The 144,179-nt window shown below is 42.6% G+C and overlaps 2 long non-coding RNA genes across 3 annotated transcripts; both read right to left on the bottom strand.

Moving 5' to 3' along the window:
• Nucleotides 1-94,039: 94,039 nt before the first annotated feature.
• Nucleotides 94,040-132,110, bottom strand: LOC148138774 (uncharacterized). Of its 2 annotated transcripts, none has more exons than XR_015753779.1 (4): nucleotides 131,998-132,110; nucleotides 120,880-121,019; nucleotides 98,367-98,485; nucleotides 94,040-94,360 (listed from the first exon to the last, which is right to left on the bottom strand). It is a non-coding gene; the product is annotated as an uncharacterized LOC148138774 (long non-coding RNA). The 2 variants fall into 2 exon arrangements; XR_015753778.1 differs by lacking the exon at nucleotides 131,998-132,110 and adding an exon at nucleotides 128,360-128,408.
• Nucleotides 132,111-136,810: 4,700 nt separating this feature from the next.
• LOC148138773 (uncharacterized) lies at nucleotides 136,811-143,426 on the bottom strand. The gene is made up of 3 exons (XR_015753780.1): nucleotides 143,382-143,426; nucleotides 142,336-142,442; nucleotides 136,811-136,913 (listed from the first exon to the last, which is right to left on the bottom strand). It is a non-coding gene; the product is annotated as an uncharacterized LOC148138773 (long non-coding RNA).
• Nucleotides 143,427-144,179: the final 753 nt, after the last annotated feature.

Genomic DNA, 144,179 nt, shown 5'->3' with positions numbered 1-144,179 from the left:
AGCGAGAGGAGAGTGGGGGTGTGGAGAAAATAGAATAGAGTACAATAGGGTGAGTGGGGGAGGGGATGAAGGTAATAGGTCGGGGGCGGTCGGAGGATGGAGTGGATAGTTGGAAAAGAAGATAGGCAGATAGGACAAGTCAGGACAAATCACGGGGACAGTGCTGAGCTGGAAGTTTGGAACTGGGATGAGGTCGGGGAAGGGGAAATGAGGAAACTGTTGAAGTCCTGGGGTTGAGGTGTTGCGAGGCAGAAGATGAGGCGTTCTAACTCCAGGCATCTGGTGGTGAGGGGAGCGGTGGTGAAGGAGGTCCAGGACCTCCATGTCCTCAGCAGAGTGGGAGGGAGATTTGAAATGTTGGTCCACAGGGCGGTGGGGTTGATTGGTGTGGGTGTCCAGGAGATGTTCCCTAAAGCCCTCTTCTAGGAGGTGTTCAGTCTCCCCAACGTAGATGGGACCGCATCGGGAGCAACGGATACAATAAATTATATTAGTGGATGTGCAGGTAAAACTTTGATGGATGTGGAACGCTCTTTTAGGGCCTTGGATAGAGGTGAGGGAGGAGGTGTGGGTGCAGGTTTTGCAATTCCTGCGGTGGCAGGGGAAGGTGCCAGGTTGGGAGGGTGGGTTGTGGGGGGCGTAGTCAAGGAGGAAACGGTCTTTGCGGAAGGCAGAAAGGGGTGGGAAGGGAAATATATCCCCGGTGGTGGGGTCTGTTTGGAGGTGACGGAAATGTCGGCAGATGATTTGGTTTATGCAAAGGTTGGTAGGGTGGAAGGTGAGCACCGGGGCGTTCTGTCCTTGTTGCGGTTGGAGGGTTTGGGTCTGAGGGCGGAGGTGCAGGATATGGATGAGATGCATTGCTGGGCATCTTTAACCACGTTGGAAGGGAAATTGCGGTCTCTAAAGAAGGAGGCCACCTGGTGTATTCTGTGGTAGAATTGATCCCCCTGGGAGCAGATACAGCGGAGGCAGAGGAATTAGGAATACGGGATGGCATTTTTGCAAGAGGTAAGGTGGGAAGAGTGTAATCCAGGTAGCTGTGGGAGTCTGTGGGTTTGTAAAAAATGTCAGTGTCAAGTCAGTCGTCATTAATGGAGATGGAGAGGTCAAGAAAGGGGAGGGCGGTGTCAGAGATGGTGAAGGTAAATTTAAGGTCGGGGTGGAATGTGTTGGTGAAGGTGATGAATTGCTCAGCCTCCTCGCGGGAGCACGAGGTGGCACCAATGCAGTCATCAATGTAGCGGAGGAAGAGGTGAGGAGTGGTGCCAGTGTAATTATGGAAGATCGACTGTTCTACGTAGCCAACAAAGAGACAGGCATAGCTGGGGCCCATACGTGTTCCCATGTCTACCCCTTTGGTCTGGAGGAAGTGGGAGGATTCGAAGGAGAAATTGTTAAGGGTGAGGACCAGTTTGGCCAAATGAATGAGAGTGTCGGTGGAAGGGTACTGTTGGGGACGTCGGGAGAGGAAAAAAACAGAGGGCGTCGAGGCCCTGGTCATGGCGGATGGAGGTGTAGAAGGATTGGATATCCATGGTGAAGATGAGGCATTGGGGGCTGGGGAAACGGAAGTCTTGGATGAGGTGGAGGGCTTGGGTGGTGTCTCGAATGTATATGGGGAGTTCCTGGACTGGGGGGGGGTAGGACAGTGTCGTGGTAGGTAGAGATGAGTTCAGTGGGGCAGGGGCATGCTGAGAAAATGGGTCAGCCAGGGTGGTTAGGCGTGTGGATCTTGGGAAGTGGGTAGAACCGGGCAGTGTGGGGTTCCCGGACTGTGAGGTTGGAAGCTGTGGGTGGGAGATCTCCTGAGGTGATGAGGTTCTGTATGGTCTGTGAGATGATGGTTTGGTGATAGGGGGTGGGGTCATGGTCGAGGGGGCAGTAGGAAGAGGTGTCTTTCAGTTGGCGTTTGGCTTCAGCGGTGTGGAGGTCAGTGCACCAGATTACCACTGCGCCCCCTTTATCTGCTGGCGAAATGATGAGGTTGGGATTGGAGCAAGTGATTGGAGGGCTGCGCGTTGTGAGGGTGAAAGGTTGGAGGGGGGGGGGAGACAGGTTGAGGAAGTTAATGTCCCAGCGGCAGTAGGAAATGAAGAGGTCAAGGGCTGGTAATAGGCCAGCGTGGGGTGTTCAGGTGGATGCAGTGTGTTGGAGGTGGGCTAAGGGGTCCTCGGAAGGTGGGCAGGGGTCCTGCTTGTGAAAGTAAGCTTGGACACGGAGGCGACGGAAGAATTGTTCGACGTCATGGCGTGTATTAAATTCATTGATATGTGGACGGAAGGGGATGAAGGTGAGGCCTTTGTTGAGAACTGACCCTTTGTCCTCAGTGAGGGGAAGGTCTGGAGGGTTGGTGAAAACCTGGCAGGGCTGGGAGCTGAGATCTGGTGTGGGTGTGGAGTTGGGAGTGGGAGTGGAGCCTGTAACTGGAGTGGGGGGAATAAAGGTGGGGTTATGAACAGGGTTCCACCCCCAATCCCCCCACGCTGACGTCATCATCCTAGGAAAAATACTTCCATTGTCTACCTTTCTAATCCTCTGATCATCTTGTATGTCTCTATCAAATCCCCTCTAGCCTTATTCTTGCCAATGAGAAGAGTTTCAAGTCTCTCAGCCTTTTCTCACAAGGCAACATTCTGGTAAGTCTCCTCTGCACCTTTTCCAATGTTTCCAGATCCTTCCGGAAATATGGGCACCGGAACTGAACACAATATTCCAAGTGTGACTGCACCAGTGTTTTGTATAGTTGCAGTATGGTATTTCAACTTCGGAACTCAATCCCTCCACGAATAAACCCTAACACACCGTTTGCCTTCTTAACAGCACTATCAACCTGGGTGGCAACTTTCAGGGATCTATGTACATGGACTCAAAGATCCCTCTGCACACCACACTACCAAGAATTTTTCCGTTGAGCCAGTATTCAGCCTTCCTGATATTCTTCTCAAAGTGCATCACCTCACGTTTAGTTGCATTGAACTCTATTTGCCACCTCTCAGCCCAATTCTGCAGTTTATCCAAGTCCCCTTGCAACCTGTAACATTCTTCCACATTGTCCACTACTACACTGACTTTAGTGTCACCTGAAAATTTCCTAATCCATTCACCTATACCTGCAGTGGTTCCAAAACAGATCCTGGTGGCACGTGACTAGTAACTGGACTCCAGGCAGAATATTTTCCATTAACCACCACTCGCTGCCTTCTTTCAGAAAGCAAGTTTCTAATCCAAACTGTTAAATCGCCCTCAATTCTATGCCTCTGTATTTTCTCCAACAGCCTACCATGTGGAACCTTGTCAAAGACTTTACTTTTGTCCATGTGTACCACGTCAAATGCCCTACCCTCATCTACAAGCTTGGTGACCTTCTTAAAAAACTCAATGAGGTTTGTGAGACATGACCTGCCCTTGACAAACCAAGTTGACTATCTGAAATCAAATTGATGTTTGCCAGATGATTATAAGTCTTATCTCTTAATCCTTTCCTAAACCTTACCTCCAACAGAAGTAATGTTCACTGGTATATAATTACCTGGGTCTTTGCCCTTCTTGAACAAGGGCACAACATTTGCAATCTTCCAGTACTCTGGTATCAAATTTGCAGACAATGACAACTCAAATATCCAAGCTAAAGGCTATGCTACCTTCTCCCTAGCTTCCCAGAAAATCCTCGGATAACTCCCATCCAGCCCAGGGGACTTGTCTATTTTCACTCCTTCCAGCATTGATAGCACCTGTTCGTAACTAACCTTGATAATTTCTAGTCTAATATCTCATACCTCATTCTCCTCCTCTACAATATTCTCCTTTTCTTGAGTGAAAACCGATGAGAAATGTTCATTTAGCATCTCTCCGATCTCCACAGGGTCAACACTCATCTTCCCATTCTGTCTGTGATTGGCCCTATTCCTACCCTAATCATCTTTTTATTCCTCACATACCTGTAGAAAGCTTTCGGGTTCTCTTTTATTCTATTTGTTAAAGACTACTCGTGTCCTCTCTTTGCTCTTTTTATCTCACTAATTAAATCTTTCTTAGCTGATCTGTAATTCTCCATCGCCTCATCTGAACCATCTTGCCTCATCAATACCTAAACCTCCTTCTTCTTCGTAACAAGAGATGCAGTTTCCGTCGTAAACCACGGTTCCCTTGCCTTATCATTTCCTCCTGCCTGACAGGGACATACCTATCAAGGACATGCAATACCTTTTCCTTAAACCAGCTCCACACTTCAATTGTCTGCATCCCCTGCATTTTGCTACCCCATTCTGTGCATCTAATTCTTGCCTAATAGCATTATAATTGCCCTTACCCCATCAATAACTCTTGACCTGTGGCATGTACTTATTCCTTTCCATCGCTAAACTAAACTTAACTGAATTATGGTCACTCTCTCCAAATTGCTCACCTACAACTAAATCAAACACCTAGTCTGGTTCATTACCAAGGAGCAGATCCAATGTGGACTCCCCTCTTGTCGGCCTTTCAATATACTGTGTCAGGAAACCCTCCTGTACACATTGGATAAAAACCGATTCATCCAACATATTAGAGTTATAGCATTTCCAGCTAATTTTGGGGAAGTTAAAGTCCTCTATAATGACCACCCTGTTACTTTCACTCGATCCAGAATAATTTTGCTAATCCTCTCTTCCCCCCTCCCTGGAACTCTGCGGAGGCCTAAAAAAGAAACTCCAAGCAGTGTGACCTCTCCTCTCCTGTCTCAGCCCGCACTACCTCAGGAGACTAGTCCTCATCAAAAGTTCTCTCAGCGACCGTTATACTCTCCTCGACTAACGTGACATGATTGACCCATTGCAGAGCTTCAAACTCCATGAGGCAGCCATACTCTCTGACAGACAGACTCAGTCTGGAACTTCCTCTGTCCTTCCGACCTTATGCACTGCCTGTGCTCCTTCAATTCCCCTTTGCACGTTCCGTTTCCAACCCACCCGACTTACATCGCTCCAAGAATGGTGCTGTCAAGGGCAGATGTCTGTGGAACACCCTCCCTAACCTTCTCTATCCTCTTTTAAGATGTATTTTAAAATCATTCTCTTTAATCAATTCTCTTTGATCATCCATGAAGCACCTTAGGAGATTTGCCATTATGAAAGATTCCATACAATGCAAATAGTTGTTGCTATTGCTGTACATTAGGAGAAACAGGAATGATGCATTCAAAATTCTAACAAGACAGTCTCTGACAGGTGTAGTGTTCAGGCCACCAAATAATAACTTCACATTGGGATGGGCAATAAACAAAGAAATAACTATTGCCTGTAAAAATGGTATGGCTATTACCATGGGTGATTTTAATCTACATGCAGATTGGTCGAACCAGCTCAGTCAAGGTAGCCTTGATTTCATTAAGTGTATCCATGATAGTTTTCTTGAACAGTATGAAATGTAACCGACAAGGAGCAATCTATCCAGCATCTCGCCCTGTGCAATGAGACAGGAATAATTAATGACCTCAGAGTTAGGGATCCTCTTGAAAGAAGTGATCACTGTATGGTTGTATTTAGAATACATATAGAGAGTGTGAAGATAAAATCTAATACCTGGGTCCTGTACTTCAAAACACAGAACTACAATAGAATGAGAGAGCTAAAGTACACTGGAAACAAAGATTTTATGGTGGGACAGTTGATGAGCAGTGGAAGATTTTCAAAGACACTTTACAAAGTGCTCAGCAATGCTATATTCCAGTGAAAAGGAAGGACTGTAAGACAACGCAAACTCTGTGATGGGTATCTAAGGAAAGCGATCAAATTGAAAGAGAAGGTGTGCAAAGTGGCCAAAAACAGCCTGAAACTAGAACTGGGAAAACTTTAAAGGAGAACAGAAAGCCACAGAAAAGCTATAAAGAAACGTAAGATAGAACATGAGAAAAATAAACTAGCACAGACTATAAAGACAGATAGCAAAAATTTACATTGAATGAGAAAAGAGTGGCTAAAGTAAATGTTGGTCCTTTGGACAATGAGAAGGAGCATTTAGTTATGGGATATCACAGTGGAGGAAACTAAATACTTGCCAATAATTAGCAAAGAGATAAAGACAGTTTCCAAATCCTCACCTATCATTATTAGGGAACAGCGAGTGTTGGACTGTTGGAGGTAATTGAACTAATAACAGAAAAGTCTTCTGACCCTGATGGAATGCATCCCAGGATACTAGAGGAGATGCCAGGAGAAATAGCAAATGCACTGGCAGTAATTTCCCAAAGTTCACTGGACTCTGTGGCAGTCCCAGCAGATTGGAAAGCAGCAAAAGTGATGCCACTTTTTAAAAAAGAAGGTGGACAAAAGGTGGGAAATTATACACAAGTTAGCATATTCTCTGTAGTGGGAAAGATGCTTGGGCCTATTATCAAGGAAGAAATAGCAGGGAATCGCGATTGAAATTGTCCCATTGGACAGACAGAGCATGGGTTCATGTAGGGCAGGTCATGCTTCACAAATCTTTTGGAATTCTATGAATACATTTCGAGCAAGGTGGACAATGGGAATCTAGTGGATGCGGTGTATCTTGATTTCCAAAAGGCCTTCAACAAGGTGCTGTGCAAGAGGTTGTTGCATAATATAAGGGTGCATGGCGTTCGGAGTAGAATATTAGCATGGATAGAAGATTGGTTGACTAACAGCAGGCAAAGTGTGGGGATAAATGAGTACTATTCTGGCTGGCAATTAATGACTAATAGTGTGCCTCAGGGATCAGTGTTGGGACTGCGATTATTTAGAATTGATACAGATGATTTGGAGTTGGCGACCACATGTAGGGTGTCAAAGTTTGCATATGACACTAAGATGAGTAGCAGAATAAATTGTGCGGAGGACTGTGAAACTTTGCAGAGGAACATAAATACATTGAGTGAGTGGGCAATGGTCTGGCATTTGGAATAGAATGTTCATAAATGTAAAGTCATACTGTTTGGTTGGAGTAACATTTAAAAAGAGAATATTACATGAATTTTAAAAAAGTTGCATCTTTTGCTATGCAGGGGCACCTGAGTAACCTTCTGCATGAAGGTTGGTCACCAGGTACAACAATCAATTCAGAAAGCAAATGGAATTTTGGCCTTCATTGCTGAAGGGATTGTGTTTAAAAGCAGAGGTTATGTTCCAGCTGTATTGGGTGCTGGTGAGGCCACACCTGGAGTACTGCATGCAGTTTATGTCTCCGTACTTGCTCAAGGATGTACTGGCACTAGAGGAGGTTAACTAGATTGATTCTGGAGTTGAGGGGGTTGGCTTAACAGAGACTTAGTAGATTGGGATTATATTGATTGGAATTCAGAAGAATGGACAACATATAAAATAATGAATGGAATGGATAAAATAGAAGTAGAGAGAATGTTTCCACTGGCAGATGAAGGCAGGACAAGAGGGCATCACCTCAAGATTAGAGGCAGCAAATTTAGGACTGAATTGAGAAGGAACCTCTATGGAATTCATTGCCCAGGGAAGTAGTTGATGCTAGTTCAGGAAACGTTTTTAAAGCTATGGTCACGTTTTAAATAAATAAATAAGAGATTATGGTGAGAACGTTGGTAAATGGTTCTCCGTCCACAAAATGATCCGCCATGATCTTAATGAATGGCAGAGCAAGCTCAAGGGGCAGAACGGCCTTCTCCTGTTCCTAGTTCTTTTGTTGTTATATTTTGCATTCCTCCCACACTCTTGACTTTCAGGTGCTGGTGTTGGATTAGGATACACAAAATTAAAATTCACAGAACACCAGGTTATAGTCCAACAGGTTTATTTGGAAACACTCGCTTTGCAGCTTCTTCATCAGGTGGTTGTGTGATTTTTAACTTTTTGTCTCACTCTTGTAACTGATAAACAACAACAAAAGCCACGAAGCAGTGCGCATGCTCCAGGCAAAAATGGGCCCCTGGTGGTTGATGTCAGCGGAAGGCCAATGGAAAGGCAGGGGCAGGGCTGGAGGACCTGGCGGGGCATTTGGTCCTCCGACCAATCAGAGTAAATGAGGGACGGGACTAGACTATACCACGTGATCATCCTCATGGTGGGTGCGGTACATGTGGATGGAGAGCTGTTGGTAAGGAAAGAAATAAACAGCAGGAAGTTGGACGGAAATGGTGTTGGTATGGGCTGAGAGATTTTACAAACATTTGGTGCACATCGGAAAATACAAATTTGAAACTTACAGTCCCGTTTTTGCAGTAAACTGGAAAATAACCTCATTGTGTTATCGCCGCCATCTTTATTTGGGGCAAAGATTCACTCCTGATTCATTCCTGAAGAAGGGCTTATGCCCAAAACGTCGATTCTCCTGTTCCTTGGATGCTGACTGACCTGCTGTGCTTTGCCAGCAACACATTTTAAGCTCTGATCTGCAGCATCTGCAGACCTCACTTTCTCCTCAAACATTCACTGGTCACGTGCGCGGCCGCCAGCTTTGTCGGGGACAAAGTTCAGAGGTGTGTATGTGCAGCCTTCCCTGGTAGCGAGTCATAGGGCAGGATTTACCCAGAGCACATTCAAACCCAGAGAAATTGATGTTTTTTTCTGGATTTGTTTCTTCATCCATTTAAATGATTTGGATGCGAATAGAGCCGGTACGGTTCGTAAGTTTGCAGATGACACCAAAATTGGAGGTATTGTGGACAGTGATAAAGGTTGTCTCAGAATACAATGGGATATTGATCAGATGGGCCAATGGGCTGGGGAGTGGCAGATAGGGTTTAATTTAGATAAATGTGAGGTGCTGCATTTTAGAAAAGCTAATCAGAACAGGACTCACACACTGAATTGTAAGGTCTTGAAGAGCCTTGCTGAACAAAGAGACCTTGGAGTGCATGTTCATAGTTCCTTGAAAGTAGAGTCACCGGTAGATAGGATAGTGAAGAAGTTGTTTAATATGCTTCCCTTTATTGGACAGAGCATTGAGTCGAGGAGCTGGACAAGACAATGGTTGGGCCACTTTTGGAATAGTGTTTCCAATTCTGGTCTCCCTCCTATCAGAAGGAGGCACTGAAACATGGAAGCTTGAGAATAGATTTTCAAGGATGTTGCCAGAGTTGAAGGATTTGAGTTGCAGGGAGAGGCATAACAAGGTGGGGCCATTTTCCCTGGAGTGGCATTGGCTCAAGTGTGATGTTATAGAGGCTTATAAAACCTTGACTGGCATGGATAGCGTAAATAGACATAGACAAGGTGTTTACCCTGGGTTGGAGGAGCCCAGAACTAGAGGATATAGGTTTAAGGTGAGAAGGGAAAATTCAAAAGGGGCCGAAAGGGCAACTAAAATAGTAATATTTAAAATGCATTTAAATAGGAAGGGTTCAGCGTGATGTCAGACAAGTGCTGGCAAATGGGACTAGATCAGATTCGAATATCTGGTTGGCATAGACGGTTGGACTGAAGACTCAGATTCGGTGCTTGTCATCTGACTGTGGGATCATAAAAGTGAACACTGTACTGATTCAACTCTGGTCTCCCTGATGTCCATTTGTTCATTATCTATCTTCCGCAGTCTCTCGTGTGTATTTTTGCACTGTTTAGTATTTTTCTATTACATACACAGACCCTTTTGTAAATGAATTGTCCACTGATGTCTGGCTCGTGACCATTTGCTGCTCATTATCAGTTTTTTTCCCACAATATCTTTGACAGTCAAGAATTCATTTTTCCAATAAGCGAGTACATTTCCCTTCTATTTCTGACAGTCAAATTCTGCCCCATTTTCATTCCCTATAATTCATATTGCAATCCCTGAAACATCATGTGTATTTCTCCTTCACAGATACCAGTGGATCATTGCCAACGCCCTTTTGCCTGTGGAGAGGGTGATGTTTGACTTCCTAGTACAGTTGCAGTTTGAATGGTGAGCGCGCTTCCACAACGTGGTTGGGTAAGAGACATTACAGATTATTCACTCAGCTATAGTGAAATGTAGAAGATATTGGTACAAATCAACATGTTTTTAATTTCACAAAAATATTGAGAACTTTTGATATAAGGCCGCAGCTGGAGAATATTATGCCCGGTGACCAAAACCATTGCCAAATAAGCAATTTTTCAGGAATGCCTTAAAGGAAGAAAGCAGATCTTAGAGGGTGGGAATTCCAGACCATGCTGCCTTGGAATCTATAGAAACAGTCACACAGCTGAACTCAAAAATAAAAAAATCATTGGGAGTCTAAACTAAAATGAGTTATTGAGATGTGAAAGGGTGTGTGGTGCAGGAAGGCAGGAATGATTACAGCCAGGAATTAAGTCAAGGGTGTGAAAGTAAATTATTGTTGCTTAAAAATGGGAGCCTTTTGATGGATCAGCAAGTTCCATCAAATCCACTCTCTGGATTCATTTAAGAAAGAGTTGGATAGAGCTCTCAAAGATAGTGGAATCAAGGGTTATGGAGATAAGGCAGGAACAGGACACTGATTAGGAATGATCAGCCATGATTATATTGAATGGTGGTGCAGGCCAGATGGGCTGAATGGCCTACTCCTGCACCTATTGTCTATTGTTCTCGTACAAGTGAGCACTTGGGTGGTAGAGTTTTCAATATTCTGGAGATTATAGGGAGGGTGATTGTGGGATGCTGGCCAGGAGTGGGTTCAGATAAAGAAATCTAGAGTTAATAAAATGAATGAATGAGAGTTTCAGTAAATGAACTGAGACTGTGGTGAAGTCAGGTGAGATCACTGAAGTCGAAATAGTGGTCTTGGAGTGGGACTGGGCTGTTTCCCTCGGCTGTGGGATTCACCTGTTTGTCAGTTTGTGAATCAAGTCTGTAACAAGCTCAGGAGCTGATTGGCCCTGGAAGAACCCAAACTGGGCGTCACTGAGTAGGTTATTGTGAGCATGTGCTTGACAGCACTGTTGATGACAACTTCCATCACTTCACTGCTGAGCGAATGTGGACTGATGGAGGGAAATTGGCTGGGTTGGATTTGTCCTGCGTTTTTGTGTTGAACAACACTGGGAAACATGTCCCAATGTCGGTAGGTGCCAGTGCTGGAGCAGTACTTGTCTTGGTGGGCAGTAAGTTCTGGAGCACAGCCATCAGTATTATTGCCACGATGCTGGCAGGGCCCATAGCCTTTACACTACTTCTCCATTTCTTGATCTGATTTGAAATGAGTTTTCAACCAATTCGATTCCCATCCGTGATGTCATGGACAAATAGAGAAGGCTAATCCACTTGGCACTGCTGGCTGAAAATTGCTGAAAATGCTGTTGTCTTATCTGTTGAATGAATGTGTGAGGCCCCTCCATCAGTAAGGGTGGGGATTTCTGTGATGCTTCCTGCAGTGAGATGTTTAATTGCCCATCACCATTCCTGACTAGGTGTGACAGAACTCAGATCTGATCCATTGGTTGTTGGATCACATAGTTGTATTTGGTGTTGCTTGCACCGTAGCTTCACCAGGTTGGCACCACATTTTTAGGTATGCCTGGTATTGCTCCTGGCAAGCCCTGCGGAACTCTCCATTGAACCAGGGTTGATCCCCTGGCTTGATGTTAATGGTTGAGTGGGGGATATACCAGGCCATGAGCTTTCAGATTGGGCTGGAGTACAGTTCTGCTGCTGCTGTTGGCCCACAGTGAGGCGGAGGTTGCAGGGCCAAGAGGGCTGATTATGTTGTTGAATATTCTGGTGCATTGGTAGATGTAATGTGGTCCATCCAGTTTCATTCCTTTGTTGAGACTGTGCAGTGATTAATACAGTGAGTGATTTGATGTGCCACTGTCAGGAATGCAACTTTTAAAAAAAGGCTTTGTGACTACACATGAAAGAAGTGAAACTATCATGGCATTCGAACAGATGAAAGACTCAACAGACAATCAAGGTATTTTTCAATGGATAATTTCAGTAACATCACACTGTAAATTTTTGCTATAAATTCTGTGCCTTAGAATTGTGCCCTCCACAATCATCTGATGAAGGAGCAGCGCTCCGATAGCTAGTGTGCTTCCGCTTAAACGTGTTGGACTATAACCTGGTGCTGAGTGATTCTTAACTGAGAAAATTACAGCACTACCAAAGGACTGCATGTAAACAGGCTAAGCCCAGTAAATCAATACATTCGGAAGGATTTCCTCCAAGTTTGATGACACAATATTAGTCAAAACCGTCAACTTACACCTGCAATGATGCTCTTAACAAAAACTTCAGGCTGACACAAAGCTCCCACCCCACTGCAATGTGGTAACCCGGCCTGGCCCAGGAACTGGAACTGGGACATTTGTGGACTGTGATCTCAAAGGAAGCGACCAAACACAATTCTGACAGATTAGTCCTCAAAGATGAGTAGCCAGTTTGAGACAAGGCAGGTGGTAGCCTTCTTGCACTTAGCTTAATTGCATTTCTTATTTACAGTAGTGTTTTGCAAAGTATAAAGAACCGGTTTGTTTTCCGTGGTTGAGGAGTTTTATCCTCGTTGATGACAGTTGTTGCCTCTCGCTCCCCAAGTCAAATCATAGGATCTATAACAAAACAATAAACTGCAGGTGCTGGAGATCTGAACCCCAGAAACAAAGTGCTGGAGAAACTCAGCAGTTCTGAGGGCATTGGTGAAGAGAAAAAAATGTTCCATTTACAGTTCACTGACTCTTCGTCTGAACGGACAAAAGGTCACTGGACTTGGAACTTACAATGTTTTATTCCCCTCAGAGATGCTGCTGGACCTGCGGTTCTCCAGCACTGCGCTTTCTATAGTGAACTTTAGTATTTTTCCGATCTGTTTTGTAAATAATCTCCAAAAGTGAAAGGTTCATTGCAAACATGAGCATAGTTTCCACACTTGAGTTCCACAAGCACGCCTCAGTTTAAAAACAAGATTTAACTCAAAGTAACATTCCATCTCAAAATTAGCCAAGTTACACCAGTAATAAAGCTCATCCACCCAATGAGGCACTTCAGCACAACATCCTGCAGTGTTGCACACAGCCACCTTTAACAAAGAATGATCACATGTCACAAAATTGAAGGCCAAGAGCATGTCTCTTTAAAGGAGCTGAAGTCAAACTCTCAATTTTTGGAAGGATTTTTATTAAACCTGATTGAACATTTAAATCTCAGAGCATAATCTTTGCTTTTTTAAACAAAGTGTGTGGGAACCATCCCACATCTTGCTAAAGGTTCAGTTCGGTCTGATACATAGAGCCAAAGGTCAAGCAAACATCACACTTTCTATTCACTTCTACAAAGGGCTGACATCACATTTCTTTAGGATTTAAAGTATTTTACAAGTTGTTTGTAAAATCATTTGTCACATTAAAGAACTGGACAATAAATGTCATTGTATACAATAAGAGTGAAGCCTGTGACAGCAGAGTTAGCTTTGGAGGGCCGTGTGTGCGCTTTCTAAATTCAGGGAGCACTTCAGGAGACTGCTCCCAGATGGCGATTGTGAGCATATCTGGAATGCACTGTTTAGATTTGAGAATCTATGGGAGACAATATGTGGCTTGTGTTGTTGGTGTACATTAAGCAATTCTTTTAGTTACTTATGTATTGTTGTTGACTACCTGAATGGTATTCAAATCTGCCAGGTTGCCTTCAATAGTGTGAATGCAACTATTGTAAATATTTGGAATATGCCAGAAATGCCCAGTGCTTGGCAAATTCAGGGGGGACAAAAATCACATTGAGTAATTTGAAATTAAGAATCCAAGAGGACGTAACCACTGAAGTATTCAATTCAAATAGTTAAATGGAGTGTTCACATTTAAAATACCTGTTATCCATAGGAATGGAGGGACTGACAGAATTGGGACCGAATTCCTGGCTGGGGAGTGTGAAATGTGCTTTGGTAATGTCACCTGCATTTACCAACAATAATTTGGCAAGCTCGGAAATTTAAAAAAGCAATGGAGCCGCAATGAAGCTCGTAGTCGGGTCCCAAGCTCTGTGAAACAAATAACAATGTTCCGGTTTATTGCATACACTCTGAAACACGTGTTTCTTCTACAGATCCTGCAAGTTTCCCCAATGAGCATTGTCCATCCAAATGATTTTGCTAACTTTGGCCAACTCATTTCTTTCCGAGCCTCTATAACCTGAAGAGTGACCAGAAGCAATTACTCCACATATGTGGGAACATTACCGACGAGGATTTTTTCCTTCAGAATTGACTTCCATATATTCAGTGCCCAGAACAGATAAAAAGCTTGTTATCTTTTATAGAGCAATCATTCAGTGGGAGTAAAACGCCAACCTTTTCTTGCTTAACAATCAAGCTGCCTAAATTTTAATCATGAACACTTCATAATAGTTCACTAGATCCTAACGAAATATTTTGTGAGAAACAAATCACGTGATACATAGTTATTCAGATAATAAAACAAATCTGTTCATTGAAGAACCCAGACGAAAAGTTCTTTAAATAATGTGAGTTTGATATACCTCAATCATCATTTCAAGTGCATTTTCTGCATACATTCTCGTTTTCCTCCTCGAAGTATTTAACTTCTTAAACAATTGAGAGAATGAAGTCACAGTTGTACAACACAAAATCAGACCCTTCAGTCTAACTTGCCAAGATGACCAGATATCAAAAATTAATCTAATCCCATTTGCCAGCATTTGTTCCATATCCATCTTAAACCCTTTCTACTGATTATCAGTTTATTTTACTTTATCAGGACTTGAAATACTGACATTTTTTTTCTCCCAACATTGGTTAAAGAAATCATAAGTTCATTCATCTAAGTTAATTTTGTAATCTTTCATAAAGACACAAGTGAGAACAACATATAGCTGAGTGCAAAACAAAATACTGCAGCTGCATGATATCTGGGAAAACTCTAAAGGTGAGGCACTTATACTGCACAAGTTTGTCAGCACGGTTTCAATTACTGACAATAATTTAGTAATGTCTTAGCCTTCACATTGTTAAGGTAAATGTGAGATATCTGAATGTTATGAATTGGTTCCTATTGCACTTTGATCAACAAAAATTATTATTGGTTTAATCTACTCAAAGGAGAAAGTGACGACCATAGAAGCTGGACATCAGAGTCGAAAAGTGTCATGCTGGAAAAGCACAGCAAGTCAGGCAGCATCCGAGAAGCAGGAGAGTTGATGGTTCGGGCATAAGCCCTTCATCAGGAATCACACTCTTCAGAAAAATAACTGGCATAGACTTATGCCAATACATATGTAGAAGGGTCAGAGCATATTACTATCAGATTAGAGACTAATTTCAGATTTGGTACCATTCAGTGCAACATTTCAGTATGATATTTACATATGTACCTAAAAGAGAAGTTGTCTAAAATTACAAGCTCTAGAATGATTATAGAATTAAACCTGAAAATAAAGCTGGTGAACAAGAATGGCAAAGTGAAGTCCCATCAGTATCCCCTTGGGCAGTGTCAAGTAAGAATTTGAGAGCAGAGTTGCCACTTTGGTGTAACCTGCAGTCTGGCCAAATTGCAGCAAAAAGCTGTTCAATTTTATCTGCAAACTATTGGATGCAAAATCCTCCTTGCACAATAATGAGGCAGCATTTTGGGATGTCATTTTTAAAATATATTATTTTCAAAGTTACTCACAATTAAGAGTGATCACTTGGTACTGTCTGCATAACACAGTACGAAAAGTAATTAACTGGAAAAACATTATAACCCAAATTCAGAGTCACTAATGTATTGATATTGCACGGGTCCAGCATTGATAAGTAATCGATTTTAAAAAAATAAATACAGATACATTTACTAACTACATTAGAGTACAGTCAAGTTTCTTACTGAACAGTGACAGGATTGGACAGAGTCCGCATGGATTTAAGAGAGGGGAATCATACTGAGCAAATCTACTGAAAGAACCTACAGAGTCGAATATTAAAGTAAGAAATTGCAGGACATTTAAAAAAGCTTATCATTAAACATGGTAGAATGGGTTTTATGCAAGAAAAACTATATTTGACAAATTTGCGACAGTTCATTGAGGAGATAACAAGCAGGACTGATAAAGGGCAATCCAATGATGTTTTGTGTTTGGATTTTAAAATTGCAAATGATAAGGAGCTACATAAAGGTTAATTGCACAATTTAGGAGCTCATGGTATCGGGGTAATGTATTAGCATGGATTGAGGATTGGTTAACCACACTGGCTGTTGCTGAGTCCTCATTTGGAGTACTGTATACATTGTTAGCTCCCATATTTAACAAAGGATAAACCAACATCGGAGACCATTCAAAAATGATTCACTTAGCTGCTTCGAGGACGAAAGGGTTGACCTATCAAGAATAGATAAGCAGGGGTGACCTTATGGAAACAAGATTCTGATGAGTTTGACAGGGTGGATATTGGCTAGATCTTCTAGCACCAGTAAAGTCTCAAACCAGGGGACATTACATAAGGCAACATTAATTTTAGAAAAAGTACAGAATTTTTTCTCTCAGTGAATGGCTAGAATTTTCTCGCCCAAACTTTTGTGAATGTTAAATGTGGGAGGGGAATGTTTGGGTTACTCTTCGGAGGGTTGTTCTGGCTTGTTCGGCTGAAGGGCCTGTTTGTTTCCACACAGTAGGGAATCTATGATTCAATCTCAAATTATTTTAAAAGAGGGCAGATAGATTTTTGAAATCTTGAGCAGTTGAGGGCTATGCGGATCAAGCATAAAAGAGGTGCTGAGGTCTGGGTTGGCCCAGCCATGATATGATAGAATGGGGGAACAAGCTGAAGGCGAGGAATGCCCTACTCCTGCTCCGATTCCTTGCGGCTCCGTTTCATGTTTTTTTTTTGTCTCCAAAGAAGAGAGTGATACAATGTGCTAAAGATCTCAGATGTTGTGAAAAGGAGTGAAAATGGGGTGTTTATGTACTGATTCAGATGGCATTGATTCATCAATCACAGCTATACAGTCATGAGGAGGAAGGCAATTCTCTCCATGAATAAAGGAAATCTTCTGCAGATCTCACACAAAGTGAATTCTTACCCTCAGCAAACTCTCCCATCACATTACCCAACATATCAGCTAAAGCAGGACACACTGCGCATGTTCGAGCCAACAAAGGGACCCCGGGTGATTGATGTCAGCATCGGCCCAATGAAATGATGGTGGGCGGGCCCGGAGGACCTAGCGGACAGTTGGTCCTCCAACCAATCAAGGTGAAGGAAGGGCGGGGCTAAACTAAACCATGTGATTACCTGGCGCGCGTCGCAGAGTCACTGTAATGAATGTTCGGGAAGTTATGGAGAGAAAGGATATTGTAAGGAAATAAATAAACAGGGAAGCGGGAGAAAGACTGTGTTGCTATGAGCGGAGAGGTTTTACAAACAAATTGTGCACGTCGGCAAACACAAATTTGAACGTCCCAGTCCGGTGTTTGCAGGAAATGGGGAATTGCATCAGTGCGGCTGCAGGCCTGGTGAGCGCCGCCATCTTTATTCGGGACAACGATTCACTGGAAACCTGCGCGGCCGCCATCTTTGTAGGGGGCAAGCTGCAGCCAGGCGCATGTGCAGCCTTTCTCTCGTTTCGAGTCATTGGGATCATAGCAGCCAATACAGCTCTGATTCACCTCTGGGCTCCCTCATGACCACTTTATCAATATCTAGCTTCCTTAGTCTCGAACCATGGGTGTATTTTTGGTCTGTTTATTACTGTATTATTACTTTTGTAGACCCTTTGTAAATGAGTTTTTCACTGCGGCCCAGCCCCTGACCATGTGCTGCTCTATTATCAGATTACTTTTTTTTTCATTCCCTCTAATCCAGTTTGCACTCCCTGAAACATCAACTGTGTTTCTCCTTCCACAGATACCAGTGATTAATGCCAAAGCCCTTTTGCCTGTGGAGAGTGTGATGTTTGACTTTCTTGTACAGCTGCAGTTTGTGTGGTGAAAGTGCTCCCACAATGTGGTGGGTAAGAGACATTACAGATTATTCATGACAGCAACAGTGATTATTTGAAAATATTGTCCAAATCAAGAATAGTTTGTAGTTTTATTATCATGCTTATAATTTCACAAAAATACTATTGAGAACTTTATATAAAGGCCAAAGATGGAGATATTAGGTCAGTTGACCAAAAGCATTGCCAAAAAGCAGGTTTTGAGGGATGTCTTAAAGGTGGAAAGCAGACCTGTGAGGTTTTGTCTGCAAATTCCAGACCATGGTGCTTTAGCAACTGTAGAATCAGCCTCGCAGTTGAAGTAATGAATTAACAAATCGTTGTGAGTCTCAAAGAAAATGGGTTGTCGAGGTCTCAAAGGATGTGTGGTGCAGGGAGCTAGGGATGATCACAGCCAGGAATCAAATCAAGAATGAAAATTTTAAATTGTTGTTGCTTATGAATAGGAGCCTTTTGACGGATGAACATGTTTGGCGAGAAGTGAGCACGTGGGCGATAGAGGTTTCAATTTTTCTTGAGATTACAAGGAGGTTGAATTTGGGAGGCTAGCCAGGAATGTGTTTGGATAATTAAGTCTGGAGATAACACACAATGGATGAGAGTTTCAGTCTATGAGCAGAGATGAGGGTGGAATCAGCTAGGAATAGTGGTGTTGGAGTGAGACTGGGCTGTCACTCACACCTCACCTCTGGGATTCAGCTGGTTGTTAGGTTGTGAATCAGGGCGGTACCACAATCGGGTGCTGAGTGGCCCTGGTGGTGCCTAAAATGAGTGTCGCTCAGCTGGTTGTTGCTGAGCAGCTGCTGCTCGATAGTCCTGTTGATGACTATTTCCATCACTTTACGGCTGATCGAGTATGGGCTGACAGAGGGAAATTGCCTGGGTTGGATTTGCCCTGTGTTTTTGTGTTGAACATCCCTGGGCAATATTCCACATTGTCGGTAGATGCCAGTGCTGGAGCGGTACGTGGCTTGGTGGGTGGCAAGTTCTGGAGCACAAGCTATCAGTATTATTGCCAGAATGTTAGCAGGACCCATAGCCTTTACACTACTTAACCATTTCTCGATATTGTTCGAACTTAATCGAACTGGCTTAAAACTCACATCTGTGATTTAGGAAACCACTGGAGAAGGCTGAGATGGATAATCCCACTTTGTATCTGGCTGAAAATTGTTGCAAATGCTGCATGGATGTGTGAAACCCCTCCATCAGTAAGGGTGGGGATATCTGTAGTGCTTCCTGCAACAAGTTGTTTAATTTTCCATTACCATTCACAACTGGGTGTGGCAGAACTGCAGAGCTCTGATCTGATCCATTGGTTGTGGGATCACTTCGCTCTGTTGCTTGCTGCTGATGCTGCTTGATTATGCAGATGGTCCTGTTTGATAGCTTCACCAGGTTAGCTCTTCATTTTTAGATATGCCTGGTGCTGCTCATGGTATGCCGTCCTTTCCTGAACATTCTGATGGCTGAGTGCGGGATGTACAAACCCATGAAATTACAGATTGTGCTGGAGTACAGTTCTGCTGCTGTTGTTATCCCACGGTGCCTCAGAGATATCCAGTTTGAGTTCCTATATCTGTCTCATTTCGCACGATGATAGTACTACTCAGCACAATGGAGGCTTTTCTCAACTTTAAGGTAAGGCTTTGTCTCCAAAAAGACTGTGGGATTGTCGCTCTTACCGATACTGTCATGGACAGATTCATTTGTAGCTGGTAGATTCATACTGATAAGATCTAGTATGTTTTTCCCTCTTACTGGTTCCGTTACCGCCTGCTGCAAACCCAGTTGAGCAGCTATGTCCTTGAGAACCCGACCAGCTCAGTCAGTAATCCTGCTGCTGAGCTACTCTTGGTATAGGATATTGAAATCCTGTACCCAGAGTAGGCTTGTCAGCATTTTATTGCCTCAGTGCTTCCTCGAAGTGTTGTTCAACATGGAGGAGCACTGATTCATCAGCTGTGGAAGCATGGAACGTGGTAATCAGCAGGAGCCATGAGACTTCCTGGTGTCCAAATTTAATGCTGAGTACTCCCAGGGCAAATCCTCCATGTCTGCACTACTGTGCCATCACCTCTGCCTGGTCTGTCCTGCTGGTGGGACAGGACATATCCAGAGATTTCAGGAGAAAGTGAAGACTGCAGATACTGGGGATCAGAGTGGAGAGTGTGGTGCTCGAAAAGCACAGCAGGTCAGGGTGATGAAGGGCTTAGGCTGGAAACGGCGATTCTTCTGCTCCTCGGATGCTGCCTGACCTGTTGTGCTTTTCCATATCTCGATATCTAGGGATGGTGATGGTGGTGTCTGGCCATTATCTGTAAGGGATGACTCCGTGAGTATGACTATGTCAAGCTGTTCCTTGACTAGTCTGTGAGACAGCTCGTCATGTTTTGGCACAAAAAAAAAACAGGTGTTAGTGAGCAGAATGTTGCAGAGTCGAGAGGGCTGATTCTGTGGTTGTATTTCCTAATGCCTTGTTAGATGCCAAGTGGTCCATCCAGTTTCATTCCTTTGTTGAGACTTTGTAGTGATTAATACAGTGAGTAACTTGTTGGGCGACTGTCAGGTTGGCAGGATTTTTTTCGCCATTGACAATGGTTCCATGGAGATCAGGAGATTCCTAATTCGTTATTTCTTTCTTGAATTCAGATTCTACCATCTGCCGAGTTGGGATTCGGACAAGGATTTCAGTTGTACATTTTAATATTCTGGATAAAAGTTAAATAGATTAGGTTTGTTCACTCATTTTAAATATCACTAACCCTGGTTTTGTTTCTTTGTAAAACACTGTCCATCATCCTGTCTCCTTCACCCATCCCTCCAACAACAAGAGCAAGGAGCACATTGAGTTTCTCTGTCAATAAGACGGAGACAATCCGATCAGCTGCCTCTGCTGCTTCTCTCCCTCCCACTAGCCCAGCAAGGCAAACTACCTCACATGGTGTTCCTGATTTTTGTCCCAGATGTACATCTTTCTCGAGTCTCTTGTCAAGCCTTATCAGATCTCATCTTGATCTTTTACTCGTCTCGCTAAACTACAGACATTCCAACTCTGTTTCCTCCTCACCACTCCCCCTCGTCAATTCACAGGTATTGTTCCTTGTTCTGTCTGTCTGTCTTTTCTGGTTATGTCCTTCTCATCCATTCTGCAAAAAAAACTAACATTTGACCTCCCCATTATTTGTAAATCCTGCTCCATCTCCACTCTCCCTCTCCTTTCTGAATTCCTTGTATTTGGTGTCCCTCAAGGATCTATCCTTGGTCCCTCCTGTTTCTCACCTCCGCACCGCCAGGAGGTTACATTGTCCAAAAGCACAGTGCGAGGTTTCACATGTACACTGACAATGCCCAGCCCTCCCTCCCCATCATCCCTCTCTATTGCTCCACTGTTACTCAGTTACCAAACTGCTTACCACATTCTCACTATTTGATTATCTGCAATTTCATCCAAAGAAACATTGTTACGATTAAACCCATTACCTTCCGTTGCTATTAAAAATTCCTTTCCCTTACTGCTCAGCCCCTCGCTCTCACTGGGTGCATTCTGAGATAGAACTAGACTCTTCACAACATTCCTGACTTATCTGTAACCCCAAGGTGACCTTCTGATCAGACATCTACGCAATCATTAACACCAGGAATTCCTATCTGTAAAATGTTGCTTGTCTCCACCTCACCCTAGCTCCATTGCTACTGAAACCCCATACCCGTGTCGGTGTTACCTTAAACTTGATGAATCTGAAATGAACCCTTGATTTTGTGACTGACCCAGAATCTGCTAGCTTTCTGTGTTTCCTGCACAATTACCCCCCCCCCCCCACCCCCCCCATCCCTTTGTGGTGCAGCTTTCTACAGTTTCCACCATTTAAGTAGCACTCTGTTCTTTTATTATCTCCTCCAAAATAACCGACTTCACCTTTTCCCAAATTATACTCCATCTGACAACTTGTTGCCATCTTCTCCTGTGCATCTCTCTCTCTTCACAATCCTCTTAGAACTTTACAGTTGTGCCTTTTCTAGGAGTTCCCCCACCACCCCGCTCCATTCTTCTAAACATTTACTGGGAGCACTGGACTGTGTGAAGCATGCAGAGTTGCTCTGTTTTTAGAGATACTCTATGGGAGGAGCTTGCTGCCCATTGTTCAGAATGGAGGCAACTTGCCCATCGAGCTGCATGAGCCTTTCACCCCCCATGTCTTATTGATAAGGCACAGCGGCAGCACGGAAGGACAAAAAAGAAGCAAATCCTGCTCTCCACATCTCACTCACTCTTGGAATATTCTGTCCAATGTGTCAAAGATCTGCCCTGTTCAGTCACATAAAATTCCAAGGTGGAAACTCCTAGAAACCCACATAGATTTCCACCTGAACTGACTGCTGACCTCCACAAGGGGTAATGTGTCCAGTCATCCTGGGCCAGGAGGAGGGGATGGTGCGAGTTTCTAACCTGAACTGACAGTGATGGATTTTATAAACTTGTATTACAGGATACTACAGGTGGACATTCAGATGGTAATCTCAGTTATTCTAACATCTAACTCTGATTGAATTAGTCAATTCATCAGGACTTGGATATTCACATTGTGTGTGAGTATTGGATTCCATCTGAATCCCGTTTGCTGCATAAAAGTTCTCCTTTGAATCTTCCCAAACCTTTAATGTTTGACCTGTAATCCTTGTGTAATGAGCTGATGGGTGTAAGGTTTATTATTATAACGTGTAACTTTTCTAAACCCTTCTGTCACAGATCCTCTCAATTGCCTTTGCTACAAGGAGAACAATCTCAGTTTCCCCAAACTCCTGATTGCCCAACGTTTGTTTGCTCTCTATAAGGCACACATCAGGATTGTGTTGGAACATTCTCCACTTGCCTGCATCAGTAGAGACCCCAACAATATTTTAAAAAGTGAACATCCTCCAGGACAAAGCACTGTGCCTGAGTGGTGTCCCATCCACCACCTTCAGCATTCCCTCTCCCCACCCCAGAGACACAGTGGCATCACTGTGTAAAAGGTAAAGGCAGCATTGTCCTACCAGACCATAGGGCTGCTCTCTCATTAGGGAGGAAACTGGAGCCCCTGGAAGAAACCCATACAGACACTGGGAGAATGTGCAAGTTCCACAGAGACAGTTGTCCAAAGCTGGAATCGAACCTGGGGCCCTGGCAGGAGTACTAATCACTGAGCCACCCTAAAATCGTAATTTGATTCACAACTACCACTTCCTCTGATAGTTCATTCCACACATAAACCATTGTCTGAACAAAAAAAATTTAAAAATCCCAAACGCCTTTTTAAAGCTGTTCTGCTGTCACCTGAAAAGGTATGTACCCAATCTTGAATTGCGTCCCTTCCTGGAAAGGACACGTTACTGATACCACCCCTCCATGATTTGAGAAACATCTAATAAGGTCACTCCTCAGCCCCCTGCGCGCCAGTGAAAGAAGTCACAGCCTATCCAACCTCTGCTTATAATTCAAACTAACCATTCCCATCAACATCCTGGTAAATCACTTCTGAATCCGCTCCAACTACATAATGTCTTCCCAATATCAGCATGTCCAGAACTGGACACGGAATTCCAGAAAAGGCCTACCCAACATCCAAAATAACGTCCCAACTCTTGTACTCCTAAGGTCTGAGCAATGAAGCCAAGTGTGCTAAACATCTTCTTAACCACCCTGTCTACATGTGACACAGACTTGAAAGACCCGAACCCCTCGGCCTCTTTGTTCCATATCACTACTCGAGGCCCTGTTTTAATTAGTGTAAGTCTGCCCTCGTTTGTTTTATCAAGATGTAATATTTTGCATCTAAACCAATCCAAAAATCCCAAAAAACCCTGAGCATTAAAGACAGTAGGAGTATACTTAAGAGGGAAATCAGGAGGGCAAAAAGGGGACATGAGATAGCTTTGTTTATAAATACATTAAGAAAAAAAGGGTAACTCGAGAGAGAATAGGGCTCCACAAAGATCAGCAAGGTAGCGTACGCATGGAGCCGCAGGAGATGGGAGAGATACTAACTGAATATTTTGCATCAGTGTGTACTGTGGAGAAGGACATGGGCAATATAGAATGTGGGGAAATAGATGTCGACATGTTGAATATGTCCATCTTACAGAGGAGGACGTGCTGGATGTCGTGTAACCCGTAAAGCTTAGTTAATCCCCAGCACCTGATCAGGTGTACTCTAGAACTCTGGGAAGCTGGGAATGTGGTTGCTGGGCGTCTTGCTGAGATATTTGTATCATCGATTATCACAGGTGAATGCTGAAAGATTAGAGGTTGGTTAACGTGGTGCCACTGTTTAAGAAAGGTGGTAAGGACAAGCCAGGGAACTATCGACCGGTGAACCTGACATTGGTGCTGGGCAAGTTGTTGGAGGGAAACCTGAGGAACTAGATGCGCGTGTATTCTGAAAAGCAAGGACTGATTAATGATAGTCAGCATGACTATGTGCATGGGAAATCATGTCTCACAAACATGATTGAGTTATTTGAAGATGTATCAAAGAGGATTGATGAGGGCAGAGAGGTGGACATGATCTATGGAATTCAGAAAGGCACTCGACAAGATTCCCCATGGAAGACTGGTTAGCAAGGTGAGATCTCATGCAATACAGGGAGAACTAGCCGTTTGGATATAGAACTGGCTCAAATGTAGAAGGCAGAGTGGTGGTGGAGGGTTATTTTTCATATTGGAGGCATGTGACCAGTGGAGTCCCACAAGGATCAGTGCTGGGTACTTTTCGTCGTTTATATATATATGATTTAGATATGAGCATAGGAGGTATAGTTAGTAAGTTTGCAGATGACACCAAAATTGGAGGTATAGTGGATAGCGAAGAGGGTTACCTCAGATACCAACAGGATGTTGTTCAGATGGGTGAGAAGTGGCGGATGGAGTTTAGTTCAGATAAATGTGACGTGCTGCATTTTGGAAAAGCAAATCTTAACAGGACGAATACACTTAGTGGCAAATTCCTAGATAGTTTTGATGAACAAAGATATCTTGCAGTGAAGGTTCATATTTCCTTGAAAGTAGAGTTGCAGGTAGATAGGATATTGAAGAAAGTGTTTGGAATACATTCCTTTATTGATCAGAGCATTGAGTATAGACGTTGGACGGTCATGTACAGGACATTGGTTAAGCCTCTTTTGGAATATTGTGTGCAACTCTGTTCTCCATCAATCGGAAGGATGTTGTGAAACTTGAAAGGGTTCAACAAAGATTTACAAGGATATTGCCAGGGTTTGAGCTGCAGAAAGAGAGCAAAAAGGCTGGGGCTTTCTTTTCCTGGAGCATCAGAGACTGTGGAGTGACCTCCGTAGAGGTGTATAAAATCATTAGTAACGTGGATAGGGTAAACAAACAAGGTATTTTCCCTGAGCAGGAGAGTCCAGAAATAGAGAGCATAGATTGAGGGTGAGTGGGGAAAGATATAAAAGGGAACTAAGGAGCAACTTTTTCACGCAGAGAATGGTGCGTGTATGGAATAAGCTGCCAGAAGAAGTGGTGGAGGTTGACAGTTACAGCATTTTAAAGGCATTTGGATACTTGACATGAATAGGAAAGATTTAGAGGGAAATGGCCCAGGTGCTGGCAAGAGCGATAAGATTAGGTTCGGATATCTGGTCGCCATGGACAAATTTTGGCGAAGGTTCTGTTTAGTGCTGTTCATCTGTGACTCACAGCTCAGTGGGATTCAGTCTCTTCAAAGATAAATATTAGTCTGTTTTATTTTAGTAAAGCTCCAACATTCAGTAGGGCGACGGTTTATTTCTTTAAATACACATCTTAAGATACTTTGATTAAGTTTTTAAATATAAAATACCGGTACTAATTTATTCTGCAGTAGTGTTTTGTAAAGCTGTAAGACTGTGCCTTTTTCTGGGTCTGTGGTCTGTTAAGGTGCAGAGATGGCTAATCGTACAGTGATGTGCTCTTCCTGTTGGACATAGGAGATTAAGGAAAGTTTCAATGATCCTGATTGTCTGCAGGAAGTGAGGATGCAAATCCTGTAGGATTTCATGGATCAGATGGAGCGATGGTTTAAGATAATGAAGAATTTACAGGAGCCGGGGTGTGTGATAGGTGGCAGTTTCAGAAAGGTAGGAAAACTGCCGATCCAGTCAGGTAGATGGGTTTCCTCTCGGAAAGGGAGGAGCGGAGGGCAAGTAGTGCAGGAGTCTCCTGTAGTTATTTAAATCTCAAACTAGTATACTGATTTGGAAAGCATCGGGAGTCACAGACTCTCAGGGGAATATCGCACTGACAGCCAATTTCCTCGTGTAATGTGAGGTATATCAGGTTCCACGTGATCGATGGTGATAGGGGGCTCTCTAGTCTGCAGCACAGACTGCAGTTTCTGTAGCGAACAGTGAGACATCAGAATGGGGTGGTGCCTCCCTACTGCCTGGATGAAGGATGGCACCCAGGGTGCAGAATATTCTGAAAGGTTAGGATGATCAGTGGGAGGTCGCTGTACATTGGTACCAATGACATAAGTGAGAAGGATGAAGTCCTGATGAGAGAATATAGCAAATTAGCCTGTAGGATAATCAGGTCCTTGTGGGTAGTAATATCTGGATTACTCTCGGTGCCACATGCTAGTGAGAGTAGGAATAGCAGGGTAGAGGAGATGAATGCGTGGCCACGGATCTGATACAGGGGAGAAGGATTCACATTTTTGGATCATTGGAATCTCTGCTGGGGTAGAATTGACGTGCAGAAGAAGGATGGATTACCCCCTGAATTGGAAGGTGTCTCATATCCAAGCAGGGAGATTTGGTAGTGCTACTCTTGAGGCATTAAACCAGTGAGGGCGTGGGGGTAAACCTAAAGGGATAGTGAGAAAGGACCCAAGTCTGAGACTGGTACAGTTTAGAAGTTAGACAGGCAAGGGCAAGGCACAGAATGAGGTAGGACTGACAAGGTACAATAGACAATCGGTGCAGGAATAGGTCATCTGCCCTTTGAGTCAGCACTACCATTCATTATGATCATGGCCGATCGTCCACAATCCGTATCCTGTTCCTGTCTTATCTCCGTAACTTGATTCCATTATCTTTAACAGCTCTATCCATTTCTTTCTTGAAAGTATCCAGAGACCTGGCCTCCACTGCCTTCTGGGGCAGTGCACTCCCTGTGTCCACTACTCTCTGGGTGAAGACGTTTCTCCTCAACTCTGTTCTAAATGGCATCTCCCTTATGTTTAAACTGTGTCCTCTGGTTCTGGACTCACCCATCCGTGGAAACATGCTTCCCGCCTCCAGAGTGTCCAACCATTTAATAACCTTGTAGCTCTCTACCAGATCCCCTCTAATTCTTCTAAACTCAAGTGTATACAAGCTCAGTCGCTCTAATCTTTCAACGCATGTTCATTCCGGGAATTGACTTCGTGAACCTACCCTACACTCCCTCAATAGCCACAATGTTCTTCGTCAAATGTGGAGACCAAAACTGCACACAATACTCCAGTTGCGGTCTTACCAGGGCGCTGTACAGCTGCAGAAGGACGTCGTTGCTCCTATACTCAATTCCTCTTGTTATGAGGTCCAGCATGCAGTGAGCTTTCTTCACTACCTGCTGTACCTGCATGCTTGCTTTCATTGACTGATGTACAAGAATACCTAGATCTCGTTGTACTTCCCCTTTACCAAACTTGACTCCTTGAGATAGTAATCTGCCTTCCTGTTCATGCCTCCAAAGCAGATAACCACACATTTATCCACATTAAACTGCATCTGCTATGCATCCGTCCACTCACCTAGCCTGTCCAAGTTAACCTGTATTCTCATAACATCCTCCTCACAGTTCACCCTGCCACCCAGCTTTGTGTCATCAGCAAATTTGCTAATATTACCTTTAATATATTCATTTATATTACTAATGTATATTGTAAACAGCTGCGGTCCCAGCACTGAACCTTGTGGTACCCCACTAGTCACTGCCTGCCATTCCGAAAGGAAGCGTTTATCACTACTCTTTGCTTCCTTTCAGCCAGCCAATTTTCAATCAAAGTCAGTATATTCCCCTTTGTAAATCCATGCTGACTCTGACGAATCCTATTACCGCTATCCAAATGAGCCATAATTTCATCTTTTATAATTGACTCCAGCATCTTTCTTAGCACCGACATCAGGCTAACCGGTCCATAATTCCTTGTTTTCTCTCTCCCACCTTTCTTGAAAAGTGGGACAACATTAGCCACCCTCCAATCTGACTCTACATCTCCTGATTCTGTGTCTCCCCCTTCGCAAGGGGCTGAACGTCATCCCTCACCAACAGGGCCATCCCACCCCCTTTGCCCATTAGTCTGTCCTTTTGATAGCACTGCACTGCATTTATTTCAATGCAAGAGGTTTGACAGGGAAAGCAGATGAGCTTAAGATATGGTTTTGAACATGGGACTGGGATATAGTGGGTATTACAGAAACGTGGCTTAGGTTGGATAGGACAGGTAGCTTAATGTTCCAGGGAATAGATGTAAGAGGAAGGATAGAAAGGGGGATAAGGGAGAAGGTGTAATGGTGTTTTTGATTAGGGATAACATTATTGTTGTGCTTAGGGAGGATATTCATGGGAGTTCGCCCGGTGAACTTACTTGGGTTGAACTGGGAAATAAGAACAGGATGATCACCTTATTGAGATTTGCTGTGTGGGTTTCGTCCGGGTGCTCTGGTTTCCTCCCACAGTCCAAAGATGTGCAGGTTGGGTGGATAATCCAGGCTGAATTGCCCATAATGTTCAGGGATGTGCAGGTTGGGTGGATTGGCCATGTGAAGTTGCCTACAGTGTTCGGGGATATGGAGGCTAGGTGGATTGGCCATGGGAAATGCAGCGTTACAGGAGGATCGAAGGGTCAGTTTGGATGTGATGGGCAGAATGGCCTGCTTCCACACTTGGGATTCTCTGACTATAATTCTACTAGTTTTAAAATAGTTGCAGAAAATAATAAACCAGATCTAAAAGTTGGTGTTCAAAATTGGACAAAGGTGAATTTTGACGATACAAGGCGAGAACTTTCAATATTTCTTTGCAACCACCAGGTAAAGGGACGGCTGGAAAGTGGGAACATAAGAACAGAAGGAATAGGAGCATGAGTAGGCCATCTGGCCCCTCAAGCCTGCACTGCCGTTCAATAAGGTCAGGGCTGATCTTTTCATGCCTCTGCTCCACTCTCCTGATCTCTGACCATAACCCTTAATTCCTTTCCTGTTTGCAAATCTACCTTTTGTCTTAAAGACATTCAAGTTGATAACGTCAACTGCTGCACTCAGCAGGGAATTCCACAGATTCATAACCCTTTAGCTGAAGAAGTTCCTCTTCAACTCTGTCATAAATCAGATACCCCCTTATTTTGACGCTATGCTCTCTAGGTTGACCTGCCCCGCCCCCAATGGAAATAACCTCCCTGCTTCTATCTTATCTATTCACTTCTTAATTTTATTTTTTCCAATACAACCTCCCATTCTTCTAAATTCCAACAATTATAGTCCCAGTCTACTCAATCTCTCCACATACAACAACCCTATCAACTCCTGACTCAAACTAGTGACCCTCCTCTGCACCCCCTCCAGTGTCAGTACATCCTTGCTGAAGTAAGGAGATCAAACCTGTACACAGTACTCTAGGTGTGGCCTCACCAGCACCCTGTACAGCTGTAGCATAACCACCCCTCTAGCAAGGAAGGACAATAGACCCTTCACCATCTCTTTTAGTTCCCTGGGATGCATTCCATCGTGGCCAGGGCCTCGTGTACTTTTGGGCTGTTATCTTTCCCAACACTACCTCTTTATTGAGAATGACTGTTTCCATATCCTCATCTGCCATTGCATCCATAGGCCTGTGAAAATGAGACAACAAGAGTAAATAGACAGTATGTTCTGTTAAGGCCAAGTCTGGTACATGTAGAGAATGCTGTGCGTCTAGAAAAATTGAGGGTATGGTCAAAAAGATGAAGGAGGGATATGGCAGATACAGACAGCTGGGTTTGAGTGAATCCCTCGGAGTATATGGGCAGTAGGAGTACACTTGAGGGAAAACAGGAGGGCAAAAAGCATAAATGAGATAGCTTTGGTGGGGAAAGAGGTTTAAGGACAATTCAAAGAGATTCTACAAAACACTAAGGACAAAAGAGTAGCCAGGCAGAGAATAGGGGCCCTCAAAGATCAACAAGGCTGTCTGTGGAACCACAGAAGGTGTGGAACCACAGAATCCGAGGATATCATGTCAGCTTTTACTGAAAGAGGATATGGAAACTGGAGACGTTGGAGAAATAAATAGTGAGAACTTGACAACTGCCCATATTACAGAGGAGATTGTACTGGATATCTTATACATAAAGCTGAGTAAATCTGTGAGACCTGATCAGGTGTATCCCAAAACTTTGGGAAGTTAGGGAAGTGATTGCCATGCCCCTCGCTGAGATATTTATATCACTGATAGCCACAGGTGAGGTGCTGCAAGACAGGCACCATTATTCGAGAAAGGTGATGAGGAAAGGCCAGGGAACAATACACTGATGAGCCTGAAGTTAGTGGCAGACAGGGTGTTGGAAGGAATACTGAAGGACAGGTTTATATGTCATTGGAAAGACAAGAAGTGAGTAGGGATAGTCAGCACGGCTTTGTACATAAATCACTAACTTGGACTTTAGAAAGACACTCAAAAAGGTTCCACATAACAAACTGGTGAGCAAGTTATACACCATGGGATACGGAGAGAACCAGCTGTTTGGATACAAATTGGCTGGAAGGTTGGAGACGGAGTGTAGTGCTTTTTGGACTGGAGGCCTGTGATGAGCAATATGGTGTAAGGATCGGTGCTGGGTCCACTGCTTGTCATCATTTATATCAATGATTTCTATGTGAATATGAGGTATAGTTAGTAGGTTTACAGTAGACATCAAAATTGGAGGCGCACTGGACAGCGAAGAAGGTTACCTCAGAGTGCAATGGGACTTCAGTCAAATGAGCTGAGGATTGTCAGATCGAGTTTATTTCAGATAAATGTGAGATACTCCATTTTGGAAAAGCAAATGAGGGCAGGAATTATACACTTAATGGGAAGGTCCTGGGGAGTGTTGCTGAACAAAGAGACCTTGGAGTGCAGGTTCATAGTTCCTTGAAAGTGGAATCATAGGCAGGGTAGTGAAGAAGGTGTTTGGTGTACTTGCCTTTACTGGTCAGTGCATTGAGTGGTGGAGTTGGGACGTCATTTTACGGCTGCACAGCACATTGATTCAGCCACTTCTGGAATTCTGTTTTCAGTCCTGGTCTCCCCGCTATCGGAATGATATGGTGAAACTTGAAGTGGTTTGGAAATGATCCGCAAAGATGTTGCCAGGGTTCAGGGTTTGAGCTACATAGGTTAAGGCTGAATAGGCTGGGGCTGTTTTCCCTGAAGCATTGGATTCAATTGTGAGGGGCATGGATAGGGTGAAATCCCAGGGTCTTATTCCGAGGATATGAGAGTCTAAACCTTGGGGGCACAGGCTTCAGGTGTGAGGGAAAAGATTTAAAAGGAAATAAAGGGCAATGTTTCCAGCTGATCATGGTACGTGTATGAAATGAGCTGCCAGAGGAAGTGTGGAGGCTGGTACAATTCCCCAATTATGCCTTTCAAATGTTGTATGTGATTAGCAAAAGTTTAGAAGGATAAAGGCCAAGAGCTGGCATATGGGATGAGATTAATTTAGGATATCTGGTCGGCATGGACAAGTTGGATCGAAGGGTCAGTTTCTCTGCTGTACCTCTTTATGGCACTAAAATTAAGATGGGTTTCTCTTTTATGGAGAGTTAGCAGAAGGTCAGATAATTCTCCTTGGAGCTGAGAAGGTTAGGCAGTGTTTTCGACCAGGAGCAGATTTGATTCCAGGATATTAAAGTTACAGAGAGACAGAGGGAGAAATTATTAACGTCACAATTTTTAGTAACTACCTTCAGGTAACTGGCAAATAATGCCGGTTAAAAATGTGAAGATTATTTTGGTCACTAAGTTCTGAGCATCTGGAACAGTTTGACCGACAGCTGGATGCAGATTCAGTAGTTATTGTCAAAACAAATTTGGAATTTAACTTTTTTAAGGAAGGATTTATGGACTACAGACAAATGGGAGGTGAGTTGGGATAGACTGGCACCATCTCCAGAGGGGAAGAGTACAGCCCCAATGGGCTGAATAGCCCCAAACCCCTGTGCTCTGTGTTACTGCACCATTCACTGTGAATGATGAAGCTCATCCCAGGGCAGAGTCATAGAGACATACAGCATGGAATTAGATCCTTTGGTCGAACTGGTCCATGCCGACCAGATATCCCAACCTAATCTAGTCCCATTTGCCAACACTTGGCACATATCCCTCGACACCCTTCCTATTCACATACCCATCCAGATGCCAAATGGTGTAATTGTACCAGCCTCCACCACTTCCCCGAACAGAAGATTCCATGCACGCATCAATCACAGTGTGAAAAAAGTTGCCTCTTGGGTCCCTTTTAAATCTTTCCCCTCTCACCTTAAACCTACACCCTCTCGTTCTAGACTGCCCCACCCCAGGGAAAAGACTTCGTCTATTTTTCCCATTCCATACTCGTCAGAATTTTTAAAGCTCAATGAGATCACCCCTCAACATCCGATGCCCTTGGGAGGAGCCCACTCATGTCACAATGGGGCCCGGGTGATTGAGAGCAGCTTCAGAACAATAGGAGAATTGGCGTGATCCTTCAGCCAATGGGAGTGAATTGGGGTGGGTCCAGCAGGCCAACACGTGGCCACGAGCTGTTCAGGCGCAGTGTCACGGTGAGGGGGGACCTAGTGAGTGTGACAGACTGCAAAGTCTGGGGAAGAAATTGAGCTATTGTGGACCGGGAGAGTTTATAAACGCACGGTTTTAGGCTGCTAGACCTGAATTAGAAATTCCTGGTAAATTCGAACCAAAAGAACTGCGGATGCTGTAAATCTCACACAACAACCAAAAGGTACTGGAAAAACTCAGCAGTTCTGGCAGCACCTGTGACGAGAAATCAGAGTTAACGTTTTGGATCCGCTGACCCTTCCTCAGAACTGATGTTACTGAAAAGAAATGTCAGTTTATATGCAGAAGGTAGGGGTTAAGGATTAAATGATAGGTGGTGATCGAGTCCAAAGTGATGGGAGCAGTTGGAAAAAGGAGTGCATAACGATCTGGCTGGGGGAGGGTGAATGGCTGTTTATGGGGACTGTTAGTGGCTAACCATAGGTAATGTGTAATGGTAGGCTGTAATAACAAGGCCTGGTGTGTGGATTAAGAGGCTAGGGCGCTAGGACATTGGAGAGTTCAAGACCTAAAATTATTGAATTTCATACTGGGGCTAGAGGGGTGCAGGGTCCCCAAGTAGAAGATGAGGTATTGTTTTTCCAACTTGCGTTAACATGTGGCGCTGGAAAAGCACAACAGGTCTGGCAGCATCTCAGGAGCAAGAGAATTGATGTTTTGGGCATATTCCTTTCATCAGGAATGCAGGGATTTGTCGGGGGGGGCGGGGAGAAAGAGGGCTGAGAGATAAATAAGAGAGATGTGTGGGGTTGGTGGGAAGGGAGCTAGGAAGGCAATTGGTAGATATAGGTGAAGGGTAATGGAGAGAGGGTGGAGTGGATAATTGGAAAGGAAGATGGACAGGTGGGACAGTTCAAGAAGGTGGTGTCAAGTTGGAGGGTTGGATCTGGGATAAGGTAGGGGAGGGGAGATCAGGAAATTTTGATTATGTGGTTGAAGGGTCCCAATGTGGAAGATGAGGTTTTCTTCCTCCAGGCGTCGGGGGGCTGGGATTTGGTGGTGGAGGTGGCCCAGGACTTGCATGTCCTTGGTGGAGTGGGTAGGGACGTTGAAGTGGTCGGCCACAGGATGGTGGGGTTGGTTGGTGCATGTGTCCCCGAAATGTTCCTTGAAACATTCTGCAATTTGGTGTCCTGACTCCCCAGTGGAAAGGAGACCACATCGAAAGCAATGGCCATAATAGGTGAGGTGTTTGGATGTGCAGGAAAATCTCTGCTGGATGTGGAATGGTCCTTTGGAGGTGAGGGGGAGGTGTGCGCACAGGTTTTACACCTCTTGCAGTGGCAAGTGAAGGTGCTGGGAATGGAGGGCGGGTTGGTGGAGAGCATGGATCTGACTAGGAATGCACAAGAAATGGTCTTTGGAATGCTGAAAGGAATGGAGAGGGAAATATATCTCTGGTGGGATCTGATTGTAGGTGGTGGAAATGGCGGATGATGATGCATTGCATCTGGGTGGAAGGTGAGGACTGGGGTTTTCTATCCTTGTTGCAGTTGGAGAGGTGTGGTTCAATGGCAGAGGTGTGGGAACTGGTGGAGATACACTGGAGAGTGTTATTGACCACACGGGAATGGAAATTGCAGTCCTTGAAATACGGGGCGTTTTGGTGTGTTCTGGAATGTTCTGCCAGCTTGCATCAAGCTTCACTGGAACACAGCAGTAAGCATGAGACAGAGATGTTGGCCAGGGAACAGACTCGTGTGCTAAAGTGACAGGCAACTGGAAGCTCGGGGTCTGTTTTGCAGCAGAATGTAGATCATCAGCTGCCATTTCCAGCACCTCCACTGAGATGCTGCCAGACACAGATTCCTGTCCCCTCCATTAACAGCTATGCACCCGCCCAGCCAGCTTGTTATCCACTCCTTTGTCTTTCCAAATGTTACCGTTTCTTTTGGGCTCTGTCCTCACCTATTATCTACTCTTTATACTCCTATCTCCTGCAGTCCAAAGATATGCAGGTTGGGTTAAATGGCCCAGCTAAATTTCCCGTAGTGTTCAGGGATGTAGAGGTTAGGTGCATTATTCAGGGGAAATGTAGAGTAATAGGCTCGGGGAATGGGTGTGATTGAGAAACTCTTCGGAGGGTGGGTGTGGACTTGTTGGGCCGAATGGCCTGTTACCACACTGTAGGGATTCTAATTTTCCCAGCTGCCGTCGGTTCTGAGGAAGGGTCACTGGACCCGGAATGACCCTTGGTGTGTGCAAGAGGAGGAAACGGGAAAGGGGAGTTGGATCCGGTTTAGACTGGGAGGGTTTAATTACACTTTGTACATGTAGTTAGGCCTGAATTACAAACTTCTGGTCCCATGTTTACAGCAAATGGGAAAATGGCTGTGGCCCTCAGGCAGTGATAGGTCCTGGGTTATGGCCGCCATCTTTATTGGGGGCAAGGTACAGCGAGGCGCATAGATATGTCCTCTTCCTGGGTGGGGGCGGGGTGATTGAAAGTGGAGCATTTACACATCAAACACATACCAAGAGAAATATTTGTCTTAACTCACAGTCAGTGCAGGCTGAACAGTATTGTTTTGTCAATTCATTTTATAGGATATTAATTGAGAATAATTGAGACAGGGATCTCAAAAGTAATTTTCTACCGTCAGCAGGGTCATCAGGGTCTGAATAACATTGACATTTAACTGTGGAAGGAGAAAGGTGTGTCTGTACTGTCTGTGGGCAAGTATCTGGTTTTTATTTCAAGCAAAAAGCAGAAAGATGTTCAAATTAGTGGTTGGATCACCCTTGGGGTTTGTGTTCAATTCTGGGCCCTGCAGCTGTGGAAGGAGGTATTGGCCTGAGAGGGAGCACAGATTTATCCAAATTACACCTCGTCTCTTTATAGGAACTGTCAGATTTAGACCCAATCACCCACTTCATGATGTTAATCTGTAAACTCCTTATTTTCAATTCCTGCAAACTTCTCATTAAAATTCCTTATGGACTCAAATTCCAGCACCATTTCAGGTGGAATGTTCCAAGTTCTGACAACTGTCTGTTCATTCAGAAACTGCTGAAGTCCTTGTTGACTCTGGGATTACAAAGGGCTGAATTGAGAGATGAGATGCTGTTCCTGAGCTCCCATTGAGATGCATTGGAGGCTGGGGCAGTGTAGGTGGGAGTTGACAATGAAAATGATAGGGCTGCACTGTGGGTGCTGATTGGCTCAATGAGAGTGTTTTGGAGTTGGCTGTAAACAGAGCGAGGGGAGACAGGGAGAATGTAAACTACAGCTTCAGTTTTAGTGCAGGCCATTCAGAAATTCACATGGTCCCACTGGGAACAGCCAAGTTGTAAGCGATACCTGCTGAGTTTTTTTTTAAAAACAGTTTTTAAAGTATAAAATGTCAGCTTAAGTAAAGATCGGGACTTTTGATTATAATGGAAATGTTTGAAGAGAAGGAAGGTTACTAGCTCATTTAAATTCTCCTAATGGGAGTAACTAACTGAAACGAGAGAGACATTGTGATCGGAGACCTCAGACCAATGGTGTGCTCCTGTTGCACAATGTGGGAAATAAGGGACACTTCCTGTGTCCGTGACGGCAATGTGTGCAGGAAGAGTGCCCATCTGCAACTACTGGGAAACTGCTTTTCAGACCTGGAGCTGAGAGTGGACTCACTGTGGAGCAATACTGAGAATGTTATGGACAGCACGTTTAGTGAGGTCGTCATACTGCAGGTGAGGGTTACACAGGCAGAAAGGAATGGGTGACCATCAGATCAAGTAAGAGGCTCAGGAAGGAAGTGCAGGACTCTCCACTGATCGCTCCGCTTCTCAAACAGATATTGTGCACCGATTTGGATTTTATAAGGGGGGTGGACTCTCAGGGGAAATCAGCAACATGACACCACAGATAGCTCCGCTGCACAGAACGGGAGGAAGGAAAATGGCAGAGCTGTCGTGACAGGGGACGCAGTTGTCAGGGTCAGTGACAAGCGCGTCTGTGGCCACAGACATGAATCCAGGACAGTGGAATTGAACCCAGGTCCATTTATTGATAAGTGCACAGACCAATAAAGGTCAGCGTCCCAAATGCAACCTTCAGCACTTGATCACCCTGAAACTCTACTTTCCAGGGACTGTACACTTGTTCTGAGCCCTTCAGAGGGATTGAAGTGGATGCGGAGAATACAGGAACAGGTTTGTGTTGTAGATCTACAAAATAACGGTCATCCTCCCCTCTCGGTCTCCCCCCTCTGTCTCCCACCTCCCATCGTGCCTCCTCCCCATCGCAGGGAAAATACCTTGTATATTTACCCTATCCATGCCCCGACTGATTTTATAAACCTCTATAAGGTCACCCATCAGCATCTGACACTCCAGGGAAAACAGTGTATTTATCCTCTCCCTGTAGCTCAAATCCTCCAACCCTGACAACGTGCTTGTAATACTATTCTGGCCACTTTCAACTTTCACAATATTGTTTTTATAGGAAGGAGACCAGAATTGCACGCAATATTCCAAGCGTGACCTAAGCAATGTCCCTGTACAGCCGCATTATGACCTCCCAACTCCTATACTAAGTGCTCTGACCAATAAAGGAAAGCATACTAAACACCTTCTTCACTATCCTATCTACCTTCGATTCTGCTTTCAAGGAGCTATGAACCTGCATTCCAAGGTCTCTTTGTTCAGCAGCACTCCCGAGGACCTGACCATTAAGTGTATACATCCTGCTAATATTTGCATTCCCAAAATGCAGCACCTGACTTTTATCTAAATTAAACTCCATCTGCCAGTCCTCAGCACATTCGACCCTCTGATCAAGATCCCGTTATAATCTGAGGGAATCGTCTTCACTGTCCACTACACCTCCAATTTTGGTGTCATCTTACTAACAATACTTCCGATATTCACATCCAAATCATTGATATAAATTATGAAAATTAGTGGATCTAGCACCGATCCTTTGTGACACCCCACTGGTCACAGGTCTCCAATCTGAAAAGCAACCTTCCACCACCACCATCTGTCTTCTACCTTTGAGCCAGTTTTATATCCAAATGGCTAGTTCTCTCTGTATTCCATGAGATCAACCTTGATAACCAGTCTCCCATGTTGAACGTCTTAGTGAAGTCCATGTAGAGCATTTCCACTGCTTTGCCCTCATGAATCCTCTTTGTTACTTCAAAAACATTGACTCAAGTTCATGAGACGTGATTTCTCATACACAAAGCCGTTATTAATATCCAGGACTTAACTCTGTACATTGGGATCTGTGTCACCCACTTATGAGTGTTAATATTCTGTATAAAGTTCACGTACACCAGGTTTGTGTTGGTGACTGTGTATTGAGTCATGTTAATATAACCGACACAGGTAAGTTCCATTTGAAAGGCAGTCCCTATATCCCGAACCCCGCTCCCATCTGCTCTGTCTCCATCCCCACCGTAGACAGTAAGTGGGAGGAGCTCATGGAGTTTCCATGTGAGAGAGATTGAGAAAATCTTCCCTTCTTTCCACTAGCCCACCAGGAAATGGTGGCAGTGTCCTTACCTCTGAACCAGGAGGATCGGACTCAGAGTTGAGTAACAGCATCTTTGAAAAGGCTGATTGGAAAACGTGCCCAAGCCACCAGGCCATAATGTCTCCCAGCTGTCCCTGCCTGAGCCTCCAAACAGAACCTTCCTGTAGTTTCTCTCCTGTCAGACTCTCCCATTGCTCAGTTTGTCCAGGGTCCCCTCCTACTGCTGTACTGATCCTGTCCCTCACTGACCTGTCCATCCCCCAGTGTCATCCACATTCATTCATTGTTTACAATCTCCAGCCCCGCCCCCTCCACCCTATTGGGCAGCAGCTGCTGTCAATCACCCAGCTTCGTGTGTGATCTGGAGCATGTGCTGTCGGAGGGGAGACCAGTGCACAGGCGGAGTGCTGGCCAATTGTTAGTGTATGTGCAGGGCGGGTCAGTTCCAGGAGGGAGGCTGTGCGTGTGTGGGATTAATCTGTCATTCGCAGTTTCCTCCCTCTGGGAACAGGACCCAGGGAAATGGCCCCTGTCCCTGATATTGTGACAAGTGGTCGGCGTATCAGTGGGTGGAGCATTTTGCAGAAAGTTATCAGAACTCGTGTGAAGATTCAGGAATGTTATGGAAAGGAACACAGATGGGCCTGCAATTAAAGTTCTAATTTGGTTCATCTTAGTTCAATCAGATATGACTTGGCCAGTGTGTGCAGGATGGTTCTCATCAGAGGGTCCATGTGGAGGAAATAAATAAAATGTTCCAGATTGGGGCAAAAAAATCAGTTTGGTTCTGACCAGGAAGGAAACCTGGGAGGTGGGGGAAGGATTCACCAACATCCAGGAGGCTCCGAGTCAGACTCATTGATTTGATTAGATTAGATTTCCTACAGTGTGGAAACAGGCCCTTCGGCCCAACCAGTCCACACCAACCTTCAGAAGAGTAACCCACCCAGACCCATTTCCCTCTGACAAATGCACCTAACACTATGGGCAATTTAGCATGGCCAATTCACCTGACCTGCGCATATTTGGATTGTGGGAGGAGACCTTTTTTTGGTTCTTAGTCTGCAGGCAGGAGCGAGGAAGCTGATTTCAAAGAGAAGAGAGTGTGTGTGAGAACTGGGTGTGGAGGAAAAGGGATGAGGAGATTGGTTTGGATTTCAGTTCACAGAAGAGAGCAATTGTGAGACTGAGATTTAAAGCTTTGGGGGAACAAAGAACCTACAATTTAATACTATCACTGTCTTATGAATTTCCATCCTGTGTTAACGGTGGTGACCTGTTTTCTCTATTGTAGGGTTCTGAAAGGGTGGATTTGTGGATGAGAAATTCAAATTGAACTTCACGTTCCATTTTGATAGTTACTTGATCCGTGCCGATCTGAATATCATTGGCCTTTTCATGTGGAAGGAAAGGTGTGTATTCTGTCCATGGGCGAATATTTCAAATGTCAGTGTGACTGGAAACATTACTGAGACACAGCCAAATCCATGTTAGCGTGGTGACTGTGGAGAGAGAGTTCATTTGTTGTTAAAAGTCTGAAGAAACATGGCACATTTTCCAGGAACAATTAAGCTACAGATTTGTTTTGTATGAGGACAAATTTTTAATTAACCATGCAACCAGAAAGACACAAGGATGCCTGCACCATGGAAAATGCTATGAAAACAGGATTGTTGTAAAGGAGTTAATTATCGATCATGGCTTGTAATCCATTGACGTTGTCACGTCGATTCCAGTGCCATGGGGAAACACTGGAAATGTGATGAGTGCAGTGTAGGTTTCAGTTATTAAACTGGAAAAAGTGCATAAGAAAATTACAAGAATTTTTGCCAGGACTCAGGGGTCTGAATTATAGGGAGAGGTTGGACAAGCGAGGATTTTTTTTTTTGTTTAGAGCAGTGGAAACAGAGAGTGATCTTTTCTGGAAGTATATAAGACCATGAGAGGCTTGGGTAAGGTGAATGCATTCCGTCTCTTTCCCAGGGAGTCAAGGAGTGGAGGGCATCAGTTTAAGGTCGGAGGAGAAATTATGAAAGGGAACCTGAGGGTCAACAGTTCTACAAAGAGGGTGGTATGTATATATGGAATGAGGTGCCAGTGGAAGTGGTTGAGGAGGGTACATTAACAACATGTAAAAGACATTTGGACAAATACATGGATAGGAAAGGGTCAGAAGCAGATGGGCCAAGTGCAGGGAAACGGGGTTAGCATGGATAGATATTCTGATCGGCATGGGCCAGTTTGGGCCAAAGGGCCTGTCTCTGCTGTAGGACTCTGACTCCAAGTATATTTACTATTTCTCCTGCTATCTCTGGTAGCACCCTGGGATGTATTCCATCAGGGTAAGGAGACTTGTCTACCTTTAGCTCCATTAGCTTGCCCAGCTCTAACGCTTTCGTGATAATGATTGTTTCTTGGTCCTCACCTTCCTCAGTCTCCTTATCAATTACTGGCATGTTCTTCGTATCCTCCACTGTGAAGACTGACTGCTGTGTCCTCCTATTCCTGAACCCTGCTGGATAGGAATAACTGGGCACAGAACTCTGAGAGGTCTTCTTTGAGTCTTTATTGATGAGACATAGCAGTTACCTGGATAGTGTACATGCAGAACACCTCCAGGCAGCATCAGGTAACTCCCCGCCTGTCCGATGTGCCGCTCCCATTCTCATACCTTTGTGGTTTGGGACTTTGAATAGAGACTGTCTCTCAGTATTATTTCCATGGCAACGGCAGTTAGAAAGTAGAGTTAAGCTCAACACTTTGTGGTTAAAGCACATATCCCTCCCCCACGGCCCTGTGGCTCAGTCAGGTATCTGACAGGCACTTCAGTTTCAGTGGGGCTGTCTGTCAGGATTCTGATGTGGAGGAGCCGGTGTTGGAGCGGGGTGGGTAAAGTTAAAAACCACACATCACCAGGTTATAGTCCAACAGGTTTATTTGGAAGTCCAAGCTTTTGGAGTCTGTTGTGATTTTTAACTTGATCAGGATTGTCTCTATGGTAACAGTTAAGTGCTTCAACAATTACAGAGGCCGTATGTTCCCCACATAATACGTTCCCCTCTCGCAGTGTAAACTGTTATTCCGGCCATGAGGATAGCTACTCATCACTTTTCTCCCCCAATCCCATCCAACTTTCTGTTGATCTTTAAAGATTTTCTAATCTCCTAGATTCTCCATGGTCTTTGCCAATTTGTATGCTTTCTATTTCAATTTGATAGACTCCCTTATTTCCTTAGCCACCCATGGCAGATTACTCTTTTTTTCCTACAGTCCTTCCTTTTCACTGATATATACTTTTGCTGAACAGTTTGAAAAATTATTTTATATTCCTCCACTGTCTTTCAACTGTCCCACCATAAAGTCTTTGCTTCCAGTCTACATTAGCCAACTCCTGCCTCATCCTATTATAGTCTCCTTTGTTGAAGTTCAGGATCTTGGGATTGGATTTAATCTTCCCGCTTTCCAACTGTATTCTAAATTTAACCAGACTTATCACAAGTCTTTTTATCAGATTACGAGGTGAGACAATGTTTCCTGGGTGTTTTGGTTTTCATTGTCAGAGACCTTGGCTTTGTAATAAAGTACAGGATAGATATTCACAACAGAGTATTCCGGACGGTGTGAATGTATTACACAGTCTAAAACCATAAATCACTGTCTCCCCTCAGTTTACATGATTTGGAGATGCCGATGTTGGACAGGGGTATATAAATTTAAAAATCACACAACACCAGGTTATAGTCCGTCAGGTTTAATTGGAAAAACATTAGATTTCGGAGAGTTGCTCCGTCATCCTGATCCAATTAAACCTGTTGGACTATAACCTGTTGTGTGATTTTTAACTCACCTCAGTTTAAAAATGTAAAATCATTATCTCCTAAACGCTTCCTCACTATCTAAGTTTGGAACGCTAATCCACCTGACTATCCTGCTTTTTTCGAAAATCTCCTTTGGTGAAGGTGGTGAGTGTTGGATTCAGCTTTCCAGTTATTACCGTAAGAAGATAAGCCCTGGGCACAGGAGAGGCATTGCAGCCCTTCGAACCAGCTCCACCATTTTATACGGTGATGATTGAGCTCACCTCTGTCTCAGCTGGATTTTCCTGCCTGCTCTCTCTCACCTTCAACTCATTGCAAAATCAACATCTGTATCTCTTCGGTAAATTTGCTCATTGTCCAGGCATCCAGCGCATTTTGAATAGGGAATTCCACAGATTCACAGCACATTGAGATATGTACATTCTTCTTCATGAGAATAGAATAGAATCCCTACAGTGCAGAAACAGGGTAATCACCCATGGAGTCCACACCAATCCCATAATGAGCATCCCATTCAGACTCTCCCATTCCCTGTATTTCCCATGGTTATTGGCTTCACCTGCACACGCATGGATACTGTGGGCAATTTAGCATGGCCAATCCACTTAACCTATTCATCTTTGGACTGTGGGATGAAATTGGAGCACCCAGAGGAAACCCGCACAGACACGGGGAGAACATGTAAACTCCACACAGTCGCCTACGGCTGGCACCAAATCCAGGTCCCTGACGCTGTGAGTCAGCAATGCTAACCATTGAGCCACCTCTGCTTGAAATCTCCTCCTCCTATTAACCTCCCCACGCCCCAGTTGGTTGAATCTATATTCCTTACATCAGAAAATCAGGTTGTGGAAGCAGATATCTCAGTAAAACCCAGTGACAGTCCATATGTTTTGTGTATCTGAATAGGGATTCAAAGTTTGTGCGAAGATTTGTAGCTCGGGTGCTCGTTGTTGTGGTTCTGTTCGCCGAGCTGGAGGTTTTTGTTGCAAACGTTTCGTCCCCTGGCTAGGCGACATCATCAGTGCTTGGGAGCCTCCTGCGAAGCGCTTCTTTGATGTTTCCTCCGGTGTTTATAGTGGTCTGTCCCTGCCGCTTCCGGTTGTCAGTTTCAGCTGTCCGATGTAGTGGTTGGTATATTGGGTCCAGGTCGGTGTGTTTGTTGATGGAGTTTGTGGATGAATGCCATACCTCTAGGAATTCCCTGGCTGTTCTCTGTCTGGCTTGCCCTATGATAGTAGTGTTGTCCCAGTCGAATTCATGTTCTTGTTGTCTGCGTGTGGCTACTAAGGATAGCTGGTCGTGTCGTTTCGTGGCTAGTTGATGTTCATGTATGCGGATTGTTAGCTGTCTTCCTGTTTGTCCTATATAGTGTTTTGTGCAGTCCTTGCATGGTATTTTGTACATTACATTAGTTTTGCTCATGTTGGGTATCGGGTCCTTCGTTCTGGTGAGTTGTTGTCTGAGCGTGGCTGTTGGTTTGTGTGCTGTTATGAGTCGCAGGAGTCGCAGTAGTCTGGCTGTCAGTTCTGAGATGCTCCTGATGTATGGTAGTGTGGCTAATCCTTTTGGTTGTGGTATGTCCTCGTTCCGTGGTCTTTCTCCTCGGCATCTGTTGATGAAGTTGCGTGGGTATCCGTTTTTGGCGAATACCTTGTATAGGTGTTCCTCTTCTTCTTTTTGCAGTTCTGGTGTACTGCAGTGTGTTGTGGCCCTTTTGAATAGTGTCCTGATGCAGCTTCGTTTGTGTGTGTAGGGGTGGTTATTTTCATAGTTTAGGACTTGGTCTGTGTGTGTGGCTTTCCTGTATACCCTTGTAGTGAATTCTCCGTTCGGTGTTCTCTGTTCTATAGAATGGGGATCCTATGCACAACACCCTCCAGTCCACACTTTTCTTTCACTTTCCTGAGACAGGGCTCCAGTGGCTTCAGGGGGACTACAACTCCCACAATACCTGAGGCAGGGGCCACACGTGTGTGGGGAAACCCGGCACTGTACATGTACAGAATGTGGGAGGGTTTTGGCGACGTGCATTGGGCATTTATACTTTGCGTAAAGAATTTCACACTGTGATTGGCTGGAGGAGGAATGTATCTGCTTCTCGTATTGATCAGTTGGGGGTCAAAGTGTCACTACACCCATGTAGGACCACTCTCCATCCCCAATTCATTTTAATGGTGGGAATCAACTAATGGGGAACTAAGAAGGTTGTGACCCATTCTCCCAGACTGAGGGTTCCTCTTCTGTCCAGGATCTGCCACCTCCCTGTCTGTTTCCTTTTGTTTCATTCTGCTGTTACATTATTGACTTGCAGCAACTGAAGGGAAAGGAAGTGAACCCAGAAAGGGTGCAGAGTCTAACCAGGGACGGGAAGTGGTGGCATGGATCTGTTTATCAGCAACTCCATGAGAAGGGAGTTGCTGATAAACAGAAGGAGGGTGCATTTTAGGGGGTAGTGGAGTCAGAATGGTGGGAGATAGTAAATGGGCTGGAGGGTTACAGTATTGGGCGAAGAAAGTGGAAAAAGATATTCCAGAGAAACTAGAATTGTCTGTTCTGAATTTCTAACCTGATCATATTCCTTTATACAGGGTGATTGATGGTGAAGATTTGCAGACTGAAATCTCAAAATCATGTGCAGATTGTGATTAAGTTAAACAGCATTTGAAGAACCAAAGATGGAGACTTGCTGGGCCAAAATCCTGCAACACTCTCCCTCCCAGCATTGTCTGTCTTTCTGCGCCAAATGGATTGTGAATGGTTCAAGACATCAGCTCACTACCGTCTTCTCAAGGGTAACTAGAGATGAGGAATAAATGCTGGCTGAGCCAGTGATGCCCATATCCTAGAAATGGTTTCTATCCCTAGTTGCTGAAACCCAGTTGCTGTTCCTGCAGGATAATGAGGGACGCTGAGTGCATCCTCCAGGAGGCAGAACTATCACATTACCCCTGCCTACACCTACACAGTAACACAACAACACCACTGAAACAAAAGGTGGTGAAGCCAAAGGAGGACTTAGATATAGTTCTTCGAGGTAAAGCCATGAAAGGGGATTGGAACACAGCAGGAACAGGAGACTGAGCTGGATGGTCAGCTGTTTCCCACTGAATGGTGGAGCAGGATTGAAAGGCTGAATCGTCTCCTCCTGCTGCTATCTCCCAGGTATGTATATAGCCATGGAGCCCGGGTAGGAAGAAGTAGGCAGGGATTCTCCAGGAGATTGCACTTCCACAACAGTTTTCAGTGAGAGATGGTTTGATGGATGTTATTTAACAATTATCCTTAACACAAGGTTTGTAAATTTTGGTTTTAAAATGTTGTAAAAGTTTTTTTGCAAAGCAAATAAAATTAAGGAAAATAACGTAAACTGTCTGAATATAACAATTTTAAAACTTTCAACCTGTGTAAAACAAAATCCTGTCTATTCCCTGACACCATCACTTTCCAGCTACTCGAACTCCAGGGAAATATTCCCTCCCGGTCTGAACCTTTGGTTTGATTTAACAGCTTTTCCGTTCTCGTTCTGTGAGCTGTAAAGCGTTCTTTTTCCCCATTTCTCCGACCCAGAAGTGTTGTCACAGCAACTTTTCCGCCATCAAAATCATCATTCCGCCATTTTGCTTTTGGTTAACATATAATTACCAGCAGTGCAAAAGTGAGGACTGCAGATGCTGGAAACCAGAGCCTAGGTTAGAGTGGTGCTGGAAAAGGGCTTTTGCCAAAACGTGGATTTTCTGGCTCCTCGGATCCTGCCTGACCTGTTGTGCTTTTCCAGCACTACTCTGATCTCGACATATAATCAGCAGCAGTCAACCATTTGTATAAACAATTGAATATTTCCAAACAAAGCCCATTACGGGCCAAGCAAACCATTACAAGTGACCGAGTGAGAAGGGACTAAATCAAAATAGAGTTGTGGGGAGGGGCCAGCGGTGGAGATAAAGCACTATATCCCCTGCGGTGCCCACCTCTATCTAAAGGCATTGAGAGAATTGATGCACACCACATGCTCCTTCTCCAAGGAAAACCTGCTGTGTAGCCTTTATCCTCAATCATGGAATAGAATCCCTACAGTGTGGAAGGAGAGCATCCTAAGAACATCACGCACAGAGCACACTATCACTGTAACACAGCATTTCCCATAGCTGATCCACCTAGTCTGCACAATCCTGGATCCTGTGGACAAGTTAGCATGATTGATCCACCTGCACATCTTTGGGCTGTGGGATTAAACCAGAGCACCTGGAGGGGACCCACACTATCATGGGGAGAATGTGGGAACTCCACACAGGCTGTTGACCAAGGCTGGACTCCAATCTTGTACCTGATGCTGTGAAGCAGCAGTGCTACAATCACAAATTAAATCAAAACAGATGATCCCTGTTTATTGTCGCATTGCTGTTTGTGGAGACTTACTGCCCAGAGAGACATCCTGAGGTTCAGAAAGTGGCAATGTTAGTTCAGTCACTTTCAGCCCAGATAATGTGGTTAACAACAACATCAATACTCTAACAGTGTCATCACGTATAAGGTCCACTCCTGACTCTGAACATAACATCAGAATCAGAGTCCTGCAGTCCACACGGAGCAGGGGGATGACCACTTCTCTGTGTGCACTCACTGGTCTCTCAATCGTGTTGAAGGCACAGCAATTCCCTTGTCACACAGAGGGGTGAACAGGTCCTACCCAATGTGAACCCGCTGGGGTCTCGGAGACAGGATGAATCACTGAATCCCTTCTCCCACACTGAATTCCTAATTCTAACTGAGTACATCCTCCTGTTTCCTCAGTTGTTTTTGACAATCTCATTCCCCTCACACCTGAACCCGTTCCAGTGTTACTGAAACAGCAGAATGGTCAGCTGCAGCTGGTCACCTGACTGATCACTGGACACGAACGGTTCATTCTCCACAGATGCTGCCAGACCTACTGAATGTTTCCAGCAATTTCTGTTTTTATTTCTGATTTCCCAGCATTTCTAGATGTTTAGTTTTCCAATACTCATCTTGTCTGTTGCAGAGGAGTTTATTAATGAGATTAGAGGGGTTTGAAAGTTATATGTTAGGTCACACATCAGCTATGATCATCCTGAATGGCAGAGTAGAGTTGAGGGGCTGATGGCCTTCTCCTGTTCCAATGAAAGTTATCCATCGGCAACTTGTGGTAACATTTCCCCTCACGGTTCACTTCACCTCCACGTCGAACACACTGTTACTGACTGAACAAACCTCCTGTGTTTGAACTAAACCTAATCATGTTCTGTGGCTCCCTCTCCTGCCACCCGGGTTTAACTCTCATCATGGAATGCTGTCTTGTATTACTGCAGGAATGCCCACAAAGGACTCAGCCTGCAGTCTGTATCCACTGGGGTCCACTATCACCGTTTATTTCATTCTTCCTCTCTCATTCTGGCTATTGAACTCCCGGTTTAATCCATTCTCCTGTCATGCTCTTCAACATGTCCATGTGGGTGGACTAGAGGCAGCTGGGATTTAATGAAGGGAAGTGGGTATTAGGCGGAAGCACGAGGAGCGGCGACAGCAAAGACAGTTCTCATAGTAACGGCAGAGTTTCTCCATGACCCAATGAGTGGTGAGGCACCTGAGTTTGTGGGGGAGGCAGATTCAATCAGGGATTTGGTAAGACACTCAGGCATTGACCTGTCCATCTGATTGTTAACTCAGACAGAAAGAAATATGCACATTTAGATAGCACCTTTGATGATTTGGGGGAATGAAACATGCTTCCTACCCAATAATTTCAACCATAAATCTCTGAAAACACAGACACAAAGCTTTCTACTTGTACCAGGCTGTCTCCGATCCTCCTCTTTCCTTGAGAAAAACGTTTTGAGCTGTTCAGCCTTTTCTGGTGATTATTACCGCTATGTTCCTGTGAGATTTGTGACTGAATCTTTATTTTCCTGTTCCTTGTGAGTGATGAAAGTAGCAGAAACAGTTCCTGACCTGTGAGGGGTTTCGGTTGGAGTATATATATTTACAAATCCATTCCCACCCTCACATACAGTGTGAAATTGATGTAAAACTGAAGGGAAGGAGGAGTGAGCACCCACAGAATCATATGTATCTGAGTTGAATGAACCTGGCATTAGGAAAATGTGACAACAATCACAACTACTTAGAATCACAGAATCCAGTGGGTGCAGAAGGAGTCTATTTGGCCCATCGAGTCTGCAATGACCTGCTCACCCACCGAACCCCCATAACCACACATTAACCATGGCTAGCCCAACTCACCTAAATTGCACACTGTGGCCATGTTAGCATGGCCAATCCAGTAACGTTACACATTAGAGGGAGGGTCACAAATTACACCCAAATGCTCGGAATTGTGGATGAAGGCTCACAAAAACTTGACTCTGACTCAAATGCTCTGCTTTTCAAAATAAAATCTGGGGGAAACTGCAACCGGAAAAAATTCTGATTATCTCAGGAGGAAGAGAATTCAAAACTTGCGCCGTTGACCCGGGGGGGCAGTGAAAGTTCCAGAGGTCTGGGAACCATCAGAAATGTAACAGGTTGTGAGCAAGGTGAGGGTGAGACAAGGACAAAAAGACTGTCTGTCACAGGAGAGATTAAACAGTAGAAATGGTCGTCCCTCAAGGCCACGGGAAATGGAATTAGGGCTGAGAAGGAAACAAGGTGTGCAGCTGTCAAAGAAATATATTTTAAAAACCGATTATAAAAGCATAGAGGGCAGAGTTCACAGTCTGAAATTGTTGCTTTCAATGGTGAATACAAAAAGCTGTAAAGCCTGGGGAGTTCTATTACAGCCAACACATACAGGATGGGCCAAATGGCCTCGATCTGTGCTGTAACTTGCTGATTTTTTTTCCTGACATTTGTAGTTCAAGTCTTATGATGCTATTAACTTTTCAAATTGGACTGGAGTTTAATATTCTGGAGAAATGTCAAATAAATCACACTGATCACATTGTGCAGACCTTAGTCCACAACCCTGCATGTTCCAGCATTTCAGTGACATCCATGTCCTGCCGGTGGGACAGGACATACAGGGATGGTGACGGTGGTGTCTAGGACATTGTAAGCTATGATTCTGTGCGTATGATTGTGTCAGGTTGTTGCGTGACTAGTCTGCATTCCAGTTCACCCAATAAGATGATAGCAGGGTGAGACACTACAGTTGGAGCTCATTGCTCGCTAGTTCCTTTCCTTTCTGCTTTTTTTAAAATTTATTTCTCTCTCACTCTCCCCTTTGCAGACTCTGACACAAGTGTCTCAACATTGAATCATAACAAAAGTTTTGAAAAAATCATGTCTCTACAAGAAATTCAATGGCGGAAAATAAATTATTCTTGCATCAACTACATTTTAAACAAAAACAATCGTGTTCAATAAACTCTGTCTCATTTCTTCCTTCAATTCTATCAAGCGAGCTATTATATTTTGTCCCTCAGTTAACCAATCTTAATAAATATCCAATCAATTTCAGAGCAACATGCTTACAAAGTATTGAACCAATTTATCTGTTTAGGTTTTAGCATTAGTTATCAAGTCATTACCATTACAATAATTGCATAATAATTGGTCTGGGTAAGAAGTATACTGAGGTTCACAATTTAATTTATTGACTATTTGAAAAATGGTACAATATATCTTTTTTCAGGATTCTAAAAGTAATTATTAAGGCATTTGCATTACAATAATTATAGTATGCTTTAGTTTAGTCTTGCTAACAACTACAGTGAAGTTTATATCTGAATTTAATCCAATCTTCCCTTGTACCTATACAGTAATATAAAAATCCATTTTATTTCCAATCAACACACCTACAAAAGAATCCATTATTTCTGATGCAACACGCACTGTTAAAAATATGACTTTTGCTCATTTGAATGATCTGTGTAATCCCAGCCTTATAAATTTAGAAAAACCTAATTACTTTTCCCTGCAACAATTCCTGTTCGTTTTTGCAGATAGCACAGTCAAATAGCAAGATGAAATTTATCATTATTCTTAAGTATGCTAATAGAATTTTGAAAATCTATATGTTGCTAATATATAATCATTGTTCATTTCAGTCCATAGAATATAGAACAGTACAGCACAGTACAGGCCCTTTGGCCACGATGTTGTTCCGACCTTTTATCCTACTCTAAGAATCAAACGAACCAACATGCCCTTCATTTACTACCATCCATGTGCCTATCCAAGAGTCGCTCAGATGTCCCTGATGGATCTGAATCTATTACCACCACTGGCAGTGCATTCCACACACCCACCACTATCTATAAAGAAACTATCTCTGACATCTCCCCACAACATCCCCCATTTACCTTAAAATTATGCCACTTTGTGGGGAAAAGTCTTTTATCATCCACTCTATCTATGCCTCTCATCATCTTACACAAAGCTATCAAGTAAGCTCTCATCCTCTTTCACTGCAATGAGCAAAGCCCCAGCTCCCTCAACATTTCTTCACAAGACATGCCTTCCAGTCCAGGCAACATCTTGATAAATCTCATCTGCAGCTTTTCTAAAGCTTCCACATCCTATGTATAATGAGATGATCAGAACCGAACACAATGTTCTAAGTGTAGTCTCACCACGGATCCATAGAGCTGCAGCATAAACACGTGGCTCTTAAACTCAATCTCCCTGCTAATGAAAGCCAACACACCATACACCGTCTTAATAACCCTATCACCTTGGATATCAGCTATGAGGCATGTATGGACATGCACCCCACGATCCCTTTGTTCCTCCACATTGTCAAGAATCCTGCATTTAATCTGAAAATATGCACTCAAATTTGAAATTCCAAAATGAATAACTTCACATTTTCCCAGGAAGAATTCCATCTGCCACTTCTCAGCCCAGCTCTGCATCCTCTCAATGTCCTTTAGCAACCTACAAAAGCTCTCCACACTATCCACAACTCCACCAACCCTCGTGTCATTGGAAACTTCCTAACCCACTCTTCCACTTCCTCATCCAAGTCATTTATAAAAAAATCACAAAGAGCAGAGGCTCCAGAACTAATCCCTTCAGAACACCATTGGTCACCGTGCTCCAAGCTGAAAACTATCCATGTAATCTCACCCTGTCTTCTATGGGCCAGCCAATTTATTATTTAACCAGGCAGGTTTCCCTGTATCCCATACCTCATTACTTTCTAATTGAGCTACCATGGGGAACCTAATCAAACATCTTGCTAAAGTCCAGATACACCACATCCACTACTCTGTCCTCACCAATGTGTTTGTCACATCCTCAAATAATTCAATAAGGTTTGTGAGGCATAACCTGCCTCTCACAAAGCCATGCTGACCATCCCTAATCAATCTATACTTTTTCCAAATAATCATCAATCCTGGCTCTCAGAATCCTCTCCAATAATTTGCCCACAACTGATGTAAGACTGACTTATCGATGATTCCCAGGATTATCTCAATTGCCTTTCTTGAATAAGGGAATAACGTTTGTCACCCATCCAATCATCTGGTATGACTCCAGTGGACAGTGAGGTTGCAAAGATCGTCACCAAAACACAGTAATCCCTTGCCTCCCTTCCCATAACAACCTAAATTATATCCTTTCTGGCCCAGGGCACTTCTCTACCCCCATGATTTTTCAGTATTTTCAGCACATTCTCCGTCTTAACATTGACCTGTTCGACCATATCAGCCTGTTTCACGTTGGCCTCATAAATAACAAGGTCCCACTCACTCGTGAATACTGAAGCAAAATACTCATTAAGGATCTCCCCTACCTCCTCTGACTGCCGGCACAAGTTTGCTTCACTATAAGGGGTATAAATGTAGAATTATGTCTCAGCATTGAATTAATGTCAAGATATGTTGCAGTGTGCAATCACTCGATTACTTTGAATATTGAACTATATTTTAACTGAGAAAAAATTTGAATTGATTAGATACTATTTCACTTCATGCTAACATTTATTGTATTTCGAACCACAATAAGAGTTTCCTTTTTACATATATAAAACTTACTTAAAATTAATCGCATGTTTATGTAAAGAAAATAGAATTAACATCTGCTTGTTCCTTCCTTTATCAATGCCTGTTTATTTTGAATTTGTGGAAGTTGTACACTGTTGAAAGGAAGGGAAATTGTCTTCAGCTGAATATTCACATTGAATGACTGATGCATTTTAAATCAAAGTACAATGATCACGCAGTTTTGTCAATTTGTCTTTCAAAGAATTGTCATGAGATTCCTGTTTATTTAAGACTATCATTCATTCAGTCTACTGTTATTGTAAAATATTGTTTAATTTCCAGTCCATTACACACAGAAACTACCGAATTAATTCCCATTCAAATTGCTGCAATAAACAGCTGATTAGTTTTCATTTGAGTAACCACATTAAACATAATATTGCAGTCCTGGCGTCCTGAATGGGAACATTTTGAAAGGAGCTTGTGAAGCTGTGGCAGTGTCTCTATTACTAGACCCGAGGGAAGCTTTCAAATCACACCTTCAACAGAAATATATCAGGAGCTGCTCTGAATGTTGATTAGAGAGTACCCAAGCACAGATGGAATTGCTTTTCAATCCAACAGTAGATCTGCTTTTATCTATTATATCAATAATCACAAAATCTGATACTTATTTGTGTCAGGTTACCAAGAAATATGTGTACACGTATCCCCCACTTTTGGAAAGTTTGCTTTAGCCACTTTGCTTTTACAAAAGATTTACATCTATCCCTGCTTTCTCTAACTGAAAGAAATCTGAAGAGGATTTTCACTTGTACCAAAAAAAAAGGAAAATGATTAATGCTTCTTTGATTTACCCCTTTTCAGCTTATGTAAGGTTTCATCATAACGCTCTACTTTCGGATCGTGGGGATACCTGTATCTAATTCTGTTGCTTATAAGTTCCTGGAGAATATTTGAAAATGCTGCAGAATTAAAGATTACGATGTCTAAGTAATGAGATTGATCGTTTCTTTTTGTTCCAAAGGGGCAAGTCCAAACAATTGAAACACATTAAACATTATTCTGTCGTGCTATAAATTGGAAATGAAGTTGATATCTTCTTCAATAAGCTAACAAATGCTACCACCTGTTACTTGCCAGTCAGCTGGTTACCTACTTTGTAACTAAATGTTGTGATTTATATAAATATTACTCTGTCCTTTGATCAAAGTGAATTTGTAATTGTTGTTCAGTTTATGAATTGTCAGAAAATTGTTTTTATTTTTCCATTCACCTGTTCATTTTGACCGTAAGATTGAAATGCTTTGAAAATATTGGAGTTTGTTCATTTAAAAATAAGGTTTGCACATCCCTCACATAAGTCATTTCTTGTATTATGATTCAAGAATGTTTTCTGGTGGAATTCGAATAAATTCCAAACATTTGTTCACTTCAAATAAGATCTTTAACCCCCAATTATCAATCTGTTGTTAATGTTTCAGCTGTTTACATTGACATTGATTAGGTGCTCATTCAGAGAGATCAACTGACAATTATAAACTATTTGCAGGATTATTGAATTGAAAGAAAGATACAGACGTGCAAACATTTTTTGGAAGGAATTGCTTTTTCATTCAAATGTGTAGGCTGTTCAAGAATTCTACATCGCCTTCCATTGTTTTTTTTTTGTCGAGAATACAAATTTATAATTCATGTGAATTTTAATGTGTTCTGTATTTTGAGATTAGTATCAGATTTAAGAAGAAAAGGAGAAGCAATTAATTTAGTGAATAGGAGAAACTTTCTATTCACTAAAGTTTCTGAAAACTTTCGTGAATAGTAAGCAAAGTAAATTAAATTGACAGAAGCCACTTTTAGTATAATCTCTGAATATTCAGTCAAATATTTCTAATGTCAAAAGTGTGGCATGGTAAAGCACAGCAGGTCAGGCAGCGTTCGAGGAGAAGCAGAATCAACATTTTGGGCATAAGCCCTTCATCAGGATTTTTTTCTGATGACGGCCTAATGTTCGAAAGGTCGGTCCTCCTGCTCTTTGGATGTGCCTGCCCTTTTCCAATGCCACACTCTTGGTTCTGATCTTCAGCTTCAGCTTTCCTCATTTTCTCCAAATATAATTAATGAACATGAACTGAAAAGGTTAGAATCAGCAGTTGAACAAGACCCAATTAACACTTCTTTTGCAATGTTTATAGAGAAAACCTGTTTGAGAACATGCAACAAATCAGATCGAACAACATCTCTTGCCGTTAGAACCCTTGGCCCTTCATAATAAAGAATAACCATGCTTTGAACAGCCAGTGTGGTGTGTAACGACTGAACTGAAATACCAGAGGATAACGATTGCATTTATTGGAGGGAATGATAACCAGATCCTTAATGTGATGGTGGTGATTGATCTCAGGAAGAATAAGATATTTACTGTGATTATTCCACTGAACAGTAATTAGATGGTCATGAAGATCTTTGTGTGGCTGTATGTGCAGTGTTTTGTTTAAACATTGATTTCAGTAACATTGGGATATTTTACAAGATTGACAATTGACTGTTAAAGATAAGTTTTAAAGGCAACATTTTTTTAAAATGTCAGTTTTATTTAGCGAAAGACATTTCTAATTATATGGAAATCCTACTGTGTGGAAACAGGCCATTTGGCCCAACAAGTCTACACTGACGTTCCAAAGAATAATCCACTCAGCACCATTCTACTCTCAGATTACTGGACATTTACCCCTGGCTAATGCACCTAACCTACACATCCCTGAACAGAACGTGCAGCTTAGCATGGCCTATGTACCTAATCTGCACATCTTTGGATTGTGGGAGAAAACCAGAACATGCAAACTCCACACAAACATGTGGCCGAGGATGGAATCAAACCCAAGTGCATAACACTGTAGGACACGAGTGCTAACCACTGATCCTCTATTCACAATGCCCAGCCCCCATGCAAGAAGTGAAATAAATGAGAGACGTGCAAAACGAAAAGTAAAAATGCCTAACAAATCATGAATGAACAATAATTAGAAAATTAATATGATCAAAGGACAAAACAATATTCAGGTGAATTACATTGTTTAATTACAAATTTGGGAATTAGCTAACTAATGAATAACGGGAAGTGACATTTGTTTGTTTTACTGATGAAGAAATTGACTTGCTTTTCATCTTTGCAAGACTATAGAATAGCGATTTATGTGCCTGAAATGTTTGAATTAAGCTCTTTCCAATAAAAAAAATCAGTACAATCACATTGACTTCTTCATCCTTAAGACTCAAACATTCTCAGTTACCTTCCAGGAATTCAGAACCAGCAGAATTAGTTAATTTGGTTTCTTGGGAACTCGAAGAGAATAAACAGCAGATTCTGTGAATTCCATTAAATGTGATTACACAGCTGAAGACAACATCCCTTCTTTGCAAAAATGCTCAACTTCAAAAGATTCAAAATGCATTGTCATTGTTTAATGAGACAATATAGAGCTGTTAATTCTTTTTCATTTGACTTAACAAAACGCAGGAATTTTACATGATTTTGTTGCATGAAAAATACTTAAATCTTATTGTGATTAGAAATAAAATAAATGTTTGCATCGAAGTGAAATATATTTAAATGAATTCAACTATGTTTCCGTGGGTAAAATAAGAATTAATATTGACAATGATTGAGAGACTGTACATTACAATATATGTAGTTATTCATGTAAAGAGCCATAATTCCACATTTACGGCAAATACTGGATTGAATAATTATTAGGTATGAGCAACGACTGGATTATAAAATTTGATCCATGAATTGAGAAATAATGAGAAATCTCATTTTGCTATGTTACTGAGGAATATGTGCAAACAAACAGGAATTATGGCAATGAAAAGTGATTGCAGGTCTTTGAATTTAAAGTGTGTGATTATGGAGATCATCAAATAAGCAAACATTAGACATTCACAATTAATGTTGGATGGGAAGTCCTTGGATCCATTGTGGGAAACTTGACCTGAAAATAAAGTTTCTATTGCAGTGTTGGTACTCAGAAACAATTGGTCAAATTAAAATGTGAACCTCACTTTACTTGTTCAAAAAACTTTCTTACATAATTGTGCAATTATTATTATGACAATCACTTGATAATTAATGTTGTAATATGAGCAATTAAAATTATTCAATATTTCAAAAACACTTTGCTGTGATGTTGATAGGATATTTATCAAAATTGGTAAATTGTGGAATAAAATATAGTAACAAGCTTTATGAATTGAAGAAAAAATGAGCCATTCAGTGATTATAGAACTTTTTTTTCTTTCTTTACGATGAACGATGATACCTCCAAGTAATCTACTGATATTGTGAATGGATATACAGTAAGTCTCAGCATGGAAGTGAATTCTAATCAAATCAATTCAAAAATGTTACCAAGTTAAAAATAATTACAATATTCACTATGACTGAGAGATTGGACTTTGCAATGTCCTTGCAGTATTTATTGTATGGAAGCATAATTCCCCATTTATACCACTTACTGGATTGTACAATTATTGTATATTAGATATATTAGCAACAAAGGGATTTTAAAAATCATATTCGTGAATTTGAGAATAATGAGATATCTCATCTTGATATTAGACTGAGTAATATGTAGAAATGAACCGTAGTATTGCTGGGAAAAGTAATTGGAGCTCTCTGAATTTCAAAAGCTGAGATAATTATTCTCATTCAAATGAGCAAAAATCAGATACTTACAAAGGATTTTGCAAGGGATATTATTGGTCGTTTTGTATTTGCAATGGCCTGAACAAATATTAATATAGCAGCATTGACAATAAGAAATAATGAATGAAATTTTAAAAACACTGCATTTTTACAAAGTCTAAGTTAAATTGCTGTGCAATTATTGTAATTGATAATTGCTTTTAGAATCCTGACAGATAAGTTGACTTAATATTTTGAAAGCACTTTGCTCTGATGTTGATTGGATATTCATTAAGATGAAGAAACTGTAAATTAAAGCATAAAACTTAGCTGTATGATGTAAAAATATCATTCAGCAACAATTGAATAAAAATTGACTTTGTTCAAAAATGCAGGCAACACAAGAGTTATATGCTTTCTTCCAGTAGTTTTCTTGAAGAGTCATGTCAATTTTATTAATGTAACTTTTATCACAATAAATGCTTCAACATTTATTTCAGAATTAGGAGGAAAAGAATTAGGCCATGAAACTGACTATTACTATGAACAAAAGATAGAGTCAATGACATTTGGTACGGAAAGGAATTCTCATAATTGTGTAAGTATTTGTCACTGATGACCAACATGAAAGGAAAAGGAAAATTTTCAACATCTCCAAGCAATTTTTTTCTTAAAATTTCCTTTTTTTTTCAATCATTTAATGTGACATTTGAGCTGAAGACTAGTTCCCATTTCCCCTATTGTAGTCTTTACTATAATTTAAAATTTCGTGTTAGTTGAACTAAAGAACAAATGGATATACCCCCATTGTTTTATTGTATACCAAAAAAAGCAAATCTAAAGCAATTTTATCATGAAAATGACATTGCTCAAAATGTAATCATTTCACACACAATAAATGTTTGTATTGAATTGAAATGTCATCATAGCTGCAAAAGTGTTTTTCCCTGACAGGGAATGAAGATTCAGGAGGCAGGCTGAGCTCAGAGTGGAAGATGTTTACTCATGAAGCAATCGTTTAATGAAGGGATCGTCCCCCGAGGCCAATCTCGGAAGGGAGATCCATGACACACTGTAACATGCACAGTAAAAAGCTGCATTTTTATGTACATATAATGTGACAGCCCTCTCCTCCTCACCCAGACACCCAAACCAAACATATAATCGCAGATGGGCATCCTAATGGACACTCCCAGATTCTTATCATCTCATGTTGTTTAACAGGTACTATAATCTCCAGGCCTTGGCATCTTTCCACGCATCTCATTCATTCAGATTCCAAAGTTATTGCTACACTCCCTCGGGCCTCTCAGGATGCCTTCTCTGGTGGGACATTTGGAATTCTATTGTTTATTATATTTTACTTTACCAAAGTCAATTACTCCTCATATTGTTCACTCTCCTAATTATTTATGCACAAAGAAATACAAACGACAGTTAGTTTTAACTTACTTGCTATAAGATTAGTAATATGACTTGTGTTATAAGGTTCGTTATATTGTGTAAAATTATATAGCGACTCTTACTGTCAGGACTTTATAATTAATGGGCAGTGAACATCATATCTTGAAGCTAATTCCTAAAACTAGCTAACTTCACATCTAAGTCTAAATGCTTTTCTCTAATGCTTTTGAATAGACATCGGTTACATGTATCTAACTTGTGTTGCAAATTACCCCTATGATTCTCAAGAATCTGCAATTAGAACCTTTGTTTAATGTTCTGAGTAACTTTAAAATAATAGCTATTTCTGACAAACAAATCTTCTGTTGTCATGATAGCTGCTTTGTGAGTTAACTGGGCTGCATCCTGCAGCTGCTGTTTATTCATTTACTGGGACAATTATCCTTTAATTTATGAAGATCGGGATTAGTCATTTGTCTGTATGCTGTCTGGAATTCTATAGTCCTGGCGTTGGAGTAGGTCCACTGGTACTGTGTTATTTTAGTGAAATGCTGGAACAGACTGTTAGTCTTGTTTATCACCCCTCTGACACCTTGTGTTTTAGTTCTAAGGTACTCTGCCTCTTTCTGATTGTCAGGCGTTTTGTATGAGCAAATATGAACTATTTTCTATTCCAGATGGAGGCAGGCCACACCCACAACAGAAAATCAACTAAGATTCAAGTATTACAAAAAAAAATCACCATTCGCTACCATTGGTACCTGTACAGTGCAATACGTTTCCGTCACTGAGCCTTAATTTCACACTGAAAGTTGGATATACTGGATTTGATCAATTATTAAATATTAGATATAAGTAACAATTAATCTTAAAACCATTTCATAGCAAACTTAAAAAATTATTAGAAATCTCATATAGCTGCCTGTGATGTGTCAAAATGAACAGTATTTATTGGAGTGCAAAACAATCAGACGTCTGTTAATATGTAAGACCGAATATTAATCCAATGATTTCTGTGAATATCCAAAGGAGAAAGGAACAGATATTACCTGTGAGTGTTGGATGGGGAATCATGAGTTAGTTTGTGGTTGTGTTGACCTGGAATAAGAGAACTATTATTCTTTGTAATATTGGCACTAAGACATAATGGATTAAACTAAAATGTGAATTTGATGATGTTTGTTACGAAACCTAAGCTGAATTGCTGTCTGATTTTTGGAGAGACAATTCATTATTAATTAATTTTAGAACTTTGACAAGGTGAATTAATCAATATTTGCAAATGGGTTTGCTCTGATGTTGATGAGTAATTTATTAAGATCAGTCAAGTGAGAATTAAAATGCTGGCATGATGGTTTGAAAAGACATTAGACATTCAGTGAACATTGATCAGAATTGGTTTGTCATTCATAATTCTCAGATCTTCAAGAATTCTACACTTGGTGTCTCTGCTTTCCTTCTGGAGAAATATAATATATAATAAGAACAAATTATGTATTATATTTCATTCATGCAATTTTTCATATAATCAATATTTAGACATCTGAGTCAGAATTACAAAGAAAATAAGTGGGCGGCACGGTGGCACAGTGGCACAGTGGTTAGCACTGCTGCCTCGCAGCGCCAGAGACCCGGGTTCAATTCCCGCCTCAGGTGACTGACTGTGTGGAGTTTGCACGTTCTCCCCGTGTCTGCGTGGGTTTCCTCCGGGTGCTCCGGTTTCCTCCCACAGTCCAAAGATGTGCAGGTCAGGTGAATTGGCCATGCTAAATTGCCCGTAGTGTTAGGTAAGGGGTAAATGTAGGGGTATGGGTGGGTTATGCTTCGGCGGGTCGGTGTGGACTTGTTGGGCCGAAGGGCCTGTTTCCACACTGTAAAGTAATCTAATCTAAGTCAATAGGGAATTTTTTTCACAGAAAAATACAGTCAACAGCATTTGTCAAGGTATTTGTTTCACTATTGTCTCTAAATAAACAGATGAATTCCTTTTATGGGGATCTGGTCACAATGTAATGAATTTCAATTATATTTTATCATAAGTATTGGATTGGAAACCAGCAGGAAACTTGCCTGTTGTCAGGACTTGCTTCATCTCAATTCATGTTACAATTAGGATCCACAGCCATAAGTAGTAAAGTATCATCATTCGTCTGGGAAAGTTATAGTGTTTAAATTATAATAAAGAGTCTCGTACATATGTTTGGATCTGATGAGAGCATGATGATTGCTGTGATAATTGATCCTGAGAACAATAAGGTACTTACATAGCGGTTTTCACCAAATACTAATTAAGTGGCCTTGAAGACCATTAGAGTACTTTGATTTCAATAATGTTGAGCTGATTTCCATGATTTGGGAAATGTTTCACAACATTTTACCAGAATTCTGAATTCTAAGCATCCAATGGGTTTTGAGTAAACACCCTTCTGTTGTTGTCATTCTCAAGTGAGGTGTATAATGCTCAGGCACTGGCTGGAAGTCAAGGTGCCAGGAAGTCTGCTTCAACCTCTCCAAAAAACAACTCTCAGGCTGGTTGTAACTGGACTCCCGAACCTTTGTGACCTCTTTGACCCGGCCTTCCACTGTTTGCTGGAGCTGATTATTTTGTCTGCTGATTCCTTTAGTTTGAGCTTTTCAGCTCTGATTTCTCCAGCGTTAGGAATATTTATAATGCTCACTTATGAGCCACAGGTCACTTGACCTTAGTGCATAAATAAATATGGTTCACTTATTGTTGTAATAATGTATTGAGAATGAATCTTTGCATCTTAACAAACAAACTGATTCAATATTTTTCAGCAGTTTACGGTGAGATTGATTAGATAGTCATGAAGAGAGATCAACTGACAATTATAAGCTATTTGCGGGATTATTGAATTGAAAAAGCATACAGATGTGCAGAGATTTTTTAGAAGGCATTGCTTTTTCATTCAAATATATAGGCTGTTCAAGAAGTCGATGTAGCTGTTCATTGATTCCCTTGTCCAGATGCTAATTTATAATTCATATCGCTTTTATTGTGCCCAGAATTTTGAGATTTATATCAGAGTTAAGAAGAAAATGAGGAGCAGTTAATACAAGAACTTGAGTGAATAGAAAGCACAGTAAATTTAAATTACAGAGGAAACAGTCAGTAATTGCTCCACATAAGCAGACAAATATTTTTAATGTCGAGGGTCTGATGCTCGAAAAGCACAGCAGACCAGGCAGCATCCATGGACCCAGAGATTCCCAATGAAGGCCTATGCCCGAAATGTGTTTTCACCTGCTCCTCACATGCTGCCTATCCTATTGTGCTATTCTAGCACCATACTTTTGACTCTGATCTCCAACATCTGATTTCCTCACTTTCTCCAAATATTTTTAATGGACATGAACTGAAAATGTAAAACATCTGCAGTTGAACTAAACCAACGTTTTTTGCAATATTTGGACTGAAAATCTGTTTGTGACCATGCAACACATCAGGTCATATGAACATCTCTTCCGTTAGAATCCTTGGCCATTCATAATAAAGAATAACCACAGCTTTGACCAACCAGTATCGTGTGTAATTACTGAACTGAAATACCAGAGGACAATTACTGCATTTATTGGAGGGAATGATAACGGATCCTTACGGTGGCAGTGGGGATTGATCTCAGGAACAATCAGATAGTTACTCTGATTATTCCACTGAACAGTAATTAGCTGGTCACGGGGACCTTTTTGTGATCTCATGTTTAGTGTTTTGTGTGAGCAATGATTTCAAAAATATAGAGATATTTTACAAGATTTAGGAACACATTGATAATCAAGTGTGAAAGATATTAACTAAAGTCAACTTTAAAAAAATGTTAGAATTGCTGAGATAAACGCAATTAAAATATTGTAGAATCCTTATTAGCACAGTGTGGTAACAGGCCATTTGGTTGAAAAAAATGACCCTCCAAAGAGTAACCCACCCAAACACATTTCCTGACCATATTCCTCGACATTTCCTGCTGACTAACATACATATCCCTGAACACATTGTGCAATTTAGCATGTCCAGCTCACCTAACCTGCACATCTTTGGATTGTTGGAGGAAACCAAGCAAAGTCACATAGACTTGGGGAGAATGGGCAAAGTACACAATGTACACCCGAGGATGGGATCAAACCGAGATCCCTGGCACTGTGAGGCAGCAGTGTTAATGACTGAGCCACTGTGTAACTATATGCAATAAGTAAAATCAGTGAGAGTTATGCAAAGACAAATTTCAAATAAACACCCTCCGCTATGGTCAAAGCATGTAAAATTTACATTTAATACATTAGATGAATGGAAAACAAAAAAAAAACAGATCTCCAACAATTCACGAATGAAAAATAATTAGAAATTTATTTTGATCAAAGGTCATTCCAATATTTAGATGAATTGCATTTTTTAATAACAAATGTAGGTAATTAGCTGACTAATGAATAATTGGAAGTAACATATGTTTACTTTACAGATGCAGAAAGCGAATTGTTTTCTCTCCTTGTAACACGGCAGAATAACAATGTGAATGTCCGAAATGTTTGAATCAAGCTCTTTCGAACAAAAAACTGATCACTTACGATCACTTAGCCTTTTCACCTTTAAGGCCACAACATTCTCAAATATTTTCCAGGAATTTAGAACCAGCAGAACTAGTTAATTTTTTTCTTGGGAACCCGAAGAGAATAAACAGCAGATACTGTGAATAAGTCATTCAATGCAAACATTCAACTGAAGACAACATTCCTTCTTTTTAAAAATGTTCAACTTGCAAAAATTCAAAATTTATTGTCATTGGTGAATGAAACAATAACGAGATGCTGATGCTTTTTCATTGGATTTTGTTGCATGAAATATCCTTAAGTCTTATTGTGATTACCAGCACAAGAAGTGTTAGCATTGAAGTGAAATATACTTACATTAATACAACTATGTTTCAACAGGTAAAATAAAAATTGGTTGTTACAATGATTGAGAGATTGTACACTGCAATGCATATGAAGAATTAACATGATTCAATATTTCAAAAGCACTTTGCTGTGATGTCGATTGGATATTTATTAACATCAGTAAACTAAGGAATAAAACATAGTAGCTAGCTTTACATATTAAAGAAAAAATGAGACATTCAGTGATTATTGAACAAAATTATTTTCCGAACTCAAAAATATATGCAACATAAAACTTGCGAATTTCTTCCCACTGGATTCCTTGTAGAGATGGTACATTGATTAATATTATAATCAAAGTGTCAGAATTAGGAAGAGAATTAATAGATCATGAAAATGAGCATGAAACTAAACAAACAATGAAGTCACTGCTGGGTGGTATATAACGTGATTGTAATAATTGAGTCATTATTGTACAATGATGAATAATGTTGGAATTGAAACAACAAAAAATTCAACACTTCTTTTCTTACAATGCAATGAAAGCAATAATCATTTTGCAGCACGCATGATTGGAAAAAGCAGTCTTTTAGTATGACATACAGTGAAGACTAACCTTTTTGCAAATATGTAAGAAGTTCATAAATTCAAAAAGTAGCATTTGTTGAATTGGCAACAAAAATGGTTATAATTTGAATTGTCTCTTGCACACTCACAACAGAAGAGGAGCTTAAAGATTGTTAGAACAGTTAAAAAAAAGTGTTTCCAGTGTTATTGTATTACAGTCAATATCCATGATAAATTAGAATTATTGTTTTAAACAACATAAATCGTCGTTAACAACTGAACTGAAATATCAGATATCAAATGCACTTACTGCATGGGCTAGTAAACAAATGCTTACTGTTGTCATTAGTCTCAGGAACAATAAGATACTCAGGTTATTCCACTGAACAGTAATCAGCTGATGATGAATATCTTTGTGTCGCTTTATGTGCACTGTTTTGTGTGAACATTGACTTCAAGAAAATTGAGATATTTACATGAATTAGGAATAGATTGATAACTGGGTGTTAAGAATCTTATTTAAGATTAGACTTTTTAAATAGTTGATAGAATTGCTGAGCAAAACACACTTCAGACATCATGCAATAAATGAGATAAGTGATTGTGAGATACGAAGTTCAGTCACTTCAAAAACTTCAGTCCGGAACAAGATCTGAATCAGTAGTATCGGTTATTACGCTATTGCAAGAGGGGTGTGGTGTCCACTGTCCACACGACACACACACACACTGAATTTAACGAGTACACAATATTTATGAAATTCGTTTCTCCTCCCTCCTCCCATTGCTCCTTCACTGTTTACAACTATTTCTAATCTAAACCTGGCTGTTTATCTCTGAACTCATCCGGCCTCGTCCACGACAAAATGTTTTACTCTGCCCTCACAAGGCCGTTTGACCACCTCCCACGTTGGTCTTATTGTTATTTATCCTTCTTCACTGCCATCAGTTTATGTGCTAACCAAAGCAATATTTCCTTTTATTCTTTATTTACACCTAGCCTGATGATCTTTTGTTTTTTTTGTTTCTGCTGAAGCGGGAAACAGATGCTTGTAACTGTTTGTACAGGCATATCTCGCTTAACCTACACCCCCTCCCATCACAGCATCTTATCTATTTGACTATAATATCTACCATTATTTGCAGACACATTTCATTCTTGTATGCACGTTTTAGCTAATGCAAAAGCATTTATATATTTCCTTCACATAGTTTTCATTCTTGTTAACTCAGCTCTTGGCTGAAACAATTATACACTGGTGCGAGTTCATTTACCTTGAATAAACAATTATGTTTGCAGAAGTAACACTGCTTGACATATATCCCACAGTGATAAATATGCAAAGTCAATTTTCATATGAATGCACTTGGATATTTTCACAGAAGTTCGATCTGACATTCTATATAAATAGGTGAGTGGAAAACTAAAACAAATTTCACATAATTCATAAACAGATCAATAACTAAAAATTGATTAATAAAAGGAATTGGCATTTGTTTATTTTTCTGAATAAGAAATTTATTTTTTCTCTTCATTGTTATAGCACAGGAGCATCAAGTTCTATGTGTTGTTTGAACTCAGCTCTTCAGAACAAAAGAAAATCAATGAATATCATTACTATGTATATTTCGTCTGTATGACTGCAACATTCGCAAATATTTTCCAATGAATAATGATTGAGTGGAATTAGATACATTCTGTTATTAGTGACCTGAACAAAATAAATATCAAATACTGTGATTATTGGAATGAACAACAGATGGAAGCTAATCTAATTTTGAACTGAAAGGCAATTCAATTGATTCTTAGATATTTTCTAATCAACATTCAGAGCTGCTCTGGCACAACTCTGTGCAAGATGGGAATTGAAACTGTACCTCCTGGTCTGGTAACAGAGACACTATCAGAGCTGCACAACATTCCTTCATAATGTTCCCAACCAGGCTGGGTAGGTGTATAATCACATGCGCACTGTGGTTACTCAAGTGAAAATTAATCAGATGTTTATTGTGATAATTGGATTGGAATTAAATGGATGGATCCTGTGTGTAATGTACTGAAAATTAAATAGTAATTTACAATAATGATGGGAGTTAACAGATGTCTTAATTAAATATGATTTTTACGATAATTTGCAGAATGACAACTTGACAGAATTGTGTGATTACTGCAAATTGATAAACAAAAATGAATACAATCATTCTATTTGTTCATAACAGTTTCTCATTTTATGAAATGCAAAGTAAAATCGTTTTGTTCTACACGTAAATTGGAACAAAATGATCAATTGGTCAGTCAGTGTGACTATTCAGCTGAAGACAACTTTCATTTTTTCTGAAAATGTATGATTTCTAAGAAGCCACCATTTCCTGTGATTGTTTAATGAAACAAGAAAGATGTCAATCCTTTTTTTGTGTACTTCAAAAAAATTCATCGGAATTTAAATAATTTTGCACATGAAAAATATAGAAGAGAATTACACTCAAATCATTTCAAAAGTGTTTCCAAGTTTAAAACGAAAAGCAATATTCACAACGATTGAGAGATTTTACATTGACATGTCCTTGCAACAGTTATTATATGGAACCATAATTCCACAGTTACACCCTTTGCCAAATTGAACAATTATTAGATATTAGCAACAAATTGATTTTGAAACTACTATTAATGAATTTAAGAATGATGAGGTATATCATCTTACTATTCCACTGAGTAATGTGCAGAAATGAAGAGAAATATTGCAGTGTAAAGTAACTGGTGTTCTCTGAATATCAATGCCTGAGATGACTGTGATCTTTCAAATGAGCAAAAGTCAGATATTTACAAAGGATGTCGCAAGGGCAGTTATTGGTCTTTTCTGGGTGTATTGGCCCGACCAAACAGGTTTGTATATTGTAGCATTCACAATAAGAAATATGGAAGATATTAAAAACACATTAACTTAGACTTCGTAACAAGCACAAAGTGCTGTGTAATTATTATAATTGTTCATTGTTTCTAGAATATTGATAGATAAATTAACTTAATATTTTGAAAGCACTTTGCTCTGACACCGATTGCGTAATAATTACGATTTATAAACAGAAAATTAATAGATAAAAAGTTGCTTTAATAATTCTAAAAAAAATTCAGCAACAATTGACACAGTTCAACATTGGGGATGTTTGGTGAGTCATATTTATTTACTTAATTTTTATCATGATAAATGTTTAGATATCTATGTCAGAATAAGGAAGATAATAATTAGACCGGGAAAGTGAGTACTATTGTGAACAAAAGGTCGAGTTAATGACATTTGGGTCAGAAAATTATTTTGCTCAAAATGACTGATAATTACGTGATTATTGTTCATTGACAACTAATGCTGAAAGTAAAAGAAACAGATTCTAACATTTCCAAAGCAGATTTTTTTTCTTATAATGAAATTAAAATACAAATCCTTTTAGAGGTCACATGATTTGAAATACTTCATTTAATGTGATATTTGAGATGAAGAATCGTTCTTTTTGCCCCAGTGTAGCCTTTTCAATAATTTAAAATTTAGTGTTATTTGAGCTTAAGAACAGATGGGTGTGCCTCCATTGTTTTCCTCACACAAAATAAGTAAAGTCAACAACATTTTTAAGTTTCGTAGAGTTGATTAGCAAAATGCATTGAAGCTATCATGCACGAAGTGAGATAAGAGAGAGAGAGACAAATTAAATGTTCAAATGAGCACGTCGATATTTTGAAAGCATATCAATCTTATGAATTATGAATAGGTGGATGGAAAATAAAAACAAATTCCTGATAATTCATGAATGAATAGTAATAAGAAATTTAATTTGTTCAAAGCACATAACAATATTTAGATGAATTGCAATATTTAGTTACAATTGTAGGTGATCAACTGACCAATGAATAATATGAAGTTGCATTTGGTTATTTTGCTGAAGAGGAATTTCGACTGTTTATTTTTTCATCTTTATAATACCGGGGAATAAGGAGTTATGTGCTTGAAATGTCTGAACTAGGTTCTTTCAAATAGAAAAAAAAACAGTGAGTATCATTTCTTAGACTCTTCCGACCTTAAGATTTCAACATTCTCAACTACTTTTCCAAGGAATTTCGAACCAGCAGAATTAGATGCATCGTTTTATTAGTGACCTGAAGAAAATAAGTAGTAGATATGGTGATGATTGAAATGCACAGCAGATTGAAGTATATTTCATGTTGTTTGAAAAGCAGTTCAGTCTATGCTCAGGTATTTTCTCAGGAATATTTGGAGCCGCTCTGACACATCTCTGCTGAAGATGGGAATTTAAATCATTCCTCCTGATCTTGTCGCAGAGACACTGTCAGAGCTCCACAAGGACCCTTCATAATTTTCCCACCCCGGAAGGGTAGGACCATAGTCACATGCTTACTGTGGCAACACAAATGAAAACGAATCAGATGTTTATTGTAATAATTTGTATGGGAATTAATTACATATTTCTTGTGTGTAATGAACTGACAAAATGAAGTAGTAATTTACAGTAATGATGTAACAAAGCAATAATGACTAATTAAATATGAATCTCATGAAGATCCATGATAGGAAAAAATGCCTAATCATTTGATCATTGTACACTGATGAACAAAGATCAATAAAATAGTTCCATATGTTCAAAGCAAGTTTGTACAGAATAAAAAGAAAATTAAAATGCTTTTGCAACATAAATGAATAGGAAAATAAATGAATTAGTCACACAATAGGACTATTCATCTGAGGACAACTTCCCTTCTTTCCAGAAATGTTCACTTCCCAAAGTTCAAAATGTACTGTGACTATTTCATGAAACAATAGAGATGTTAGTTCCTTTTGTTGTACTTCAAAACGTCGCAAGAATTTCAAATGATTTTGTTCCATGAAAAATGATTAACTTGTACTGCATTTATAAATACAGTAAATGTTAACATGTAAGCAAAACATAATTAAATCAATTCAACTTTTGCTAGGGTTAAAATAAAAATTGATATTTACAACACACACTGCAAATCTTTACATTATTTCATACATGAGCCATATTCTACAGATATGCCCTGAACTATATTGAACAATGATTAGATAATAGCAGCAATTGGATTGTCAAAATTCTATCAGTTAATTTAAGAATACTGAGAAATCTTAGTTGATTATTTCACTGAACAATGTGGAGAAACGACCAGGAATTATTCTAATGAAAAGTAATAACAGTTCTCTGAACGCTTCATGCTGAGATTGCCGTGATCATTCAAATGAGCAATCATCAAATATTTACAATGAGGCATTGAATGGGAAGTCATTGGTTCCAATATAGGATTGTTCACCTGAACAGTAAATTGAATTTTATATTGTAGTGTTCGTAGTCAGAAACAATTGATGCAATTAAAATGGGATTCTCACTATATTTGTTAGAAAGATTAACTCCAATAATTGTGCAATTAATGTAATGGCAGTGACTGGAAAAATAACATTATAATCTGAAAAGATAAATTGATTTAATATTCTGAAAGCACTTTGCTGTGATGATTATTGGATATTCATTAAGATCGGTAAACTGAGGATTACAATATAATGGCTAGCTTTATGGATTCACAAAAATGATCCATTCAGTTATTATTCAGCAGAATTGTTTTTGGGTCAAACATGCAGGATTACATGAATGACATGCTTCCATCCATTGGTTTGCTTCTTGAGACGTGCTTTTAATTTATATACTTTTGTTAATGACCAATGTTTAGACATTCGTGTCAGAAGTCGGAAGTTAATCAGTAGATAGTGAAAGTGCGTATGACAGTGAACCTAAGATACAGAGAACTTCCATAATTTTGTGATGATTGTACATTGATAAATAACTTTGGAGTAAAAAAAAATCAGCATGTTCAAAGCAGTTTTTTTGCTCATAACAAATTGAAAATTTAAAAAATCCTTCTGCAGTGCACATGATTTGAAAACACATCAGTCACTAGTCAAAAAAAATAGCAGTCACAGAAACCATCGGCTCGAGACAGTAAGACCCTTATGAAGAGTATTCTACTCAACAGTAATTCGAGGACCTGGAACATCTTCATGTCGTCCTTGCAAAGAACACTTATTATTCCTAAAGTTTTATTATCGTAAATATTTCGACATTTATATCAGAACTAGGAAGAAAATGAGAAGCGATTCACATGAGTATTTTCGTGAGTGAAAGTCAAAATAAATTTACAGTGCCAAGTTTCACTATTTTGTCTGAATAAGCAGATAAAGATTTTGAAGGTGCGAGTTCAAAATGTTTTCACCTACAGGTTGTACTAAGCCAAAATACATTATTTTATTTTGCGATAATTCAACTGGATTGGAAATCTATGTATGCTGATGTTAGCGTCCTCGCTCATTGTTATTGGTTTTAGCGAAATATTTCGTGTGCAATTACTGAAGTGAAATGTAAGAAATCAAGTGCATTTTTTGGATGAAACTGCTCACCAAATGTTTACTGTGATTCTTGTTCTCAGAAACAATAAGATATTTACTCAGGTTTTTCTCTTGAGCAGTAATTAGATGGCCAGGAAGACATTTGTGTGGTTGTGTGTGCCGTGATCAGTGAGCATTTCTTTTCAATTACAATTACATTATATTAATATAGGAAGGGATTAATAATCGTGTGTTAAAGATCTTAATTAAAGTCATATTTTCTTTTAAAAATTACGAGAATTCCTTTGTGCAACAATAATTTGGAGATGTCGGTGTTGGACTAGTGTGGACAAAGTTAAAAATCACATAACACCAGGTTATAGTCCAACAGGTTTAATAGGAAGCACTAGCATTCAAGGCTATGGCTCTGCATCTGGTTATCTGGTCTCTTAGGAGACACACGACTAGAGGTACACAAGTGCCTTTCAAGATCTTCCCAACAAGGAAGGGTGGGATTATTATCAATTGGGATTACTCAAATGAAAACTAACCAGTGTTCATTACGATAATTGGGCTGGGAATTAATTAGAATGTTTCTGTGTAATGGACTGAGAATGAACTAGTAATTCACAATAATGACGGTACTAAGCACATATGCTCTTACTTACATATTAATATCAGAATAATTGGAAGAAAGATAAATCGACATATCATGAGATTATTGTAAATTCATAAAAAATACAACTGCTGAATACGTTTAAAGCAGTTTTTCTTATAAAGAAAAAGATAATGAGAATGTTTAGCAGTCGGACGGAATCGGAAGAAAAGGTCATTCACTGTGACTATTCAGCTGCAGACATCTTCTCTCCTTTCACAAATGTATAACTTGCAACAATTCCAAATGTATTCTGATTGATGAAGGAAAGAGCAAACATCTGTAAATTCTTTTTTTTTTGTTTACAAAAATGTCACAAATTTAATTTTTTTTAGCTTTAAAATATTTAAATCTTACTGTGATCAGAATTACAATAAATCTTTGTGTTGAAGAAAAATATAATCAAACCAATCAAAATATACATCGATATTCACAATAATTGGGAGAGTGAACACTGCAATATCTTTCCATCAGTTGATGTACTGAGCCATAATTCCACTTTTCTATCCCTTACTGGATTGATCAGTGGTTAGATATTAGCAATAACTAAATTATTAGTATGCTGTCAGTGAACTGCATGTTAATAAGAAACTTCCCAATGCTGTTTGTTTGAAATAAACAGTAATTATTGGTGAAATGTCATTAGATATCTCTTAATCGATGAGGCTGTGATTACTTTGATTTTGAAATGAGTAGTATTCCAATATTTCCAATGAGCATTGGATGGAAAATCGATGCTTTTTGGTGTAGACCTGATTTTTTTTTATTGTAGTATTGGCAGTAATAATCAATGGATTAAATTATGATGTGCATCACACCTTACTTAATATTTTCAAGTTTTCTAACAGGTTTCTAGTCCAATCTTCAGTTTAAAAAGGGTAATTTTGGCTCAGTACATCAGTAAACTGCAAAAGGTTTCAACTCATCTCCAAAGTTATTAATCTTATAATTTTAAAAAAAATCAAAAACTTACCTCTGTAAATGTCATTGACTCTAACTTTAGATTATAGTCAAGTTCGTTCTCTACTTATTTTCTTTCTATTTCTGACACCAGTGGCTAAATATTGATTAGATTAAATGTCAAATGAGTGAGACATTAGTTTTCTCTCAAAGATCTGTGCAGCACAGGAATGGGTCCTTTGGCCCATAACGTAATGCTGAACATTATGCAAAAGAAACTCATCCCTTCTGCCAACCCTTGATCCATATCCATCCAAATTATCTAAATGAACATCAAATAGCCTTAATGTATCTGCCTCCACCACCAACCCTTGAAGTTCATCCCAGACATCTACCACTCCCTGTATAAAATATAATTGCCCCTCACATGCCCCTTGAACTTTTCCCCCTAGCCTTAAATGCATGCCTCATAGTTCTGATGTTTCAACTCTGGTGAGAACTGACAACTCTACCTATGTATCTCATGATTGTATAGACTTCAATCAATTCTTCCCCCAGCAACCGCCACTCCACAAAAAAACAGCCTGAGTTTTTTCTCGCCTCTCAAATCCAGGCAGCATCCTGGTAAATGCCTTCTGTACCCTCTCCAAATCCTCCATATCCTTCCTGTAATGTGGCGAACAGAAGTGAATACAATACTTTAAGTATGCCTTAACCAAAGTCTTATGATGTTGCAACATGATATCCTGATTCTTGTAACCAGTTCCCTGACCAATAAAGGCAAGCATGCCATTTGCCTTCCTTACCACACTATCTACTTGCATGGACACTTTCAGGGAGCCATGGTCTTGAATGCCAAGATCCCTTTGAACAACAAAGTTGTTCAAGGTCCAGCCATTAACTATCTACTTTTCCTTAACATTTGAGCTCCCAAACTGCGACACCTCACACTTGTATGGATTAAGCTTTATCTTTAATTTCTCTGCCCATAGCTGCAGTTTATCTTTTTCCTGCTGCATTCTTTGACAACCTTCTACATTATTCACAACTGCACTGAACTTTGTATCATCTGCAAGCTTATTAACTCACCTAATTAGATTTTAATCCATGTCACTTCTATATATTTGTATTGTAACCAGAAGGGTTCCAGTGCAGATCCCTGTGGGAAAAAGACAGAAAATGAGGGAAATGCACAATTCTTGAATAAATGAGGTTTTTTTCAATGACATAACAATTCTGATGAATAATCTCTGAAGTTGTGATTTTTGTTTTCAAATTAACCCAATACTTTAATTCTCAGTCTACTGATCTTAATGAATATCCAGTACAAACTGCTTTTTGGTGTAGACCTGATTTTTTTTTATTGTAGTATTGGCAGTAATAATCAATGGATTAAATTATGATGTGCATCACACCATTCTCCCCGTGTCTGCGTGGGTTTCCTCCAGGTGCTCCGGTTTCCTCCCACAGTCCAAAGATGTGCAGGTCAGGTGAATTGGCCATGCTAAATCGCCCGTAGTGTTCGATAAGGGGCAGATGTAGGAGTATGGGTGGGTTGCGCTTCGGCGGGGCGGTGTGGACTTGTAGGGCCGAAGGGCCTGTTTCCACACTGTAAGTAATGTAATCTAATCTAATTTAATTGTCATTTCAATTCTTACGCCATCATGAGATTCTCATTTTAGTTGAATCCATTATTTTTTAATGCAAGTGTCGTAATGAAATATTAATATTATTTTCAGGTCAACACACCTGCAATTAACCAACGTTTTCTCACGCAACACTCATAGCAACTATCTTATTCTCTTTCATTTGAATTCTCATATTAATGGATGGATTATTAATCAGCCTTATCAATTAAGAGATGGCTAATTACTTTTCACTTCAATATTTCAGTTTTTTTCTGATAAACTGCACAATTACATTGCAATAAGGATTTTCTTATCAACCTTAAATTTGGTTTCAGCCAATTTAAAACTAATTATTGCTAATGTCTAACTGGTAATCATTGTTTAAATGCAATATATCCAGCTGTCGATGTGGAACAATGGCTCAATACATCAACTGACAAACAATATTGCACTCTACACTCTCTTAATCTTAGCAAAATAATTTTCAGTGCGGAAGCTTAGTTGGATTGAATTGGCTGTGAGCAAAAATACATTCTGAGGAAGGGTCACTGGACCCAAAGTATTAATACTGAATGCTTCCCACAGATGCTGCCAGACCTGCTGAGTTGGTTTCCAGCAATTACTGATTTTGTTTCTGAGTTCCAGCATCCACAGTTTTTTGCATTCTTGTACTGCTTGTATTTCACTTCAATGCTAACATTCTATATTTCTGATTATTACAAAAGAGCTAACCATTTTTTTACATTAAACATTAGTTAAATTTCATGTGTTTCTTGTGTACACAAACCAGAATTAACAAATGTTTGATCTATTCTTTTACAATAAATCTTGAATTCTTAGAAATCACAATTTTGAGAAACTGAGGGAAGTTGTCTTTCGCTGAGTAGTCACATTGAATGACCAATGCTTTATTTCCAAATCATGTGCTTTACAAAGCAGTTTAATTTTAATTTATGTATGTGAATAACTGCTCAAACATATGGAATTATTTGATTATCATGAAACTTATATTTATTTAAGATCATTGTCGCTTCGTTCCATCATTATTAGAAATTACTAATTCTTTTTATCCATTACACGCTGGAACTGTCTAATACAATCCTAGTCCAATTATCACAATAAATATCTGAGCAGATTTCCCTGAGAGTAACCACAGTAAGTATGTGATTATAGTCCTGCCCTTCCTGCATGGGAACATTATGGAGGGCTCGGGTAATATCTGTACTAATAGACCAGGAGGCAGGCGTTCAATTCCTACCTTAAACAGAGATGTGTCAAAGCACCTCAGAGTTGATTAGAAAATATCTAAGTGTCAATTGAATTACTTTTCAATCCAACATTTTCTCAACTTGTATCTGTTGTTCATTATAATGATCTCAATATCTTGAATTTATTTGCTTCAGGTCACTGATTAAAGTGTGAATGTTATTAAGGTGAGGGGGAAAGTTTTAAAAGGGATCTGAGGGGCAACTATTTTCACAACGCGTGTTTGGCATTTTGAGATGAGCTGTGAGAGGAAAGGCAGCGGCTGGTACAATTACAACATCTAAAAGACATTTGGACAGTTACATGGATAGAAAACATCCAGAGCGATATGGAATTAAATTAATTCAACTGTGTTTCCATGGTTAAAATAAAAATTGATATTCACAATGATTGAGAGTTTGTACACTGCAATATATTCACATCAGTTCACGTACTGAGCTATTATTGCACATTTACACTCCTTACTGAACTGAACAATAATTACATATTAGCAACACATAGATTTTTGAAAATGTATCAGTGCACTTCAAAGAAGGAGATATTTAATGTTACTATGTGACTGTGCAATGTGTAGACATGAACAGCAATCATTGCAGTGAAAAGTAATTACAGTTCTCTGAATGTATAAGGCTGAGATTGCTGTGATTATTCAAATGAACAAAAGTCAGTTTTCAAAGCGGGTTGGATGCAAAATCATTGGTTCCACTGTGGGATAGTGGACCTGAAAACAATAGCATTGCTGCAATGGAGTAAATGAAACAATGGATTAAATTAAAATATGGATCTGACTATACACGTTAGAAAGACAAACAAATTATTTTGTAATTATTATAAGGATAATGAATTCATAATAAATGTTGCAATCTGAACAAATAAGTTGACTCAATATTTTAAAAGCACTTTGCTCTGATGTTGATAAGACATCATTAAGATCGGTAAACTGAAGACTAAAATATAACACCTAGATTGATGGATTGAGGACAATAAATGAGCCATTCAGTAATTATTGAAAAGAAATGACTTTTGCTCAAAAATGCAGACAATACAGAAGTAATGTATTTCATTCAATTAGCTTACATGTAGAAACGTATGTTTTTAATTTATTTAATTTTATCCTGATCGATATTCAAACATTTGTGTCTGAATTAGGAAGAAAATAAGGAGATAATGAAAGTGAATATCAGAGTGACCACAAGATACAGTCCATGACATTTGATAGAAAAAGGAATTTGCATAATTTTGTAATTATTGAACGTTGATAAATAATTAACTTCTCAGGTACTGAAACAGTCCAACAGCAAGAACTACAAAATCTGGACAATATCCAGGTTTGGGCTGACAAGGGGCAAGTAACATACATGCCACACAGATGCAGGCTGCGACCATCACATATAAGAAATGACCTAACCACCATCACTTGACATTCAATGCTGTTACCATCACTGAACACCCACTATCAACACTATCCTGGTGATAATCATTGATCAGAAACTGAATTGGTCTCACCACATAAACACAGTGGCTACAAGAGTAATTCAACTCCTGGCTCCTGAAAGCCTGCCCAACAGCTACCAGGCACAATTCAGGAGTGTGATGGAATACTCCCCACTTGCCTGGATGAGTGCAGCCCTAACAACACTCAAGGAACCCCTGGCCTCTTCCATCTCGAAGGACAAGGCCAACAGCTATATGGAAAGACAACTACCTTCAAGTTCCCCTCCAAGGTACTAACCCACCCTGACTTGGGAATATATCGCCATTCCTTCACTGTCGGTGGGTGAATATCCTGGAAATCCCCACCCCAATGGCATCGTGGGTCATCCCATAGCAGCTAGACTGCAGCGGTTCAAGAACACAGCTCACTGCCAATTTCTCAAGGGTAACTAGGGATGGGCAATAAATGCTGGGCCCAGCCAGTGACAACCAAATCACATCAAATAAATATTAAAATAATGTCTGCAAGATCAAAACAGCTCCAACTCTGTCCTAGCTGCAATCTCTGCCTCTTCTTATTGACAAAGATAAAAGGTTACCCTGCTCAACTTTCTCATCATTACAGTATTCACCCCAGCCTTCTCCTATACCAACCAGCAGCATTTCCATCACCAGCAGCAACTCCACTTAAAATATTTTGTCAGTAACTTTTCATTAACTGGTTACTTCAACTACAATGCAATCTCTACAAACAGACCAAGTACCTTTTAGGCGACAACAAATTTTGTAACAACTCTTCTTCATCTCTCTCTGCCATTCTTTTTGGTTATATGAGGTAGGGAGGGATGGGATCACCACAGTGATGTAAGATATATGTAATACAGTGAGACAGGAAAGGTAGTATTGCTCACGTTGACTCTTAGACCCCACAGAGTGGAACAACACAATCACTGCATAATAAACACAACACAACATTTCAACTCGGCATGACAGTAATAAAATGTGGATCGGTTGAACCAGCTGGAACTGTTTCAGCTGGAGTTTGTGAGAGTGAGGGATGACATGACTGAAGTGTCTAAGATCTTGAATGGTTTGGTAAGGAGGACGTGGAAAAGATGTTTCCTCTTGTGGGTCATACGTGAACTCGAGAGAACTGCTTTAAAATTAGATTCACCCTTTCAGGACAGAGATGAGGAGATTTATTTCCTCACAAAGGGCTGTGCAACTTTGGAACTCTCTGCCCCAGAAGGTGGGCTCAATGAATATTTTTAAGACACAGGTTGATAGATTCTTGCTAAGGGACGTTGGGGGAAGATGGAACACAAATCACTAACAGACCAAGCCTGGCCTTACTGAATGATGGAGTGGACTTGAGGGGCTGAATGGTCACCTCCTGCTTCTTTCTCACATGACCCAGGACTAAGAGCTTTGTTGAAACTTCATTCACTGGATGTAGGTGCCACTGGCTATGGGCAGCATTTATTACCCAGAGGGCAGGTAAGAGTCAACCATATTGCTGTGGGTCAGGGGTCACATGTAGACTAGATCAGGTAAGGATGGCAGCTTCCTTCGCTAAAGGACATCAGTGACCGAAATGGATTTTTCCTGACAATCGAGAATAATTTCATCAATAGAATCATAATTCTAGATGATTATTAAATTCAAACTCCTGAAACTGACTGACCATGTGGCTGTCAGTGAATCCAATACAAGTGAATAGAAACATTGCTCAGAGTCTGGTTCTGGAACATTCAACACAACCAGGAAATGGAAAGTGAATAATTAGCTGAAAACAAGGCCACTGCTCTGATAGGAACAAAATCATTCAATGTTCAGTTATTGACCATTATTGACTCACAGAATATTCTAACCTGCAGAATCACAGTAAAAGGGAAAAGTAAACAACATTCTTGGCAAAGACATAATGAACCAACTGCTTGTATAAAACAGCTCTGAACAAATGGGCTGAATCCTCCACAAACTGACAAACCAGATTTGTAGATAGAGATTGGAATTCTTTAGAAAAAACCCCTTCCCTGTTGATGGTGTGTGCTAGAAACCATTCTCAGAGTGATCTGCCACTTATTTCCTTTGAAGAGAATCTGTTTCCCCTCACAAAAGGAGGTGTGTTGCTCACTTACAGACTGACTTACAGACAAAGGAAACCTGATCTGACACTCGCAGGTTAATTAAGCTATGAGTGACAGTCCACTGCACACAACAAGAGCTCAGACCACAACAGATTCTAGTGAAACCAACAATGCAATGAAAAAGGCGAATTGCTCTTTATAATCATGCAGCCTTTCTCAATCAAATAATCCCAGTCAACTTCTCAACATTTTAAAACTATTAATATCAATGAATATATATTTATTTCCATTCCTAATTTCCTCCAAAAAATGCATCTGATTATTCTCTTCAAAATATATTTTAAATGGTGAATTCCAAATCACAATTCATTTCCAATTATTCTTAGAGCAAAACAACTTGCAAACTAAAATAGTTTTCATGTCAATAATGACACTGGAAACTTTGTTATGTAGTTTAACCGTATGTCCAAATTATGTTTTGGTTCATTATTGTAGTGAAGCTAAAATTAAAGTCTATTTATTTTCTCTGATATCCTTCCATTACTTTATTCCCTAATAATAATGCATGACGTAATGGGTGACAAGCATTAAAATAAAATCGAATTTTCAATGCAAGAACTGATACAAATAATCACATATTATTCAGTTCATTCATTGTCGTTGATTATCAGAGTTATTTTCATTGTATGATCACGTTAAATTCACTTAAATAATCACAGTACAATTTTCACCTCTATAGATAAGTGAAGTGAATGTCAAATTATTAAAATTTCAAGTCAAACCAAATTCACATTTTGTTCTGTTTTATTCCAGGAATGATGGAATATATTACATTATTATGAGAAACAGGAACAAGTGGTGGCTCTCAGATGTGAAGCCTTAAATCCAAAGGGCCAGGTGGTAGTTACAGTGGGGGAGGTACCTCGTCTCTCTCTCTCCTCAGAAAGCAGTGAGGATGGTGACACTGGCAGGAACGGGTTAGATTACAAAGCGCCTACGTATGGACAGAGGGACGGCAATGGGTGGGATGACCCACCGCCCTGTAAGACCCAGAAGGCCGTGTCTATAGCATCGCTGGGCATCAAAGCTCAAACTTGGACAGACAGGAGGGGGGGGGGGGGCAACCAAGGGAACTGACAGAAACTAAACCTGAACCGTCCACCCGCTGAACGGCAGATGTTGGTGAATGAACACCCAGCCTGATAGAGAAATGGTAATAATGGGCCTTATTGGGACAATATGGATGAATTAGTAGAGGTACACAGTCTCACCGAAGATGATGTATGGGCCCTCCCTCGGGCCAAGATGCCCTGAAGTGTACAACAGAAACTGTCCCTGCAATGAGAGGATGGGGTGCAAGCCGGTTCCTCCCAGAGTACAGCCGATCAGTGTCTCCAGGCATTTACAGATATTGCAGGGACACACTGGGGACGGGACAGGCTGAATGGGCGAAAATAACCTTGGTGACTCAGGGGCCCAAGGATAATATCGAGGATTATACAGAGAGGAAGCCTGAGGTGTGTGAGGACCACGGGGGATTACCAAACCCCAACCTGTAATGATGAAATAGGTTTGATGTTTATAAAAGATGACATGGGATTCTATTTAACTGTAATTATAAACATGGGATTCCCAGTGGGCGATAATTCTAACCACACTCTGAATTGCGTCATGAGAGCTGAGGCAAATGCAGAAACACAGGGGAATAGCTGCAGTACAGGGAGGGTAATCAGACCCACAATGTTACAAGGGAAGCAGGAAAGGGCACATAGACAAGGAACGTAGGCACAGAGATGGAGATAGGTGTTCATATTGTGAGTGGCCTGTGTTCACCTTAGTATATGCATAGCCCATGAATATTCATTGACGCGCTGTTGAAGGGCCAAAACTGCATGATTCTAACACCGGAGCATCTTTGTCAGTTACCGATAAGGATTTACCCCTCACCCCTTCAATCACTAAAATGAGAGCAATCGGAGAGGAAACATAGGAAGCTGGATGAAGCAAACCTGCCCCGATGTAGACCGGGAGTATGACAAAACGTATCCAGATATGGAGGTGTGAAACTCAAGAAGGGACCTTCTGGGAGTTGCTCCTATTTATTCTAAAATGGCAACTATTGACATCAACACCCGAATTTAAACATGGGGATGCTCCGGCCAGGACTGGGACAGAAAGAAAAGGAGAGGCAACCTCTCCGGAGTAGCTACATTGCAGGGAAACTGGGACAGTCAAAGAATTTGGTGGGTTATAGCTCGGACGAACTCAGCAGTGTGCGTAACTCAAACAGGAAAGTGGGTTGTTGTCTATCAACCCTGTAGAGATCGAGGGCCCTCTCACTCCCCACACAAACAGGATCTCATCAAAACTGGGGATGAGGGGGCAATAATTGTGAGAGTGACAGATTGACAGAAGCTGGAAATAGTCTGGCTCCATACCTGTGGACATTGAATGGCAGATGAAAGTGGTGTTTACTGACTGAGGAGAACAGGCGACCAGGATACTATTACCTCAGGGATCCTGCAATATTCCAGTATATCCCACCGATGTGTGTTTGATGGATTTAGTCACACTGATCTTACCAACACCTCATCACCTCAAACAGTGACAAAGAACATATCCAGATATTATACAGAGTATTGGATCAGGTTAGCCAGGCTAGGCTTAAAATTAACGCACAGAGAGTGCAACTGGGAAGGTAGGGAGAGACGGAACTGGGACATCATATTGGGGAGATCAAATCAGGAAGGGAGAGGGAACAGTCCCAGCGGGAACAAAAACTATGATTATAAAACTATCCACCCACACACCGTAAAGGCGTCAGACAAACTTTAGGATTGCTTAATTATTGTGGGAATTTTGTGAGGAATTATCCAGAAATAGAGAACCATCACGAGCCCTGGCAGAAGCGCGGACATTAACCAGGGGTGAGGGAGGCAAAATGCACACAGTCAGCATGCCTTTGGTATAGTTCATGACTGGGCTCGGTGAAGGTATATCACCCTGTCTGGGGGCCACATTGAGCATGAAGAACAGGTCAGAGAGTTAGTGGAAGCAGCTAACTTTCCCAGTGAAGCAGCAATAATGAAGATTAGAGCTCACAGGAAAGTAGAAACCCCACACCAACGGGGGAGTTGGTGAGCATGGGTGAGCATACTTACTGAAACAGAGCAGACATTTGAGGAGGATGCAGTGGCAGTAGCTATAGAAGCAAGAAAGGAAAGTTTAAAGACATTTCCAGAAACAGTCCTACAGCAGGAGAAACAGAAATGGGAAAAGGGTGGGGCAGTAATAGGACATAGGATGATCCAGCAGTGCCACTGTATAAGACAAATATTATGAAAAACATATCATGGCTGGCCCATATTGAGCAGGATAAAATGCAATATCGGATGATCAACTACAGGGGTGCTCTGGAACAAGAAGGTTTTGTCAAAGGGGTGTAGTCTGTACACAGTGTGAGCCAGGGAAAACAATCAGGATAAAATGGAGGAAACAGCAGGGACCCAGGGGCCCACGAGAACAATTACAGATGGATTTTACGTACACCCCCATCCCAATCCCAGGGAAGGAAATCCTGCTGGGTCTTAATAAACAGGTTTACTCAGTGGGCGGGAGAATTCCCCTGCAGATTCTGACCAACGGACACATGTTCCAGGAAACGAAGTTAAGCAGCTCTGTGGCCTGTTTGGTACTGAGCAGAAATCCCATCTCACATACCACCCCCAGAGCTCAGGGACAGCAGAAGGAATGAAGAAGACACTGAAAGACAGAGACAGGCAGGGATGGGTTAGTGTACTCCCCACAATCCTAATGAAACTGATGTCAGCCCCAGCAAAGGGAACTGAGCAATCCCCCTTTGAATTAGTGACCGGATGGACTATGCAGCTGCCAGAGGGTATGGTAATGGGAGGGCAGGAGATGTACAATGGCAAGGATAGGGTGAAACAATTTGTGAAAGAACTGACAAAGCATCTGCATGAGCTGAGAGGGGAAGTTGCAGACGGACAGAGAATCAGAGACTGGGAAAGGGAGCTCATAAACATCCGAGCTGACATCCCGAACCCAGGAGATCGGGTCAGGGGGGAAATATTAGTGGAACGTATGGAAGCAACACATCAAAATGCTGGACTTGGCTGGGGGAGCCATAGAATTCCAGAGAGGGAACTCTTCCATCATGCATTAGTAAGGAGCTCTGAATAAACATTGGTCGTGCTGCTCAGCACAGAACTCAGGCTCCTCTTTGATACTTCTCCCAGCAACAGAGTGCAGGGGTATGTTACCGGCTGGAGGTCTGTGACCAGTGCCTCTGTTCCACAAGGGTCAGAGCTGGGACATCTGTGTTTGTAATACATATAAATTATTAACCTGAAAATGTAAACGATTTAATTAGCAAGTTTGTAGATGGCAAAAAAGTGAAGAAGTTGTGAATCGTAAAGAATGTTGTCAAAGGAAACATCAAGGACGCGATCAGTTGGAAGGTTATGCGGAGAAATTGCAGATAAGTTTGAATTCAGACAAGTGTGACGTGATGCGTTTTGGGCGGCTCATTGTAAGAGGAATGTATACACTAAAAGGAAGTGCCCTGAGCAGCATTGATATACAGAGGTGCAAGTTCACAGCTCCCTGAATGTGGTGAAGGAGGTGGATGGCAGGCTTGCCTTCTTCTGCCAGGGGACTAAATATAAAACTGTCATCAGGCCACCTTTGCAGTATTGTGTGCTGTTTTGAGCACCGCATTCTAAGAAGAATGTGGAGGCTATGGAGAGGGTGGAAATGGGTTTACCAGGATGTTGCCTGGATTGGGAGAGGTTGGAAAATCTTGGATTGTTGTCTTTGGAAAGTCAGTGGCTGTGGAGTGATCGGAGAGGCACAGACAGAGTGAATAATCTGAATCGTTTTCCAAGTGGAAATTACCAATTCCACAGGCCATAGATTTAAGGGGAGAGGGGGCAAGTTTAAAGGAAATCAAAACCGAAAGAACAGCAGATGCTGTAAACCAGAAAGAAAAACAGAAGTTTCTGAAAAAGCTCATCAGTTCTAGCAGCATCTGTGAAGAGAAATTAGTTAACATTTCTGATGAAGGGGGACCAGACCCGAAACATTAACTGATTTTTCTTCACAGATGCTGCATGACCTGCTGAGCATTCCCAACAACATCTTTGCAAGTTAAAAGGAAGTTGTGTCAGACAAGTTTCTTATGCAGGAGAAGGTCAGTGACTAGAATGTACTTGCCTGAGAGATGGTAAAAACAAAAACAATCACAATGTTTAAGAGGCATTTGGACAGACAGATAAGCAGGCATGGGTTGGTAGGGATATGGATCATATACAGCCAGATGGAATCAATTTGGAATGGCATCATGATCCAAACAGACATGGTGGGCCGATTATTCCGGTGCTGTGCTGTTCTGTTTTCCAGGGGGTAGAATGTGTGGAGCGAGAGATAATATTTTGAGTATAATATCTCTTCTTTAGAACACACAGTAAGTTGATGCTTTTTGACAGAAGCAATGTAGAAAGGGAATATATATTTGAGTGGCACAGACATAGAGAGCAGGACAGCAGGAATGCGGGACAATGTGTACAAATCATTAAAGGAGAGAGAACATTAAGTGTTTTGAGTAAACGTATAGGATGCTGGGCTTCATTAATAGAGGGAATGATAACATACTCATGCAAAAGATGCTGACCGTTGACAAAGTTCTAGTTAGGTCACAGTCAATCATTGCATCCAGATTCCTGGTCAGGATGAGGAAGTTAAAATACCACAGAGGGGCCTGTTCCATACTTTGCTTCTCTTTCAGGATGCATTGGCGACTCAAGGGTTAAACATTCTCCTACCAAAGGTCTTACTGCCGTATTGTAAGAGTACAAGGCCTGTACTCTTACAATACAGACTGAACACCTCAGTCGGAGTGATTAGATTAGATTACTTACAGATTAGATTAGATTACTTACAGTGTGGAAACAGGCCCTTCGGCCCAACAAGTCCACACCGACCCGCCGAAGCGTATCCCACCCAGACCCATTCCCCTACATTTATCCCTTCACCTAACACTATGGGCAATTTAGCATGGCCAATTCGCCTAACCTGCACATTTTTTGGATTGTGGGAGGAAACCGGAGCACCCGAAGGAAACCCACGCAGACACGGGGAGAATGTGCAAACTCCACACAGTCAGTCGCCTGAGGAGGGAATTGAACCCGGGTCTCTGGCGCTGTGAGGCAACAGTGCTAACCACTGTGCCACCGTGCCGCCCACAAAGGTGGACTGTATCTTCGAAATAGAACCTCTTGCAGCCACACATGTGGATTCTCCCGTTACCCCAGACAGAGGAATATGCTCTTTCCAGACAAGACTGACAGTCCTGGGCACAGCCCTGTTAAACTGCCTCCCGCTCCCATTGTCTTACCTCCCCTCCATATGAGCTTAGGTAAGTGAATCCCACATTTACTGAAGGAAGAACCCTTCTGCCTTAATCTCTTCCCGTCAACACATAATCATGAACAATACGATAATCAGTTTCTGTAATCCATCACACATTATCACAGGACATTGGCATTCATCAAGCTTTGTAAATTCATAATTACCAGCTTTAAACTATGTAATGGCAATCGCCCATGTGACTGATATGCCTTTGTCTAATTCTTATTAAATACACTGTCTCTGTGGGTAAGGCAGAGATTCGTGAAGATGAGTCTGTACAAGTAGACACTCGGCTACTTTAGAGATGGTTCGAAATTCTTGCCAGCTGTCTGATAATAAAGCTACTGCTGTTGTACAGAAAACTTGTGTCGTCTGGATTTGTGGAACAAAACAGACATTAACAAGGAAGGATATGAGTGATCTTCAGGGTGTGGAGTACAGACTTACTGGAGTGGTTCACTGATGAAGAAAATGCAGTCACTGGATTGATTTGAAGAAATTGCTATTTTATTTGAAATAAACAAGTTAAATATATTTTTGATAAAGCTGTATAAGATTATAACAGACCTAGATATAGCAGACAAAAATATCTGTATTTGATAGGTGATGGCACAAGAATTAAGACCAGATATGAGGTTTTGAGACAATGGGAGATGAGTAAGTGTCTCTGCTGACTGTATTGGCTGGAAATATGCAGAACATGCTGCCTATTACAGTGGTGCAAGCGGAGAAGATGAATGATTGATAAAAACAATTATATCAGATCTGAGGGAAATAAAATCGCAGAGTTTGGGGTACGGATGGGGAATGAGAATGTTGGATTTTGCTACAGAGAGCCAGCTTGGATTTGATGGCCATCTTTCTGTGCTATAATGCATTTTATTTGGACTTGCTTAACTTGCTCTGGTCACCGATTAAGTTGTCATAAATCTGCTCAGTGTTCCTACTCAGACCAACACAGGCTGTCCCTCTACAGCAAGAGATAATGTTTACTGCTTTATACTGGATTCTGGGCGTGGTGGGGGGTGTGGGGGGAGGGTGTAACGGTGTGTGTAACAGTTTGCAAGCATTTATCTGAAATGGCAAAACACAAGTGCAGCCAGACTAGGGACAGACTCTGGAAATGTGGGGAATACATCCCATCTGGAAACTGGCCAAACCAGTCAGACTGAGGAGAAGCTGTTCACCTGTTCTGTGTGTGTGTGTGTGTGTGTGTGTGGAGGAGGGGGGGGGGGTGTAGGGATTCACTCAGGCATCCATCCTGCTGAGACACCAGTCAATTTACTCATAACCACAAGTTGAAGGATTTATTTTCTCTTGTTCACACCAAGTAATGAACAATGGTTTTGGCAGTTCATACAGTTTTGCATATAGAGAACTTAGCTTTGGAAATGTTCACAACATCGTTGAACGTGTACAGATTCACATTGGGTAGAGACTTATATTTTCCTTTGTTCATTCACAGGAGGAGGGTGTCGCTGGCACGGCAGCATTTACTGCCCATCCCTAATTGCCCAGAGGGCAGGTAAGAGTCGACCATATTGCTGTGGGTCTGAAGTCACAATGTAGGCCAGACCAGGTAAGGATGGCAGCCTCCTTCCTGAAAGGGCATTATTGATCCAGATGGGTTTTTCTGACAAGCGATTAATGGTCAACATTAGATTCTTAAATTCCAGAGTTTTTTTAATTGAATTCAAATTCCCCCAAGTGCTGCAGTAGGCTTTGAACCCAGGTCTTCAGAACTTTATCTGGGGCTTTGGATTAACTGTCTAGTGACAATACCACGAGGCCAATCCTTCCCCACATCGCTGTCCACAGAGTGAACAGCGGTTTTCTGGTTCATCAGAACAGGGTAATTACACATACGTTTGCTCAATGATTGCAAGAGTTGGATGTTGATGGGCTATTGACATCCATCTCTGAACCATGTGTTCTGGGGTTTGTTTCTATTGTCTTGTTATCTTTTGGGGATAAAAACAGTTTCAATTAGCTTTCTATTAAATGCATGGCAATCAAGTCGATCCCATAACTCTCAGGCAGATTAGTTTCTTTTGAAGGGCTCTCCATCTCCCCAACCTCCTCTACCCTCACATCCAACAGTACAATAATCTCACAGAGTCTCTTTGTGACTATGAATGAGACAATCTGATCAGCTGCTTCTTTCCCGACTGCTATGTCAAGTTGGCTCTTAATCTCCCCTTGCTGCAGTTGTGATCCTGCATCATTGCACAGTGATGCTCGCATTTCATTTCTTGGTCTATCAGTGTTCATAATACTGCATGTAGCTTCTTGCATATACGGCTTACAGTGCAAGAGTTCAGCTCTTTCCTTCCACCAACAGCAGTAGAATTGTACTCCAACAAAACTTACAGAATCACTACCCAGCATATTCCCCAACTTGCCTCTTACCATCAAACCAGAGAATCAATCCTTATTCAACTGAGAGAATTCAGGAGGGCATGTCAGTAACAGCAGCATGAATACATAAAAATGAGGTGTTAACCTGATGAAGTTCCCAAAGAGGACTACTTGTGTGCCGAACAGCATAAGCAGCAAGTGATAGACAGAGTGAAGCAATCTGGGAAACAACAGAACAGATCTTAGATCTGCAGTCCAACCACATCCAGTTGTGAATGAAGTCAGAGCACAGCTGGAGCTCTGAGGACAGTTCTCTTCAAGATATTAACCAACAAGAATGTCAGACTGGATTAATCATCATAAAACTCAAATCCTTTTGATATTCATATATTTACAATCAGTGTACAATTCACCAAATGTAGCTGAAGGTAAAGATAATCTTCAAGTGATTGTAACAGTGGAGACATCTGAATACTTGATCAGCAAATTAAAGCCTGTTGTGTTTAGATAGTAATAATTTTAAAGAGATTTTAAAAAGTAAGGTGACTTGAGTATAATGGAAGAAGTTGATTGGTGTGTAGCTGATAATCTTGTTTTAATCTGAAGTTAATTTAGGGTTAGTTAACAAATAAACACATGGTAGGGAATTCCAGCCCCATGGAGTGCACATCCAGTTCCATGTGGGAAAGCCAGGACACTTCTTGTATCAGCGACAACCACAAGAACACGGAGGTGACATGGGAAATGTCAGGAACACTCGTTTGACCACAGTTAAAGTACTGCACACATTTCTGATCTCCATATTCTAGGGTTGATGTGATCACACCAGAGAGGGTACACAGGAGACTGATCAGAATGCTTCTACAATTGGAAAATTTCTGCTCTGAGGAAAGGTTGGATAGGCTGGGGATGTTTACTGAGGAAGATGAGCTGAGATATAATTGAAGTGACAAAATGCTGAGGAATCCAGATCAAGTGGATAGGAAGGAGCTATTTATAACAGAGAGGTCGGTAACTGGAGGTTTTAGATTGAAACTAATTCTCAGAAAGGTCGGGGGAAGAATTCATTTCACTCGGAGATGGTGGGAGACAGGTGGCAGAGGCAGGAACCAGCATCACATTAGAATAAAAGGACATGGATGTAACTGAAATGCTGGAACATGCAGGGCAATGGACTAAAGTCTGCAGAATGGGATCAATGTGATTTATTTGACATTTCCCTAGAATATTAAACTCCAGTAAAATTTCAGAATTTATGAGCATCATCAGACTTGAACTCTAAATGTCGGAATAAATTTATCAGAAATTTGCAGCACAGATATAGGCCACTTGGCCCATCCTGTATGTGTTGGCTGTAATAGAATTACCCAGGCTTTACAGTATTCTGTCCTCATCATTCAGAGCAATAACTTCAGACTGCGTACTCTGCCCTCCATGTTGTTATAATCTGTTTTTTTTTCAATGTATTTCTTTGATAGCTGCTCACCTTGTTTCCTGGTTTCTTTCCCAGCCCTAACTCCATTCCCCGTGGCCTTGAGGGACTACCATTTCTGCAATTTAATCTCTCCTGCCTTCCCCCATGTGACAGACTGTCTTTTTGTCCTTGTCTCATCCACACCTTACTCACAACCTGTTACATTTCTGATGGTTCCCAGACCGCTGTAACTTTCACTGTGTCCCCTTGGGTCAATGGCACGAGTTTTGAATTCTCTTCCTCCAGAGATAATTGGAAATCTTTCTGGTTGCAGTTTCCCCCAGATTTTATTTTTAAAAAGAGCATTTATGTCAGATTGAAGTATTCGTGAACCTTCATCCGCAATTCTGCCCATTTGGATGTAATCTGTGACCCTCCCACAGATGTGCAGGTTTGCTCTATTGGTCGTGCTAACATGGCCTGTAGTGTGCAGGTTCAGCGGGTTGGGTTAGCCATGGTAAATGTGGGGTTATGGCGGTAGGGTGGGAAAGCAGGTCATTGCAGGCTCGATAGATAGAATAGCCTCTTTCTGCACCTGCGGGATTCTGTGACTCTAAATAGTTGTGATTGTCATCACGTTTTCCTAACGGCAGGTTCATTCAGCTCAGGTAGACATGCTGCCTTTGTGTTTCTGTTGGTTCTCACTCAATCCTTTCCTTCTGTTTTACAGCAATTTCACACTGTACGTGAGGATGAGAATGAATTTGTAAATAGAAATACACCAACCGAAACCCGCATAGGTCAGGAACTGTTTCTGCTGCTGGCATCACTCACAAGGAACAGAAAAATTATAAAGGATTCGTCACAAATCTTACAGGAACATAGAGGTTATAATCACGAGGAAAGGCTTAACAACTCAAAATGTTTTTCTCAAGAAAAGAGGAGGCTGAGGGACAACCTGGCATAAGTACGAAGCTTTGTTTTTGAGGGTTCAGAGATTTGAGGTTGGGTCTGAAGCATGGTTCATTGCCCCAAGTCAAAGTTGCGATCTAGATGTGTATCTTTCTTTTGTATTTCTGTCTGGGTTAACAATCAGATGGGTAGGTCAGTGTCTGAGTGTTTTCCCAAATCCCTGATTGAATTGGCCTCCTCAACAATCTCAGGTGCCTCACCACTCACTGGGTCATGGAGAAACTCTGCCGTTACAACGAGAATGGTCTTTGCTGTCATCTCTCCTCGTGCTTCCGCCTAATCCCAACTTCCCTTCATTAAATCCCAGCTGCCTCTAGCTCACCCACATGGACATGCTGAAGAGCATGACAGGAGAATGGATTGAAACCGAGAGTTCAATAGCCAGAATGAAAGAGGAAGAAGGAAATAAACTGGGTTTGTGGATCCCAGGGGATACAGACTCCAGGCTGAGTCCTTTGTGGGCATTCCCGCAGTAATACGAGACAGAATTCCATGATGAGAGTTAAACCCGGGTGGCAATACAGAGAGCCATTGAACATTAGCAGGTGTACCTCAAACACAGGAAGTTTGTTCAGTCAGTAACAGTGTATTAGACATGTAGGTGAAGTGAACAGTGAGGGGAAATGTTGCCAAAAGCTGCAGATGGACAACTTTCATTGGAACAGGAGGAGGCCATTCAGCCCTTCAACCCTGCTCTGCCATTCAATGGATCATGGCTGATTTGTGGCCTAACTTGCAATTTTCAAAACCCTCCAAACTCATCAATAAACTCCTCTGCAACAGACAAGATGAATATGAAAAACTAACCATCTGCGAATGCTGGGAAATCAGAAACAAAAACAGACATTGCTGGAAAAATTCAACAGATCTGGCAGCATCTGTGGAGAGTGGAACAGGTTCTGGTGTGAGGGGAATGAGATTGTCAATAGCAACTAAGAAAACAGGAGGACATGCTCAATCAGAATAAAACCCATTTTGGTCTTGCACTTTTAATTCAACTGCAAAAATTATTCATTATTATTTCCGAAATAGCATAATAGACCAGAAATCAACTCTTCATGTCATTGGGCCTGGGAAACTATTAATTCTGACCCTGACCAGCCAACATGTGAATCCAGACCCTGAATAATGTGGTTGACTCTGAACCATTTCCTGGGCAGTCAGAATGGATGACAAATGCTGCCCCAGTAAGTGATGCTGTGATCCCACGAACAAACAAAACAAATCCAATCGCTGTGGTTCCTTGTGAACTCGCTGTTATTTCATCAAGCTGGATATCTGAGTGAATTGCTTCCTACACTCAGAGCAAGCGAATGGCCTCTCCCCAGTCTGTATTCACAGGAGTACAGTGAGGCTGGATGGTGTCCTGAACCCAATCCTACAGTGAGAGCACCTGAATGGTCTCGCACTGGTCTCCTGTGACAGGAAGAGTTGATATTCACCATCCCGGGGGATACTGGGTCAAGATACCTCCAAGAGGGATCCAGTGAGAGTTGATTGGGACAAACTGTTCGCATGCATGGTAGAATCAATAATGATGAGGCACCAATGTAAAGGGATGGACATAGGAAGCGCATGTGACATGAGACAAAACAATTTCATGCAGAGAAAGTTTATGGTCAGGAATGCACTACCAAATAGTGTGGTGGAGTCAGGTACAATGAAGAGAATCGAATTGAACAGTTATTGGAAGAGGACGAATGGGAAGGTTTATGGGGTTAAGGTAAAGAATGGCATTCAGTGAGGTGATGAGCCAATCAGCCTCCTTTTGTCCTTCTGTGAACATTTAATTCTGAACCCTCTGAGGAAATATCAGAGCAGGGATTGTGAAGGGGTCAGATTGAATGATGGTCTCGGTGAACAAAAGTGAGACACAGACACAGAGGGGTGTTGGGATGGATTGAATCAAATGTTATCAATTTGCATTGCCCCCAACACTACAGCTGTTACAAATGGGAGTGATCAAGAGAGTAGAATTAGAGCAGCAAATACATCTTAAACATTTATACAGCTAAAGAGGATGCTGGGTAAAGATACCACAGTTAGTGCTGACTTCATTCCAGATACACCAGCCAGGGAGCACATCCTTCCTGTATCTGTCCTATCGAGCTCTTGAAGAATTTTGTTCATTTCAAGTATTTCTTAGACACTTCAGAGAAGACAGTTTCATGCTCTTCAGGGCAATGCTGTCGTCAGAATGCAAGTCACTGGTGCATGTAACTGGCTGCTTCATGGATTGGAACTGGCAATTGAGACTGTAAGGTTACTGTATAAAATATCTTCAATTGTATTGCCAGATTGCCAGACACATGAGGGGCTTTAAGAAAAAAACACAACTTAAGGGCATTGAGTGTCAGAGCACATCCTGTTGTGGGACATCCTGTTCAGGTCCAATTTATTGATAACTGTTAGAATTGACCTGCACTGGCTCCGTAGAAGTGGTCAGAGCATTATAACTGTCATTGGAGCAGGTAATAAATTTCTCATTACGTTTAAATGATAGAATAGGTGTGGGTTCTTCTGGCAAAGTGTGCAAAATTATTCAAAATGGTCCTAATTTACATTCAGAAACAAATGAGAGAAAGGCACATTACTGAGGTCATTGCATTAGTCCAAATTTAGAAGTTCAGGAGAACTGAAGGGAGAGCTGGTGTTGGGAGATGTAATAATGATAGGGAAAAATTGTTTTACAGACAGAGAGAGTTCCCAGATGGGAAACTCAGCTTTAATATCACATCAACTGCAGAGTCATCCAATTCCGCAGGTCCTGATCCTTATTGTTAATAAGGAAGGGGAAAGCAGCATTCCCAGCCCAAAGAAATCATTCCCATGTTTCGCATGTGGTCGAATATTTAACTGGTCATGTGATCTGGGAAGACACCATTATGACGGGACCAGGGCGAGGGTATGCAAACATGAGGATTGGGGGAAGGAAATTACCTACCCCTCCCAGTAGACACTCACCGACACACTCACACAATGGAGAGGCCGCTCACCTGCCTCATGTACGGGAAAGGGTTTACTCGATCTTACAATCTGCTGAGGCACCAGAGATGGCACAGTGGATTTAAATCCTACACCTGCTCAACGTGTGAGAAAGCATTCATTCAAATCTCCCATCTGCGGTGGCATCAATGCATTCCCATCGGGGAGAGGTCATTCACCTGCTCAGTGTGTGGGAAAGAATTCACTCAGTGACCTGCTGAAACACCAGCGAGCTCATTCTGGGGAAAGGCCATTCACTTGCTCCCAGTGTATCACCTGCTGAGTCCCCAGTGAGCCTACACAGGGGAGAGGCCATTCAGATGCTCAGTGTATGAGAAGGGATTCATTGATTTATCCCACCCCCTGAGACCCCAGTGAGCCCACACAGGGGGAGAGGCCATTCAGATGGATGTGTGTGAGAGAGGATTCAGTGATTCATCCTGCCCCCTGAGACCCCAGTGAGCCCACAGAGGGGGAGAGGCCATTCAAATGCTCAGTGTGTGGCAAGGGATTCAGTGATTCATCCCACTCCCTGAGACCCCAGCGGGTTCACATTGGGTATGAAGTGTTCACCTCTTTGTGTGACAAGGGATTTGTTGAGTCTTCAAGACAACTGAAAGTCCAGTAAGTGGTCACCCACCTGCTCCGTGTGGGATAGAGTTCACACATCACTGCAGGACTCTGATTCTGACGTTACTGTTCATCAGGGTCAGGAGTGGACCTTGTTCATGATGACACTGTTGGAGTATTGATGTTGCGGTTGTTAATCACATTAATTGGGCCGGTGTTGACAGAATTTATATTGCCACTTTCTGAACCTCAGGGTGTCTCTCTGGGAAGTAAGTCTCCACAAACAACAATGTGACAATAAGCAATGATAATCTGTTTTGATTTAAATTATGATCATAGCACTGCTGCTTCACAGAACCACGTACAAGGTTGGAGACCAGCCTTGGTCAATGTGGAGTTCCCACATTCTCCCCATGATAATGTGGTCCCCTCCAGGTGCTCTGGTTTCCTCCCACAGCCCAAAGACAGCACCCGAGCTACAAATCTTCTCACAAACTTTGAATTCTATTCTATGATTGAGGATAAAGGCTACGCAGCAGGGTGTCCTTGGAAAAAGGATGCTGTGGTGTGTATCAATACTCTCGATGCCTTCAGATAGAGGTGGGCACCACAGAGGATACAGTGCTTTATCTCCACCACTGCCCCCTCATCCCCAACTCTACTTTGATTTAGTCCCTTCTCACTCTGTCACTTGTAATGGTTTGCTTTGCTCGTCATGGGCCTTGTTTATAAATATTCAATTGGTTACACGGGTGGTTTACTGCGGGTGATTAACCAAAAGCAAAATGATGCAATGATGATTTTGATGATGGGAAGGTTGCTCAGCTGTGTGTGCTAACACGTCTGGGTAGGAGAAAGGGGGGAGAAAGAACGCTTCACAGCTCACAGAACGAGAACTGAAAAGCAGTTAAATCAAACCAAAGGTTCAGACAGGGAGGGAATATTTCCCTGGAGCCTGAGTAACTGGAAAGTGATGGTGTCCGGGAATAGACATGATTTTGTTCTAAAGGGCACTTGAAATTTTAAAAACTGTTATGTTCAGATAGTTTCAATTCTTTTACTTTTATTTATTGTGGAATAATCTTTAACACAAGGTTTGCAAATTTGTTTTTTTAATGTAAAAGACAATAGTTAAATAAAATCCATCAAACCAACTCTCACTAAAAACTGATGTGGACGTGCAATCTCCTGGAGAATCCCTGCCCTGCTGACTTCTTCCTACCCGGGATCCATGACTATATACATACCTTGGAGATAGCAGCAGGAGGAGACCATTTAGCCTTTCAATCCTGCTCCACCATTCAATGGGAAACAGCTGATCATCCAGCTCAGTCTCCTGTTCCTGCTGTGCTCCAATCCCCTTTCATGACTTTACCTCGAAGAACTATATCTAAGTCCTCCTTTGGTTTCACTGCCTTTTGTTCCAGTGACGTTGCTGTGTTGCTGTGTAGGTGGAGGCAGGGGTAATGTAATGGTGCTGCCTCCTGGAGGATGCACTCAGCGTCCCTCATTATCCTGCAGTAACATCAACTGGGTTTCAGCAACACGAGAAATAAACCATTTCCAGGATATGGGCATCACTGGCTCAGCCAGCATTTGTTCCCCATCTCTAGTTACCCTTGAGAAGATGGTAGTGAGCTGCTGTCTGGTACCATTCACAGTCCATTTGGTGCAGAAGACCGACAATGCTGGGAGGAGAGTGTTGCAGGATTTTGGCCGAGTGACTCTCTATCTTTGCTTCTTCAAATGTTGTTTAACTTAATCATGATCTGCACTTGATTTTGAGATTTCAGTCTGCAATCTTCACCATCTAGCACCCTGAATAAAGGAATATGTACAGATTAGAAATTCAGAACAGACAATTCCTGTTTCTCTGGAATATCTTTTTCCCTTTTCTTCCCTCAAAGCTGTAACCCTCCAGCCCACTTACTCTCTCCGACCATTCTGATTCTGCTACCCCCTAATGTACACCCTCCACATTCTCATGGAGTTGCTGATAAACAGATCCATGCCACCACTTCCCGTCCCTGGTTAGACTCTGCACCCTTCCTTTCCCTTCAGTTGCTGCAAGTCAATAATGTAACAGCAGAATGAAACAAAAGGAAACAGACAGGGAGATGGCAGATCCTGAACAGAAGAGGAACCTTCAGTCTGGGAGAATGGGTCAGATCATTCTTTGTTTCCCATTAGTTGATTCCCACCATTACAATGAATTGGGGATGGAGAGTGGTCCTACATGGGAGTAGTGACACTTTGACCCCCTCCTCCAAAAGATCAATACTATGAGCAGATACATTCCTCCTCCAGCCAATCACAGTGTGAAAAACTTTCCGCAAAGTATATTCACCCAAAGCACATGCTCCAAAACCCGCCCACATTCTGTATATGTACATTGCCAGGTTTCCCCACACATGTGTGGTCCCTGCCTCAGGGATTGTGGGAGTTGTAGTCCCCATGAAGCCACTGGAGCCCTGTCTCTGGAAAGTTAATGAATAGTGTGGACTGGAGGGTGTTGTGTATCGGATCCCCATTCAGACACACAGAACAGATGGACTGTCACTGGGTTTTACTGAGACATCTGCTTCCACAACCTGATTTTCTGATGTAGGGAATATAGATTCAGCCAACTGGGGCGTGGGGTGGTTAATAGGAGGAGCAGATTTTAAGCAGAGGTGGCTCAATGCTTAGTATTACTGACTCACAGCGTCAGGGACAAGGATTTGATTCAGCCTTAGGCAACTGTGTGGAGTTCACACGTTCTCCCCGTGTCTGTGCGGGTTTCCTCTGGGTGCTCCAGTATCATCCCACAGTCCAAAGATGTGCATGTTAAGTGGATTGGTTATGCGAAATTCCCAGTGTCCATGTCTGTGCAGGTTAAGCCATTAACCATGGGAAATACAGGGAAAGGGTGAGTCTGAATGGGATGCTCATCATAGGGTTGGTGTGGACTCCATGGGTGATTACCCTGTTTCTGCACTGTAGAGATTCTATTCCATTCTCATGAAGGAGAATGCACTTACCTCAATGTGCTGTGAATCTGTGGAATGCCCTATTCAAAATGCGGTGAATGCCAGGACAATGAGCAAATTTACTGAAGAGATACAGATGTTGAATTTGCAATGAGATGAAGGGTGAGAGAGGGAGCAAGTGGGAAATTCCAGCTGAGACCGATGTGAGCTCAATCATCACCGTATAAAATGGTGGAGCTGGTTCGAAGGGCTGCATTGCCTTTTCTGTGTCCAGGGCTTATCTTCTTACGGTAATAACTGGAAAGCTGAACCCAAAACTCACCACCTTCACCAAAGGAGATATTTGGAAAAAGCAGGATAGTCAGGTGGATTAGCGTTCCAAACTTAGATAGTGAGGAAGCATGTGGGAGATAATGATTTTACATTTTTAAACTGAGCTGAGTTAAAAATCACACAACAGACAGATTATAGTCCAACAGGTTTAATTGGATCATGACGAAGGAGCAACGCTCCGAAATCTAGTGTGCTTCCAATGAAACCTGAGGGACTATAACCTGGTGTTGTGAGTTTTTAACTTTGTACACCCCAGTCCAACACCGGCATCTCCAAATCATGTAAACTGAGGGGAGACAGTGATGTATGGTTTTAGACTGTATAGTACACTCACACCATCCAGAATACTCTGTTTTGGATATCTAACCTGTACTTTATTACAAAGCCAAGGTCTCTGACGATGAAAACAAAAACACCCAGGTAACATCCCCTCACTTCGTAATCTGATAAAAGACTTGTGATAAGTATGGTTGAATTTAGAATGCAGTTGGAAAGCGGGAAAATTAAATCCAATCCCAAGATCTTGTGCTTAAATAAAGGAGACTACAATAGGATGAGGCAGGAGTTGGCTAATGTAGACTGGAAGTAAAGACTTTAGGGTGGGACAGTTGACAGACAGTGAAGGAATATCAAAGAATTTTTCAAACTGCTCAGCAAAAGTGTATATCAGTGAAAAGGAAGGACTGTCGGAAATGGAGTAATCTGCCATGGGTGGCTAAGGAAATAATGGAGTCTATCAAATTGAAATTGAAAGTAGACAAATTGGCAAAGACCAAGGAGAAACTAGGAGATGAGAAAAACTTTAAAGATCAACAGAAAGCGAGATGGGATTGAGTCGCTATCCCCAGGGCCAGAATAGCAGTTTACCCTGCTAGAGGGGAGCCTATTGTGTGGGGAACATATGGCCTCTGTAATTGTTGAAGCACTTAACTGTTACCATAGAGATAATCCTGATCAAGTTAAAACTCACAGCACACTCCAAAAGCTTGTACTTCCAAATAAACCTGTTGGGCTATAACCTGGTGATGTGTGTTTTTTGACTTTGCCCACCCCGCTCCAACACCAGTTCTTCCACATCAGAATCCTGACAGACAGCCCCACTGAAACTGAAGTGCCTGTCGGATACCTGACTGAGCCACAGGGGCGTGGGGGAGGGGTATGTGGTTTAACCACAAAGTGCTGAACTGAACTCTACTTTCTAACTGCCGTTGCCATGGAGATAATATTGAGAGACAGCGTCCATTCAAAACCACAAACCACAAAGGTATAAGAATGGGAGCGGCACATCGGACAGGCGGGGAGTTACCTGATTCTGCCTGGAGGCGTTCTGCATGTACACTATCCAGGTAACTGCCGTTTCTCATCAATAAAGACTCAAAGAAGACCTCTCAGAGTTCTGTGCCCAGTTATTCCTATCCAGCAGGGTTCAGGAATATGAGGACACAGCAGTCAGTCTTCACAGTGGAGGATATGAAGAACATGCCAGTAATTGATAAGGAAACTGAGGAAGGTGAGGACCAAGAAACAAACCATCATCACGAAAGCGTTAGAGCTGGGCAAGCTAATGGAGCTAAAAGGTGGACAAGTCTCTTTGCCCTGATGGAATACATCCCAGGGTGCTAGCAGAGATAGCGGGAGAAATAGTAAATATACTTGGAGTCAGAATCCTACAGCAGAGACAGGCCCTTTGGCCCAAACTGGCCCATGCCGACCAGAATGTCCATCCACACTAACCCCATTTCCCTGCACTTGGCCCATCTGCTTCTGACCCTTTGCTGTCCATGTATTTGTCCAAATGTTTTTACATGTTGTTAATGTACCCACCTCAACCACTTCCACTGGCACCTCATTCCATATCTTCATACCACCCTCTGTGTAGAACTGTTGACCCTCAGGTTCCCTTTCATAATTTCTCCTCCGACCTTAAACTGATGCCCTCCACTCCTTGATTCCCTGGGAAAGAGACGGAGTGCAATCACCTTATCCAAGCCTCTCATGGTCTTATATACTTCCAGAAAAGATCACCCCCTGTTTCCACTGCTCTAAACAAAAAAGAATCCTCGCTTGTCCAACCTCTCCCTATAATTCAGACCCCTGAGTCCTGGCAAAAAATCTTGTAAATTTCTTATGCACTTTTTCCAGTTTAATAACTGAAACCTACACTGCACTCATCACATTTCCAGTGTTTCCCCACGGCACTGGAACCGACGTGACAACGTCAATGGATTACAAGCCATGATCAATAATTAACTCCTTTACGACAATCCTGCTTTCATCGCATTTTTGATGCTGCAGGTATCCTTGTGTTTTTCTGGTTGCATGGTAAATTAAAAAATTGTCCTCATACAAAACAAATCTGTAGCTAAATTGTTCCTGGGAAATGTGCCATGTTTCTTCAGACTTTTAACAACAAATGAACTCTCTCTCCACAGTCACCACACTAACATGGACTTGGTTGTGTCTCAGTAATGTTTCCAGTCACACTGAAATTTGAAATATTCGCCCACGGACAGAATACACACCTTTCCTTCCACATGAAAAGGCCAAATGCTATTCAGATCGGCACGGATCAAGTAACTATCAAAACGGAACGTGAAGTTCAATTTGAATTTCTCATCCACAAATCCGCCCTTTCAGAACCCTACAACAGAGAAAACAGGTCACCACCGTTAACACAGGATGGAAATTCATAAGACAGTGATAGTATTAAATTGTAGGTTCTTTGTTCCCCCAAAGCTTTAAATCTCAGTCTCACAATTGCTCTCTTCTGTGAACTGAAATCCAAACCAATCTCCTCACCCTTTTCCTCCACACCCAGTTCTCACACACACTCTCTTCTCTTTGAAATCAGCTTCCTCGCTCCTGCCTGCAGACTAAGAACCAAAAAAAGGTCTCCTCCCACAATCCAAATATGCGCAGGTCAGGTGAATTGGCCATGCTAAATTGCCCATAGCGTTAGGTGCATTAGTCAGAGGGAAATGGGTCTGGGTGGGTTACTCTTCTGAAGGTTGGTGTGGACTGGTTGGGCCGAAGGGCCTGTTTCCACACTGTAGGAAATCTAATCTAATCAAATCAATGAGTCTGACTCGGAGCCTCCTGGATGTTGGTGAATCCTTCCCCGACCTCCCAGGTTTCCTTCCTGGTCAGAACCAAACTGATTTTTGTGCCCCAATCTGGAACATTTTATTTATTTCCCCCACACGGACCCTCTGATGAGAACCATCCTGCATACACTGGCCAAGACATATTTGATTGGACTAAGATGAACCAAATTAGAACTTTAATTGCAGGCCCATCTGTGTTCCTTTCCATAACATTCCTGAATCTTCACACGAGTTCTGATAACTTTCTGCAAAATGCTCCCCCCACTGATAACCGATCACTTGTCACGAAATCAGGGACAGGGGCCATTTCCCTGTGTCCTATTCCCAGAGGGAGGAAACTGCGAATGACAGATTAATCCCACACACGCACAGCCTCCCTCCTGGCCCTGACTAGCCCTGCACATACACCAACAATTGGCCAGCACTGCGCCCGTGCACTGGTCTCCCCTCCTACAGCACATGCTCCAGGTCACACACGGAGCTGGGTGATTGACAGCAGCTGCTGCCCAATAGGGTGGAGAGGGGAGGACTAGAGATTGTAAACAATGAATAAATGTGGAGGACACTGGGGGATGGACAGGTCAGTGAGGGACAGGAGCAGTGCAGCAGTGGGAGGGGACCCTGGACAAAGTGAGCAATGAGAGAGTCTGACAGGACAGAAACTACAGGAAGCTCTGTTGAGGCTCAGGCAGGGACAGTTGGGAGACAGTATGGCCTGGCGGCTTGGGCATGTTTTCCAATCAGCCTTTTCAAAGATGGTGTTACTCAACTCTGAGTCCGATCCTCCTGGTTCAGAGGTAAGGACACTACCACCAATTTCTGGTGGGCTAGTGGAAAGAAGGGAAGATTTTCTCAATCTCTCTCACATGGAAACTCCATGAGCTCCTTCCACATACTGTCTATGGTGGGGATGGAAACAGAGCAGATGGGAGCGGGGTTCGGGATATAGGGACTGCCTTTCAAATGGAACTTACCTGTGTGGGTTATATTAACATGACTCAATACACAGTCACCAACACAAACCTGGTGTACGTGAACTTTATACAGAATATTAACACTCATAAGTGGGTGACACAGATCCCAATGTACAGAGTTAAGTCCTGAATATTAATAATGGCTTTGGGTATGAGAAATCACGTCTCATGAACTTGAGTCAATTTTTTTGAAGTAACAAAGAGGATTGATGAGGGCAAAGCAGTGGAAATGATCTACATGGACTTCAGTAAGGGGTTCGACAAGGTTCTCCATGGGAGACCTGTTAGCAAGGTTAGGTCTCAAGGAATACAGAGAGAACTAGCCATTTGGATACAAAACTGGCTCAAAGGTAGAAGTCAGAGCGTGGTGGTGGAAGGTTGCTTTTCTGATTGGAGACCTATGACCAGTGGGGTGTCACAAAGTATCAGTGCTGGATCCACTAATTTTCATAATTTATATAAATGATTTGGATGTGAATATAGGAAGTATTGTTAGTAACATGACACCAAAATTGGAGGTGTAGTGGACAGTGAAGAGGATTACCTCAGATTACAACGGGATCTTGATCAGATGGTTGAATGTGCTGAGGACTGACAGATGGAGTTTAATTTAGATAAATGTGAGGTGCTGCATTTTGGGAAAGCAAATATTAGCAGGGTGTATACACTTCATGGTAAAGTCATCAGGAGTGCTGCTGAGCAAAGAGACCTTGGAGTGCAGGTTCATAGCTCCTTGAAAGCAGAATCGCAGGTAGATAGGATAGTGAAGAAGGTGATTAGTATGCTTTCCTTTATTGGTCAGAACACTGAGTATAGGAGTTGGGAGGTCATATTGCGGCTGTACATATTGTGGCTTAGGCCACACTTGTAATATTGCGTGCAATTCTGGTCTCCTTCCGATCAAAACAATATTGTGAAAGTTGAAACTGGCCAGAAAAGTATTACAAGCATGTTTCCAGGGTTAGAGGATTTGAGCTACAGGGAGAGGATAAATACACTATTTTCCCTGGAGTGTCAGATGCTGATGGGTGACCTTATAGAGGTGTATAAAATCAGTAGGGGCATGGATAGGGTAAATACACAAGGTCTTTTCCCTGTGGTGAGGAGGAGGCACAATGGGGGGTGGGAGACAGAGGGGAGAGACCGAGAGGGGAGGATGACCGTTATTTTGTAGATCTACAACACAAACCTGTTCCTGTTTTCTCCCCATCCCGTTCAATCCCTCTGAAGGGTGCAGAACAAGTGCACAGTCCCTGGAAAGTGCAGCTTCAGGGTGGTTAAGTGCTGAAGGTTGCATTTGGGACGCTGACCTTTATTGGTCTGTGCACTTATCAATAAATGGACCTGGGTTCAATTCCACTGTCCTGGATTCATGGCTGTGGCCACAGATGTGCCTGTCTCTGACCCTGACTACTTGATCCCCTGTCACTACAGCTCTGTCATTCTCCTTCCTCCAGTTCTGTACAGTGGAGCTATCTGTGGTTGCATGAACCTGGCTGTTGCTGATTTCCCCTGAGAGTCCCCCCAACTGTTCCCCCCTTATAGAATCTCAAGCGGTGCACAGTATCTGTTTGAGAAGGGGATTGATCACTGGGGAGTCCTGCACTGCCTTCCTGAGCCTTTTACTTGATCTGATGGTCACCCATTCCCTTTCTGCCTGTGTAACCCTCACCTGCAGTATGACGAACTCACTAAACGTGCTGTCCATAACATTCTCAGTATTGCTCCACAGTGAGTCCACTCTCTGCTGCATGTCTGAAAAGCAGTTTCCCAGTAGCTGCTGATGGACACACTTCCTGCACACATAGCCGTCAGGGAGACTGGAAGCATCCCTTATTTCCCACATTGTACAAGAGGAGCACAGGTCTGAGGGCTCCTGTAACAATGTCTCTCTAGTTTCAGCTAGTTACTCTCATTAAGAGAATTTAAATGAGCTAGAAACCTTTCTTCACTTCAAACATTTCCATTATAATCTAAAGCCCCGATCTTTACTTAAGCTGACATTTTAGACTTTTAAAAACTGTTAAAAAAACTGGCTGTTCCCATTGGGACCATGTGAATTTCTGAATGGCCTGAACTAAAACTGATGCTGAGCTTCACCTTCTCCCTGTCTCCCCTCCGTCTGTTTACACCCAACTCTGAAACCCTTTCATTGAGCCAAGCAGCCCTCACAGTGCACCCTGTCATTTTTATTATCTGTTCATACCGACAGTGCCCTATGCCTCCTGCAGTGTTCCAGTGTATCTCAATGGGAGTTCAGGAACTGCATCTCATCTTTCAATTCAGCCCTTTGTAACACCAGAGTCAACACAGACTTCAGCAGTTTCTGAATGAACAGGCAGTTGTCAGAATCTGGAACATTCCACCTGAAATGGTGCTGGAATTTGAGTCCATAAGGAATTTTAATGAGAAGTTTCCAGTGAATTGAAAATAAGGAGTTTACAGGTTAACATCATGAAGTGGGTAACTAGGACCAAATCTGACAGTTCCTACAAAGAGACAAGGTGTAATTTGGATAAATCTGTGCTTCCTCTCAGGGCAATATCTCCTTCCTCAGCTGGAGGGCCCAGAATAGAGCACAAACCCCAAGGGTGATCCAACCACTAATTTGAACATCTTTCTGACGATAGAAAATTGCTTTTGAGATCCCTGTCTCAATTATTCTCAATTAATATCCTATAAAATGAATTCAAAAAACAAACTCACAGTCAATGCAAGATGAATAGTGAAGGCAAACACTTCTCTTGGTATGTGTTTGGTGTGTAAATGCTCCTCTTCAAATCACCCCGCCCCCACCCAGGAAGAGGACATGTCCATGTGCCTCGCTGTACCTTGCCCCAAATAAAGATGGCGGCCATAACCCAGGACCTATCACCGTCTGAGGGCCACAGCCATTTTCCCATTTGCTGTAAACGTGGGACCAAGAGTTTCTAATTCAGGCCTAACTACCAGTACAGGGTGTAATTAAACCCTCCCAGTATATGATTTGGAGATGCTGGTTAACAGACAATCAATTTTTCAATGTATATTTTGAGTTACATCACACTGTAAATGTTTGCTATAAATTCTGTGTTACGATTGAGCCCTCCACTATCACCTGAAAGAGCGTCGCTCCAAAAGCTAGTGTGCTTCCAATTAAACCTGTTGGACTATAACCTGGTGTTGTGTGATTTTTAACTTTGTACCTCCCAATCTAAACTGGATCCAACTCCCCTTTCCCGTTTCCTCCTCCTGCACACACCAAGGGTCATTCTAGGTCCAGTGACCCTTCCTCAAAACCGAGGCAGCTGGGAAAATTAGAATCTCTACAGTGTGCTAACAGGCCATTCTGCCCAACAAGTCACACCCACCCTCTGAAGAGTTTCTCAACCAAACCCATTCCCCGACCCTATTATTCTACATTTCTCCTGACGAATGCACCTAACCTATACATCCCTGAGCACTACGGGAAATTTAGCTGGGCCAATTCACCTAACCTGCATATCTTTGGACTGCAGGAGATAGGGTTTAAAGAGTAAATAATAGGTGGGGACAGAGCCCAAAGAGAGACAGGAACCTTTGGAAAGACAAAGGATTGGATAATAATCTGGCTGGGAGGGTGCATAGCTGTTAATGGTGGGGACAGGAACCTGTGTCTGGCAGAATCTCAGTGGAAGTGCTGGAAATGGCAGCTGATGATCTACGTTCTGCTGCAAAACAGACCCTGAGCTTCCAGTTGCCTGTCACTGTAACACATGAGTCGGTTCCCTGGCCAACATCTCTGTCTCAAGCTTACTGCAGTGTTCCAGTGAAGCTTGATGCAAGCTGGCAGAACACTCCAGAACATACCAAAACGCCCCGTAATTTCTGCAATTTCCCCTCCCATGTGGTCAACAATACTCTCCAGTGTATCTCCACCAGTTACCACACCTCCATTCCTTTCAGCATTCCAGAGACCATTCCCTGTGAATTCCTCGTCAGATCCATTCTCCCATCAAACCCACACTCCACTCCCAGCACCTTCACATGTCAATGCAAAAGGTATAAAACCTGTGCCCACACCTCCCCCTCGCCTCCAAAGGACCCTTCCACATCCAGCAGAGATTTTCCCGCACATCCAAACACCTCACCGATTATGGCCTTTGCTTTCGGTGTGGTCTCCTCTCCACTACGGAGTCAGGACACCAACTTGCAGAATGTGTCAGTGAACATTTCTGGGACACATGCACCAACCAACCCCACCATCGTGTGGCTGACCACTTCAACTTACCCACCCACTCCGCCAAGGACATGTAAGTCCTGGGCCACCTCCACCACCAAATCCCAGCCAGCCGACGCCTGGAAGAAGAAAACCTCATCTTCCACATTGGGACACTTTAACCACAGAATCAAGGTTTCCTCATCTCCCCTCCCCTGCCTTATCCCAGATCCAACCCTCCAACTAGACACAATCCTCTTGAACTGTCCCACCTGTTCATCTTCCTTTCCAATTATCCACTCCACCCTCTCTCCATTACCCTTCACCTATATCTACCTATTGCCTTCCTAGCTCCCTTCCCACCAACCCCACACATCCCTCTTATTAACTCTCAGCCCTCTTACTACCGCCCACCCCCCCAATCCCAGCATTCCTGATGAAAGGAATATGCCCAAAACGTCGATTCTCCTGCTTCTGGGATGCTACCTGACCTGCTGTGCTTTTGCAGTGCCACGTGTTAACGCAAGCTGGAAGAACAACACCTCAACTTCTACTTGGGGACCCTGCACCTCTCTAGCCCCAGTATCAAATTCAATAATTTTAGGTCCTGAACTCTCCAATGTCCTAGCGCCCTCGCCTCTGAATCCACACACGGGTTATCAAATAGCCTGCCATTACACACTACCTATATTTAGCCACTAACAGTGGCCATAAACAGCTATTCGCCCTCCCCCAGCCAGATCGTTATCCACTCCTTTGTCTAACTGCTCCCATTTCTTTCTTTGGACTCTATCACGATCTATCATTTACTCCTTAACCCCTACCTTCTGCCGATAAACCGACATTTCTTTTCAGTAACATCAGTTCTGAGGATGGCTCAGTGGATCCAAAACGTTAACTCTGATTTCTCTTCACAGATGCTGCCAGACCTGCTGAGCTTTACCAGTACCTTTTGGTTGTTGTGTGAGATTTACATCATCTGCAGTTCTTTTGGTTCTTATTTACCAGAAATTTCTAATTCAGGTCTAGCAGCCTAAAACCATGTGTTTATAAGCACTCCCAGTCCATACAAACTCCACTTCTCTCCCAGTCTCTGCGTCTCTCTCACTCCCTTCACACTCACTGAGTGCATCCCCACCACAGTGATACTGCACCTGCACAGTTCATAGTCACGTGTTGGCCCACTGGACCTACCCCTCATTCACTCCCATTGGATGGAGGATCATACCAACTCTCCTGTTGGTCTGAATCTGCCGTCAATCACCTGGGTCCCATTATGACACGAGTAGTATGCTCCTCCCAGGAGTATTGGAGGCTGAAGGGTGACCTTATAGAGGTTTATAAAATCATGAGGGACACGGGTAGGATAAATAGGCAAGGTCTTTTCCCTGGGGTGGGGGAATCCAGAACTAGAGGGCATAGGTTTAAGGTGAGCGGGGAAAGATTTGAAAGGGATCAGAGGGTCAAGTTTTTTCACAGGTGGTGCATGTATGGAATCTTCTGTCAGGGGAAGTGGTGGAGGTTGGTACAATTAGACCATTTAGCATCTGGATGGGTATATGTATTGGAAGGGTGTATTGGGATGTGTGCGAAGTGTTGGCAAATGGGACGAGGTTAGGTTAGGATATCTGGTCAGCATGGACTAGTTTGACCAAAGGGGTTGTTTTCATGCTGTACGCCTCAGGCGACTGACTGTGTGGAGTTTGCACATTCTCCCCGTGACTGCGTGCGTTTCCTCCGGGTGCTCCGGTTTCCTCCCACAGTCCAAAGACGTGCAGGTTAGGTGAATTGGCCATGTTAAATTGTCCGTAGTGTTAGGTAAGGGGTAAATGTAGGGGTATGGGTGGTTTGCGCTTCAGCGGGTCGGTGTGGACTTGTTGGGCCGAAGGGCCTGTTTCCACACTGTAAAGTAATCTAATCTAATCTATGGCTCTGCACTGGCATGACTTTCAACATTCAGTGAAAGGGGGCAGTATCACAGAGTAGAGGGACCGGGGGCTATTCAGCCCATTGGGGCTATACTCTCTCCCTCTGGAGATGGTGCCAGTCTGTCCCAACTCACCTCCCATTTGCCTGTAGTCCTCCAAATCCTTCCTTAAAAGAAGCTAAATTGCAAATTTGTTTTGACAATAATTACTGAATCTGCATCCAGCTGTCGGTCAAACTGATCCAGATGCTTAGAACTTACGGAATAAAGTAATGTTCACATTTTTAACCTGCATTATTTGCCAATTACTTGAAAGTAGTTACTAAAAATTGTGACGTTAATAATTTCTCCCTCTAAATTAAATATCCTGGAAAGAAATCTGCTCCTGGTTGAAATCACTGCTTAACCTTCTGAGCTCCAAGGAAAATTATCTGACCTTCTGCTAACTCCCCACATAGAGAAACTTATCTTAATTTTAATGTTTCAGTGTTATCGAGATGTACAGCACAGAAACCAACCATTCGGTCCAACTAGTCCATGCCGACCAGATATTCTAAATTAATCTCGTCCCATTTCACAGCATTTGGCCCATAACTTTCTAAACCTTTCCTAATAATTTACCCAAATCAGATGCCTTTTAAATGTTGCAATTGTACCAGCCACCACACTTTCTCTGGCAGCTCATTACATACACATACCACGTTCAGCTTGAAAACAATGCCCCTCAGATCCCTTATAAATTGTTTTCCTCACTCCTTAAAAGTATGTGCCCCATAGATTTGGACTCACCTAACCTGGGAATAAGACCCTGGTTGTTCACCCTATTCATGACCTCAGTGGTTGATACAACTGTGAGGGACACCTCTCAGCATCCGATGCTCCAGGGAAAACAGCCCCAGCCTATCCCTATATAGCTGAAACCCTCAACCCTAGTAACATCTTTGCACATCTTTTCTGAACCCTTTCAAGTTTCAAAATATCATTCCGATAGCGGGGAAACCAGGACTGAAAGCAGAATTCCAGAAGTGACTGAATCAATGTGCTGAACAGCTACAAATTGCCGTCACAACTCCTGTACTCAATCCACTAACCAGTAAAGGCAAGGATACTAAACACCTTCTTCACCACCCTGCCTATCTATGATTCCACTTTCAAGGAACTATGAACCTGCACTCAAAGATCTCTTTGTTCAGCAACACTCCCCAGGAGCTTCCCATTAAGTGTATAAGTCCTGCCCTGATTTGATTTTCCAAAATGGAGCACCTCACATTTTTCTGAATTAAACTCCATCCGCCACTCCTCAGTCCATTTGTTTGAAGTCCCATTGTAATCTGAGGTAACCTTCTTCCCTGTCCACTGCACCTCCAATTTTGGTATCTATGTAAAGTCACTGACCATACCTCTTATATTCACATGGAAAACATTTACATAAATGATGAAAAGCAGTGGACCCAGCAACGATCCTTACAGCATATTGCTCATAGAACATAAAAGCACAGTACAGGCTCTTCGGCCCTCGATGTTGCGCCGACCTGTCATACCAATCTGAAGCCCATTTAACCTACACTATTCCATGTACTTCCATATGCTTGTCCAATAACGACTTAAATGTACTTAAAGTTGGTGAATCTACTACCGTTGCAGGCACAGCATTCCATACCCTTACGACTCGGAGTAAAGAAACTACCTCTGACATCTGTCCTATATCTATCGCCCCTCAATTTAAAGCTATGCCTCCTCGTGCTCGCCGTCACCATTCTTGGAAAAAGGCTCTCCCTGTCTACCCTACCTAAACCTCTGGTTATCTTGTATGTCTCTATTATGTAACGTATCAACCTTCTTCTCTCTAACGAAAACAGCCTCAAGTCCCTCAGCCTTTCCTCATAAGACCTTCCCTCCATACCAGGCAACATCCTAGTAAATCTCCTCTGCACCCTTTCAAAGCTTCCACATCCTCCTTCTCATGTGGGGAAGGCAACTGTACACAATACTCCAAGTGCAGCCTCACTAGAGTTTTGTACAGCTGTAGCATAACCTCATGGTTCCGGAACTCGATCCCTCTATTAAGAAAAGCTAAAACACTGTATGCCTTCCAAACAAACCTGTCAACCTGGGTGGCAACTTTCAAAGATCTGTGTACCTGGACACTGAGATCTCTCTGCTCATCTACTACCAAGAATCTTACCATTAGCCCAGTACTTTGCATTCCAGTTACTCCGACCAAAGTGAATCACCTCACACTTGTCCGCATTAAACTCCATTTGCCTCCTCTCAGCCCAGTTCTGCAGCTTATCTAAGTCTCTCTGTAACGTACAACATCCTTCGTCACTATCCACAACTCCACCGACCTTAGTGTTGTCTGCAAATTTACTAACCCACCCTTCTACGCCCTCATCCAGGTAGTTTATGAAAATGACGAACAGCAGTGGACCCAACACCGACCCTTGCGGTACACTACTGGTAACTAGACTCCAGGATTAACATTTCCCATCAATCACCACTGTCAGCTTTCAGCAAGCCAATTACTGATACAAACTGCTTTATCTCCCACAATCCCATCCTTCTGCATTTTATACAATAGTCTACTGTGGGGAACCTTATCGAACGGCTTGCTGAAATCCACATACACCACATCAACCGGTTTACTCTCATCTATCTGTTTGGTCACCTTCTCAAATAACTCAATAAGATTTGTGAGGTACGACCTACCCTTCACAAAACGGTGCTGACTATCCCTAATCAAATTATTCTTTTCTGGATCCTATTTCTTATAACCTTTTCCAACACTTTACCAACAATTGAATAAGGCTCCCTGGTCTAGAATTACCAGGGTTGTCTCTACTCCCCTTCTTGAGCAGGGGAACCACATTTGCTATCCTCCAGTCTTCTGGCACTATTCCTGTAGACAATGATGATTTAAAGATCAATGCCAAAGGCTCAGCAATCTCCTCCTTGGCTTTCCAGAGGATCTTAGGATAAGTCCACTGGGCCGGATGGGTTTTATCCATATTCACACTCTGCAAGATTTCTCATACCTCTTCCTTATGAACCTCAATCCCACCTAGTCTAATAGCCTGTATCTCAGTACTGTCAACAACATTGTCGTTTTCTAAAGTTAATAATGTTGAAAAATATTAATTTAGTGCTTCCCCAATATCCTCTGACTCCACACACAATGTCCCACTACTATCCTTGGTTGGCCCTAATCTTATTCATCATTCTTTTATTCCTTAAGTACCTATAAAAAGCCTTAGGGTTTACCCTGATCCTATCCGCCAACACTTTCTCATGTCTCCTCCTGGCACTTCTGAACTCTTTCTTTAGGACTTTCCTGGCTACCTTGTAACCCTCGAGTGCTCTAACTGAGCCTTCACATCTTATCCTAACATTAGCCGCCTTCTTCCTTTTGAAGAGAGGTTCCATTTCCTTTGTAAACCATAGCTCCCGCCTGACAGGTATACACTTATCTAGGACAAACAGGAGCTTTTCCTTGATCTTTGAGAGTCCCTGTTCTCTGCCTGGTTACTCATTTATCCTTAGTGTATTTCTGGAATCTCTGGATTCTCCGGGAACCTATTTCCCAAAGCTCTCTCATGTCCCGTTTTTGCTCTCCTGATTTCCTACTGCCCCTATACTCCTCCAGGAATTTACACAAACACAGATGTCTGCACCTGCCATATCCCTCCTTCATTTTCTTGACGAGACCCTCAATTTCTCTCGACAGGCAGCATTCCCTACACTACCTGTTAAGGCCTTAACAGGAACATACTGTCTGTGTACTTTCGTTGTCGCAGGCCTATGGACGCAATGGCAGATGAGGACAGAGAAGCAATCATTCTCAGTAAAGAGGTAGTGTTGGGAAAGATAACAGCCTAAAGATAGATGGGTCGCCTGGCCGAGATGGAATGCATCCCAGGGGACGTTAACAGATGGCAGAGGGTAAATAGCAAATGCACTCATGATAATTCACTAAAATTTGCTGGACTCTGGGACAGTTCTGACAGATTGGCAAGCTACAAATGTGTTGCGAATAGTTTAAAATGGACCCGTTAGCATAACTTCTTTGGTGGGGAAAATGCCCAATCTCTTAAGGAAGAAATAGTGAGCTTTGTGGATAGAAATGATCTCATTGAGCAGACACAGCATCGATTCATGAAAGGTAGACCTCACTAAGATGAGTGGTAGAGCAATGTCTGTAGAGACCACTGTAAGTCTGCACAGGGATACAGATAGGTTAAGTGAGTGGGTAAGGATCTGGCAGATGGAGGACAACGTTGGGAAATGTGAAGTCATCCATTTTGGTCAGACTAACAGCAAACTGATGATGAAAAGGTGAAAACTTGCAGCATTCTGCTGTACAGAGGGAGCTGGGTGTCCTTGTGCATGAATCACAGGAAGTTGGTTTGCAGGTACAGCAGGTAAATAAGGCAGTGAAGGGAATATTGTCCTTCATTGCTTGAGGATGGCTATGCTGCAGCTATACAGAGTACTGGTGAGGTCACACCTGGAGTACCGTGTACAGGTTTGGTCCCCTTACATTAGCAAGGATGTACTGGCACTGGAGGGAGTACAGAGGAGAGTCACTAGTTTCAGTCAGGATTTCAGAGGGTTGGCTTTTGCGGAGAGATTGAGGAAACTGGTAGTATGCTCATTGGAATTTCGAAGTATGGGAGGTTGGATAGGAAAAAAAATAAAATTATGAATGGAGTAGATAAGATAGAAGCAGGGAGGTGATTTCCGCTGGGGATGGATCAAACAAGGGAGCAGAGCATCAAAATAAGGGGGTATCAGATTTTGGACTGAGTTCAGGATGGACTTCTTCAGCTAACTCTGTGAATCTGTGGAATTTGCTGCTGAGTGCAGCAGTTTCGATTATCGACTTGACTATCTTTAGGTCAAAAGGTAGATTTGTGAACAGGAAAGGAATTAAGGTTATGGTGAGAGATCAAGAAAGTGGAGCGGAGGCCATGAAAAGATCAGCCATGGCCTTATTGAATGACAGAGCAGGCTTGAGGGGCCAGGTAGCCTACTCCTGCTCCTCTTCCTTATGTTCTTATGTTCCCACTTTCCGGCCGTCCCTTTCCCTAGGAATAGCAAAGGAATATTGAAGGTTCTCGCCTTGTACTGTCAAAATTCGCCTTTGTCCAATTTCGAACACCGTTTAGATCTGGTCTATTATTTTCTGTAACTATTTTAAAACTAGTAGAATTATCAGAGAATCCTGACAGCGTGGAAGTAGCCATTCAGCCCATCACAACCACATTGACCCTCAGAGACTCCTACCTTACCACTGTAATGCTGCATTTCCCATAGTGTGCACATCCCTGAAAATTGTGGGCAATTCAGCCTGGAATATCCACACAACCTGCATATCTTTAGATAGTGGGAGGAAACCAGAGCAAACAGACGAAAGCAACGCAGATAATAACAACAAGGTGATCATCCCTTTCTTATTTCCCAGTTCCACCAAAATAACTTCACTGGACAGACTCCCAGGAATATCGTCCCTAAGCACAACTGTAATGCTATTCCTAAACAAAAAGGCCACTCCACCTCCTCTCATGTCCCCCTTTCTATCCTTCCTCTTGCATCGATATTAAGCTGCCAGTCCGACTCATCCCTGAGCAACGTTTCTGTAATACTTATGATATCATAGTCCCATGTTCAAAACCATTCCCTGAGCCCATCTACTTCCCTGTCAGGCCTCTTGCATTAAAATAAATGCAGTGTAACTTGTCAGTTCTACCTGGTTCTTTGCCTTGCCCTTGCCTGCCTTAACTGTTTGACTTCTGAACTGTACCAGCCTCAGACATACCTCTTTTCTCACTATCTCTTTGGGTTTACCCCCTCACTGGATTAATGCCTCCTGAGTAACACAAGCAAATCTCCCTGCCTGGATATTAGACACTTTCCAATTCAGGTACAATCCATCCTTCTTATGCAGGTCCACTCTACTCCAGAGGAGATCACAATGATCAAAAGATGTGAATCATTCTGCCCTACACCAGCTCCTTAGCCAATCATTCATCTCCTCCATCCTGCTATTCCTACTCTCATTAGCATGTAGCATCGGGAGTAATGTAGATATTATGACCGAGGACTTACTTTTTTTATATTCCAGGCTAATTTGCTATATTCTCTCATCAGGACTTCATCTTTTCCCCTTCCTATGTCATTGGTACTAATGTACAATGACCTCCCACTGGTCATTCTTCCCTTTGAGAATATTTCGTTACCTGTCCGAAACATCCTTGACACTGGGACCAGGGAGGTACCACCCCATTCTGATGTCTCACTGTCAGCTGCAGAACCAGCAGTCTGTGCCCGACTAGAGAATCCCTTATCATCGAGCGTTTGGTGTCTGATATACCTCTCATTAGAGTAGAGCCAGTCTCAGTAGCAGTAACTTGGCTGTCAGTGCAACATTCCCCTGAGAGTCTATGAACACCTACATTTTCCAAAATAGTATACTTGTTTCAGATGGGGATAGCCACAGGAGACTCCTGCTCTACCTATCTCCCTCTCCTACTTTCCAAGAGGTAACCCATCCACCTGACTGTATCTGCAGTTTTCCGGCCTGAAACTGCCACCTATCAACCACCTGACTCTTGTAAATTCTTTATTACCATTTCGCACCGCTCCATGTGATCCAAGAGGATTTGCTTCACTTCCTGCAGGCTATCATCAGGATCATTCAAACTCTCCCTACTCTCCTCCAGGAAGTGCACATCACTGTACGAATGGCCATCTCTGCACCTTAATCTGTAGACCCAGAAAAAGGCAGAGTCTTACAGCTTTACAAAAGACTACTCTTGAATACATTAGTACCTGTATTTTATATTTAAAACATTCAACCAAAAGATCATAACAGAGGCATTTAAACTAGTAAACACTCACCCTACTGAATGTCGCGGATTTTAAAAAGAAAAACAGAGTAATATTTACCTTTTAAGAGACTGAAACCTACTGAGCTGATCCCCGGCTGTGGGTCACAGACATACAGCACGGAAACAGACCCTTCAGTCAAACTCGTCGATGCCGACCAGATATCAGAAACTAATCTCGTCCCATTTGCCAGCACTTGGTCGATATCCCTGTAAACCCTTGCTATTCATATACCCATCCAGATGCCTAATAAATGTTGCAATTGTAGCAGCCTTCACAACTCCCTTTGGCAGCTCATTCCATAAACGCACCACCGTCGCCTGAAAAAGTGGCCACTTCGGTCCCTTTTATATCTTTCCCCGTGCGTGCTAAATCGATGCCCTCTAATTCTAGACTCCCCCATTCCAGTGAAAATACCTTATCTATCTATCCGATCCATGCTCATGATTTTATAAATCTCTGAGATCACGCCTCAGCCTCTGACACTCCAGGGAAAACAGCCCCAGCCTATACAGCCTCTCCCTATATCTCAAACTCTCCAACCCTTGCAATATCCTTATAAATCTTTTGTGAACTTTTCAAGTTACACAACATCCTTCTGATTGGTGGAGAACAGAATTGCGCACAATATTGCAAGAGTGGCCAAACCAATGTCCTGAACAACCGCAACATGACCTCCCAACTCTCTTACTCAATACCCTGACCAATCAAGGAAATCATACCAAACACCTTCACTATCCTATCTACCTCTACTTTCAAGGAGCTATGAACCTGCACAGCAAGGTCTCTTTGTGCAGCAACACTCCCCAGGACGTGACCATGATGAGTATCAGTCCTTCTAAGCTTTGCTTTTCCAAAATGCAGCACCTCGCACTTATCTGAATTTAACTCCATCTGCCACTCCTCAGCCCATTTGCCCATCTGAACAAAATCTCATTGAAATCTGAAGTAACCTTCTTTATGGTCCACTACACCTCCAATTTTGGTGCCATCTACAAACTTACTAACTATACCTCCTGTGTTCACATCCAATTCATTTATATAAATGATGAGAAGTAGTGGACCCAGCACCGATCCTTGTGGCACTCCACTAGTCACAGGCCTCCAGTCTGAAAAATAATCATCCATCATCACCACCCTCTGTCTTCTGCCTTTGAGCCAGTTCTATATCGAAATGGCTACTTCCGTGAGATCTAACCTTGCTAACCAGTCTCCCATGGAAACCTTGTCGAACGCCTTACTGAAGTCCATATAGATCACATCTACTGCTCCGCTCTCATCAATCTTCTTTGTTACTTCTTAAAAACCAGATCAAGTACGTGACACATGATTTCCCATGGAGAACGTTATGCTGACTATCCCTCATCAGTCCGTGCTTTTCCAAATACACGCAACTCCTGTCGCTCAGGGCTCCCTCCAACACCTAATCTAGCACAGCATCTGTAGTTCCCGGGCTTGTCCAAACCGCCTTCATTAAATAGTAGCGCCATATTAACCAACCCGCAGTCTTCTGGCACCTCAGCTGTGACTATCAATAATACAAAAATCTCAGCAAGAGGCCCAGAAATCACTTCCCTCACTTCCTACAGAATTTTAGGGTACACCTGATCAAAGCCTGGGGATTGATCTACCTTTATGCGTTTCCAGATATCAGGTACTCTGTAGTATGGACATTTTCAAGATGTCACCATTTATTTCCCCACATTCTACATTCCCCGTGTCCTTCTCCACAGTAAATACTGATGCAAAATATTGCATCTTGATAAAACAAACGAGGGCAGGACTTACACTAATCAAAGTTAGTCTTTGAGTAGTGATATGGAACAAAGAGACCGAGGGGTTCAGGTCTTCTTAGTCTGTGTCACATGTAGACAGGGTGGTAAAGGAGGTGGTTAGCACCCTTACCTTCATTGCTCAGACCTCTGAGTACCGGAGTTGGGAATTTAGGTTGAGGCTGTACAGGATGTTGGGGAGGCCTCTTCTGGAATACTGTGTCCAGTTCTTGTTGTGCTGTTATAGGAAGGATATTATTAAATTGGAGCGGATTCGGAAGAGACCAAACGGGATGTTACCATGAATGGAGGGATTGTGTCACAAGGAGAAGCTGGATAGGCTGGGATGCTTTTTCACTCGAGCATAGGAGGTTGAGGGATGACCTTAGAGGTTTATAAAACCATGAAGCGTGTAGATAAGGTGAAGGGTGGGGGAGAGGGGGGCTTCAAGACCTGGGTGCATACAATTCGAAAATAGATGAGAAAGGTTTAAAAAATAAATTGGGGATTTGTTTTTAGTTTTACATGTGTGAAGTGAACTCCCAGAAAAAGAGGCAGCTATGAATACAATTAGAATGTTTAAAAGACATTTAGACAAGTACATAAATAGGAAATATTTGGATAAATGTGGACCAAAAAGCGGAGGAAGGTGCGATTAGATGAGTTGGGAATTATGGTCGACACGGACTGTTTTAACCATAGGGTCTGTTACTGTGCTGTATAACATTATGACTAACTCTCGCTATCACTGTGAATTCCTCGGTCCTCACAATTCCCCAGATCACTGTCACCTCATCCAGACTAAACTCTTCCTTATCTCTAGAAATCATCTCTAGCCTCAGGACCATCACTATCTCTTGCATCAAACATCTCAATCTCTGTAACATCCTCCAATCTCCTCCCATCTCATGACCCTCACGATCTCTAATCTTGACAACCCCCACAAATGTGTCCTTCTCCACAGTAAACACTGATGCCACTCGTTTAGTGTCCCCCAACAACCCCATCTCCTGCGTCTCCACACATAGGCTGCCTTGCTGATCTTTGAGGTGGCCTGTTCTCTCTCTAGTGACCCACTTGCTCTTAATGTATTTCTAAAAACCCTTTCCCTATTCCTTACCCTATTTGCCAAAGCGGAGTCCTGTCCCCTTTTTGCCTTACTGATTTTAGTCTTAAGTATACTCCTCTTGCCTTTATAGTCGAAGGATGTTTGTGATTGTTTGGATTGGAATATGCAAAATATTACATCTTGGTAAAACAAACGAGGGCAGGACTTACACTGATTAAAAGTTGGGTCTCGGATAGTGATATGGAACAAAGACCCCTAGGGGTTCAGGTCTTTGAAGTATGTGTCACATGCAGACAGTGTGGTTCAGAAGGGGTTTAGCATATTTGCCTTCATTGCTCAGATCTTTGAATATAGGAGTTGGGACGTTATGTTGAGGTTGTACACGATGTTGGTGAGGTCTCTTCTGGAATACTGTGCCCAGTTCTGGTTGTGCCGTTATAGGAAGGATATTATTAAATCGGAGCAGATTCAGAAGAGATTTACCAGGATGGTGATGGGAATGGAGGGATTGCATTATAAGCAGAGTCTGGATAGGCTGGGTCCTTTTTCACTGGAGCACAGGAGGCTGAGGGGTGACCTTATTAGAGGTTTGTAAAATCCTAAAGAGTTTCAGTAATGTGAACAGCAGGTGCCCGTTCCAGGAGGGGGCGTGATTCAAGATTGGGGACATACTTTTTAACGTAAGAAAAGGAAGGCTTTAAAAAGAAGTTCTGGATTTTATTTTTTGTTTTTGCACAGAGAGTGGTTCACATGTGGAATAAACTTGCAGAGGACGTGGCAGCTGTGAATACAATTACAATTTCAGGGTGGCACAGTGGCTCAACGGTTCGTACTGCTACCTCTCAGCGCCAGGGACACAGGCTCAATTCCTGTATTGGGTGACTGTCCATGTGGAGTTTGCATATTCCTCCCCATGTCACCGTGGGTTCCTCCAGGTGCTCCCGTTTCCTTCCACAATCCACAGATGTACAGGGTAGGTGATTTGGTTGCGCTCAATTGCCCATAGTGTTCAGGAATGATTGAGTTGAGTGAATTAGTCAGAGGTAAATGTAGAGCAAAAGGGTAGGGGTATGGAACTCTAATAGGAAAAAAACATTTGGACAAATATCTATAGGGAATGCTAGGATGGACTTGGACCAAGTGGAGGCAGATGCGATTAGTTCAGTTCAAATTTATGGTCGACACGGACCGGTTGGACCACAGGGTCTGTGTCGATGCTGTAAAACTTTATGACGCGTTACCTCTGTAAATTCCTCTATGCTTGGATCTCTCCCTACCAGTGCCCCCTCACCCAGCCTTACAAACCCTCCTCATCTCTATAATTCCTCTCCAGCCTCAAAATCCAAAAATCTCTATCACAAATATCTCTATCTCTGTAAAATACACCATCCTCACAATCCTTTCCAACTTGCATCTCCTCCAGCTTCATTATCCTCCCCATGTCTAATCCCCTCCAGTCTCTCAATGCTCTGCTATATGTGCCTTTCTTTATTTCCAGCTTTCAGGATGTCCAATGTTTATTTCTCACATGATGGCCCTTTCCAATTCCTGCGCTGAGTTTCTGAATTTCCACTTAAACCTCTGCGTCTCACTTTCCTCCCAAAAACATCGACCAATCACGTGTCATCTATTCTCGTATCACCTTTTCTGACCTGATGTCCAATGGAGCCTGTCATATTCCTATAATAAACATCTCAGCGGTCTACAGAACAGAAAAAGGCTCTAGTGGTCCATCGGGTATGTGAGAAAAAAAAAAACTACCACCGAACTATCCTCATCTATTTTCCAGTACTTGTGGGAAAGTGTCATATATCATGGCATCGCAAGTACACACTAAATACATCTCAAATATTTTCGGGATTTGTGTGTCTCCCACCCTCACAGACAGTGAGGTTTAGTGCAACTGTTGCTCGATGACGACATCACCCACAGGAACACAGAGCAGCTGGGTCTGTGCAAACCAGAGATCGCTCACACATTGGGAAGGATGGCAGGGTCCCTGAGAGGGTGCACAGGAAAGTTCCCAGGATGGTTCAAGGAATGGGGGATTTTAGTTGCAGGGACATGGGTATTGTTAATACATATCAAGAACATCCATCTACAAAGATGGACTCTCCTTCCAACCTCTCTCCTTGCCTGGGCTGTGGTAACCTTCAGGTTAAACCACCACCAGACATCTCTCTCTAATAAGAGAGCAGCCCTATGGTCTGGTAGGACAATGCTGCCTTTACCTTTAACACAGTGATGCCACTGTGCGTCGGGGGTGGGGAGAGGGAATGCTGAAAGTGGTGGTTGGGACACCACTCAGGCACAGTGCTTTGTCCTGGAAGATGTTCCCTTTCTTTAATATCGTTGAGGGTTGCACTGATGCAGGCAAGTGGAGAATGTTCCAACACAATCCTGATGTGTGCCTTATAGACAACAGACATTGGGGAATCAGGGGTTTGGGAAAACAGATTGTTCTCCTTGTAGGAAAGGTAATTGAGGGGAGCTGAGAGATAAGTGTCGACAAAACATATACATTTGGATGTTAAACCGTACACTCATCAACTCATCATAAAATGATTACTGGACACATATCGAAGATTTTGGGGAGATCTATTGACAGGATGGTTTGATTCAAAGGAGAATTTTTATGCAGAAAATGGAATTGAGCTGGAACAAAATACTCACACACAGTGCAAATATCCAGGTCCTGATGAATGGAGTAATTCAATCAGAGTTTGGCGTTACAGTTACTGAGATTCCCATCTGAATATCCACCTGTAGTATCCTCTAATACAAGTTTATAAAATCCGTCACTGTCAGGTCAGGTTAGGTTAGAAACTCACACCATCCCCTCCTCCTGGTCCAGGATGACTGTGCAAATCACCCCTTGTGGAGACCAGCAGTCAGTTCAAGGGGAAATCTATGTGGGTTTCTGAGTTTCCAACTTGGGACTTCATGTGACTGAACAGGGCAGACCTTTGGCACATGGGACAGAGTCCCTCCAGCTTCATTATCCTCATGTTCCAAGAGTCAGTGAGATGCGGAGAGCAGGATTTGCTTCCTTTTCTTTCCTTCCATGCTGCTGCTGTGCCTCATCAATAAGACATGGGGAGTAAAAGGCTCATGCAGCTTGATGGGCAAGTTGTCTCCATTCTGACCAATGGGCAGCAAGATCCTCCGAGTCACTCCAAAGAGTCTTTCTGAAAAGACAGCAACTCAGCATGCTTCCCACTGCCCGGTAAACTTCCAAAAGGATTATTAACTGTTTACAGAGAGGGATTCGTTGGAGAAGTGGACAACAAATTGGCAAATGGAACATATCTTGGGATAATGTGAAGTTGTTCATTTTGGAGGGGATAATAAAAGAACAGAGGACTATTTAAATGGTGGAAACTGTAGAAAGCTGCACCACAAAGGGACCAGGGGTAATTGTGCAGGAAACACAGAAAGCTAGCACACAGTTACAACAGGTCATCAGGAAGGGAGATGAAACGTTGTTCCTTGTTTGAAGGGATTTGCAGTATAAGAGTTTGGAGTAGATACCTGAGAGCCATTTTATAAACTGCGAGTGAGACCACATATGGGGTAATGAGAGAAGTTTTGGTCCCTTTATTTAAGGAAATATATCACTTCATCGGAGGCATTCAGAGAAGATTGACTGGGATGATCCCTGGTTTGCAGGGACTCTCTTTTAAGAAAAGGCTGAAGAAGTTGGGACTCGACTCATTGGATTTGGCGGAGAATGAGAGGGGATCTCATTGAAACATAGCGGCTTATTAAGGAGTATGACAGGGTAAATACTGAGAGGATGTGTCCCATCATGAGGGAACCTAGAACCAGATTCTGGGTCAGTTGCAGAATCAAGGGTTCTGTTTTAGATTCGTCAACTTTAATGCAACACAGACATGGGTAAGGGGTTTCAGTAGCAATGGAGCTGGGGTGAGGTGGAGAAAAGCAACATTTTAGAGATTGGAATTCCTGGTGTTTGTGATTGTGTAGATGTCTGTTCAGAAGATCATCTTGGGGTCAGAATATGAGAGCAATATTGTGAAGAGTGTAGTTCTGCCTCAGGCATTTACCAGTGAGAGGGAGGGGCTCAGCAGTAAGGGAAAGGAATTTGTAATAGCAACTGAAATAGGTTTAATCATTGCAGTGTTTCATTGGAGGAAATTGCAGCCAATTGAGTTGTAGGCATGTGGTAAGCAGTTTGACGAATGAGTAACAGTGGAGCAATGGAGAGGGATGATGGGGAGAGAGAGCTGGGCATTATCAGTGTACATGTGAAACCAATACGATGTCACCTCCTGGCAGTATATAGGTGAGATACAGGAGGGAACAAAGATAGATCCTGGATGGACACCACATATGAGGAATTCAGAAAGGAAAAGGAGAGTGGAGATGGAGCAGGATTTTCCAACAACCTTGAGGTCAAATATTCGTTCTTAGCAGAATTGGAGAGAAGGACATAACCAGAAAATTCAGACAGAGCAAGGAACAATATTTGTGAATTGGTGAGGGGGAGTGATGAGGAGGAGCCAGACTCAAAAACTGCTATTTCTCCATCAGTGACATCACCAAACTCCACCCTAGTCTTGGCTCATTTACTGAAATATTCATCCATCCTTGTGTTATCTCCAGACTTCGTTATCCAAACACACTCCTGGCCAGCCTCCCACATTCAACTTACATATAATCTCAAGAATATCTAAAACCCTACTGCCCAAGTGCTCACTTGTACCAAAACTTGTTGATTCATCAAAAGGCTCCGATTTACAAGCAACAATTTAAAATTCTCTCCCTTGATGTAAATCCTGGCTGTGAACATCCCTGTCTCCCTGCACCACACAACCTGTGAGACCTCGACAACTCATTTTCTTTCAGACTCCCAAAGATGCATTTATTCATTGCTTCACCGGTCTGGCTGTTTCGACATGGTCAAGACAACACAGTCTGGAATTCGCATCCTGACCCTCTCAGACCTGCTTTCACCTTTAAGGTATTCCTGAAAACCTGCTTATTTGGCAGTACTTTTGATCACCTGACCTAATATCCCCATCTGTGACCTTATGTCAGAAATTCTCAATTTCTGTGAAATTATAAAAATGATAAAAATACAAACTGTTGTTGATTTGCACACACATTGTCAGCTCTTCACTGTTGCTGAGTGAATAATCTGTAACATTGTGGGAGCATCTTCACCACACGAACTGCATCTGTACAAGGAAGTCAAACATCACCCTCTCCACAGGCAATGGGGCTTTAGCATTAATCACTGGCGTCTGTGGAGAGAGAAACACATAGTTGATATTTCAGGGAGTGCTAAATGCATTACAGGGAATGAAAATGTTACAGAATTTGATGGTCAGAAATGGAAGGAACATGCACTTGTTGAAAAAAAGAATTATTCACTGGCAAAGATACTGTGGAAAATTTAGTCCATTTAGAGAGCAGCACATTGCCAGGGGTTGGGCAGCAGAGGAAAATTAACTTACAAAAGCTCTGTGTACGAACTGTAAAACACTAAACAAGCCAAACACCCTGTGTCCAAATACTGTAACTCCCCTTGCTGCTCCACCAAGGACATGCAGGCCTTGGGCTGCCTCCACCGCCAAATGCCAGGCATCTGATGCCTGGACGAAGAACGCCTCATCTTCTGTGTTCAGATCCTCCAACCACATGGGGTCAATGTGGATTTCACCAGTTTCCTCATTTCCACTCCCCCCACCTTATCCCAGATCCAGCCTTCCAACTCAGCACTGGCCTACATGTCCATCTTCCTTCCCACTGATCGGCTGCTGCCTGACCTGCTTTGCTTTTCCAGCATCATACTCTGACATTGAAAACATCCTGACTCTGACACTGTAAATCCTGCCCTATCACTCCCTGCCAGGGAAGGCTGTGCATGCGTCCCCCTGCAGCTTGCCCCTCACAAAGTCGACAGCCACACACGTATCCTGTGGATCATTGCCCCCAATAAAGATGGCGGTAATCACTCACACCTTTCACCATTTTCTGGTTTGCCACAAACACGGGCCTGGGATTTTCAAATTTGTGTTTTCCTATGTGCACTAAGTTCTGTAAAATGTCTCAGCCCATTCCATTAAAATTTCCTTCCCTTCCTGGTCAATAGGTCTTTCCTTAACCGTGCCCTGCACCTTCACACATTTCCAATTGCTTGGTCCCAACAGCACTGTACTGCCAGTGAGGCTTATCACGTGGTTGAGTATAGCCACGCCCCTCATTCACTCAGATTGGTTGGAGGACCAACTGGCACTGCCTGGTCCTCCAGACCCATCCCCATCATCTTTTTGGTCCTGCGCTGAGATCAATCACCAGAGGCCCATTGTGGGCTGGAGCATGCTCAGTGCGTCCTGCTTTTGCTGCTGTTCATCAGGTATAAGAGAGAGGGTTCATTCCTGTTTCTCCCAATGTCAAACATTAACAACAACTTCCTGCATTGTATGGAGCCTCTCACACTGACAATTCTCCTAAAGTGTTTCACGAATGCTGGAAATGTTGATTAAAGAGAACAACTTTAAGATACATAATTGAGGAGTTCAGAGGGGGTTAGGAAGGATATTGAAGAGGTTTTTTTAGATTAGATTACTTAGACAAAGCGTCTAAAGAGCAACCCACACAGACCCATTCCCCTACATCTAACACTACGGCAATTTAGCATGGCCAATTCACCTAACCCGCACATTTTTGGACTGTGGGAGAGAACCCACGCAGATACGGGGAGAATGTGCAAACTCCACACAGACAGTTGCCTGAGGCGGGAGTAGAACCCGGGTCTCTGGCACTGTGAGGCAGCAGGGCTAACCACTGTGCCACCATGCCGCCCATCTGCAGCTCTGATCATAGAGTGATGTCTGTTGGGAACAGCTTACAACAGAGACAGTTACTGACTAACCATAGTTTAGCAATCCCATGTCCTAGTCCCCGACCCCACACACCAGGCCTTGTTCTCACAGCCTGTCATTACACACTACCTAAGGTTAGCCACTAACAGTCTCCATTAACAGCTAGTCGCCCTCCCCCAGCCAGATCGTTATCGACTCCTTTATCCAACCCTTCTTCTCGCTCTATCCCCACCTTTCCTTTACTGCTTACATCCTCCCCTAAACCCTACCTTCTGCATATAAACCAATATTTTTTCCTCTCAGTATCAGTTCGGAGGAAGGGACACCGGATCTGAAATATTAACTCTGATTGCTCTTCACAGATGCTGCCAGACCTGCTGAGCTTTTCCAGAACCTCCTGGTTGTGGTTTCTGATTTACATCTTCCGCAGTTCTTTTGGCTTTAATTTACTGGGAGTTTGTAATTCAGGTCCAACAGCCTCTGTCCCAGTCTCTGCTGTCTCTCCCAACCCCAAACAGTGACACTACACCTGCACAGCTCATGGACATGTGTCATCTTGCTGGCCACACCCCTCATTCAATCTCATTGGCTGTAGGACCACACAGACTCTCCTCCCATTGGTCTGGAACTGCGGTCAATCAGCCGGGCCCCATTGTGATGAGAGTGGAGGGCTCATCCCTCTCTCTGCCCTGGGATGAGCTTCACCATTCACAGTGAATGGGGCAGTATCACAGAGCACAGGGCCTGGGGGCTATTCAGCCCAATGGGGCTATACTCTCTCCCTCTGGAGATGCTGCAAACCTGTCCCAATTCCCCTCCTATTTGCCCACATCCACCCAAATCTTTCCATAAAAATTAAAATTCCAAGTCTGTTTCAGAATACCTACTGAATCTGTGTCATTCAGACTGTTCCAGATGCTCAGAACTTACTGAGTACAATAATATTCACATTTTCACTTTGTATTATTTGCCAATTACTTGAAAGTAGTTACTAAACGTTGTGACAGTGTTAACAATTCCTCTCTCTCCGCAAATTCAGTATCTTGGAACCAAATCTGCACCAGGCCAAAAATCACAGCTTCACCTTCTCAGCTCCAAGGACAATTATCTGTGCTTCAGCTTGCTCTCCACAAAAGAGGAACACATCTTAGTTTATTAATGTCATAGACATGTACAGCACAGAAACAGAACTTCGGTCCAATTCATCCATGCCAACTAGGAATCCTAAACTACTGGAGTCCCATTTTCCAGCTATTGGCCTGTATCCATCAAACCCTTACTGTTCACGTACCCAATCGGATGCCTTTTAAATGTTGTGATTTTGTCAGCCTCCACTACTTCATCTGGCAGCTCATTCCATACACACACCACACTCGCTTGAAAACATTGCCCTTAGATTCCTTTTAAATCGTTGCCCTCTTAACCATGTGCTCTAGTTTTGGACCCACCTAACCTGAGGAAAAAGAACCCCGGCTGCTCACCTTATCCACGCCCCTTGTGAATTTATAAATCTCCATTAAGTCACCTCTCAGTATTGGACTCTCCAGGGAAATTAACCCCAGCCTATTCGGCCTCTCCCTGTAGCCCAAATCCTCCAATCCTGGCAACGTTTTTGTAAATCTTGTCCGAACCTTTTCACGTTTCACAACATCCTTGCCAGAACAGGGAAATTCAAACTGAATTCCAGAAGTGGCTTAATCAACGTCCTGTTCAGCCACAGTATGACGTCCCAGCTTCTGTATTCAATGCATTGACCAATAACGGAGAGTGTTAATGGAGTCCCATTTGCCAGCGGTTCACCCTTATCCCTCTAAAACCTTCCTCTTCATGTACCCAATCAGATGCCTTTTAAATGCTGCAATTGTACTAGCCTCCACCCTTTCCTCTGGCAGTTCATTCCATACTTGTAATGCCCTCAACATGAATAAGATGCCCCTTAGATCCCTTTTAAATCTTTTCCCTCTCACCTTAAGTCTGTACCCTCTAGTTCTGGACCCACCGAACTTGGGAGAAAGTCCCTGACTGCTCACCTTATCCATGCCCTTCATGATTATGTAAGATCACCTCTCAGCCTGCAACTCTCCAGGGAAAATAGTCCCCGCCTATTCAGCCTTTCCCAATAGCTCAAACCATCCAATCCTGGCAAAGTCCTTGCAAATATTTTCTGAACGCTTTCAAGTTTCTCAACATTATTCCAAGAACAGGAAGATTGGAACTGAAAACAGAATTGCAGAAGAGCTGTAATCAGCGCCCTGTACAGCTACAATATGACGTTACAACAGCTGCATTCAATGCATTGACTAATAACAGGGTGCGTACTAAATGCTGCATTCACTACCCCGCCTACTTGTGCCTACACTTTCAAGGAACCAGGAACCTGCACTCAAAGGTCCCTTTGTTCAGCAACGTTCCCCAGGATTTTACCATTAAGTGTACAAGTTCTGCCCTGATTTGCCTTTCCAAAATACAACAGCTCGCATTTATCTAAATTGAACTCCGTTTGCCATTCCTTCCTCCAATGGCCCATCTGATCCAGATCCTATTGTATTCTGAACTAACCTCCTTCACTGTCCATTACACCTCCAATTTTGGTGTCTTCTGTAAACCTACTGACCATACCTCATATTCACATCCAAGTCATTTATTTAAGGGCCCAATATCCATCCTTGCAGCACATTGCTGCTCACAGGCCTCCAGTCCGCAAAGCAACTCGCCATCATCCTCTGTCTCCTTTCTTCAAGGCAGTTTTGTAATGGCTTTGTCTCCCTGCATTCCATGGAGGGAAGCAGCAGATCGGATTGTCTCAGTCTTAGTAACAGAGAAACTCCAAGCGCTCCAAACTCTTGTGGATGGAGGAGACAGGATGATGGACAGTGTTTCACAAAGAAACAAAACCTGAGTAAGTGATATTTAAAGTGAGTGAACAAACCTAATGTATTTAAATTTTATCCAAAATATTAAAACAAACGACTGAAGTCCTGGTTCGAATCCCATCTTGTCAGTTGGTGGAATCTGAATTCAAGAAAAAATAACTGGAAATAGGAATCTCCTGATCTCCATGGAATCATTGTCAATGGCAGAAAAAGTCCTGCCAACCTGACAGTGGCCCAGCAAGCTACTCACTGTATTAATCACAGCAAAGTCTCAGCAAAGGAATGAAACTGGATGGACCACTCGGCATTTAAGAAGGCACCAGAAAATACAACCACAGAATCAGCCTCTCGATGGTGCAACGTCCTCCAGACTAACATCTGGATTTTGGTGCCAAAGTCTGCAGAGCTGTCTCACAGACCAATCAAGGAACAGCCTTACATATTCATATTTATGAAATCAACCTTTACAGACAATGACCAGACAGCATCATCACCATCCCAAGATATTGAGATTGTGGTGATGGAAGAGCACAATAGGTCAGGCAGCATCCGAGGAGAAGGAGAATCGACGTTTCGAGATTCAGCCCTTCATCAGCCTGACCTGCTGTGCTTTTCCAGCACCAAATTCTTGACTCTGATCTCCAGCATCTGCAGTATTCACTTTCTCCTGAAATCTCAGGATATGTCCTGTCCCACCGGCAGAACAGACCAGGCAGAGGTGGTGACACAGTGGTGTACAGACAGGGAGGATTTGCCCTGGGAGTACTCAGCATTGGCTCCGGAGACCAGGAAGTCTCATGGCTCCTGCTGATTACCACGTCCCGTCCTCCCACGGCTGATGGATCACTTCTCCTTCATGTTGAACAACATTTGGAGGAAGCACTCAGGCAATAAAATGGTGTCAAACTTACTCTGGGTACAGGATTTCAATGTTCACAATCGAGACTAGCTCTGCAACAGAATTACTGACTGAGCTGGCCAGGTCCTAAAGGACAGAGCTGCTCAACTGAGTCTGCAGCGGGTGGTGAGGGAACCAACAAGAGTGTAAAACATACTTGATCTCATGGTTATGAATTGACCAGCTGCAGATACTTCTGGCCATGACAGCGACCATCACACATTCCTTTTGGAGACAAAGTCTTGCCTTAAAGTTGAGAAAAACCTCCATCGTGTTCAGTGACACTAACACCGTTCTAAATGGGACAGACTTCGAAGAGATGTAGGATCTCAAACTGGGTATCTGAGGCACTGTGGGATATCAACAGCAGCAGAACTGTACTCCAGCACAATCTGTAATCTCATGGGTTTGTAAATCCTGCTCTCACCCACCACAATGGACAGTAAAGGAGGGCATACCATGAGCAGCACCAGGCAGACTTAAAACTGAAGTGCCAACCTGGTGAAGCTATCAAACAGAACTACCTGCATATCAAACAGCATCAGCAGCAAGCAACACAGCTAAGTGATCCTACATCCAATGGAACAGATCGGAGCTCTGCAGATCTGCCACACCCAGTTGTGAACGGTGATGGATAATTAAACAACTCACTAGAGGAAACATCACAGATATCCCCACCCTTACTGATGGAGGGGCCTTGCACACCTATGCACCAGACAAGATGACAGCATTTGCAGCAATCTTCAGACAGAAGTGAAAAGTGGGATGATCCATCTTAGCCTTCTCCAGTGGTTTCTAACATCACAGATGTGAGTTTTAAGCCAATTCGGTTGAGTTTGATTAGCATCAAGAAATGGTAAAGTAGTGCAAAGGCTACAGGCCCTGCCAATATTCTGGCAATAATACTGATGGCTTGTGCTCCAGAACTTGCCACCCACCAAGCCAAGTACCACTCCAGCACTGGCATCTACCGACAATGTGGAACATTGCCCAGGGATGTTCAACACAAAAACACAGGGCAATCCAAACCAGGCAATTTCCCTCTCTCATTCCATACTCGATCAGCAGTAAAGTGATGGAAAATGTCATTATCAGGGCTACCAAGCAGCAGCTGCTCAGCAACAGCCAGCTGAGTGACACCCACTTTAGGCTCCACCAGGACAACTCAGCTCCCGATTGTGTTACCGCCCTGATTCACCACCTGACAACCAGCTGAATCCCAGAGGTGAGGTAAGGGTGACTGCGCAGTCCCACTACAAGACCACTTACTCTAGCTGATTCCACCCTTGTCTCAGCTCATACACTTTCATCCATCTTGTGTTATCTCCAGACTTCATACTCCTGGCCAGTTTCCCACATTCAACCTCACTGTAATCTCAAGAAAAACTAAATCTCTGCTGCCCAAGTGCTCCCTCGTACCAAAACGTGTTGATCCATCAAAAGGCTCCTATTCATAATCAACAACATAGAGCCACAGAGATGTACAGCATGGAAACAGATCCTTCAATCCAACCCGCCATGCCGACCAGATATCCCAACAAAATCTAGTCTCACCTGCCACATCCCTCAGTTTAAAACTCTCACCCTTGATTTAATTCCTGGTTGTGATCATCCCTAGCTCGCTGCATCTCACACCCTTTGAGACCTCGACAACCCATTCTGTTCAAGAGTCTCAATGACCTGCTAATTCATTACTTCACCTGTGTGGCTGCTTTTACAGTTGCCAAAGCAACAAGGTCTGAAATTCGCAGCTAAAATCTCACAGGTCTGCTTTCCCCCTTTAAAACATTCCTCAAAACCTGCTCATTTTGCAATGCTTTGGTCACCTGACCTAATATCATCAGTCTCTGGCCTTATGTCTAAAGTTCCCAATAATATTTTTGTGAAAGTATAAGCAGGATAATAAAACTACAAACTGTTGTTGATTTGGACATTACCTTCAAATCATCACTGTTGCTGAATGAATAATCTGTAATGTCTCTTACCCAACCACATTGTGGGAGCACCTTCACCACACAAACTGCAGCTGTACAAGAAAGTCAAACATCACCCTCTCCACAAGCAACAGGGCTTTGGCATTAATCACTGGTATCTGTGGAAGGAGAAACACAGTTGATTTTCAGGGAGTGCAAAACGGATTACAGGGAATGTAAATGGTGCAGAATTTGATTGTTAGAAATGGAAGGAAAATGCACTTGCTTATTGGAAAAAAGAATTCTTGACTGTCAAAGATTTTCCAGAAAAAAATGAATAAGCAGCACATGGTCAGGGGCTGGGGCTGAAAAATTAACTTACAAAAATGTCTGTAAAAGTAATAGTAAAATATACTAAACAGACCAATAATACACCTATTGTTCTAGATTGAGGAAGCTAGATATTGACAAGTGGTCATGAGGAAGCCCAGAGATGAAGCAGAACAGTGTAAGCTGTTATGATCCCACAGTCATAGAGATGAATAGCACCGACACAGACCCTTCGGTATAACTCATCCATGGGGGAAACCAGGTATCCAAACCTAATCTATTCCCATTTGCCAGCACTTGGGGGGGGGGGGGGGGGGGGGGGGGGAGAAGAGAATAACAAATAGACCTCGTGATAATTCACTAAAATTTGTTGGATGTCTGGTTTTGACAGACTAGAAGCTGCGAATGTGGTGCCACTATTTTTCAAAAAGGATCCGTTAGCTTAACTTCAGTAGTGGAGAAAATGCTTGAACCTCTCAAGGAAGTACTGGTGAGATATCTGGGTAGAAACTGTCTCATTGAGCAGACACAGCATGGATTCATGAACAGCAGGTCACGTTTAACGCGTTTACTAGAATTGCTTGATCCGACGAGTGCGTTGGACAAGGGGGACTCGGTGGATGTGGTGTATCTGGATTTCCAGTAGGCATTCGATAAGTTGCCACACAAAAGGCTGCTGTATAAGGTAAAGATGCATGGCATTGTGGGTAATTATCATTGATACAGGATCAGTTAACCAACAAAAAATAAAGAATGGGGATAAATGTGAGTTTGGATTAGTGTTGGCACTGCAACTGTTTGCAATTTACACAAATGTTTTGGAGTTGAGGACCAAGTGTACAGTGTCAGAGTTCACATTTGATACAAAGATGAGGTAAAGCAATGACTGCAGAGGCCACTGTCAGTCTGCACAGGGATACAGATAGGTTAAGTGAGTGGGTAAGGATCTGGCAGATGGAGTTCAATGTTGGGATCTGTGAGGTCATCCATTTTGGTCGGACTAACAGCAAACTGGATGATGAAATGGTGAAAATGTGCACCATGCTGCTGTACAGAGGGAGCTGGGTGTCCTTGTGCATGAATCACAGGAAGTTGGTTTGCAGGTGCAGCAGGTAATTAAGGCAGTGAAGGCAATATTGTCCTTCCTTGCTAGAGGGATGGTGATGCTTCAGCTGTACAGGGTGCTGGTGAGGCCACACCTGGAGTACTGTGTACAGGTTTGGTCTCCTTACTTCAGGAAGGATGTATTGGCAGTGGAGGGAGTACAGAGGAGGTTCACTAGTTTGAATCAGGAGTTGAGAGGATTGGTGCATGTGGAGAGATTGAGAAAACTGGTTCTATAGTCATTGTAATTTAGAAGAATGGGAGGTTGGATAGGAAACAATAAAATCATGAAGGGAGTAGATAAGACAGAAGCAGGGAGGCTATTTCCACTGTGGGTGGGTCAAACTACAGAGCATTACCTCAAAATAAGGGGGAGCAGATTTGGAACTGAGCTCAAGAGACGCTTCTTCAGCTAAAGGAATCTGTGGAATCTGTGGAATTCCCTGCCGAGTGCAGCATTTGACGTTATCAACTTGAATGCCTTTAAGGCAAAATGTAGATTTGTGAACAGGAAAGGAATTAAGAGTTATGGTGAGAAATCAGGAAAGTGGAGCTGAGGCCATGAGAAGCTTAGGCCTGACCTAATTGAATGACAGAGCAGGCTTGAGGGGCCAGATGAAAGTTCTTGCCTTGTGCCATCAAAATTGGTCTTTGTCCAATTCAGAACCTTAACGTTTAGATCTGGTATATTATTTTCTGTAACTATTTTAAAACTAATAGAATTATCAGAGACTCCCAACAGTATGGAAGCAGGTCATTCAGCCCATCATATTAATACTGATCTGGAAAGCCTCCTAACCTCCTCCTATAACATTGCATTTCCCAGGGCCAGCCAACCTACACATCCCTGAACATTATGGGCAATTCAGTCTGGATAATCCACCCAACCTATACATCCCTGAATACTGTGGGCAATTCAGCCTGGATAATCCACCCAACCTAGACATCCCTGAACACTGTGGTCAATTCAGCCTGGATAATCCACCCAACCTGCAGATCCCTGAACACTGTGGGAAATTCAGTCTGGATAATCCACCCAACCTACACATCCCTGAACACTGTGGACAATTCAGCCTGGATAATCCACTCAAACTACACATCTTTGGACTGTGGGTGGAAACCAGAGCACCCGGACGAAATCCATGCAGAAAACTCCAATAAGGTGATTATCCCTTTCTTATTTCCCAGTTCCATCTAAATAACTTCACTGGGCGTATTCCCAGGAATATCCTCCCTAAGCAAAAACATAATGCTATCCCGAATCAAAAATGCCACTCCCCCTCCTCTCTTGTCCCCCTTTCTATTCTTCCTACAGCATCTATACCCTGGAACATTAAGCTGCCAGTTCTATCCATCCCTGAGTGAAGCCTCTGTAATTGCTATAATATCCCAGTGCCATGTTCAAAACCATACCCTGAGCTCCTCTGCCTTCCCTGTCAGGCCTCTTCTATTGAAGTAAATGCAGTTCAACTACTCAGTCAGACCTCATTCTGTGCCTTGCCCTTGCCTGCCTTGACTATTTGACTTCTGAACTGTACCAGCCTCAGACATATCTCTTTCCTCACTATCTTCTTGGGTTTACACCCACTCCCTCACTGGTTTAATGCCTCTCGAGTATCACCAGCAAGTCTCCCTGTCTAGACATTAGACACCTTCCAATTCAGGTACAATCCATCCTTCTTATGCAGGTCAACTCTACTCCAGAGGAGATCACAACGATCCACAAAATGTGAATCCTTTTCCCTTGCACCAGCTCATTTGCCACTCATTGAGCACCTTCTCCTCCTCTGTAATATGGACATTTTCCAAGATGTCACCATTTATTTCCCCACATTCTATATCTCCCATGTACTTCTTCACAGTAAACACTAATGCAAAATACTTGTTTCCTATCTCGCCCATCGCCTGCAACTCCACACAATGGCTGCCTTGCTGATCTTTGAGGGTCTCTATTTTCTCCCTCGTTAGCCTTTTGCTCCTCATGTATTTACAAAAGCCCTTTGGATTATCCTTAACCCTATTTTCCAAAGCTATCTCACATCCCTTTTTTGCCTCCTGATTTCCCTCTTAATTATACTCCTACTGCCTTTATACTCAATTTTTTTTTTGGATTGGAATAAAATATAACATCCTGACAATACAAACAAGGGTAGTACTTACACTCAATAAAAGTACGGCCTTGAGTAGTGGTATGGGAACAAAGAGACCGAGGGGTTCACGTCTTTGAAGTTTGCGTCACATGTAGACAGGGTGGTTAAGGTGCTTAGCACACTTACCTTCATTGTTCAGACCTTTGAGTACAGGAGTTGGGACGTTATGTTGAGGATGTACAGGTCGTTGGAAAGGCCTCTTCTGGAATACTCTGTCCAGTTCTGGTTGTGCTGTTATAGGAAGGATATAATTAAATTGGAGCTGGTTCAGGAGAGATTTACCTGCATGTTGCCATGAATGGAGAGATTGTGTTCTAAGGAGAGGCTGGACAGGCTGGGAATTTTTTCACTGGAGTGCAGGAGGTTGAGGGGTGACCTTATTAGCCGTTTATAAAATCAGAAAGAGTGTAGATAAGGTGAATGGACGAGGGAGAGGGGGGTTCAAATCTCGGGTGCATTCATTTTGAGAAGAAACGAGAAAGATGTGAGAAAAGACATTAGGGTTTTAAAAAAATACATGTGCGAAATGAACTTCCAGAGGAAGTGGTAGCTGTGAGTACAATTACAATATTTAAAAGACATTCAGATTAGTACATAATTAGGAAATATTTGGATGGATGTGGACTAAGCGGAGGCAGGTACAATTCGTTCAGTTTGGAATTATGGTTGGCATAGACTGGTTGGACCACAGGGCCTGTTTCCTTGCTGTATAACATTATGACTCTAATCCTCACTAACTCTAAATTCCTCCATCCTCAACTCTCCCGATCACTGCCACCTCATCCAGCCTCACAACTCTTTCTTATTTATATAATTCCTCTCCAGCCACAGAACGCTCCCCATCTCATGTCCTCCAGTTTCTCAAATCTCTGCGATATGTGCGTTTCTTTAGTTCCAGCCTTGAGGATACCCTCATTCACTCTGATTGGTTGGAAGACAAACTGGTATGGCCTGGTCCTCCAGTACCGCCCTCTGTAGGCGAGTGGTGGGATCCTGCCTCTCTCTGCCCTGGGATGAGCTACAACATTCACAGTCAATGGGGCAGTATCACAGAGCACAGGGGCTGGGGCTATTCAGCCCATTTGGGCTGTACCCTCTCCCTCTGGAGATGCTGCAAATCTGTCCCAATTCCCTTCCCATTTGCCCATAGCCCCCCAAATCTTCCTTTAAAAAGTAAAATTCCAAATCTGTTTGTGAATAACTGCTGAGTCTGTGTCTAGCTGCCATTCAGACTCTTCCAGATACTCAGAACTTACAGAATAAAATAATGTTCACATTATTTGCCAATTACCTGAAAATAGTTAATAAAATTGTGACATTGTTAACATTTCCACTCTCTCTGCAGATTAGATATCCTAAAAACAAATTTGCATCTGGTCAAAATCACTGCTTAACCTTCTCAGCTCCAAGGACAATTATCTGTGCTTCTGCTAGCTCTCCACAAAAGAGAAACACATCTTATTTTCATTTATTAGTGTCATAGAGATGTACAGCACAGAAACAGACCTTTGGTCCAATTTGTCCATGCCAAATAGGAATCCTTAACAAATGGAGCCCCATTTGCCAGCTATTGGTCCGTATCATTGGAAACTCTTCCTATTCATGTACCCAATCGGATGCCTTTCAAGTGTTGTAATTGTATCAGCTTCCACTATTTCATCTGGCAGCTCATTCCACACATACACCACACACAGCTTGAAAACTTTGCCCCTTAAATCCGTTTTTAATCTTTGCCCTCTCAACTTAAGCCCATGTGATCTTATTTTGATCCCACCTAACTGGGGGGAAAGGACCCTGGCTGTTCACCTTATCCATGCCCTTCATGATTTTATAAATCTCCATGAAGTCACCTCCCAGTCTTTGACTCTCCAGGGAAATTAACTCTGGCCTATTCAGTCTCTCCCTGTAGTCCAAATCCTCCAACCCTAGTAAAGTCTTTGTAAATCTTGTCTGAACTCTTTCAAGATTCACAACATCCTTTCCAGAACAGGGAATTTCGAACTTCAAACAGAATTCCTGAAATGGCTTAATCAATGTCCTGTCCAACCACACAATTTGACGTCCCAGCTTCTGTACTCAATGCATTGGCCAATAAATATAAGCATACCAAACACCACCTTCACTCGTCTGCCTACCTGCGAGTCTACTTTCAAGGAACAATGAACCTGCACTCCATGGTCTCTATGTTCAGCAACATTCCCAAGGACTTTACCATTAAGTGTACAAGTCCTGCTCTGATTTGTCTTTCCAAAATCCAACAGCTTACATTTGTCTAAATTGAACCCAGTCTGCCATTCCTCGCTCCAATGGCCCATCTGGTCAAGATACTGTTGCATTCTGAAATTGTCCACTTCTTCATTGTCCACTACACCTCCAATTTTGGTGTCTTCTGTAAACCCACTGACCATATCTCATATTCACATCCAAGTCATTTATTTAAGGACCCAATATCCATTCCTGCAGGACAATGCTGTTCACAGGCCTCCAGTCCGCAAAGCAACCCTCCAACACCACCCTCTGCCTCCTACCTTCAAGCCAGTTTTGTATCCAAATGGCTCGTTCTCCCGCCATTTCATGTTGTTATCTAACCTTGCTAACCAGTCTGCTTTGTGAAACATCGTTCAGTGTCCATATACACAACGTCCACAGTCTGCCTTCATCAATCATCTTTGTCACATCTTCAAATAAAAATTAATCAATTTCCCACACACAAAGCCATGTTAACTATCCCTAATCAATCCTCGTCTTTCCAAATACATGTAAATCCTGTCCCTCAGAATCCCTTCCAACAACTTACCTACCACTGACGTTAGGTGGACTGTTCTCTTGTTCCCGGGCATTTCCTTACCACCTTTTTTAAATAATGGCACCCATCTTCCAGCACCTCACCTGTCACAAACAATGATATAAATACCTCAGGGACGGGCACTGCCATCACCTTCCTAGCTTTCCACAAATTTCTGGGATACACCTGATCAGGTCCCAGGGATTTATCAACCTTGCTACTGTTTAGGACATCCACTACTTCCTCCTCTGTAATCTAGACACTTTTCAAGTGATCACTATTTATTTCTCCAAACTCTCTCGAATAGAATAGCATAGTATTTCTCCCACCTCCTGTTGTTCCATAGATGGCCTTGTTGATCTTTAAGAATTCCTATTCTCCGTCTGGTTATTATTTTATCCTTAATGTATTTGTAGAATCTCTTTGGATTCTCCTTAAAAACTATTTCCTAGAGATATTTCAAGTCCCCTTTTTGCTCTCCTGATTACCCTCGAGTATATTCCTGTAAAAACGTGATCCTGTACTCCCAATTCCTCTGCCTTTGTCATATCTGCTCCAGGCAGAAGCAATTCCACTCCAGGACATCCCAGAAAGGTTTCCTCTTTCAAGGACCAGATTTCCCTCCCACTTGATCAACAATGCACTCCAACGCATATCCTCCACTTCCTGTACCTCCGCCTTCCCCCCACCCCTCCAACCACAATAAGAATATATTCCCCCGGTCCTCACCTGCCACCCACTAATCTCCAGTAACCTCTGCTATGTCCGCTACCGACAGTCAGACCCCACCACCAGGGATATATCTCCCTCCCCAGCCCTTTCTATCTTCCGCAGAGACCATGGGATCTTTGGTGCTGATGTGCTGCCCCACGGATACCTCAGTCACTCATCCTGCCAAATGACCTCGTGAGATTATCACTAGATGGATAATCCAGACACCCAGATAACATTCTGGGGCCCAGGGTTTGGATACCATCACGGCAGAGAGTGGATATGAATTCAATAAAAATTTGGAAGTAAGAATCTATTAAAGACCATGAATCCATTGTTGATTATTGCGAAAACAAATCTCATCAGATTCACTAATATCCTTCAGGGAAGGAATCTGCCATCCTTACCTGGTTTGGCCTATATGTAACTCCAGACCCACAGCAATGTGGTTGACTCTTTACTGCCCTTTGGGCCCAGCCAGTGACACCCTCATCCTGTGAATGAATAAAAAAGGTCAAGTCTTGTACACAACCATACTATTCTTACAGAGAAGTCATCTCTTAGTAAATTTGCTTCTCAACTCCCTGCTGACTATTGGGAAAGGGGGGGGGGGTCAATAGTACCATCCCAATAAGGAGATCATCCCTTTCTTATTTCTCAGTTCCACCTGTATCACCTGCCTGGATGTACTCCCAGGAATACCCTCTTGAAGCCCAGCTGTAATGTTATCCCTAATCAAAAATACCTCTTCCCCCTGCTCTGTTGCCCCCTTTCTATCTTTGCTGTAGCATCTATACACTGGAACATAAAGCTGCTGGTCCTATCCATCCCTGAGGCATGCCTCTGCAATTGCTATAATATCCCAGTGCCATGTTCAAAACCATATCCTGAGCTCCTCTGCCCGACCTACCGGGCCTCCTGCATTGAAATAAATGCAGTGTAACTGCTGATTCTGTGCCTTGCCCTTGTCTGCCTTCACTGTTTGACGTCTGAACTGTACCAGCATCAGACTTAGCTCTTCCTCACTCTCTCTCTCTGGGTTTACCCACATTCCTTCACTGGTTTAATGCCTCCTGAATAGCACGAGCAACTGTTCCCTTCCAGTGCAGGTACAATCCATCCTTCTGATGGAGGTCAATTCTACCCCACAAGAGATTCCAATGATCCAATAATGTGAACTCTTCTATTCCTATGTCATTGATACCAATAAACAACGGCCTCCCCTCAAAATGGTTATTCTCCCCTTTAAGAATATTCAGCTCCCTCTCTGAGACATCCTTATACAAAAATTACACATTCGAACAATAAACCTTACACTCATCAGGTCACCATAAAGGGATTACATGACACATTGAAGGTTTGGGGAGACCTTTTGCGAGAATGCGATGATTCAAAGGAGAATTTTTAAGCAGCAAATGGGATTGATCTGGAACACAATACTCACTCACACAATGCGAATATCCAGGTCCTGATATACTGAGTAATTCAATCAGAGTTTAGCAGAATATTTACTGAGATTACCATCTGAATGTCCACCTGTAATATCCTGTAATACAAGTTTATAAAATCTGTCACTACCAGTTCAAGTTAGAAACCCACACCATCCCCTCCTCGTGGCCCAGGATGACTGTACATATTACCCTTGATGACATCAGCAGTCAACTAAGGGGGAAATCTGTGGGTTTCTAGGAGATTCCAACTTGAGATCTCATGTGACTGAACACAGCAGTTCTTTGACACATTGGAGAAAATGATCCAAGCGTCAGTGAGATATGGGGAACAAGAATTACTTTCTTTTCTTTCATTCCGTGCTGCCGCTCTGCCTCATCAATAAGACATGGGTGTGAAAGGCTAATGCCTAAGGATGAGCAAGTTGTCTCCATCCTGACCAATGGGTAGGAAGATCCTCTCAATCACTCCAAAGCGTATCCCTAAAAAGATAGCAACTCTGTCTGCTTCCCACTGCCCAGTGCTCCCAGTAAATGTTTGGAAGAATGGGAAGGGGGGATATCTCCTAGAAAAGGCATAACTGTAAAGGTCTAAGAGGATTATGAAAAGAGAGAGATGCACAGGAGAAGGGGGCAACAAGTTGCCAGATGGGGTGTAACTTGGGAAAGTGGGAAGTTGCTCAGTTTGGAGGAGATAATAAAAGAACAAAGTACTATTTAAATGGTGGAAACTGTAGAAAGCTGCACAACAAAGGGACCATGGGTAATTGTTCAGGAAACACAGAAAGCTACCACACAGTTACAACAGGGAATCAGGAAGGGGAATGGAATGTTTTGTTTCAAACGTTTTTAGTATTAGAGTTTGGAATATATACCTTTGAGTAACGTGTGGAAGTGCTGGTGAGACCACCATATCTGCAGTAATGAGAACAGTTTTGGTCCCTTTAGATAAGGAAATGTGTCACATTATTGGAGGCATTTCAGGGAAGATTCAATGAGATGATCCCTGGTTTGGAGGCATTATCTTTTAAATAAGGGCTGAAAAGGTTGGGACTCTACTCACTGGAGTTTGGAGAAAGAGAGGTGATCTCATTGAGACAGATGGGATTCTTTAGGGGTTTGACAGGATAAATACAGAGAGGATGTGTCTGAGGGTAAATACTGAGAGGGGAGATTGAAACCAGATTCTGTGTCACGGAATCAAGGGTTCTGTTTTGGATTCAAGGTTAAGGCGACACAGACACGGGTAACGGGTTTCAGTGGCAATGGAGCTGGGGTGAGGTGGAGAAAAGCAACGTTTAAGAGACTGGAATTCCTGGTGTTGTGATTGTGTGGATGTCTGATCAGAAGGTCATCTTGGGGTCAGATATAACAGCAATATTGTGAAGAATGTAGTTCTGTCTCAGAGCGTTCCCAGTGAGAGGGAGGGGCTCAGCAGAAAGGTAAAGGTAAGGCAATGGGTTTAACCGTGACAATGTTTCATTGGAGGAAATTGCAGCTAATCGAGTAGTGGGAATGTGATAAGCAGTTTGATAACTGAGTAACAGTGGAGTAATGGAGATGGATGATGCGGAGGGAAAGCTGGGCATCGTCAGTGTACATGTCAAACCTATCACAGTGTTTTTGGACGATATCACCTCCTGGCACTATGTACGTGAGATAGAGGAGAGACCAAGGATAGATCGTTGAGGGACACCAAATGCAAGGAATTCAGAAAGGAAATGGAGTGTGGAGATGGAGCAGGATTTTCCAACAACGGTGAGGTCAAATATTAGTTTTTCACAGAATGGGAGAGAAGGACATAATCAGAAAAGACCAACAAACAGAACAAGGAACAACATCTATGAATTGGCGAGGGGGGGGGGGGGTGATGAGGCGGCAACGGAGGAAAGAGTGTTGGAAAGTGAGTTTAGTGAGATTAGAGTAAAGGGTCAAGTTAAGCTCTGATAAGGCTTGACAAGAGATGGAGAAAGATGCAGGTTTAGGACAAAAACCAGGAACATCACCTGAGGCAGTTTGGCTCAGTGGGCTAGTGGGAGGGAGAGAAACAGCAGATCGGATTATCTCAGTCTCAGTGACAGAGAAACTCCATGTGCTCCTCACTCATTGTTGGAGGGGAGGATGGAGGAGACAGGATGATGGACAGTGTTTCACAAAGAAACAAAACCAGGGTTAGTGATATTTAAAATGAGTGAACAAACCTGATGTATTCAGCTTTTATCCAGAATATTAAAACAAATGACTGAAGTCCTGGTTCGAATCCCATCTTGGCAGATGGTGGAATCTGAATTCAAGAGAAAAAATAACGTATTAGGAATCTCCTGATCTCCATGAAACCATTGTCAATGGCGAAAAAAATCCTGCCAACCTGTCAGCGGCCCAGCCAGCTACTCACTGTACTAATCACTGCAAAGTCTCAACACAGGAATGAAACTGGATGGACCATGTGGCATCTAAGAAGGCACCAGAAATTACAACCACAGAATCAGCGCTCTCGATGGTGCAACGTCCTCCTCACTAACATATGGTTTTTGGTGTCAAAATGTGGACAGGTGTCTCACAGACTTGTCAAGGAACGGCCTGACATAGTCATACTCACGGAATCATCACTTACAAACAATGACCGGACACCACCATCACCATATCTAGATATCGAGAATGTGGTGCTGGAAAAGCACAACAGTCAGGCAGCATCCGAGGAGCAGGAGAATCGACGTTTGGAGCCTAAGCCCTTCATCAGCCTGACCTGCTGTGCTTTTCCAGCACCAGACTCTTGACTCTGATCTCCAGCAACTGCAGTGTTCCCTTTCTCCTGAAATCTCTGGATATGTCCTGTCCCACCGGCAGGACAGACCAGGCAGAGGTGGTGGCACAGTGGTGTACAGACAGGGAGGATTTGCCCTAGGAGTACACAGCATTGACTCCGGAGACCAGGATGTCTCATGGCTCCTGCTGATTACCATATACTGTACTGGCTGATGAATCAGTTCTCCTTCATGTTGAACAACATTTGGAGGATGCACTCAGGCAATAAAATGGTGTCAAACGTACTCTTTGGTACAGGATTTCAAGGTCCACAATCGAGACTAGTTCTGCAACAGAATTACTGACTGAGCTGGCCAGGTCCTAAAGGACATAGCTGCTCAACTGAGTCTGCACCGGGTGGTGAGGGAACCAACAAGAGGGAAAAACATACTCGATCTCATTGTTATGAATTGACCAGCTGCAGATACATCTGGCCATGACAGTATCAGTACGAGCGGCCATCACACATTTCCTTTGGAGACAAAGTCTTGGCTTAAAGTTGAGAAAAACCTCCATTGTGTTGAGTGACACTATCACCGTTCTAATGGGGACAGACTTTGAACAGATGTAGGATCTCAAACTGGATATCTCTGAGGCACTGTGGGACATCAACAGCAGTAGAACTGTACTCCAGCACAATCTGTAATCTCATGGGTTTGTAAATCCCGGTCTCACCCATCACAATGGACAGGAAAGGAGGGCATGCCATGAGCAGCACCAGGCAGACTTAAAACTGAAGTGCCAACCTGGTGAAGCTATCAAACGGAACTACTTGCATATCAAACAGCATCTGCAGTAAGCAACAGAGCTAAGTGATCCTACATCCAATGGATCAGATCGGAACTCTGCAGTTCTGCCACACCCAGTTGTGAATGGTGATGGACAATTAAACAACTCACTGGAGGAAGCATCACAGAAATCCCCACCCTTACTGATGGAGGGGCCTCACACATCCATGCACCAGATAAGATGACAGCATCTGCAGCAATCTTCAGCCAGAAGTGCAAAGTGGGATGATCCATCTCAGCCTTCTCCAATGGTTTCTAACATCACAGATGTGAGTTTTAAGCCAGATTGATTCAGTTTGAATAACATCAAGAAATGGTAAAGTAGTGCAAAGGCTATGGGCCCTGCTAACATTCTGGCAATAATACTGATGGCTTGTGCTCCAGAACTTGCTACCCACCAAGCCACATACTGCTCCAGCACTGGCATCTACCAACAATGTGGAACATTGCCCAGGGATGTTCAACACAAACATTGCCCAGGGATGTTCAACACAACAACACCGGGCAATCCAACCCAGGCAATTTCCCTCTCTCATTCCACACTCGATCAGCAGTAAAGTGATGGAAAATGTCATCTACAGGGCTACCAAGCAGCAGCTGCTCAGCAACAGCCAGCTAAGCGACACTCATTTTAGGCTCCACCATGGCAACTCGGGTCCCAATTGTGGTACCGCCCTGATTCACAATCTGGCAACCAGCTGAATCCCAGAGGTGAGGTGAGAGTGACAGCTCAGTCCCACTCCAAGACCACTAATTCGAGCTGATTCCACCCTCCTCTCAGCTCATATACTGAAACTCTCATCCATCGTGTGTTATCTCCAGACTTCGTTTTCCAAACACACTCAGGGCCAGCTTCCCACATTCAACCTCCTTGTAATCTCAAGAAAGTCTTAATCGCTGCTTGTTGATTCATCAAAAGGCTCCTAATTAGAATCAACAGCATACAGCCATAGAGATGTACAGCAAGTAAACAGACCCTTCGGTTCAACCCATCCATGCCGACCAGATACCCCAACCCAATCTAGTCTCACCTGCCAGCACCTGGCCAATATCCCTAAATTTAAAATTCTCACACTTGATTTAATTCCTGGCTGTGATAATCCCTAAGGTATTATCCCTACTGCGAATCCTCTAAAGGATGCCTGCCTTGAAGAAGTTTTCCTCCTCTCTCTACAAGAATCTCAGGGAGTCTCTCTCCCACTGCAACTCCCAGATCATTTCCTCTGCCCTGAAGCTCTTCAACCACGTCCTGAAACAAACCCGCTACTACAGCCACATTTGCTTACTTGTCCGACCTGCCCATCTCCTTTTCCACCTATCCACCCCACCCTCTCCTCCCTGACCTATCACCTTCATCTCGTCCCCCACTGACCTATTGTACTCTATGCTACTCTATCCCCACCCCCACCCTCCTCTAGCTTATCTCTCCACGCTTCAGGCTCTTTGCCTTTATTCCTGATGAAGGGCTTTTGCCCGAAAGGTCGATTTCGAAGCTCCTCGGATGCTGCCTGAATTGCTGTGCTCTTCCAGCACTACTGATCCAGAATGTGATAATCCCTAGCTCCCTGCACCACACACACTTTGAGACCTTGACAACCCATTTTCTTCGAGACTCCCAACCATTTGTTAATTCATTACTTCACCTGTGTGGCTATTTCTACATTTGCTGAAGCAGCATGATCTGAAATTCGCAGCCAAAACCTCACAGGTCTGCTTTCCATCTTTAAGACATCCCTCAAAACCTGCTTTTTGGCAATGCTTTTGGTCACCTGACCTAATATCTCCATCTCTGGCCTTATATCTAAAGTTCTCAATAGTATTTTTGTGAAATTATAAGCATGATAATAAAAATACGAACTGTTGTTGATTTGGACATTATTCATTCAGCAACAGTGATGATTTGAAAATAACCTAAAATGCCACTTACCCAACCACACTGTGAGAGCACCTTCACCACACAAACTGCAGCTGTACAAGAAAGTCAAACATCATCCTCTCCACAAGCAACAGGGCTTTGGCATTAATCACTGGTATCTGTGGAGGGAGAAACACAGTTGATGTTTCAGGGAGTGCAAAATGCATTACAGGGAATGAAAATGGTGCAGAATTTGATAGTCAGAAATGGAAGGAAAATACACTTGCTTATTGGAAAAAAGAATTCTTGACTGTCAAAAATATTTTAGAAAATAATCTGATAACAGAGCATGGTCAGGGGCTAGGCCGCAGTGAAAAACTAATTTACAAAGGGTCTATAAAAGTAACAATACAGTCGTAAACAGACCAAAAATACACCCATGGTTCGAGACTGAGGAAGCTAGATATTGACAAAGTGGTGATGAGGGAGCCCAGTGGTGAATCAGAGCAGTATTGGCTGCTATGATCCCAATAACTCTAAACTGGAGAAAGGCTGCACATGCACCTGGCTGCACCTTGCCCCCTACAAAGATGGCGGCGCTGCACGTGTCCAGTGAATCATTGTCCCGAATAAAGATGGCGGCGCTCACTCAGGCCTGCAGCCGTGCTGCGGCAATTCCCCATTTAGATTAGATTACATTACAGTGTGGAAACAGGCCCTTCGGCCCAACAAGTCCACACCGACCCGCCGAAGCACAACCCACCCATACCCCTACATTTACCTCTTTAACCTAACACTACGGGCAATTTAGCATGGCCAATTCACCTGACCCGCACATCTTTGGACTGTGGGAGGAAACCGGAGCACCTGGAGGAAACCCACGCAGACACGGGGAGAATGTGCAAACTCCACACAGTCAGTCGCCTGAGTCGGGAATTGAACCCGGGTCTCTGGCGCTGTGAGGCAGCAGTGCTAACCACTGTGCCACCGTGCCGCCCACAAACACGGGACTGGGACGTTCAAATTTGTGTTTTCCGACGTGCACAATTTGTTTGTAAAACCTCTCCGCTCATAGCAACACAGTTTTTCTCCAGTTCCCCATTTATTTCTTTCCTTACCGTATCCTTTCTCTCCATAACTTCCCGAACATTCATTACAGCGACTCTGCGCCGCGCGCGAGGATGATCACATGGTTTAGTTTAGCTCCGCCCTTCATTCACTTTGGTTGGAGGACCAACCGCCCGTTAGGTCCTCCAACTCCGCCCACCGTCCTTTCATTGGCCCGGTGCTGACATCAATCACCTGGGGTTCCTTTGTTGGCTAGAGCATGCGCAGTGTGTCCTGCTTTAGCTGATATGATGGGTAATGTGATGGGAGAGTTTGCTGAGGGTAAGAATTCCCTTTGTGTGAGCTCTGCAGTAGATTTCCTTTATTTATGGAGCGAATTGCCTTCCTACTCATGACTGTATAGCTGTGATTGATGAATCAATGCCACCTGAATCAGTACATAAACACCACTTTTTCACAACATCTGAGATCTTTAACACATTGTATCACGTTCTTCTTTGGAAACAAAAAAAAACATGAAATGGAGCCTCAAGGAATCGGAGGAGAAACGGGCGGTGCGGGGTTGTGGTAGAAACGGGCGGTGCGGGGTTGTGGAACCCCGCACCGCCCGTTTCTACCTCCTGCCCAAAATCCACAAACCTGACTGCCCCGGACGACCCATCGTCTCAGCCTGCTCCTGCCCAACCGAACTCATCTCGGCATACCTCGACACGGTCCTGTCTCCATTAGTCCAAGAACTCCCCACCTACGTTCGTGACACCACCCACGCCCTCCACCTCCTCCAGGATTTCCGCTTCCCCGGTCCCCAACGCCTCATCTTCACCATGGACATCCAGTCCCTGTACACC

The sequence above is a fragment of the Chiloscyllium plagiosum genome, unplaced genomic scaffold (assembly GCF_037043375.1).
Source record: "Chiloscyllium plagiosum isolate Xiang-an unplaced genomic scaffold, Cpla_swu_hap1 HiC_scaffold_39, whole genome shotgun sequence".
In the NCBI taxonomy this organism is placed as follows: Eukaryota; Metazoa; Chordata; class Chondrichthyes; order Orectolobiformes; family Hemiscylliidae; genus Chiloscyllium; species Chiloscyllium plagiosum.
The sequence above is the reverse complement of the archived record's forward strand: the minus strand, read 5'-3'. Positions and strand labels throughout refer to the sequence as shown.